Source organism: Prosopis cineraria, unplaced genomic scaffold (genome assembly GCF_029017545.1).
Source record: "Prosopis cineraria cultivar Desert tree isolate PC_DT_omini unplaced genomic scaffold, ASM2901754v1 PC4, whole genome shotgun sequence".
NCBI lineage: Eukaryota > Viridiplantae > Streptophyta > Magnoliopsida > Fabales > Fabaceae > Prosopis > Prosopis cineraria.
Genome location: NW_026555335.1, coordinates 3,844,846 through 3,954,949, shown reverse-complemented (window position 1 = coordinate 3,954,949; position 110,104 = coordinate 3,844,846). Strand labels below are relative to the sequence as shown.

General features: G+C 33.7%; 13 protein-coding genes and 1 pseudogene across 27 annotated transcripts; 8 read left to right on the top strand and 6 right to left on the bottom strand.

The window, feature by feature from the left end:
* Nucleotides 1-15,931: 15,931 nt before the first annotated feature.
* On the bottom strand, nucleotides 15,932-16,618 carry LOC129308360 (2-oxoglutarate-dependent dioxygenase 19-like). The gene is made up of 2 exons (XM_054949442.1): nucleotides 16,336-16,618; nucleotides 15,932-16,140 (listed from the first exon to the last, which is right to left on the bottom strand). Exons 1-2 carry the CDS (start codon nucleotides 16,616-16,618, stop codon nucleotides 15,932-15,934), a joined length of 492 nt encoding a protein of 163 aa, XP_054805417.1.
* Nucleotides 16,205-17,481, bottom strand: LOC129309995 (2-oxoglutarate-dependent dioxygenase 19-like). Its single transcript, XM_054951803.1, has 2 exons — nucleotides 17,131-17,481; nucleotides 16,205-16,973 (listed from the first exon to the last, which is right to left on the bottom strand). The coding sequence occupies exons 1-2, from the start codon at nucleotides 17,401-17,403 to the stop codon at nucleotides 16,767-16,769; spliced, it is 480 nt and encodes a 159-aa protein (XP_054807778.1). The 5' UTR covers nucleotides 17,404-17,481; the 3' UTR covers nucleotides 16,205-16,766.
* Nucleotides 17,482-19,850: 2,369 nt separating this feature from the next.
* On the top strand, nucleotides 19,851-26,840 carry LOC129308474 (purple acid phosphatase 23). Of its 9 annotated transcripts, none has more exons than XM_054949591.1 (13): nucleotides 19,853-20,029; nucleotides 20,165-20,484; nucleotides 20,599-20,790; nucleotides 22,571-22,907; nucleotides 23,627-23,844; nucleotides 23,947-24,137; nucleotides 24,660-24,941; nucleotides 25,329-25,451; nucleotides 25,569-25,619; nucleotides 25,910-25,963; nucleotides 26,061-26,116; nucleotides 26,275-26,331; nucleotides 26,409-26,840. In XM_054949591.1, exons 2-12 carry the CDS (start codon nucleotides 20,223-20,225, stop codon nucleotides 26,276-26,278), a joined length of 1,770 nt encoding a protein of 589 aa, XP_054805566.1. In that variant the 5' UTR covers nucleotides 19,853-20,029; nucleotides 20,165-20,222; the 3' UTR covers nucleotides 26,279-26,331; nucleotides 26,409-26,840. The 9 variants fall into 9 exon arrangements, with proteins under 9 accessions (XP_054805569.1, XP_054805566.1, XP_054805561.1 ...); XM_054949586.1 differs by having other exon boundaries at nucleotides 20,131-20,484; nucleotides 26,275-26,328; XM_054949585.1 differs by having other exon boundaries at nucleotides 20,131-20,484.
* Nucleotides 26,841-28,210: 1,370 nt separating this feature from the next.
* On the top strand, nucleotides 28,211-33,053 carry LOC129308475 (probable voltage-gated potassium channel subunit beta). 2 transcript variants are annotated; one of them, XR_008592622.1, is made up of 5 exons: nucleotides 28,211-28,902; nucleotides 30,385-30,528; nucleotides 31,042-31,206; nucleotides 32,666-32,830; nucleotides 32,949-33,053. XR_008592622.1 is itself a non-coding variant. In XM_054949595.1 (4 exons), the coding sequence occupies exons 1-4, from the start codon at nucleotides 28,339-28,341 to the stop codon at nucleotides 32,777-32,779; spliced, it is 987 nt and encodes a 328-aa protein (XP_054805570.1). In that variant the 5' UTR covers nucleotides 28,215-28,338; the 3' UTR covers nucleotides 32,780-33,053. The 2 variants fall into 2 exon arrangements, 1 of the variants encoding a protein (XP_054805570.1); XM_054949595.1 differs by having other exon boundaries at nucleotides 28,215-28,902; nucleotides 32,666-33,053.
* A 3,763-nt stretch (nucleotides 33,054-36,816) lies between these two features.
* Nucleotides 36,817-37,331, top strand: LOC129308117 (uncharacterized). Its single transcript, XM_054949132.1, has one exon. The coding sequence runs from the start codon at nucleotides 36,843-36,845 to the stop codon at nucleotides 37,200-37,202; it is 360 nt and encodes a 119-aa protein (XP_054805107.1). The 5' UTR covers nucleotides 36,817-36,842; the 3' UTR covers nucleotides 37,203-37,331.
* A 1,953-nt stretch (nucleotides 37,332-39,284) lies between these two features.
* On the top strand, nucleotides 39,285-47,087 carry LOC129308082 (uncharacterized). Of its 5 annotated transcripts, none has more exons than XM_054949081.1 (10): nucleotides 39,285-39,552; nucleotides 39,979-42,470; nucleotides 42,553-42,867; nucleotides 42,953-43,036; nucleotides 44,666-44,818; nucleotides 45,212-45,375; nucleotides 45,459-45,606; nucleotides 45,847-45,969; nucleotides 46,084-46,171; nucleotides 46,725-47,087. In XM_054949081.1, the coding sequence occupies exons 2-10, from the start codon at nucleotides 40,155-40,157 to the stop codon at nucleotides 46,907-46,909; spliced, it is 3,576 nt and encodes a 1,191-aa protein (XP_054805056.1). In that variant the 5' UTR covers nucleotides 39,285-39,552; nucleotides 39,979-40,154; the 3' UTR covers nucleotides 46,910-47,087. The 5 variants fall into 5 exon arrangements, with proteins under 5 accessions (XP_054805056.1, XP_054805054.1, XP_054805055.1 ...); XM_054949079.1 differs by having other exon boundaries at nucleotides 39,757-42,470; XM_054949080.1 differs by having other exon boundaries at nucleotides 39,285-39,556.
* A 3,383-nt stretch (nucleotides 47,088-50,470) lies between these two features.
* On the top strand, nucleotides 50,471-54,140 carry LOC129309056 (3-ketoacyl-CoA thiolase 2, peroxisomal). Its single transcript, XM_054950400.1, has 14 exons — nucleotides 50,471-50,641; nucleotides 50,889-50,965; nucleotides 51,065-51,149; nucleotides 51,357-51,483; nucleotides 51,571-51,669; nucleotides 51,754-51,821; nucleotides 51,935-52,042; nucleotides 52,179-52,256; nucleotides 52,345-52,477; nucleotides 52,563-52,659; nucleotides 53,254-53,377; nucleotides 53,461-53,569; nucleotides 53,673-53,756; nucleotides 53,850-54,140. Exons 1-14 carry the CDS (start codon nucleotides 50,555-50,557, stop codon nucleotides 53,957-53,959), a joined length of 1,386 nt encoding a protein of 461 aa, XP_054806375.1. The 5' UTR covers nucleotides 50,471-50,554; the 3' UTR covers nucleotides 53,960-54,140.
* A 2,062-nt stretch (nucleotides 54,141-56,202) lies between these two features.
* On the bottom strand, nucleotides 56,203-62,383 carry LOC129309578 (uncharacterized). Of its 2 annotated transcripts, none has more exons than XM_054951201.1 (9): nucleotides 62,264-62,383; nucleotides 60,221-61,193; nucleotides 59,267-59,882; nucleotides 59,063-59,149; nucleotides 58,551-58,757; nucleotides 58,073-58,170; nucleotides 56,903-57,002; nucleotides 56,679-56,777; nucleotides 56,203-56,587 (listed from the first exon to the last, which is right to left on the bottom strand). In XM_054951201.1, exons 1-9 carry the CDS (start codon nucleotides 62,307-62,309, stop codon nucleotides 56,525-56,527), a joined length of 2,289 nt encoding a protein of 762 aa, XP_054807176.1. In that variant the 5' UTR covers nucleotides 62,310-62,383; the 3' UTR covers nucleotides 56,203-56,524. The 2 variants fall into 2 exon arrangements, with proteins under 2 accessions (XP_054807176.1, XP_054807177.1); XM_054951202.1 differs by having other exon boundaries at nucleotides 62,189-62,346.
* Nucleotides 62,384-67,008: 4,625 nt separating this feature from the next.
* On the bottom strand, nucleotides 67,009-69,626 carry LOC129309102 (chalcone synthase 1-like). Its single transcript, XM_054950481.1, has 2 exons — nucleotides 69,276-69,626; nucleotides 67,009-68,255 (listed from the first exon to the last, which is right to left on the bottom strand). Exons 1-2 carry the CDS (start codon nucleotides 69,451-69,453, stop codon nucleotides 67,264-67,266), a joined length of 1,170 nt encoding a protein of 389 aa, XP_054806456.1. The 5' UTR covers nucleotides 69,454-69,626; the 3' UTR covers nucleotides 67,009-67,263.
* Nucleotides 69,627-72,400: 2,774 nt separating this feature from the next.
* Nucleotides 72,401-74,009, top strand: LOC129308260 (chalcone synthase 1). Its single transcript, XM_054949322.1, has 2 exons — nucleotides 72,401-72,680; nucleotides 72,845-74,009. The coding sequence occupies exons 1-2, from the start codon at nucleotides 72,503-72,505 to the stop codon at nucleotides 73,831-73,833; spliced, it is 1,167 nt and encodes a 388-aa protein (XP_054805297.1). The 5' UTR covers nucleotides 72,401-72,502; the 3' UTR covers nucleotides 73,834-74,009.
* Nucleotides 74,010-79,093: 5,084 nt separating this feature from the next.
* On the top strand, nucleotides 79,094-81,193 carry LOC129308259 (chalcone synthase 3-like). The gene is made up of 2 exons (XM_054949321.1): nucleotides 79,094-79,368; nucleotides 80,037-81,193. Exons 1-2 carry the CDS (start codon nucleotides 79,191-79,193, stop codon nucleotides 81,023-81,025), a joined length of 1,167 nt encoding a protein of 388 aa, XP_054805296.1. The 5' UTR covers nucleotides 79,094-79,190; the 3' UTR covers nucleotides 81,026-81,193.
* Nucleotides 81,194-83,956: 2,763 nt separating this feature from the next.
* On the top strand, nucleotides 83,957-85,971 carry LOC129308258 (chalcone synthase 1-like). Its single transcript, XM_054949320.1, has 2 exons — nucleotides 83,957-84,261; nucleotides 84,840-85,971. Exons 1-2 carry the CDS (start codon nucleotides 84,084-84,086, stop codon nucleotides 85,826-85,828), a joined length of 1,167 nt encoding a protein of 388 aa, XP_054805295.1. The 5' UTR covers nucleotides 83,957-84,083; the 3' UTR covers nucleotides 85,829-85,971.
* A 312-nt stretch (nucleotides 85,972-86,283) lies between these two features.
* LOC129308257 (uncharacterized) lies at nucleotides 86,284-89,731 on the bottom strand (annotated as a pseudogene).
* Nucleotides 89,732-102,625: 12,894 nt separating this feature from the next.
* LOC129307903 (uncharacterized) lies at nucleotides 102,626-106,562 on the bottom strand. The gene is made up of 3 exons (XM_054948850.1): nucleotides 106,045-106,562; nucleotides 104,353-105,750; nucleotides 102,626-103,214 (listed from the first exon to the last, which is right to left on the bottom strand). Exons 2-3 carry the CDS (start codon nucleotides 105,739-105,741, stop codon nucleotides 102,936-102,938), a joined length of 1,668 nt encoding a protein of 555 aa, XP_054804825.1. The 5' UTR covers nucleotides 105,742-105,750; nucleotides 106,045-106,562; the 3' UTR covers nucleotides 102,626-102,935.
* Nucleotides 106,563-110,104: the final 3,542 nt, after the last annotated feature.

The window sequence follows — 110,104 nt, the reverse complement described above, 5'->3', positions numbered from 1 at the left end:
AAGTTTTCAAATTTACATGTACTTAAATTTTATTGATTTTAAACAAGGATAATTTTTGAAAAAATAATTAATATCCCATTAAGAAACTTAATTATATTACAGATCACATATATCTCTTCTTTATAACACTACAAAAAACAGTGGATTATTGACAGAAAATTTCATCACTAATCAATACAAATTTCGTCGCTAAACAAGTTAACAATAAAATAAGTTCATCGGTAAAAACACCGTCACTAATTCATTAGTGACAGATTAAATTCTATCACTAGCTAGTAATGGAATTGCAATTCAAATTAATGATGGAATTAGTGATAGAAAATTTTCTTCCCTAAATAAGAATAAGCTATTACAATTTTGTGAGATAAAAATCACCATTGTCATGTCACCCAATAGGCCAATACTACCTCATCGCTATATCATTGCCACCTCATCATCCCTCACCGCACGTCCCACCACATCACCACGATCCTACTATATTATCTCCACGTCATATATTAACTTTAAATAATTTCAAATATACCTTGACTAAGTTGAAACCCACAACTTCATAATTTTGTGAGCCTTTGCATTCAATCTTATTACTAATTGAGCTGAAGAAGATCTTTAATTTTTAATTGATAAATTAAATATATAATATATAATCACCCATATATATATATATATATATATCAATAAATATATACTTTAAATATATTTATTTTATTTAACATTATTTTAGATAAAATAAATTAATTTTTATTTAATACTTATTTTATATTATATTATAATTTTAAAAAAATTGATAGAAAATTTAATATTATAATGGACAAATACTTTATTATCACTATATATCATATTATAATTTTTATAATATATAATATTTATATTTTTAAAATATTTTTATTTTTAAATAACAACAATTAGGTATGTTACTATGTTATAAAAAATAATTAAAGAAGTAATTTAAATTATTATAATTATTATTAATATCTAAGTAATTTAAAATAATAAATTATAATTATTAAATTATTTATTTATTGCATAGTAATAAAATATTAAATAAATTTTATACAAATATATATTTTAAATCATATAATAAAATTTAAAATAATTTGCAATGTAATTAGCGATGGAATTATCATAGAAAGGTTGATGATAGAATTTTCCATCTCAAATGCTATCACAAAATGAGAATAACGTATCCTGAAAATTAGCGACAAGCATTTCTATTAAAAAATTTCATTACTAAATTATTTCCAACAGTTTAATGACAAAATAGTGACAGAATTTTTAGCAATGGAACTTTTCGTTGCTAAATGCCATTGGCAAAATTATTTTTTGATAAAACAGCGACTAATTTTTTAACGATAAAATATTCTATTGCTAAATGCCATCAGTAAATTATTGTTGGAATTAGTGACGAATTTGTGATAGATTACCGACAAAAATTTATTCTGTCGCTAAGTTGCTATTTTTTTGTAGTGTTTTTTTATTAGTGGGAAAAACAAAACACAAACTAATTAGGAACAAGACACACACAAGGACATTATGTCCCAACAGACCTACTCCAATGTGTCCCAACTGCCAACACACTTCCTCCAATATGCTATTTGGAGGTGCAAAAAGGAAATGCAAATCAGCGGGCATGCTCATAGCTTTAGCAAGTAGATTAGCTACTATATTCCCCACACAATCACACAAGCAAACCTCCGCTCTCCAATCAAGTAGAAGCATACACTGGATCTCCTTAAAGATCATGAAATATGGAGGATCGGATGCCTCCCCCATATGCACAAGTTGGACAACCTCTGCATGGTCACATTCAAAGATAATGTCCTTCCAAACACAGTCCCACACTAACCAAAGACCCTAGAGCACACACCACACCTCAGTAGTAACACTACTGCCAACATCTACTCTAAAAGAAATCCCTTCATTACCACCCCTCGATCATTCCATGTAGCACTACCACACACCCCTCTCCTTGACACATCATGAAAAGCCCCATCGACATTGATCTTCATCACCCCAATAGTAGGCAGATTAGAGTGTGCCCAAGCAAGATATGCACGAGCACAACTCCATAAACTTCATTTGGTGCTAGTCTCTTTTGTGAAAATACACCCTCATTTCATGCCAACCACACAAAATGACAAAATATAGTGAACTACAATATCTACTCAAGCCCTTTTATTGTTTGAGTCAAACCCAAGGTTCATCGAATCCAACCACGTACTTTTGAAATCCTGAAAAACTACTCAACAATTGAAATTGAAACAAATCATAACCAGCATCCTCAGGCATATATGTGCAATCTCTAGGAGCATGCATGCCATGCTCTTGACTATACTTGCACATGTCACAAGTAGCGAATGATAATAAACCATGTTGTACTCTCTCCAACCTCATCAAGAGTTTACCAATTGCACAGAGTCACATGAACATCTTGAGCATCTGTGGCACATGTAACTTCCCAATAGACCTCCACAAACGTCTAGCCCCATTCTCAATCATGTTCTGTTTAGCAGATTTCACAATAAAAGCATTGTTTGTAGACCATCTCCATTTCATGCCAACCACACAAAATGACAAAATATAGTGAACTACAATATCTACTCAAGCCCTTTTATTGTTTGAGTCAAACCCAAGGTTCATCGAATCCAACCACGTACTTTTGAAATCCTGAAAAACTACTCAACAATTGAAATTGAAACAAATCATAACCAGCATCCTCAGGCATATATGTGCAATCTCTAGGAGCATGCATGCCATGCTCTTGACTATACTTGCACATGTCACAAGTAGCGAATGATAATAAACCATGTTGTACTCTCTCCAACCTCATCAAGAGTTTACCAATTGCACAGAGTCACATGAACATCTTGAGCATCTGTGGCACATGTAACTTCCCAATAGACCTCCACAAACGTCTAGCCCCATTCTCAATCATGTTCTGTTTAGCAGATTTCACAATAAAAGCATTGTTTGTAGACCATCTCCATTATCTGTAGCCTACAATCAAGCTAAAATTTGAACCCAACCAATTGCGTCTGAACTATGGTCCCGTAAAAATGAGCAAACTTTCACGACCACTCCCCTCCAAAACTCCCCTCCAACTAATTCTAAAAAAAATTTAATATTTCAATTTTCAAGAAGATTCTTTCCACGCATTAAATTACTTTTTTTTAGTAGGAACAAATTGAAAAGTAATTTATTTTTAAAATAATGTTATTGTTCTAATTAACTCACTTAAATTTTGATGAGTCAATTAGAATTGGTGTATAAAAAGAAAAGAGGGTTACTCCATTAACAAATTATGGCAGCCCCACATGTTCAATGATTGGCGGTTGCTGAAGCTTTCAGGATGATTTGTTAGTTTGACGCATTAACTTCCTTATTCCCTGGTAAGTGGTAACAACTCCATATTAACCCTCTCTCCCGCTTTCCCCTTTACAGCCTTTTCTTTATGTACCCCTCCCATGACCACGTCATGTGCATGTCTCGCAAGAATTCAAATCCTCATCATACATATCAACCATATTTTTAAATTATTACTATTTAGCAGTCCACTTTTTTTTTTTTTTGCGTCAATGCCTCTTACGTGAACGACCCGACCTTAGCAAATCAAACATTTCAATCAATTGAAGCCACCGCCATAAAAATAATATAAAAACAAGAATAAGAAGAATTACAGGCGCACATATGAAAGTAGAGGTCAAGTTTTAGGAGCAACCAGAATAACAAGTTACCTAAAAATTTTGACAATCATGTTCATGTGTGTTTTATTTTCTAGGGGCTGTTTGAGGCCTGAGGAAAGCAACGAAATTTCAATCAAGGTGACTTTAATAAATTAAATGAAACCCCAGGTTAATTAATAAATGTAATAGATGAGGAATATATAGAAGCAGCAGGGAGGACTGGGTGGCCCACAAAACTCAAAAAAGGCATGAGGGCATTAATGTCAATGTGAGCCTTGAAATGCACGCTACTAGAACCGGAGAGAATATATGCGCCTCGATTGCTTGCTCGCACTTTTTACTCGATGCCATGTTTTTGCATGATATCACATGATGTTCATCCAAGATCTTGTTTTTACTTTTTTTTTTTAAGTTATATTTTCAACCTTTGCAAAAAGAAAAAAAGTGAGAAAAACATGTATAACTAACTGATTTGGATTAGAAGAAGACCCATGACTCTGGGCTTTGCCCGCTCACTGACTAACTGCCTCCTCCCATGCCTTGAGTGTCGGTTTAAATATTTTAAAATTGATAATTCACGAGCCTCGTAAAAAATATCTTTTTAAAAAATAACAAGATTTTGTATTTTATAAAAATAATAAAATAAGGGAAAATATTAAAAATAAGAAACTTCACACAAATTTTATGAATCTCAGCTTTAAAACATTTAAATTCCAGAATATTCTCCTCTCTCCCCCTCCAAAATAGCCACTTCCCTTCTTTCTCAAGATTACTTCACACGCAGCAATGCAGTATCGTAAAATCCTCATCCCTTATCAACATGGTCGAACTTTGAACACCTATTCCGCGCCAATTTGGTTCTTCTTCTTCTTCTTCTTCTTCTCCATTTGTTTTTGGTTTTACTTTCTTTGTCAACAACCACCTTGGTTTCCATACCAATGTTTAGTTGTGTGTGTGTGAAATTAGATCGTCTCTTTCTTAAAAGTCTATTTTTATACCATATTAATTAACTAACTTAGTTTAGGAAGACTTTCCATATTTCATTTTGATTAAATGAAATCTGAAAAAAATATAAAATTTTAATTTCTATAATAACTAATTATCCTAATCTATATAAAGTAGTTAACAAGTCCTTGTGCTTAAAAAAATGGGGGAGTGTGTGTTCATATGTGTGTGTGTGTTAAAGTGCCTACCACGTGGGATAGGGATGTGGTTTCTTGAGGATATGTATCTAGTAGCTGAATTTAAAATCCTTGTATTTATTTCTAAAATTTAAGATTTGATTTCTTTACATTTTCTCTTCACTTCCTATATCAGTCATTGGATTTATTTTTGAATGGTTAAAATTAATGTTTACCCGTGGCAATTGTTGTGATCTACTTAAGGTTTCTCCGCTCACACACGCACTTCGCCCTGGAGGCCTTGGTGATAACGTCGTCCGAAACACGTTAAACCCGTTGGAATTAGTAGTAGAAAAGATGTGAGGGGGGAAGAAAAGAAAAGATAGATAATAAAAATAAGCTTTTTTATACACAATTTCATTTTCCCGCAATATCATTGTTTGTTAAAATTTGTAATCATCAACATCAACTTGAAAGAAAATAGGATACACATAATCTCTGTCTCTGGAATTGGAATAATTAATGGTTTGAGTACGTAAAAAACAAAAAAAACAAAAAGTGTAAGGTTAATGTACCATGTAAATTGTAAAGTTACTTAAACATATACTCCCTTCGTTAAAAAATATAAGATATTTTTTGATCGAATCTTACCTCTCAATAAAATAATTACTTACTTTTAAACTAACTCTATCTTTTCATATTCATTCTCATTGAACACCCTACAATAAATATAAAGTTATTATTAATAGAGGTACTTTTGAAAAAAAATAATAATTATCTTTTAAAAAATTAAAAATATTTTATATTTTTAAATAAAGAAAGTATTTAAAAAAATGCAAAAATAAACAAATTAACTCAGTTTTTTATTTGATTGGTATTTGAGTAAATATTTTCAAAAAAGGAAAAAGTAACATAGCAGATGTTTTATGCGCAAGCGCATCATTGCAGGGAGGTTGACCCAAAAAGCAGCCTGTAACTTTATCAAGAAATGAATTCCAATATATTTTCTGGCAAACAAAGAAGAAGAAGAATTCATGTGTATTTTGCTTTTGACAGAGGGTCAAGCGCTCCAGGGTGGCCTCCTAAAGAGGCAAAGGAAGAATGACAAAGAGTTCTTGAGGCAATCAATTAATTTAAATTAAATTTTAATTAAAGGTTAAATTTTAAGAATTTACAAGTTTAATTTTTAATTTTATTCATTATTCGACCATATTAAAATTTAAAAAATAATTTATAAATACATCACAATAAAATTATAAAATTGATAAACAAATTTGTAAATTTTTAAAATTTGATACTTAAAATTTAATTTGAATTAATTAATCATCTTGGGACTTATCTATCATAATTCTAAAGGAAAATCTATACTCCTTCAATTAAAAAATATAAAGTATTTTTAATCAAATTTTATATTCTAAGTAGTTACTTATCTTTAAATTAATATCATTATTTCATATTTATCTTTATTTAAATATTTTATTTTAAAATAAATATAAAGTAATTTATTTATTAGGAGTACTTTTAAAAATAATAATTATTATATCTTAAAATAATAACAATATTTTTATATTTTTTAATATTTAATTTTTTAAAAATATTTGTTATTTTTGAATGCAGAGAATAGAATAATAAAATAAAGATTCTTTTTATTATGGCGGGTTAAAGTAGTGAGTGTGTCAGTAAAATAAAGAGGGTCAAGGAATAAGAAGGCAGTCAACTAGAGAGTACACCCTTTTTTTATGTTTATTTTTTTGGAACAACAAAGCCATGAACAGAGCCGTGCAAAAGGATAGGATAAATTAAATCATACGTCAAAGAGCAAATGATCCCTACCCATATACCTTAAAGTCCGATTATTAATAATCCTAATGATAAATCTATTTGGATTTAGTTGATGAACAAGCCAATTAATACATGCATTTGTTTCTATGAATAATAAGACTCTTGATCCCACGAATAGCATTGATAAGGAACCTTTTAGTTGAAACAATCAACTAAATCGAGCAACCATCTTTCAAATTTTTTTGGCCATTAATAAAAGTGACTTTGTTTGGGCAAAAAAAAAACAAAGAAAAGAAAAGAAAAGAAGTGTCTGTACGATTCATACATGCATTGATCTGTATTTCTAAGCGATCATGGTCTATACAATAACAAAAAGAAACATAGAGTACTCTTGTCATTCCGTGGACTTTTTGTTTTGCGTGAATCATCTTAGATTAGTTAGTTATACGAGATTGCTATACTCCGGAATTTTTTTTCTTTTTGCCAAAGGTTCCTCCGGGACCAATAATGGATCATCAGAACTTTATTTGTTTTTGACTTTTTTCCCGCCTAAATCAGGATTGCTTCACATCAATATATATAACATTCAACTTGATGCATGACATATAAAATTTAACCAGTTATATGATTTATAATAATTTATAAATGTGACTCACTTTAACCTTAAGAACACAACAACCCATATCCAATTGTGTATGTGGTGCGTGTGGAGGTATGCACACAGATTCATTTTTAGATTCATCCTAAGTAGAGTAAGGTTATATATGTTGAAACAGGAAAATGATTATTGTTTATAGAATATTAGTTTTTCCAAAGCACCTAATGACCTTAATGAATGTATCAATTATTATATTGAATCTGTTTCAAGATCGGACGGGGGGATCTGATCTGAATGATGTGGATGAATGTATATATATCTCCTGAATTTAATTATGAGCTATTAAAAGAAGTGTGGAAGGAGGCAGTGAAAGCAGTTATGTTTGAATATAGGTAGGAGGCAACAAAGCTCCACTGGAATTTTCTACGAAAAATGTTGGGATGCCATGGGTATGCCCAGATTGAGCCAAGAAAGTTATTTGGATTTACCTTTTTGTTTGTTATGTATATACGTGCAAGTGGATGATCATTAATGATCATCGTCCTTGTTTATTCATAACAATTCTGGAATTTCAGATTTGACACTTGATCCATCAAAACATGAATCCACGTCAATCGTCTGAAGTCATTTTCAAGCCTTGAGTGTATCCTTCTCACCCAACGTCTTTACATTTGGTTTTTGAATCATTTATTCATTCTCACTTTGCATGAATCATTAATATCCAGACATCAATTAAAATGTTTTTTTTACATATTTTGTTATTTAATGAATACAAAATATTTTAATTTATCAATTTAAGTTCATTATTTTTTTTACTAATGAATAAAAAATATATTACATGATTAGTGGATTACGATAAAATAAATCGAGTGGTTACGAGCCAATTAATGCATAAACATATGGATGACGGTATTATATATATATATATATATATATATTGATTACTCATAGGGATTGAGCTTTTTAAAGTAGACATTCATAATGTTTTCTAATCTCTTTGTAATATGCATTACTTAATAGCTAAGGACATGCACTTGCCTCTAGAGTGAAATTGGATACTTTGAGACAAAATCCGATGGATTAAGCTTTTAGAGAAAAATTTCACAGTTTTTTCTTACATTTATGCACGTACGGAATTTTTTCATCGTGACCTAAGATATTGTGTGTGTGTGTGTGTGTGTGTGTGTGTGTGTTGTCAGTAAAGTGAAATTAGATGGAGGGCCGGAAACGAAAAATTAAAGGGATTAAAAGAGAAAAAAATTAAATATGGGTAAATAATTGTTTGAGTATTTATTGTCAAATTTTTAAATAAAACCACAACATGTAAATAGTTTATACAATTACTAATAAAATAGAGTCTCTCTCTCTTGCTTTGAGAAAATCGTGCTAGCTACTCTCGTGTCGTTGTTCCTTCTGTTCGAAATTCAATATATTTGCAGGGTAATTAATTACATTGTAGCTATCATTCTTGGGCTCTTTAATTAATTATAAGTGATTAATTAGATGTGCTATTGACGCAGGCACACGTCCCATCGTGCTATTACCATACAAAGATAAACCAAATTGCAATTGAAAAAGACTTTTATTCGCCCAAAAGTAAATATAGATATACATGCGCAGCCGATATATGCTAGTAATTGTCAACTCGTAGACTGCAATGAAATAGTATTACGAATGAATAATGATAATTACTTTAACAGCGCATTAACGCACCTCGTATCGTAAGATAAGTCATGTCGAGGTTCTTGTGAACAATTCCCAACTCAAATAACACAACTCGCAAACGCGCACATGTACAAATGCACTTTTTTTTTGTTCTTATGATAAAACATTTTTAATTATTTTATACATATTAAAAAATTATTTTTTTAACTATAAAAAATTGATATGTACTTTTATTTTTATCTTTAATTTTAAATAATAATATAACTACATTAAATATTTTTATGTTAATAAAAAGGAGTAAAATTAAAAAAATATTTTAATTAATTATTACAAGATGTCTTATATTTTAAATTAAAAATTATTTTTAAAAAATATTTTATAAATAGGATCAGATGAAATATTTGCCTATCTATGTACGTGTAACGGTGTATAGATATAACTAATAAATAAATTAAAAGTGGTGTAGATATTAGAAATAAAAAGGCCGACAAGAATAGACTTGAGAATTGAGATGGATCCATATGAGAGATTTCAGGGGCAGAGAAATTAAATGGAAGACCACTTTTTTCTGCGTATAGTGTACACTGTACAGAGGGAAACAATTCACAGAGCAAATACCTAAAGTTGACCCAAATTGCTCCCAACCACAGCCATTTCATGCACATGGGATGAGAATGAAGTTTATCAACCTCCCATCCTTGTATTCAAACTAATAATCAACATCTTCATCTTGCCTAATCCATTTATCTTTCTCAATAAATATCCCCAACTTAATATGAACAAGACACTTAACCAAGTGCGTATATATATTATGGCGTGGATGTATATATATGAATGGATTATATTGAAGAGTGGGAATTAATAAAAAAAAGTGGGGGGTCCAAATTATGGGAAAGAGGATGCATGTGATGACCATGTGCATGGGGGTGACAACCTCATCACCAAATTAGGTACCACCTATTGCGTTGTTTCTTGCCCAATCTGTGTTTTTTTATCCCTTGTGCTCATCCTGTACACCGAGCCCTCGTGCAAGATTGCGTCATCAATGATAGCATCTGCTTCTGATCTTTTGAGTTAGGTTTTACCTTTTAATTATGTAATTTTTTATATTAATTACTTCTCATCAGTAGAGTACATTCACGTTGTGCAATTCATAGAATATAATTGACCATATTTAATGAGATAATAGTTGTTGAATGAGATAATAGTTGTTGTTATTTTAATTACTTCTACGCCTAATTTCATTTTTTTTTCACTTCCCTAGTTGTCACAAATTTTTTGGAACGGATTCACAACTTTTTCATGCAAAAATAATTTGCAATAGATTTTACCGGAGGGTGTAATGAATTGTATTGCGTTATATCAGCTATTGAAATTACTCTGGCTCACTACAAAAAAAAAAAAAAAGCATTGTTTGCAGACGCAGGATAATCTATCTTTAACTATTGAAAAATTTGTCTCTAAAAGAATAGAGATGAACTTAGAAATGAATATAGTGATGTCTTAAAAAGAGACATTGTTAAATAATTAAAGATGAATTTTTTTTCATATCTAATTTTCATGAAAAATTCAATGTTATAAAATACTCTAAAAATTATATAAAATAATAGAGACAGAATAAACTAGCCTCTAAATCCATCTCTAAAAAATAAAAACTAAATTTCTTATGTCTCTACTGCCATGTCAGTACCACGTCGCTTGACACCTCATCAGCCATGTGTGTATCTACATGTGCCAACTCACCTGCCCAGATATGGGTCAACCAATGCCACATCACACATCATGTTGCCACCACCCACCACATTATATATTTGTTACAAAATATGCCTAGGTCAAGATTTGATCTCTTGACCTCTTACTTTTCAAGTCTTAAATCCTCATTTTTTGCCAGTTCAAATCTGTAGTTATTATACACAAAATTAAATATATGTCACTAAACTACATATACATATATAAAATATTATATTATTAAAAAGATATTCATATTTTATTTTATTTTTAATTATTAATATGATAAAATTATTTATATGACCATTTATATTATACCTTTAGTAAATATTATTTTGATTAGAAAATGAACTTAAAACTAAACAAATTTTTAATATAAAAATATTATTTTTAAATAAAAATAATTAAGTATATAATTTATTAAAAAATAGTATTACTTTAGTTCATATTAAATATTTTTTACTTTTATCTTCTCCATATTATTTTCAAAAACTAGTAAATAAATAATTAAATTTTTATATTCTCTCAAAATGGTTAAATGTTTCAAATTCTTTTCTTAAACATGAATTTTATTGACAATTTTTCAATTATTTTTAAAATTATTTTAATAAAAAATAATTATGATTACATAAATTTTTTTGTTAATTATAATTTTGAATATTTTTTATTCTTTAATAAATAATAATAAAATTTAAAATTCAAATATTTAAATTAAATATATTTATATAATTCTTTATTTTTTTAAAAATATATTTTTCTTCATATTTATTTAATATGGAACAAATTTAAAATTTAAAATCTTATAAATATGTTTTATATATATATATATATATTAATTCCATCTCTAATACTTTTATTTCAATTGTTTCTAATTCCATCCCTAAATTAATAAAAATAAAATTATGAAATTTTAGAGAAATATAGAGAGAGAATTAGAGATGCTTAAATTTTTGTCTCTAAATTCATAAAAAAAATTGTCTCAAATTCAATCTCTAAATAAAAACAACGTAAAATCAATACTAGAGATGGATTTGGAGATGGTTAATTTAAATTTTTGTCTCTAAATTCATAAAAAAAATTTATCTCAAATTCAATCTCTAAATTAAAAACAACGTAAAATCAATATTAGAGATGGATTTGGAGATGGTTAGTTAGAGAAGAAACTTTTTCATCTCTAAACCTGTCTCTAACATTTTAATTTTTTAAAAATTAAATTTTTAATAAATAATGATAGAAGTCAAGACGGATTTTGCGAATTTTTTTAAGATATATATAAGTTATCTTTAAATATATTTCTATATTTTAAAGTATTTTTATAAATTAAATCTATCTCTAAAAATATAATTAGTCCTTATTTTCTTCTCTATTAAAGGCGGTAATTATGTTGTTTTTAATTTTCATCTCTATTTTAATAATTTTTTTGTACTGGCTTGTTGCAAACTCTATATTTAATTCGGTTCTGCTAATTGATTGTGTCATATAATAATTATATATATTGTTTGTTTAAGCAGATTTCTACTCTAGGCTTCCACAATTATCCAATTTGCGTTAACCACACTCTTGATTGTTTTTAACTTATCCTCGAGGAGTAATTCGCGTGTGGCTGAAAGACTTCATTTTCTATTTTTAATTTGAGCTTCAGATTCAGTCTATATAATCGATTTCTTAATTGTTTCATGCAGTCGAATGACTCGCATGTATTTACGTTTTAGGAGTCTGAACAATGCGCTTATGCGCGCGCATATATATATATATATATATATATAATGATTAAGAAAATGCCACTTTCTTTTAAAACATAATGTCGAAAACAAAAATAATCCTATTGTTTACAATTCAAGACTAATTATCTCTTTTTTAATAAAAGGATAGTTATCTTATTCACTTTTTTTTTTATCATTTTTATAGTTTAAGACTATTTTTTTCCTATGATCAACTTCTCATTTAATTTAGAACTTCCTTCAAAAAATTTATTGTGCCAGCCACAAAGGCAGCAGTCAGTTTCTTCTAATTTGGATTATATATAATATTTCTAACAACTATGAAAAGGATATATATTTGACTTTCGATGAATAATTAAAAAACACATCATAAAAGTTATTAATAAATTAAAACACACACGTACGTACGTCCTTTGCTGCCAAAAACTTTCCAAAAGAAAGTGTGGCAACATTCCTAAATCGGGCCCACATTCTGTTACTTAATACATTTTTATTTTTCTTATAAATTATTTCTATCAATATCATTAATATTAATATAAAAAAATTAAAAAATAAAAATATATAAAATTTTAAATATATTCTTATATAATAAATTTAAAAAATAATACTCCATTCGTTAAAAAATATAAAATATTTTTAATTGAATTTTATTTTTAATAAAATAATTATTTATTTTTAAATTAACCTTATTTTTTTATATTTATCTCTATTAACTACCCTACAATAAATATAAAGTCATTATTAATAGGGGTACTTTAAAAAAAAGATAATGATTATACCTCAAAAGGCTAAAAATATCTTATATTTTTTAATATCTACCTCTTCAAAAAAAGTTTTACATTTTTGAACGGGGGGAGTACTATGATACTCATTCTCTTTCTCTTTCTCGTGAAATATAATTTTAAAAATACTTTTTAAATATAATTTAAAAAATTACACTGCGACTTATAAATGAGACGAAATAAATTTTTTAAAATATAATTTATAAATAAAATTGGAGGGAGTATTTATTTTCATTTAAACATAGCATGTGATAAAGGCTGTAATTCCCAATCAAAATTTAATTTAAAATCGTAAGTTTTACGCCTCTTTATCCGAAGTTTATGGGTCATTTAACTAAATCGAACGATAACTCTGTTTCTTCGAGCACAATTAACCTTATCAATCTTCTTTTTTCAGGAAGAAGAAAGGCATTTAATTTTGTTGTTCGTACCCAACCAATATAAAAGATTGCTCATCCATTAAACTAGTCAACATAATATTAGATCAGGTTAGTTTACAAAATTACCCATTTCTTTTTTTAATAAAAAAATTAATGGGGTTTTTTAGCTTAAATACAAGAAACAATTGTACTCTTTACATTCCTTGCATTTATTTAGAATTTTCCTTTTTAATCCTCGTTAAGTTAACACGATCAACCTAGTAGTGTTAAATACTAAATAACACATAAGTTAAAAAAATTTAATACGAACACATTAAAAAAAAAGGTTAAGTGTTTATTGAGTCATTTAATTTTATAAAAATTTTTATTTTAATCTTATAATTTTATAAAATATTTTTTTAATCCTAACAAATTTTTACATTAAACTTTTAAATATTGACAAAACATTATTAAATGTTGACACATTAAATTAATTTTTTTAAAATAACAATGATAGATATAAAGAATAATAATTTGAAACTAATAATATTAAGGTTAAAGAATTAAAAAATAATTTAAAAAATTAAGAGAGTAAATTAAAATATTATATAAAATTAGAGGACTTAAAGTGTACTTTAACCTTAAGAAAATAAACCTCAAGCATATTTAGGGCATCTTAATTGTATTTCTTGATCTATATGAACCAATTATTTGTTTTGTATTAAAAAAAATTCAGGAAACATAAGTTAAGATTATCTGTTTTATTTTTTCTGCCAACTATAAGACGGTTCTAATTTGGTTGGTGGATTTAACATACTATATTTATATAATTTGTTGTGAAGAAAATAGGTGGAAAATGGGTAATAAATTAAAAGGGGAAAAAGGGCGAACAAGAAAAAGGGGGATGGGACCCATCGGGAAGGAGAAGAATAAAGAAAGGGGGAGAGGGAAGGGAGAGGCAGAATCACATGGGCACACCAACCCCCACAAGGCGCTGATTAAGGAGTCCCCCCTCTTTCTTTCATTGGCCAACAACTTTCCTATTTTTCTTTTTATTCAATTTCCTCATTCATAACTATATTTTTTAAAAATTTAGCATAAAATTATGGTGTCACGGAGTGATTGGTGGCGTCGTCGTCCCTTCCCGATGTTGCTCACATGGCTGTACGGTCAGCCAGGTCATTTGGGTCCAAGCCTACCTGCCAACTCTCTCTTTTCTCACTGACACGCAACATATAACAAGACACGTTAGTGTACATGTTTCTTCGAATTTTGTACAGTTTATGAGACTCTAATTAATTACTCTCTCTTTAGCCTGCTTAATCTTAGACGGGAATAATCATTAATGTGCAAGATCAGTGCAAACCACTTCATCATTGAAATGTTTCCAGCCAAGCTTTCTGATGCGTCACTCTAATCTTTTTTTTTTTTTTTAACTGCTGGGTGCCTTATATTACTATGTTCGGTTTGGTGACGGCATTCTCATTAAATTCAACTCGTTGGGTGCAATTCAAGCCTCAAGCCATGCTTGTTACAATATAATCATTCTCTCGTATCATGACGCTTCCAACTTCAAATTAATCATTTTAACTCAATGCTGTGGCCCAAAAAAAAACCGTCGAACTTTTGGACCAAAAGCCCAAATGTCATAAAATTCTAAATGGGCTTCTTGATGGGGAGTGCCTCTTAAGATGGAGTTTGCATTAAGCCCCAAAAATAGTTTTCCTGGGCCTCTTCCAGAGAAGGGAAGATTGTCTCTACTGAAGGTATTGGCGCAAAAAGTCCGTATTGAAATCCTCTTTCTTTGTGTCTCTCGGACTGGAATAGAAGTCTTGTTCGCGGAAACTGAAAAATCTGAACCAATAAATTTGAAATTAGAGAGAACTAGAACGTGAGTCTTTACATTATTCATAATTTGTGCATCGTATGATCTCTTAAATTTATAAAATATATAGAATATATATATATATATATATATCGAGAGAGGGATCAGTAATTCTCAAGATAATTTTGGAAAACTGATACAAATTGTTGACAAATTTAATACAACTAACTAGATTAACTATTAGCAATGTTTTTAAACTGACTCTTTTTTGGCAAAAAGAAAAACTATTAACTATATTTTTAATTCTCGTGCAGTGATTAAAAGGATCCTATACCTATATATGGGATGCGAGTGAGTACGCCGGAGAGGAAAGAAAAGTGTTGCAAACTTTGCAGCGAAAGATTCTTGAAATTTAATCCGTCTTTTTTCACCCAATCTGTACTTTAATCTTATTTACCTTATTATAGTTAATACTTTTTTTCCTTGGGTCCAAGAGATCACAGTTGTTAATGCATAGAAATTGATTAATTTCTACAAGCCCTCGTGGGTTTTAAGTGGCATGTGATAATATATGCACTGTTCCGGATCCCTTTTTCCACTGACACGTCACCATACCAATGAGAAGAACCCTCGGTTTCGAGTGTTGTAGAGTGGGTTTTAGAATCACCCATCACTCATTCTCTTGGCTTGATGGGATCTTCTGCTGAAGCTCGTAGTACTCGTTGAACTTCATCCCTCTGAACACTGCTTCTTCCGTCTTCATCAACTCTGGCATTGGTTCTACCACCTTCTCCAAATCTGGTCCATTCGCAGTCACCACAGATTTCCTCGTCTCCTTCTTGTTCACAACAGCTCTGTGCAAGACACTTTGCTTACCACCTAATTTAAACCCAAACCCCACACAAGTGTTGGATCAAAATATGACATCCACAAGACCAAACCATGCATAAATTGTCTGCACACCAGTTGCTTGTGAAAATGTTTCTTGATAAATACTGTGTTTTTGTTGTTAAGTCAACGAAAATATAACCTTTACCAGGTCAACCAAAAAAAAATGGAGTTTTTGTACATAACAAATGGCTCGGGGTGAAGATGGGGTTGGCCTCAAGTTGATCTGCAATGTTGACGAGGATGGAGTTGGGAAGGGGCTAACATTGACCCACTTGCCGTTGTGGCTGATCTGAAGGCCACTGATTTCAATCTGAACGTGGAGGACCAAGAAGCCATGATCTGAGTGAGGGTGCATGCCCAGAGCCAGTTCGGGTTGAGGGCAAGGTGGGTATAGGCTTGCAATGGACACCTGAAGACCACTGTCAAAACCAGTGGCCTCGGCTACGGCATTCGGTTCGAAACCCATGCTCCCTGATATCCCTATTAGCAGCTTCGTCGCCACATTCCTGGGCGCTCATCAGTACTCCTTCGCAACATAACTTATTAGGCGTGTGTGGACTCTGAATTTCTAGCTTTTTTACAAACCGGAAGCCTTGAGGCTTGTGGGGGAAGGCCTACTGTGGGGGGGTGATGACCTTGAGATAGTCTCTCCCATAGCGAACATCCTCGGACTTGGGGTTGAAACTGGTGCCACACCTGATGGGAGTTGACACCCCCTTGTCAACAGACTCAGCCTTGTCCTCATCAGACAAGTTATGGAATTTCCGTGCCAAGCTTAGCACATCATCTGTTAAGCTTTCTGGTATGCCATGGTTGATAACCTGCCAGATATGGAGAGAACCAGGAAAATCATTTCAATCTTCTGATATGACCATAGTACACTATAAACACTGACATCACACTACATCAAATGAGCAAGTATAATACACAGTTGAAGTAATCTAAGAAGCAAAAGTAGTTTTGAACAATTGATATTACCATGAAGAAGCCCCGTTGCTCACAGGCTTTGGGAAGGTGTTGGACACCTTGGGCATGAAGTTGAGGGTCGTCTGAAAGGAGGAGGGAGAAGTCAATGATAGGGATCTGGGCAGTGAGTTCATCTGCAACTTGCCTCTCACGAGGGTCTGCGAGGAAGTTGTAGGTGTAAGGGATGGCTGAGCGTTTAGCTGATTCAGAAAGGGACTTGATGCTACAAATATCTGTGGCCCTGATCTCTGGTGTTGCAGATGGCAAGTTCGCAACAGGATCCATGGAGAAAAGAGAAAGAATAGATGGTTCAGGAATTGAGGTTGGGTGTGACAGCTAATTAAGGGGAATGGTATGAGTATTTGTAGAAGAGATTCAGTGCTCGGCTACTTGCCAATGCAGAAACTATAGTTAATTGGGTCAGAGCTAAAATATAAAAATATCGTGTCCACTAGAAACACTATTGTCTTTTATGAATTTCTTTCCTTATCTTTTTTAATCTTTTAGGTGTTGAAACTGCGATGTCCATAAGATATATCAGAGTTAGGAAGAAAATAATTGATAGATTTGCATGTAAAATACAAGGAGAGGTGCTTCACAAAGACATCATCCCTTGCGACTAACATGCCATATGTTTCCCTTACGAAATGATGCCTTATTGGCATTTTTGCAAGTATTTCCAAATTCCAATGTTGTCGTCGCCTTCCCATCCACCTTTTACTAATATTTTATAAATTTAGGCCAATTTATTTTAACTTATTTTATGAAAAGTTACTTATTTTTCTTAAAAAAATATTTTATTGGTTTTTGTGATATTTGCTTAAATTTTTAAAAATAATCAGAATTTAAAAAAATCAGATTTCTAATTATTTTAAAAAGCTATTTTAAATATCTTTTAAAAATAATATAATACAGTAGATGAGAGAGAATGTTTTAAAGAAATGAAATACTCAAAAAATATTATAAAATTTTAAAATAATAAATTATTTTTATCAAGAAAGATATAATAAAATTTAAAAATAATCAACTATAATAACTTTTTTTTTATCGTAGTCAATCATAAAATAATGTCTTCTTTTTATAAAATCTCTACAAATTAAACATCTTTTTATAAAATCTCTAAACTACCTAAAAGTTATTTATTTTTTAATCTTAAATAAATAAGCCCTTAATTAGAAACAACTTGTTATTCGTATTTAAAATTTATACAATTCAATAAATTATTAGACCATAATACATGTGACTTAAAAAAGGTGTCTTTTTCTTTTTTCCTCTTTGGCTATAATTCACGGTTCACATGGATCTTCAAACGGTAATATAACATAACAGCATGCGTTAATTTTACTTTCATGTGTTATGTTAGCATTTTTGGACAGAAATTATATTCCAATTATATATGAAGAGACAATAGTACAGTACGATAAAATAAGAGGGCCTCGTCAAAATCCCTCTACAAAGGATGGAGGGAATAAAGAAACTTAATATATCAATATCAAAACTAAAATTTAAAGGATAGAAAAAATTTGAAAACTTTTATTTGCTACCAAACTTCATGGTTAATACATGATTTATTTATAATTCTGTAACCATAAAAAGCAACTTACAATTTACAATAATATAAAATTAAGAGTAGAATACAGGGGTTAGGAATATTCCGTTCAAGGTTCTAAAACACTTAGTTTTTTTATTTATAATTATGTTAAAAATTTTAAAATTATTGTTTTACCCTTAATTGTCTTCTCTGCCTTCCAATTTTTTTTTAAATATTCTATGATTAGTAAATTAGTGAATAGTGACATGTTGGAAAGTATTGACTTCAACATGGGGGGACAGGCAAGCTAATGTTTCAAAGGGGTCTGAATTGTTGTCCACACTCCACAGTCCACTCAGAGGGTCCAAGGCTTAAGCCCATTACCATATAAGACCACACTCATGCATCCCAGGTCCCAACCAACCGAACATGATTTGTTTGCCAAAAAGGACTGGAATTTCAATGCATCTACATCCTCAGCTGTTATCGAAGCATGAACCAACTACACTTGTCTTAATAGCTAGGGGCTTAAACAGTTTAATTTAGGATTTTATGTTTGACTTTCAAGATATGTAGCAGGGTCATTGAGCATGTAAAGTATGCCTCATCCAGTGGTACCTATAAAATCTTTTCATGGAGGGCTCCACCTAAACAAAAATTTAAATTAGTCTAAAGTAAATTGAGTGAACAATAAACCAATATATTTAAATATTTTGAGATACTGGGTGTGAAAGTAAAAAAAAAAAAAGGCATTTGCATTCGAGTGATAACCACATGTTCCTGACCTTCATCTCAATTTAAATTGATTCTTGACATTGATTTAAATTAATTTTCAAATATTTTTAATATTATATTTGTTAATCTAAAAATTAGAAACAAATTTAAAAATTTTAATAAATATGTTCATGATCAATATAGCCAGAACAGATTTAGTCTAACAATTCAACTTAATATTAAAATTTTTTATAATTTTATAATTTAATTTTTCAAATAGATCCTGAACGGTTTAAATATAATTTAAATAACTTGATTTGATATTAAAAATTATAAATTTATAAATTAATCATTTAAATATACTTTAAATAATATATATTTAATATTAATTTTTTTATATTTTTTATTTTAATAAATATAATATCAAAAATATTTAAAAATTAATTTAAATAAACGATAGAGATATTTTAGGCTGAAATGGAAGGGAGGGGGAAAGCGGACGCCAACGCAGGACACAAGCTGATAAAGCCACAGGCGAAATTGTGTTTCGCTCCGTTTTCTGAAAGTTGAAGAAGAAACTTTCACTTCAAGTCTACTGTCTTGACTGCGAGATCTAATCAAACAATTGTCCGTCGTAGTAGCAGCATGGATAGCGTGGCGGCACTGGTAAATCCGAAGTCGCATATTCCATTGGTCTTTGCGGAGATGCCTACGTTCAAATCACAACAGATTACTAATACTAATTACTTAAATTATTCTCACTTCAGCTTCTTTTGTCATATGTATGATCCACCTTCTTAGCCTTCGAGAATCCTTCACGCCATCGAAACAGAGCAACTATCCAGCAGCTAAGAACCCAATGAAAGTCTATGCCTTATGGATATCGCTGGCCGTTGTTCTGGCCTTAGCGAAGATCGGAGTGACGGAACAACGCATACCCACTACTTTGGATGGCCCGTTTAAGCCAGTGACTCGCCGTTTCGACCCATCGCTTCGTCGGGGCAGCGATGACTTGCCCATGACACATCCAAGGCTCAAGAAGAATGTCACCTCAAATTTCCCGGAACAGATTGCTCTAGCGATTTCTTCGCCTACTGCAATGTGGGTTTCCTGGGTTACCGGTATTTATATCTGCAATCTATAATTCTTTCTATTAATTTCTGATGTGATCGATGTTCGAAAGGTCGGCATTGTTATTGGTTTTTTTTTTTTTGTTTTTTTCCATATTGGATCAGGGGATGCCCAAATTGGTTTAAATGTGACCCCTCTTGATCCTTCATCGGTTGGAAGCGAGGTGTGGCATGGGAAAGAAAGTGGGAAGTATAGTAGCGTTAAGAAAGGAAATTCTCTAGTTTACAGTCAGTTGTATCCCTTTGAGGGCCTGCGGAATTACACTTCGGGCATTATTCACCACGTCAAAGTCGATGGTACGTATGGAATGCTTTATAGTTTGTTGGTAACTCGTCAGGTTTAGTCTTTATGGATTTTGTTTCGAACGAGAATAAGTGGTAGGGAGCGGTGATCACTGAATTAACTATTAAGTGACTAAGATCCAGCACTTGTCAATCTGAAAAGAAATCGTGGAGATCAGACAGATAAATTTGCCCACCTCATGTAATGAAATTGCCATTGGTCAGGGTAACTGATTTTCCCGGTTTACCTACATTTGTTATACAGTTCATCTGCAGCAAGATGCTGCGTTGCTGCGGATTTTTAAATTGATGAACATCTAAAGCTCTTTTTATATTGTTTTTTGAGCTAAATGTGTAAATTTAACTATCAGCCATTTTTTTATATGAGTAAATTAACGTACCTTCACTTGATTGTTGGACAAGTGGATATGAGTAAATTCTTCCCCCATAATAAAGAAATAAATCCAGAAATTACTCCTCACCTGCCACCTTCACCGGAAATCTCCTCCAGCGATTTCCCCTTCGTCTCCGGCACTAGAAACGTGAACATCAACCCGAACAAGTTAAGCACATGCAGAATTATCAGACAATCCCTCATCCCAATGGTGCTTGAAGCATACAAAAACCCAAATGAGATAATGCGTGGTTCTTGTTCGATAATCATTTACTCTTCAATTCATTAAAGGCTGTGAGTGGGCATTTCATATTTGCACTTGCTTCTCTTTAATTCAGTGCTTTTCTGAGGTGAACATTGGGAACTCTTGCTGCCATAAGTCGAAGAACAAAATTCTTGCAGATTGCTTTAGAGTCCAACTCTTCTTCATGATTTTGGTCACATTTGATGCACGAGCAAAACCAGTAGCAATCTTCGTGAGAACGGTGAATCTCCGGTCCGGTGAAGTCAACGGACTTGGTCGCTTCGATCTTCCCGTAGAACTCGTCGTCTATTTCCTCTTCTTCGATCACCGGCAATGATGGAGCTTCTGCCATATCCTATCCTAAAGAGCTTTCAAGCAGACACACACACACACACACACATGAGAGAAGCAGAGGAGCGTGAAGGAAGATGTTCAGTAGTAGTCATCGAGAAGCAGAACGAAGAATTAAAACAAAAATAAAACAAAAATAAAAAAAACAGCAAAGAACAAGTGCAGAACGAAGAAATCAAAGAAGCAGAGCAGCAAAAGTGCAGAACGAAGAAATCAAGCGGAGCATAACGAAGAAGGAAAAATAGAAAGGACGCACCTGGTTTATGAGCACAAATTCAAGTTAAGCTAGGGTGGAGAAGACGCACGAAGACGCACAAAGTTCAGACAGAGAAGAATGGAGGATGACGGAAGGAAAAGATGTACGATGAAGAAGAAAAATGGAAGAAGACAGTCGAAAAATTTATAGCCATATAGACAAAGCTTCAGTCAAAAGACTGGTCACTAACATCTGTCTCTTCAAAATTAACAGGAGGCGTTGGTTCTTTGTTTTAAATTGTTGATGACTTATTTTGTACCACCTCATAATATAGACTATCTAGTGGTTCTCATGAAGTAGTTCGTAACTAACTTTGCACCTTTATCCTTGTTTTTTATGCATTACATTTTCATAATTTTCTGACATCTGTCTTAGTAATCCATCGAGGCTGGTTGATGGTTTTTATTGATGATGCAGACCTTTTGGCAATGAGGATTTGGTTTGATAAAAGTAATGTTATCATATGAAAGCAAATGCATGGTGTCAAGTAAGCAGTCTTATAATACTCATGAATAAAGAACTTTTCATAGATATCTCTTTCTTGCTGTAGGTCTTGAACCTGGAACCAAATATTATTACAAATGTGGAGATAGTTCTATTCCAGCTATGAGTGTGGAACATACTTTTGAGACTTTTCCAGTGCCAGCCCCAAACAGTTATCCTCGTCGAATAGCTGTTATTGGAGATTTGGGGCTGACAAGCAATTCCACCACAACTATTGATCATCTAACTTACAATGATCCTTCAATGATTTTAATGGTTGGAGACTTAACGTACGCAAATCAGTACCTTACCACAGGTGGGAAAGGAGCTTCATGCTATTCATGTGCATTTCCGGATGCACCTATTAGAGAATCATATCAGCCCCGGTGGGATGGGTGGGGAAGGTAAAGATATTTTTAGAAGTTCATGTGTTACTCTTGAGACTTAGCTAGCTAGGTGTTCATATTTCAAAATTTTTGTGAATGAGAAGGCCTTCCAATTTGGAAGAACTTAATTGTTCTAAAATGTACTGAAAATTAATTTGCTGTAAGTGGTGTGTGTGTGTGATATTGGGTATGTCTGTCAGCTCATTAGTTATTTGTTGAGCTTAGCTATTAGTAAAATTGACAAGGAGATGATCTTATAAAAGCATTATCTGCACAAGAAGCATTGGTCTTTGATTGGTGCTGCTGCTTCATTTTGTTTATTTATTTACTCTGTACATCCTAAGATTTAGACAGTTACTTGAAAATTGTGGTAAACAACTTTTGTCATAATAGTATTGAGATTGACTTTCATAATGGTGGTTGTGAAATCTGTATTCCTACAGTATGGAATGGAAGCATTAGTACTTTTCTAGCTACTGTTGTTTTTTTGTTTAATTATACTGCGCAACTTGTTGAAGAGATGATATTCACTGATTCACTGAACATATACAATTTTAAGCCCTTACTAAATGTCCTGACCACCCTTATTTCCCTGTTGTAAATTTTATTGGTGGTGATAATTCTGCTTCAACCATTGCTTTTTTCCATATGATTGAGAAAAAAGATAACCGACAAAGCATACATCTGTTAGAAAGTTCTATTTTATGATTGACTTAATGTTGAGATTAAAATGCCAGGTTTATGGAGTCGTTGACCTCTGAAGTGCCTATGATGGTTATTGAAGGGAACCACGAGATTGAACCTCAAGTTGATGGGATCACATTCAAATCTTATCTGTCAAGATTTGCAGTTCCTGCTGAAGAATGTGGCTCGAAGAGCAACTTTTACTACTCTTTCAATGCTGGGGGTCTCCACTTTATTATGTTGGGAGCATATGTTGACTACAACAGGACCGGTACCTGATAGTTTCCTTTACCGTGTTTAAACCAGTAAACATGCTAAACTTTAGATGATTGCGACTTACTACTAGATGTATTTTACTGTGTCTTCATTTCAGGAGCACAGTATGCTTGGCTGAAGCAGGATCTCAAGAGCATAGATCGTAGTGTAACCCCTTGGCTGGTAGCTGCATGGCATTCTCCTTGGTATGACAGCTATGCCTCACACTATCAAGAATTTGAGTGCATGAGGTTGGAAATGGAAGCACTTCTGTATCAATACAGTGTTGATATTGTTTTTACTGGCCATGTAAGTTAAAATTACTTTACTTTCTACCTGCTTTATAGTTGGGAGTTGTAAATCTCATTATATTTGAAAATATTCTAGATTCCTAAGTTAAATCTCATTATAGTTGTTAATCAGATAGACTTTGTCATGATGGGATATTGCCACTCGTTTTTGCTTATTTGGTTATAGACTGAGATTCTTGGTTAAACAGTTAAATATATAGATAAGCCAGTTATTATTATTCCACCGTTTATGAACTATGGATATGCATGGTTTTGATGAACGTATGAGCATAATTCATACCACCTTGTCGCATTTTGCTGCATATTGAAAAGCTAAATATATGGATGAGGCACTTATTACTATTCCACCGTTTATGAACTTTGGATGTGCATGGTTTTGATGAACGTATGAGCATAAATTGTACCTTGTCACATTTTGCTGTAGATAAAATTGACGTTTAAATGGAGTTTTCTTAAATACACTTAGTCAGGTGCATATGACTTCATTGTTTACATAATATTGTCACATTCCATCTTGTAGGTGCATGCATATGAGCGGATGAATAGAGTTTATAATTATACATTGGATCCATGCGGACCTGTTTACATTACTGTTGGAGACGGTGGAAATATTGAGAAAGTAGATGTTGATCATGCAGATGACCCTGGGAAGTGTCCTTCCCCTGGAGATAACAAACCAGAATTTGGAGGGGTTTGCCATTTAAATTTTTCTTTTGGTCCTGCCAAAGGTAGCTTCTGTTGGAACAAACAACCTAATTGGAGTGCATTTAGAGAAAGCAGCTTTGGACATGGGATACTGGAGGTATTTTCTTCAGATTATGATTTTCGTTTCCATGGGTAAATTACTCTATCCTCCGATGGGGGGAAGCCAAATTTACGGTCTGATAATACGATTTTTCTCTTGTAGTAGGTTTGTACACTATTTTACTACTAGCCTTTAGGTCAGGATTTCATAGCTCATCAGACCATTCTTGTATTTCTATTTTGTTTTGATTAGTTTCTACATTCTAGGTGCAAATTTGCTTTCAAGGTTCACCTGCTAAATATGGAGAACTAAAAGAATCTGACCGTTTTAAAATATTACATTTCTCCCTTGTTTTGACACGGACGAAACCCATTCATAAACCTTTTCAAGTTCAGCTTTTGTAATGTCTTCCGTTGTCAAAATTATCTTTCTGTTATAATGCAGGTTTTGAACTCTACATATGCCTTGTGGACTTGGCATAGAAATCAAGATACTTACGGGGAAAATGCTGTCGGGGACCAGATATTCATTGTGCGGCAGGCTGAGAAGTGCTTAAAAGACTCAAAAGTGATTACTTAGTTCCATACTGAAGTTTTTTTACTGCTTCTGAAATCTCAAGTTTTTTGTTGGTTTTATTTCTCCCTTTGTCCATGCCAATCTCAAGTGGTATACAACGGTTTATAGGGAAGACCTCAGGCGAATATCACCTTTAAGTGCTTTGAGTTCCTGGTCAAGGTGATCTGTACTGCAACTCTTATTATTGAAAATGTGGCCTATTGGTCATTTTTCTCGCATGCCAAACTTACATTAGCTAGTTTTGGCATCAGTTACGCTCTTCTTTTTTAAGATATTAGAAGATCTCAACCTGCTGTGTTGGGGATTAGAAAAAATCTTTGTTTTTTTTTTTTCAAACTCCATCTCAACCTGTTATCTTTTTTTCTTTGTTTGATGTGAATTTGTTGTGCGACATCATGAAATATTCAGTTTCTTTACTGACTCTTGCTTCTTTTATCCCCCTATCACAGTTAGAGCAATCTCTTGCTCCCTCTTCTTCTGCTGCTTCCAGAAGCCTGTCTCATGTAAGCTCCTTCCTGGTGTTTGCTTCTTCAATTTACAGCCCTCTCTTCTGTGATGTAGAACAATTCTAAACCATGATTATGAATTTGTTCTTTCAAGGATTTCTCTCTCGTGTCACAGTTCTTGGGTGGTCTCTTTTTGCTTTACCTTCTCAGGTAAACCAAGTCTGAATTGTCTAATGTTGGAGCGCCTAAGTGTAACTTTTTCATATTTTACAAATTAAATCAACGGAAAATTCTGTTTAATTATCTACCCCACAGAAAACTTGTTTCAGTTTCTATTTCTGATTGGCCTCGTTTCTCTTGATCTATAGTTAGAGTGAAACAAGGTGCTGCAAAGTTCCTCAGCCAAAGTTCGCCTCCAGATAGTGGTGAGAGAACTTCATTCTTGTTTCATGTTTTATTTCAACGTCTGATATTAACAAGATTTCATTAATCGCGTTTACAGGGATAAAATGATTTGTACATAAAATCAGAACGATCAAATGCAGAGGCCTGGCCGGCCCGTCTTCAACAATCAACAGTGCATTTCCTTGAGGGAGGTACTTTAGGATGTTTGTCTGTGCAAGAAATTTCATATATTACTATTTTAGATGGATGTGGCTTTATGTGGTGTTTGTGTGAGGGAGATGAAGTGAAAACGAAGCAACAGATGACTGCTGAGTATGACCAATAAAGTTGCCTTGTCATAAATGAGAATGCCATAAAGTGCGAGCAGGGAATGGAATTTTATCATTCATATGTGATTTTCTTTTTAAAAGAATATGTTTTAACTTGGCCTACAATGCAAATTAAATTCCTTAACATTACTTTGGTTATTTATTTTTTTCATTTTTATATTTATTTTAAATTTAATATAAACCTGCCAAGTTAACTCACAGTTTAGATCATCATTTGTATGTCCTTGATCAACCTCCAGGTGCTTTTACAGCATATGGCAGTTGATGATTGATGGCTTCTGGGAGCTCCTTTTGTATGCTTGTGTGGTAAATGAATGAATTCGATTTCTATTAAAAAAAAATTGCTTAATATGCTATTTCAATTTCATGATAAAAATGTTATTTTATTTTATTTATAAAGTCATTAAAATGTTCATTTCCCGGACATTTGCAAGTTGTTTGATAGCAGGTTTTAATATAAATAATTTAACTTCGAATTATGTGGTATAAAAATAAGAAAATGTATAAACCATTTGACATGAGCATGAGGAAATTTTAGGGTGGAATAATTTAGGGGAGCCTTTTTATTCACTTTAATCCATTTTGTATCATGGATTTGGATTCCCTTGCGTATCACACTCAGTTACTTAGTTGCAGTGTAAGGGGAAAAATTATGGATATGATTTCTATATCTTTATTTGATTTTATAGAAAATTCATCTCTTTCTTTTACATTACACTTGAGCAATTGAGGGATTTGAATCCTCAAATTTAAAACTCTAGGGTGGTAGATACATTTCCTAAAATTAAAGAATCATTAATATATTTAGTATATTTGAATTTAATGTTTCTATATTAACTTGGATTCATGAACAAGGAGAAAAAATACTCATGAAAGTTATAATTAAATTATTTGAATATACCATGGTTTGAAAAATCAGACCGAATTGATCGATTGAATTGGTGAATTAGTGAACTGGTCACATGTCCGGTCCGATTTGTTGCATAAATTGGATGGAGTTCAACTCAGATTTACTTAAATGACTCAAAAAAAAAAAAAATGGAGCAGTAGTTGTTAAATTAAGGAATGATGTGGATCACACTGTATTCAATACACACACACGGAGATTACATTGTATGTGCGTTAACATTTTTTAAAATGAAAAAACAATTGATGTATCTGGTGTATAAATACATTCCTATACTAACTTAAAATCACGAATGTTTGACCCAAAAAGAGAAACTTGAATTCATGAATGAAAGGGAAAGAGAAGATTTAATGTTTCATAAAAGTCATAATTAAGTTATTTGAATCTTGAGAGGTGTCATAATTCTCATACGATAATATTTGCATTTATAATGTTATATATATCGTTAAGTACTGTAAATGACGGTAATTGTTAAATTAAGGAATGACGTGTGCCATCAGGAGGCTCAAGTGAAGGCCACAGGGTAGATGGCAATTACCACGTCGGTTTCACCCCCAAACGTCCCCCATTTTGGGGAATTAATTCCACGTGTCAAAAACTCAGCAAGCTCATGCCACATGCATGCCCGCACTTTACCATTTCCCACCTTTCCTTCTCTCTTCTTTATAAACCTCGGTGGCTCAGTGCTTCCTCTAGAGTTCCAGACCACTCCTGCTACTTCTGCTGTTTCCTGCGCTCTCTCTGTCTATACCCTTACAACATCTTTGTGGGTCACTCGCTTCCAAGTAGCCATGCAGTACAAGAACTTGGGTCGATCGGGTTTGAAGGTGAGCCAGCTCTCATACGGAGCCTGGGTCAGCTTCGGGAATCAGCTCGATGTGAAGGAGGCCAAGTCTCTGCTCCAATGCTGTCGTGACCATGGCGTCAACTTCTTCGACAATGCTGAGGTCTACGCCAATGGCAGAGCCGAGGAGATCATGGGCCAGGCTATTCGCGAACTGGGGTGGAAGAGGTCTGATATAGTCGTCTCCACAAAGATCTTCTGGGGAGGGCAAGGCCCCAACGATAAGGGTCTATCTCGCAAGCACATCGTCGAAGGTACCAAGGCATCCTTGAAGCGCCTCGATATGGAGTATGTGGATGTGATTTATTGCCACAGGCCTGACACGTCGACTCCGATCGAGGAGACGGTTAGGGCTATGAACTATGTGATTGATAAGGGATGGGCTTTTTACTGGGGGACTAGTGAGTGGTCGGCGCAGCAGATCACGGAGGCATGGGGAATTGCAGAGAGATTAGATTTGATGGGACCAATTGTGGAGCAGCCAGAGTACAACTTACTGTCCAGGCACAAGGTAAGAGATTTATGTGCCTACTCAACAGGGGCTTTTAATTTGATTCTCCTTTTCCGGGATCTAGTGCGTGTCCTCTTAGGTTTTCGGAAAAGTTTTACTGCCTATTTGGTCTTGAGGATCAATAGTTGATGTGGTTTCCGGGGATTTGCTTTCTTCTTTCTGATTGGAATTTGGACCTTTTTGAGGACTGTAAATTTCCTATGACTTTCTCATTTTAGTCGCTCTAAAGCTCCAGAAGTTTGTCTTTCTTTTCTTTTCTTTTCTTTTCTTTTTTTTTAATCCTTCGTTCCTGTGCTGAGAAAATGAAGTTTTTCTTTTCTTTTTTTTTCCTTTTTAATTAGAATACGAAGGCTTTTCTTTTATTTTTTTTAATTAGAATATGGAGGCTTGTAGTGGATTTGGGTTAAGTTTTTTCTTGTGTATTTGGTTATTGAAATCATTAATCACAATTTTTTTAAGGTTCTTAGCGACTCTGTACTGTAGCCTTTTATATTTTGTTGATCTCATTGCCGACTCATGAAGTTTATGATCCTCTCCCCTCTCCTCTTCTCAGTTTTCTTAATCTTTAAGTGATGCCTTTCTTTCGAAATGTTTTTTACTCAAGTTAATTAGATAGTTCAAGTGATTACAGAAGCAAGTTCGTGAATTAAATTGATCAAGTTTGTTCTTCTAACAGATCGTTGGGATTAAACTGGAAGGAGGAAAAAAATCCGAGTTATAATTTCCTTAACTTACTATTCTTGACAATACGTGCTTGAAATTGAATTAAAATGAGTGCAACACAGCTAAAATATTGAGCACCTAATGATTACTTTTATTATTACTGTGATGCTTCTTTTTGTGATAAGTTTTCTATTTTTTAGGGCTAGTAATTTTTTCTTTATTAATACGATTCAAAAAGCAGCTTTGATCTCTTGAATCAGCTCGCCATTGTTGTAAAACGACATGCCTTAACTGGGTTCATTTTTCCAATTGAAAGGATAACTTTTTTTTTTTTTTGGTGGGTGATGGGCAAGGGATATCTGATTTTGGAATCTGCTTCTTGGGGATTTTTTATGGAAGAGAACTGTATTATTAAAATACTAATTTAATCGTTCATCTTCATGTCAATAACCACGCTTCAGACTTCTGTTCATCTTGTATTTCTGCTTCAATCCTCCAATCATGTGGTTTTACTTGGACTCTGATAGATAGATACATTGATGCTTGGGAGGAGAAAAGGGGGTGGGCAAGCTGTTTTATTTTTTGGGGGAGGGGGACTTGGATATGGCTTTATGTTTAGCCTTCGTCTTCTAACTTTTTTCCCTAAATATTCAACTTCTTGGTTGATTCGAATATTATTTTGAGCGATTGCTTTTTGTGATGTTTAGAAGGGATAATTCTCACGTTGTTACTTAGTTGAGTTTCTGATGACCAGTTTTGAATTATCAGTTGTCATTAAAGGCGTGATCGGACGTTTGACTGTGAGTCTACTCTATGTAGGTTGAATCTGAGTACATCCCTCTCTATAGCAATTATGGCCTGGGCCTGACCACTTGGAGTCCACTTGCATCTGGAGTGCTGACGGGAAAATACAAGAAAGGAGCTATACCGCAGGACAGCCGGTTTGCATTGGAAAACTACAGAGTAAGTTTTAATTTGATTTGAGAGATTTCCGCCTGGTCCCCTTCTTGAATTGAATTAGATTTAGAGATTTCCGAGAAAAGCCAGAGTGCACTTATACTGAGTCACTGGAGAGATGGTCTTGTAAAATTGAATGTGTGTGTGTGTGTGTGTATTTGGTGATTTATATTCATGCTGCGAGAGCTTTTGGAGAAAGAGCAGGACGCATCAGTTATGAATGAATAGAACTTTTCCATTACTTCATCATTGTTATAGTTTCCCTTACGATTTATATCTTTCTGTTATATATGCTGACTGTCCTATTTCCTTATCTTCTTAATTTGTTAATGTAATAATTCTTTGCGTCATATACACCACAGAGATGTAGTAAGTCAATGCAGTGGGGTATTGGTGTTTGGATGAGATTTGTTTGGATTTTATTAATGTTGTTTGTTTACAACTAGCTAAAGGATTTGCTTCTTTATATTGTCTTGTACGGTCACATCATGTTGTTAATCTCTTTCTCATGCTTTGCAGAATCTGGCAAATCGATCGTTGGTTGATGATGTGCTTCGAAAGGTTGATGGTCTCAAGCCAATAGCAGATGAACTGGGTGTGCCTTTAGCTCAACTTGCCATTGCATGGTGTGCCGCAAATCCTAATGTTTCATCTGTTATTACTGGAGCTACAAAGGAGTCCCAGGTTAGTCTAATTTTATTTCACTTGTTCAAGACGTATTTATTAAAGATCAATACTTTTCGCACGAAAAAAGGCTTGGCCTTTCTTCCTTTCATACCTGCCGATAGTCTGCTAACTACTACCTTAATCATTCATCATGAAACCCTTTGCGACCCCTCGTACCTCTCGGCCGTTATGCTCAAACCCTTGTAAAGTTTGTTTGTCCATTTAGTGCGGTCCCAGTTCCCCTGTTTTCACCTTTTTGCTATCTGCTATGCAAGTCTTTATGTAAGTAATATGTTCAGTAGGCTTAATAATCCCATGAAATTTGTATATTGCACCATGGTGGCTGCTGCACTAAAGCTTATGCTATGCAAAGGTTGCCTTGCCATGGAAGTTTCATGGTGTTTGCTTTGAATTTGGCTGTGCCATGGCTTAATGCCATTGGAAACACTTTTTAACTGGCTTACATATGACTTGTAGAACACACGAGCATCACTGGTATTTGATCATTTTAACTTATTTACATTTTCCCTTTAACCTTAAACGTCTGGGTTTCTCTATTTCTTATGTTGCTTTCTAGCTCGTTGCATTCTTCACTTCCATCCCCTCTTTACGCCACCACATTTCAATAAAAAATGATTATATTGAAGTTAGTTAAATGGCTTTGGTCATCTGAAGCATGGCTCATTTAGTCATACCAAAACACAGTTATGCTTGCTATTTTGACTTTCAAAAGCTAACAATTAAGTCACTGAACTTTCACAAGAAAGCAAATTGGTCATCTTGTCAATTTTATTACATCCATGTTAAGCTACTTGTTTGCCACCTTAGATATTTCCATAATTGGAATGTTATCGTTAGAGACAAATGGGAGCTTGCCATGTGATTCTAGGTTTTTGATATGAGGAAAATAGACCTAAAGGACTTAGTTGCTCATTTTGAAAGTTAAACAGGTCATTTTGCAATTTTTCAGTGTGTTTGAACAGACTTGATTTCTCTTCATTACTCTTTTACTGCATTCAGATCGAATTTTAACAATCTAGATTAATCTGTACTTTTAATAAGTATCAAAGTTAAATTATCAAATCCAATCTGATGGTTCGAATTTGTGGTATTTTCTCCGCTGCAGTGGAGAGAAGCCACCTCCGTTGTTTGAACTTATGAGATGACAGCTTAAATTAATTGATAGCAACTGCAAAGCAGAATTAAAATTATGATGCAATCTGTTGCAGAGAAATTACAACAATGCATCATAGACTGTTGTATTAGATGCTGTCCTGAAGTGTCCGGGAATTGTATGTTGACTCACGTGTACAGTGTCTATATCCAGAGATTGCCAGTACAAATTCATTTTATATTTGAATCAAGTCAAGTGACTTGCAAATTATTTAGTGCCTCCGGAAATATATATTTTTCAAAAAAAAAAAGAAGAAATTTCTATGGATATAAATAGGGTTGTATATTTTTTTTCTTTCCTTAGATCCAAGAGAACATGAAAGCAATTGATGTGATTCCATTATTGACACCTGCGGTGATGGAGAGGATTGAAGCTGTTGTTCAAAGCAAACCAAAGCGCACAGATTCATACAGATGATTCCAGCATTTTCCTTCTGTCAGATCATGAATTTATCATCATCTCCGGATGGTACTGTAGGGCAAATTCTTCTGGTAGTTTTTTATTGTGACTGATGCGATCCCTTTCTGAGAGTTCTTGACATTCCATTTCTTTTGTGCTCTTTCGCTTTTATCGTTCATTGGCTCAGGTTGTGATTTAACACCGCCGAACTGACTTTGGTGGCAGTACATTCCGGGATCAGTTCAGGACTATGTTTATCTTGCCCATATATGGATTGGATATTCTGTACTTATATTTGTGACGTTTTTCCGGTCTTCATATGGGAGAATTGTCTCTTCTCTTTTTGAAAATAGATAGAATTATGCTGACGTGATGCATTGGGATGCATTAATAATATATGCAGCTGTGATCGACTAAAATTGACTAAGTATGAAAGAAATACGAACTTTAGGTAAATTTCTTGAGACGTTTGTCAGTAACGTTTTTTCGTTAAATCTAAAGTTTATGGAGAAAATCCTTTTGTGAAAAAATAAATTCTCTAGGTATTGGGTGTATAAAAGCCTATTTTTTTCAGGGCTAACTATGTTCAAACTTATTCTCATGTTCAAAAAAGAAACAAACTTGTGCACTCAAGAAAATGTGATGGAAAAGAAGTCGATATACATAAACTGCTCACAATGTTTATTAAATGAGTTGACGAAGAACGTATTCCTTTTTTGTTTTGTTTGGGGCAAACGTGGAGCTTATACGAAGAATAATAATACAACAAAGAATGTGATTTGATGATAGTGGTTATTAATCTGTTACGTAAAATCATGGAACAATCTACGAACAAGGCGGGAAAGTACAAGATTGTTTTCCACCCTCCAGAATATTTTAGCTGGCGTCGCCCCATCAAAAATCGATAAATAAATGAAGTTTCGGAGTAGTTCCTCTAAAATTCCAATATTTCCAAAATTCTTCGGCAACTTTAGAAGCCTTTTATTTTCTTTCGAGTTAGTCAACCGGGACCCTTTCTTATTCTTGTTCTGAAGACCTGAACATTTGCAAAAGTACATAACGTGCACAACTCTAAGCAATTTCTTTTTCTTTGCTTTTGTTTTGACATGTAACTCCATCACGAAGATCGATTTCTTTGTTCATTCTTTAATACTGTTTTTTAATGGAATTAGGCCGCTGTTAACCAAATATTTTAGAATACTCTTCATTAAATTGTTGAATAAGGACGTAATATAAATCACCGACAAATCGTTTCTTTTCTTTTTGTCTAAAAGTTCCAAAATCATATATAAATGTACAGAGAATGTGTCTAGCTTTTTTTTTTTTTTTGAAGAACTTCAATCATTATTTGAATTAAAATTTTAATAACAAGTATTTAAAAATTGCATTTAATATTGACTTAAGACGTCCTCTGCATTCCAACTATCAGCCCACATGAATGCATTTTTTTTTAATTATATACTCTTTCGTTTTCAATTTATAAGACAATTTAAAAAATAATTCCACATCTCAAAATACAAAACATTTTGATAAAAATAATATTTTATTAATTATATTTTTTTAATATGATCCTTATCTCTTTATTATATTTTCTCTTTATTTATGTTTAACAAATCAGTTACATTAAATAAAAGATATTTTTAAAAAAATTATTCTTGTTTTGAAAGAAAATAAGATCATAAAATGTATTTAATAAATTTAATTAGTGCGCATACTTTTATCTAAAAGTAACCTATAAACTGTGATGGAAGAGTATTTTGTACTTGTAGACATGACATGCCTACTTAAATAAAGTTTACATCTTGAAATATCATTATAATCATATTCAACTCTTTTTTTTTTTTAACAATATACTTCATATTCAACTTTAAATGCTTACTTTTCATTTCACACGAAAGCCTGACGTAATGATCTAAGTTGAACTGACTCTAATCATTGTTATAGAAAGTATAAGTGATAGTATATGAAAATTATGATTAGTGTCTGTGCGCGCGTGTGTATCAATTGATCGAATATATATATATATATATATATCACACACATTATATATGATCAATTTATCATGGTTTTTCCAAAACAAATCTAAAGTGGCCTCAACCGTGTATAGAATATATTCTTCGAATAAAGTTGATTGTTGCGAAACCCACAAATATATATATATATATATATATAATTTTCTAGATCGTTTCGTTGTGACTCTATGAAATTGTTCCTCGCTTCTTGGAAAATTCTGTATTGAAATAGTTGGCGCTAAAAACAAATCTTACAATAATATTATAAAACGACCATATCTTATAACTACACCTTTTTTTTTATATATATATACATACTTGGAAAACAAAAAATTTCTGCATGACTAAGTAATTAATGTGAACACACCGGCCATCCAATCATACAAGAATTTTCAGATAAAAAAAAGAAAAAAACTTAAAGTAAATATTTCATGACAGGAAATTTTTCAAATGGGTGTAAACTATTGTATAGTGTATACATTAACAATAATATTAGGACAAGTATATATTTGAGAATTTAAATAAATTATAAAGGATTTTATTATCATTTTTAATTTTTAAGAGAAGTCAAAATTGTTTTTTCCCCGTCCAAAGAACATCCATGAAATGAATGACGTCGTGGAAGGCAGCATCTCTCTAATCCAAATATCACGGAAATGTGCTGATTAACTAGATTGTTAAAAAAGCTGAACGAGAAGATCGTGAGAACTGGAGCTGAGAAAATGGATTAACTTGGCTTTACAAGACTGGTTTTTAATGAACTCATATTTAAAAGAGTCAGCTCATTTAAGTCTGAGTTTTTTTGGAGAAGCTTATATATTAAGCCTGGCCCTAAGTATAATAGACTTATGGCTAGTCCTATGGGCTTCGAGCCCTTTTTATTTTTTTAAATTAAAAATAATTCATTCATTTTATTACAATATAAAATTTTACTTTAAATTATATGGACAATATTTTAATTTTAATATTAATAATATCTTGATGATGCAAACATTTCCTTATTTCAAATAATAAAATATTAAAATTTATAAATTCTTAATTTAAGTCATACAATACAAAATTATATAAATATAAAAAATATATTATTAAAAAATAATTTAAAAATATTAATACACATACGTAACATGAATCAAATTATTGTCTAGAATCTAGATTAGATTAAATAATTACTTTTTTATTTAAATATATCATTGTCTAGAATTAAACAAACTAAACTTTATTCAAAAAATATTAAACAAACCAAAGTATTATGTAAATTTTAATTCTAAAAAAGCAATTATAACAACTAAATATTTGAAACATTATCAAAAATATTAAAAATATTATCATAATGAATAATATTTTAAAATATAAATAAATAAATGGGCTTAAATGAGCTGGCCCTCAGCCCTACAGGGCTAGCCCGTTTAGGCTCTCAACCTATTAAATTAGTTTTTATAAGCTCGCATTCTATTTTGAAGCTTAAAACTCAAATTTGGCTTTAGTAACTATCGGACTTAAATGAATTGGCCCTACGGGCTCAGCACGTTTTCCGACTTTAGTCAAAACTATCACCACAAAGGAGGGTTGATTTGATTAGCAATGTATTAATTTAATCTATTAATCATTTTTCCTTTCCTTGTCAAAGGCTCTGCATTCCTTTATATTTTAAAAAACAAAAAAAGAAAAAAGAAATATCAAGAAAATAAGACCCAAAAAAAAAAATGCTAACGAAGACAAGGGGTTGAGAATTCGCCAGATTATGGTTTGAATTTGTTCTTTAAAGTTAAGATGAAAATGACAAGGTAGTTGTCTTGATTCAATCTAAACATTGATATATTTTCATGAAACCCTCAGCGTAGGTCGCTGCGAGCTTCCTTTTTTCAAATCATCGTTAGTCGCTAACTACACTCATTTATCTGACACGCAATCTTCTTTTCCACTCTTTGCCCATTAATTATTAAATCAAGATTATGTAAAAAGCTTCTTTCTTTTCTGCTATAAATACCTCATCCCCCTACAGCTATCAGCAGAACATTCATATCAAACCTTTCTTTATCAGCACGTATGCTTCAACAGCAGCAACATTAATGGGAAAACAACAACTCTCACTGATGATCATTATAAGACAATTCAAGGTGGCTGTGAAGAAGATGAAGTTTCTGTTAGCTCTGTACAGGCGAGTTCATTCAAGAGTGGGACGTGGTACGAGCTCAAAGTTATTACAGAGATGGCAAAGCTTCCCTGGTAGAGGAGTCATGGCGTTCCATGATTCTGAAAGCAGCAGAGGAGGAAGGAAGAGGAGTTACTATTACGGGCAGGAGGAAGACGACGAAGATGATATCAACGAAAGGGCAGAGAGTTTCATTGCTAACTTCCGTCATCAGCTAAGGCTGGAGACACAAATGGAGCTAACGTGCTGCTCAAGTCCTCGCTTTGAGGATGAATGATTCAATTTCTAGTCATATCTGTTGTTCTTGTTGGATTTGTGTGTATTTAGAAGCTGAAAATTTTTGTTTTCTAGTAGGGTGGTTATAATTAAATCGTGGTTGTATCGCTAATGCTAAATAACATACACAGTTCTGTCATATTATTACAGTAATTTAACACAACTAACAATAATACTAGCTACGTCTTACATGTTAATTACCATATTATATTATATAGATATTGATTTAAATCTAATTTTCAAATTTAATATATCATTAAATTATGAGATATCCTTCAGAAACAAGGATAATAAAATATTTTCAGTGTAGCCCGAATCAACTGTATTTTGGTTTAACAATTTTCTCAATCTAAATTAAATAATAAAATAGTATTTATGGTGATCAATTATAAATAGAAGCCCATACATTAAATGTTTTAGAAGGGTTCCATGACTAGTGAAGATTCTTCCCCAATTATCGTCACCATACCGCTAGAAGATTCTCTCCCTCATACTCTTGAAAGCTTTTTTGATAAATTAAAAGGTGACCCCACTTATAATTTTAGGCTGTTAATCTTTTCCCTGTTAAATAAAAAAATCTAACTTAGATTCAAACAATCATATATTTACAGAATATATTCTTGGAAAAAAGTAGATTTTTTTGGTAAAAAAAATTACTTAAAAATGTTTCTGGGTAGTTTTCTAAATCATTCATTGCGACCACTTCAACTTTAATTTTTGCTTCATATCATTTGAGAAACATGTCCAAAATATATAATATCGAAATTAAAGCAACTATAACTCTAGGATAAAAAAAGATTAACAAGATAATTGTTTTGGTTTGGGTGGGTTAAAAAAACAGAGATTGACGAAAGCAAGGGGTGCTCGATCGGCATTGGCCAGACCATAATTAAAATTTGTTCTTTAAAGTTAAGACGAAAATGACAATCTAAACAAACTTACAGTTGATGAAACCCTGAGCATATTCATGCTAACACGCAATCTTCCTTTGTACTCTCTATATATTTAGATTCTGTAACAAGCTTCTTTCTTTTCTGCTATATTCCTACCAAAACCTTGCTATATTTCAATGTGCCTGTGTGAAGAAGATGAAGTTGCTGTTCATTAACTCTGTCCAGGCGATTTCATTCAAGGGGAGGAAGAAGCTAAGGAGGAATGAGGAAGATGTACGATCGACGACGAAGCTATCGAAAAAGGCCAGAGAATTTCACTGCTTGGCTTTTGTCATCAGCAAAAGCAAAGCTTGGCGACGCAAATGGACCTAACGTGTTTTTCCTAAATTCAGCATGGACTCAGAACTCTATTCATTTATTCATCAAAAGAAATGGATAAAATGAGAATAAATTCAAAATAAAAATAAAAAATAAGTAACGAAATTTTTCCTTAACACCAACCAAGTTAATTTTTGTGTTTGAATAATATCATTTGCTTGGAAAAAAAAACTTTTCAACTGAAATAATAGCTTATTTTATAAATTGTCAAAACGACAATTTTTTTCTGAATTTAAAAAAAAAACATATACGAATTTGTTCCAAGTTTAAACTTTAAAATAAAACATATACCCGGACAGTTACTGTTCAAAAACAGGATACAACAATTTTTCTTAGATAAATAATTAAAATTTAATAGTAAATTACAAGTATATTTCTATCATTTTTAATATATAACAACTCCTCCTAAACAAGTGATTGAAATTTAATAGTAAATTACAAGTATATTATGCAAAAAAATGATATTATTTGAACACAAATTACATTTCTGAATAAAACTATCATTTTTTTTATAACTTCCTTTTTTAAAAATAGGAAGTTTGAGGCTCGGAGATCATACTCGTATGCCGCGGGGAAAAAAGGAAGCCGCAAAACGAGAATCAAGCTTCCGACCTTTCAAGCCAGCAATCAAGAATCAATATAAAGTTTAGATTTTTAAAAAATAATAATAATAATAATTGGGGACTGAAGGTCAAAGTTTAGATTAGAGGCCAGGCCAATGACAATGAAGCAATGGCCATTGCTTGTATGATAATATATGAACACAGAAAACACGTCCTTAGCCTCTGCAGTGTTTATATGCTACACTATTTTTTAAGTAAATGTCGTTCCCCGACGTATCCGTTCGAGCTCCACGCCTCATGGAACGTTTTCTTCTCGCTCCCTCTCTTCCTATCAAGCGTTGCCCCACAAACAAAACCATTTTCTGGTTTCATCAAAACCCAAACTACTCTAGCTCCATTTCCCCCCTTTTTGGTGCTTCATGGTCATAAATTCCCTTGATGCTCAATTCTTCCTTTCCCTACGATGTAATCTCCCCAGCATATGTTTCATGCATCCGGTGAATCTCTGGACATTCATGTAGGTATTTAGTTCTGAAAATCCCTTTCTTTTTACGTAGCTTTCGACCCCAATTTGATTCATTGACACCTTTTTCTCGTACCTTCGTTTCTGTTTGTTTTACTTTGCTTTTATTGTTAGAAAAGAATGTAGAATTTGAAATTGGGATCTTTTGATTCCATGCTCTTCATTTTGTATCTTATAGACATTGTGCCTCGTTCGCAGGGTTCTAACTCATAAATTCCATTATGGAACTAACGTGTAAATTCATTGCACGGGTTTCTCTTTAGATTTTTAATGACGGCAAAATATAATCAGCTAAGTTTATCTGCTGATTCATTTTATTGCGGGATCAAATAGTCATGTCATCTTTTGAATATTCATATGAAGACAATGTTGTGGTAGTTGTGCTCAGTTCATAACCATTTTGCTGCGGTATGTTGATAGCTGCAAAATTGGCTTTGAAGCGAAGGGAAAAGGATTTATTTGTACCAGACAAGGATTCAAGTGAGTAATTAACACTTGAGGAATCATAGGCACTGGTTGAACATGTGTGGGCAAGAACTCAAAATGCTCTAGAGCAATGATGGTTATATGGAGCTAGCTATAATTATTCTACCACCATGAATAATGAGGCTCCAGGCACTCAAGGCCAGTGGCTTAAAGGTGTAGTAATTGCCGGTTCAAATGATAGAATCGTTTCAGACGACAATGAAGACAATGTATGTTTGCAGACAGGTGAAGAGTTTTCAACTGAGTTCTATCGTGATCGGTTTGGTTTAAGGAGACTCCCTGTCACAACTGATGCGGACAATCACCAGCCAAATAGATTGGGTTTAGATTATAGTCAAAATTATCAGGTGGTTTATGATGATCTTGCACGCGTTGTTGGCCTAAGGAGAAGGGATTCTGATAGTAATTCAGATTTGTCAGATTTCGTTACAACGCCTTCATACATTGCTGAACCTGAAAGCAAGGCATATCCTAACAATTTGAGCAAGTTCCAGTGGGAACATGGTGGTATTGGACAACGATCTGGTAACTTTGCTGAAGAAATTTATTTGGATCAAATCTCTTCAGGACCAATGGCATCACCCATTTATGCTGTTGAATCCCTTCAGTCATGCCATCCTCATCCTTCAACATTTTCAGATGCTTCGTGTTTTAAGAAGATAAAATTTCTTTGTAGCTTTGGAGGGAGAATATTACCAAGGCCAAATGACGGTAAGCTCAGATATGTCGGAGGAGAGACACGAATTATATCCTTAAGGAAAAACATTACTTGGAAGCAACTTATGGAGAAGACTTGTGCAATATGGAACGTCACTCACATTACCAAATACCAGCTTCCTGGAGAGGATCTGGATGCTCTTATTTCTGTTTGTTCTGATGAGGATCTTAATCATATGATAGAGGAGTATGAGGAACTTGAAAGAATTGGAGGCTCTCAACGATTGCGGATATTTCTCATATCGTCAAGTGAATCTGAGAACCCAAACTCTATTGAAGCAAAAGTCAGTCTGCCAGGTGATGTTGACTACCAGTACGTTGTTGCTGTAAATGGCGTGCTGGAACCAAGTCCTCGGAAGAGCTCTAGTGGGCAAGGTTTGGTAAACCAGACGAGCCAGTTTGGAAATACCTCTGATTTCAATAGTCCGATATTGTTTAAGGAATCAGATGCATCTGCATTTGCTTGGGATGTCAAGGATTGCAGTCTAATGTCCCCACGTTTAGGAGGATTGCTGAATAAAGCTAGTTCTCAGCTTTTAACAGCACTTCAAGTGCCAGGAAAATCATTCAATCAATCACCACCTAGTCCTATATCTCGTATTCGTGCTCAGCCTAAAGATCATCAGATTTCCAACATAGAGCTGATTATGGATCAACCATGCAATGTTGGTAATGAAGGCCTTGTTCCTTTTGTGAAGGAAAGGACTCAATGTGAAAATTCCTTGTATAAAGATGATGCCCATTATGTTGATCCAGCTGCATACTACAAAAATCTAGCCCAAGGGTCTCGCTTTCTGAATCATCATCATAATAATCAACATATAGTGGAGGTTGATCAGCCCGAGAATCTCATCGATGATGTTCAATGTCACGTGAGAAGGAACAGTGAAAACTTTGTTTCTTCTGCAACGTGTGGTCAAGGTGATATGATGTTTGAGAGACCCCCACGACCAAATGAGGGTTCATTCCGTCTTGTTAAGAATCTCTCTCATCATGAAGCATCATCATTAGTAATTTCAGTATCTAATGATAGAGATAGAGAGAGGCCTCCTTGTAGATTGTTGCATGCACTTTCTGACCCATTATTGCAGAAGCGCGATGAGAGGTTTGAAGATCAATTGCAGCCCTCCCTTACAGTAAAGGGAAACAAGTCACCTTTAATACAAGTTTCAAGTTCTTCCCGGGAAAGGCCATTACAGGAGGGAGAGGTAATTGATGAAAAAAACCTGGTAGCTGAGCATCAATTTTTGCCCAGTTTTGGAAAGATTGGAAGTTTCAAGGGGATTTCGAGTCCTAATCAAGGGAGTTTGCAACTTGCAGATAATGACAATACCTGTTCTGGTGAAATAGGAAGATTTGGAGGCAATATTGAAGTTACATCACATGAAAATGTCTTGCATATCAAAGATTTAGAGGGCATTGATTACAAACAAGTTGGTTGCCAATCTTCAGTAGAGTTACAAAGAAGTGAATGCAGATTACTTGCTTCTTCATTACAGTCTGAATCTACACGAAACCTGAAGGAGCAACCTCATGGTCTACTACAAGACTTGGCTGCTTCTGAGCTTATGATAAGAAGCCAAAATTCGACAATGTATCAGCAAGTTACTGTGTCAACAACAGATAATAGCAAGTCATCTCACCTTGGTTCCTCTGATTTACAGTTTATTGACTCCCTAACGGACATAGAGTCTACGCTACTAGTCACAGTAAGTTTATTTCTTTGGGAATTTGTTGACTCGACTGTAAGTCTGTCATTGATTAGTCATTGAATTTACATATATAATTCAGAATACATATAAAGGATCAGCTTCCAGAGGGAAGATTTTTCTCCCTGACAAGAATCCTGCCAACTGTCCTCACCAGAAGAATGACAAGATTGTTTGTGACCAAGATTATTTTGTTAGGTATAACATTGAGTTAAGTGACCAGTCACGAAGCTCTGTAACTAGTCAAGAAATCAAGCAGCTAAATGCAGCAGCTATTGTTGAAGGGCCAGCTGGTAGCATCTCTTCAGGTGTAGATGTAGATGAAGAGGATGAATCTGAAGCTGTGTTTCGTAAAAAGGAAGAGATAGAAAGTGGCTGTTCAGTATCTCAAAATGAGGTGAGAATTTCCGACTAAAATTGAATCATACGGTCCATAATTATTCATTTTATGGTTGACTAAAGACTAAAATTTGCCATGATAGTTTGCAAAAGACGATAATAGAAACTTCAATAAGCCAATTGGACCAGCAACTGTTGAAATAGAGGCCGAACTCTATGGTTTGCAGGTATTACTATTATTTCAGAATCCCATGTGATTTAGGGGCCTTTTTTTAAACTTTTTTATGAAAAGATCACATTGTGGGGGAAAAAAAATCAGTTTCGTGAAATTTTATGGCATTTTTTTTTATAGTTTTTAAAAATAATCAGGATATGAAGAAAGCATATTTCTTATTAGTTTGACAAACTAATTTAAGTAATTCTAAAAATAATCCAACGCGGTAGATAAAAGAAAATGCCATAGAAATACAAAGATATCATAAAATTTTAGAATAACTAAATAATAAATTAATTTAAGGGGGGATGGAAGAGCTAGTCAATTATATTTGAGGGGAGGTGTTGGAGAGTAGAAGTCCAACACTAAGTAACAAGAAAGATGAAGACGCATAAATTTGTGCTAACTATAACCTAGTAACTTAAGCTGTGGTGAAATGGACAAGCCTAAGCACAAGCTCATACACAAATTTAGTACCTCTTCTCAATCAAAACTAGCTTATATCTTGTGCATTACAAAAGAAATAAAAACCAAACATACAAAGTTTGAAAAAGCAAAATAATTATTGAAAGGAAATAAAATTAAAAGAGGGAACACAGTCACACATCATCTGGTCTCATTTGTGGATGTGCCTATATCCTTTTCCTCCTCAGTTTCACTTGATAGAAAAACCCAAATTCTCTTGTCAATCCATAACTCCAAAATAATTGATTAGAACAGTTAGTTATACAAACAATAAGGCTTTATCCCACTAGGTGGGGTCGGCTACATGGATTGCAAGACGCCATTGTGCTCTATCATTTATCAAGCTTTTAGGAATATTATTAATTAAGAGATCGCGTTTAACAACTTTCAAAAGTGTTCTCTTAGACCTTCCACTACCCCTCTTAATTGGGCTCAAAGTTATATGTTCCACTCTTCTCACTGATGCCTCCCTTGGTCTTCTTTGTACATATCCAAACCATCTCAACCGATTTTCTACCATTTTTCCACAATAGCTGCTACCCTCACTTTTTCACGTACGTGCTCATTTTGAATTTTATCTTTACGTGTATGTTCGCACATTCATCGTAACATTCTCATTTCTGCTACTTCAACTTTATACTCTTGCTGTCCCGTTAGAGCCCAGCATTCACTACTATATAATATTGCCGATCTGATAGCAGTACGATAAAACTTTTCTTTAAGTTTATTAGGCACCTTATGATCACAAATAACTCCTTTAGCTTTTCTCAAATTAAACCACCCAACTTGAATCCTATGTGAAATATCCCCACTGATTTCGCCATTATTTTGAATAATGGCTTCCAAATATCTAAACTTTTTCACTTGAGAGCAGTTAGTTATATTTTTAAGAAAATTAACAAGAAAAATGTTGAAAGGCTTGTTTGACAAATTACTGCATTTATGTTGCTTTTAAGTTTTAACCCTGTCACTTGCTCTTTTTGTCAAAAAAGCAAATAGAAACAGGACCAATGCCTCCTGCATTCTGATCCCTTCCAATGCTTTTCTTTTTTATTTGCTTTACTTTTTTTTTTTTTTTTTACTTTGCCCTCCTTTAATTTGTTTTAGTAGGATAAGAAGATGAATCAGAGCTGCTCGTTCTCATGTTTAACCATATGTTTGAGATGAAAACATGCAGATTATCAAGAACGTTGATATTGAAGAATTGCAAGAGCTAGGATCTGGAACATTTGGAACTGTTTATCATGGAAAGTGGAGGGGAACAGATGTTGCAATCAAGAGGATAAAAAGTAGTTGTTTTTCTGGCAGATTATCAGAACAAGAGCGGTTGGTAGGTGTACATAATTATAAGCAAGTTGAATTTTGCAAGCATTTTTTTTCCCATCCTTCTTATGCTTATATATATACGTATGTATGCATGTAGGTACGTACGTACATATATATATATATATATATATTGCCGTTTTAAGAGAGTCACTGATGAAAAAGTTTTATGATGAACAAGACATTAATTTTATTGAGTTGCAAAATATCAATTTGGGTGACTCTTCAGTGCTGTATCTACATAATCAAATATTCAATATAAATACAAAGTCTATAGAATGCTTTATCATCTATAAATCATAAACAATATGGTTTACCTTAAGCTCCAAACGCGTACAAAACCCACAGTCTAGTTTTGTTTATGTCACAAGGATAGAAGCTTACATATATACATGTGCAGAAAAGAGATTTCTGGCGGGAGGCAAAAATTCTGTCAACTCTTCACCATCCAAATGTGGTGGCCTTTTATGGGGTAGTTCCAGATGGCCCTGGTGGGACGTTGGCAACTCTAACAGAATTTATGGTACATGGATCACTGAGGAATGTCCTCTTGAAGAAGGAAAAGTTAGTTAATTCATGGGAGCTATTTTACTTGCAAAATATTAACTAGAATTAAATTTAGATCTCACTTTCTTGTCATCCTGCAGAGTTCTTGATCGCCGAAAGCGGCTTATGATTGCAATGGATGCAGCCTTTGGCATGGAATATCTGCATTTTAAGAATATTGTCCATTTTGATTTGAAGTGTGATAATTTACTTGTCAATTTGGGGGATCCTGAACGGCCTGTGTGCAAGGTAACTTGTGGCAGATACATGAGTTTGGATTTGCTTCCTCTCATTTTGGCCTCTTTCGTCAATGGAAACCAAGCTTTTTTGCAACTATCAGGATAGAGCATGCATGACGATTGTCTTTTTTTTTTTTTTTTTTTTTTTGAAGAGCTCTTGATCAGTTGTGTTTTTGAGTATATCCTTTCTTCAGATCCCTGGCAAAGAAAACTGATAGACCAACCACCACGGTAAAATTGTGTTACGTAGGTTGCTGATTTTGGGCTATCAAGAATTAAGCACAACACACTTGTTTCCGGTGGTGTCAGAGGAACCCTTCCATGGATGGCACCAGAATTATTAGATGGAAACAGTAGCGGGGTCTCTGAGAAGGTTAGCAACTCACTTGTCTGTGTGGCTCTCATTTTCCCCTCTACTTTAATTCCATCCATTCACTTCCTGATGAATGTAATATTTAAAGTGCCTAGCTATTGTCCTCTCTAATAGGTTGATATTTTCTCATTTGGCATTGCAATGTGGGAGATCTTGACTGGGGAAGAGCCATATGCTAGCATGCACTGTGGTGCTATCATAGGTAAGCATGTGTAATCTCAACTGTGTCTTCCATATGGATTTGTCATTGGATTCCTTCCGAGAGATGGATATCAAGCAGGAAAGCCAAAGCTCACTTGACCATGACAATCTGGTTTCTTTATTTCTCATGAAGGAACAATATGGTGCTGCTTGTAACATTGGCTTTCCAAACTGAAGAGTCAAAATTTTATTTTCTATTGATTATTTATTTTATAGGTTTATGCAATTGAATTATAGAAGGCATGTGAGAGAGGTAGTTCTGGCAACAGAGGGAAAAAACAACACTCTATTGAGATGTTTCTCATTTATCAAAGACTATCACGGATGCTCCGTAATGAAACTATTTAAAAAGATGCCACATCATTTGACTAATTAGATCACCATGTTACTGTTCTATAATTTCTATTTATGAACTTTTAACTTTGTTCTTGTTCTGTGCCTTCTAATTCTGCCAGAGAGTTTCTTGTAATCTGTGGTAGAAGAGTAAAGCTGGCGTACTGAAACTTGATTTGAATTCTGATGATGGTTTATGTATTACTGATGATTTAATGAAGGTGGAATAGTCAATAATACACTCAGGCCTCCAATCCCAAAACGTTGTGATTCTGAATGGAAAAGGCTAATGGAAGAATGCTGGAGCCCTGATCCTGCAGCCAGGCCATCTTTCACAGACATAACACATAGATTTCGCCTTATGCAAGCGGCTCTGCCGAAGAAGAAACCCTGTCCTGCAACTTGATGGGAGGCTCTTCTTCTTCTGTGTTCTTTTTTTAAAACTGAAAATGAAATGCATATGAGAAAGAAATGTTCAAAGAAATGTTGTCAGTTATTTTGATAGATTTGTCTGTATAGAAGCCGTAGTTTAGGTGTCCAATGTTAGCCAAAATTGTATTATATGAAAGCTACACGTTTCCTCACTTTTTGTCCTTTGTTAGTGCGTTCTCTTCCACCGGATTTAAGTACTCTTATTTCATAGTTGATCTTGAAGACCAAGAGCAATTTTTTTTTTACCAAATAAATTTATGCTATTTTACATTTATATATTACCACGGTATATTTATATATTACCAAGATTAAAGTGTATTTTTAATCTTATATTTTCTTTTAAAGAGTGTTGAGTACCCTGTGATAATAAATGGAGGTAGAGCATTTTGCAAAAAAAAAATTGTAATTGCTTGTTATATTTTAATCATTGTTAAAAAAAAGTAATCATTATTTAAATTAAAGTAAGTATTAATATTTACTTTTACAGTCTAAGGAGAGGAGGATTTTGGCTCGTTTAAAAAATAATTTAAAAGAAAAAAATATCACACTTATTAATACAAGATGTTCAATATTTAAAAAAAAAATACAAAAACAAAAATACAATTTAAGCCTTGCTTCTAAGATACGCCAGTTTAGTGGGGCTTTTGACCTCATATGTGAAGGATTATCCGCATGCGTGTCACTTACCATCTTTCCTCTTTTCTCCTGCGGCACGCGTTCCTATGACAAACCTTCAGTCCCTTATCTAGCATCCACCCAACCCCTAGCGCGTGGACACACCTCTTTGTTTTTTTTTTTTCCAAGTAATGTTTTTGTATTGCATGCAGAACTACATTTATATTTCTTATTATCGGGAGGTTCGATATACAACCGGACATTAAATATGAATTCTCAGTTATTAATACTAATACTTTACTTCTATATACATGGAATAGAACAAAAATACTACCATCTAGCTTGGAGCCTTTGACGTTAAAAATTTAAATTCAGTCCCACAAAGATGAATCTACATTTTTCTAGGCCAAAAGGGGAAAAGGAGATGAATCTACATTTTAAGAACAAGCATTTTGTTTAATTTTTTTAGTTATTAGTGAACTGAATCAGTTGATATTCACTTGTGAGAGCACTCTAATTTGAGAAAAATAATTTTGTAGCAATAGCTAATTGCAATAGATTATTCACCATGCTTCACATACCTCTGTAACCTGTTCAAATAATTTTCCTTTTAAAATAAGTTAATATGGTGATTGATTAGTGTCCTGCTTTTAATTTTTCTTTTTCAATCTATTAGTAAGTGTGTGTTCATTTTTTTTTAAGAAATGAACAGTTATAGATATTATACATAATCATATTCACGCACACAACTTCGGATCTATGGCAGGCATCAAATCCACGACCTTGCCACCATCGAAGGATTTTTTTGGTGATTTAGCATCTAAAGTATCATTTAGTTGCGAGAAAAGTTGAGAATGGAGTAGATTAAAAAAAAATTAAAATTAAAATAAATTAAATTATTTTTTTTCATAATAAATATAATAAAACTCAATGTTATATATTATAAATGTGTAAATTATCATATTTTTAAAAATTTAATAAATTATGATTTTTAATCCTGTAAATTAAATTACCCTTTTCACTTGTGAATATGGTTCAAATATCTCCCTCCACATTTTAATCATCTTATTGTTATCTCTATCTTTTCAATTCATTTTATTCTCTTCTTTTTTAACAACCAAACAGAATCCAAGTTATTGGCATCAATTCTGGGATTTACCTTCAACTAATTGATTGAGATTGATTTAAGACTCTAACATAAATAAAGGAGGATAGCAGTCTAATTTTGAGAATTTTTACCATTTTATTAAAAACGTTAAATCATAATTTAGATTGGATTCTTCTTATTTTTTCCCCTCAAGATTTCTTATTTTAATATTTAAATTTGTCACTTGAGATGCTTATATTCTTCTACGAAAATATGCTTTCAATCCCATGAATTGTTACTTTTTTCCAGACACCTTTTTTTCTTCATTTTTTTTCTTCTCATATCCTCTATTCACGCTTGGGTATGATTATCGAAAAATAGAATAGATGACCTGGTATTATGAATGGATATAATAATCTTTCTATTTTCGCACTTTCATCCTATTGTCAATTATACTGTAATAATATTTATATTTTTGTTGTTATCACTTAATAGTAATTATATCTTTAAAAAAAAAACCAAACCCGCAGTATTCATAATAAAACGATTACAAATAAAAAAGCCTTTATAACAAAAACTAAAAGCCCAGACAAACCAAAGAACACAACTAAACGAAAGACGATAAAAAGAAGAAGTCAAAAAAAAAAAAAAAGAGAGGCACTGACAACAATAAACAAGCAAACAGAGATCAACATGGCTGAAGTGTGGCCCATGTAGATGATAATTTAAAAAGCTCACATAAGAGTAATAAGTAACTAGTTTAAAAAAAGGTCCATAAAAAAATTTGAAAGGCACAATAAGCAAATAAAAGAATTGATTATTTTCAATCCAACAAACGAAAATCTGCTCCCTTGAAAATATCTCGTAGGATTTGAGAGACCAAAATTATATTGTAACATTTTTTGTTTAGAAAGATCATTTGCATGAACTGTAATGAAGCAATGAAAGACCATGCAAACCTAAATACAGACACATCACACATAACACACATAACCAAGACTCGAGAAAAGGCTGAAAAACAGATGTCACTTACTCCAAAAAGGGTGCAGCACCAATTGATGGCCTCCACAAAGCTGCAACACCCATGAAGAGCCCCCAAAGTATCATCCAAGCAAATGGGGTTTTGTGGCACAAGCCCTGTGAAACTCAGTGAAATGAGAATACTCTATTATTGAAGAAGAAAACAGAATAATCTTCCTTTTCTTGCTAGATGATGCAGACACAGTAGTTGTAGAAGTGTTTGATGGTAGAACAGATTTGGGAGAAGCATCAAATGAATATTGATAACATTGAGAAATGAGTCAGTTCTAAAAAATGTGAGAGAAGTTTGGTAGTCCACCATCAAATTCATTCTCAGAAGAGAATATGGGATGTAATGGGGCACGTCCCCCAAACACCTTTCCACGATACCAATGTGCAATAGAGTGTAACAATCTCCCATGTGTGTGGCAAGAAGTGAAGTCATAACAATCTTCTGCTATTGAGATATATCCTCCATGCTCGACCTAAGCGGCTAAGCCGCATCACCCCACGTCATCGTGATCATCGATAATGCCCCCCGAGCGAATAAGGCCCATAACTCAACAAACTTAATATCAATTAATTTTTTTATACAAAATTTAGTCGTAAATTTTTTTTTTTTTTTTACATTGCCAAAATGTCCAACCTCAACTTTCTTGCTGATCTTTTTCTTTTTTATTTTTTATTTTTTCCCATTTGTATTTTAACATAAAAAATTAGTTTGCTTTTCTCATCATCTTTCCCAAGTTTATTGGCAAATGAAATGTGTGATCTGTGATTATATATATATATTGTGACATTCAGAGATCCTATCATTTCCAAATCTCACGTCTCTTATTTTCTCGCTTAGCTTCGCTTCCTTCCTCGGCAGAGCCTCTTTCGCATTCATTTACGAAGATGGAAAAGGCCATCAACAGGCAAAAGGTTCTGCTTGATCACCTCAAGCCTTCGTCGTCAGTCTACGGGAACGAATCATCCCTCACTGTGAGTACAATTCCAAGGAATTTTTAACCTATTTGGATTTTGTTGCTCTTCTACTTCGTTTTGATTACGGCGTTTGGTGTGTGGGGAAAATACCCATCTACCTCTCTGTTAGAACTAAATTTTACTATTGATTTGTGGCTTGAAATTTCGTTTAAAGATTTTTTTCCTTGGGCATGCATTTGTATATTTGTGTTGATTTTCTGACTGTTCCAGTAATTGCGTTTCTATTTTGACTTCTAATCATTAGGCTTCGGCATGTTTGGCGGGGGATAGTGCTGCATATCAGAGGACTTCGGTATTTGGGGACGATGTAGTGATTGTGGCGTAAGTTCTCGTATTTGTTATGGAATTACTTAAGTTTGACTTAGATTTTTATTGACTGAGTAAAACTTTCATGTTCTGATTACTAGTTGTTATTTGCAGAGCGTATCGAACAGCGATTTGCAAATCCAAACGTGGTGGTTTCAAAGATACTCATGCTGATGATCTTCTAGCTCCTGTCCTGAAGGTAAGATTACTCTCTCTCTCTCCCTCTCCCCTCTCGCTCTGTTTTTTTTTTTTTTTTGGTTAACTAACAGATTTAATTTTGTAACTATAACCATTTTACAAGCATTATGATCTCTAGTCCCTATCCAGTAAGATTCCTGATTTCTAGCCTCTCATTTGGCAAATATGTATGCTTAATCTTGACGACGAGTTCTGAATTTAATTGTAGGCTGTAATAGAGAAAACCAATTTGAATCCATCTGAAGTTGGTGACATTGTTGTGGGCACTGTATTGGCACCTGGATCTCAGAGAGCCAGTGAATGCCGAATGGCAGCATTTTATGCTGGTTTTCCTGGTATAGGTCTATGTAAATAGGTCTCAATGGACCTTATATTTTATGCTTTTTTTATTAAACTTCCGTTTGACATTTTGTATGGTCCAGAAACTGTACCTGTGAGGACAGTGAATAGGCAATGCTCTTCTGGGCTGCAGGCTGTTGCTGATGTAGCTGCAGCTATAAGGGCTGGATTTTATGACATCGGTAAAGGTTTCATGAAATTGTTTGGAACTTATTAAATCAATGTGCCTTTGAAAACTTTGACTGACTTTTAAATATGTTGTATAGGTATTGGTGCTGGTTTAGAATCTATGACAAGTAATCCAATGGCATGGGAAGGATCAGTCAATCCTAAAGTATTTCTCCCTCCTCTTTGGCCCAGCACCCTTTCCTTATGAACATCAGTTCCTGGAAACAGGACCTTTGAAGGGGCTTCAAATTTCTGATAATAACTTGCGTGCCTTGGTAGGTAGAAAGTTTTGAACAAGCCCAGAACTGCCTTCTTCCTATGGGTATTACCTCTGAAAATGTTGCACACCGCTTTGGCGTGTCAAGGGAGGAACAAGATCAGGCAGCTGTAAGTTCAACATATCTATTGACACATCATTCTATAATAATAATAATAATTATTATTATTATTATTATTATTATTTTGTAAATGGCTTATTTTTATTTTAGTGACTCTTGTAACTTGAAAACAATGGTGTTGGTAGGTCGAGTCTCACAGACGGGCGGCGGCAGCCACTGCTTCTGGTAAATTTAAGGATGAAATTATCCCAGTTTCAACTAAGGTATATAAAATTAAAGTTTTAATTAACTTTGTGAGTAAGTGGAATTTCTTTGAGGTCGTTGGTTCTTAATGAACTTAATTTATAATAGATTGTGGATCCAAAAACTAATGAGGAGAAGCCTGTCACCATCTCTGTTGATGATGGAATTCGACCTAATGCAACACTGTCTGATTTGGTGAGACTCAAGCCAGTGTTTAAGAAAGATGGGAGCACCACTGCTGGTATTAGATCATCAAACAAATTTGAATCTTTTATCAAACTTTTCAGTTGATTCACCTTTTTCATCATTTGATTCCTGCGGTTTAGGTAATTCTAGCCAGGTAAGTGATGGTGCTGGGGCTGTTTTGCTGATGAAAAGAAGTGTTGCAGTGCAGAAGGGACTGCCCATCCTTGGTATATTCAGGTACATTAGTGGTAGCATAGGAAAAAAAATATCGTCTAGGCAAACTTTTATATGCATTTTAATGTGTCATGCTTTATGAATCAGGGATGGACAATAGAATTATTATACAGTGCCCTTTTCTCATGTGAATTTAGATGAACCTTCTCTATATCGACAAGGAGCCACATCACATATGCCCCCAAGTTAGAGGCTATGAATATAGTAGTCAAATTGTGATATGCATCACAAAGTGGAAATCTTCTTTTTTTAAAAGAAAAAAAAATATTGGATTGTAAAAGATACTGAACTCTTAAGATGTAGTAACAGTTGAAAATAGCTTGAAATATAAAATATGAGACACACACACAAATATGTTATTAACATGCATAAAATTCTTGAGATATCAAATTTAACCCACGACTTATGCTTGAGCATAAATCATAGATAAACTCATTTAGTCATAATTTGTAAATAATCAATCTTGAAATAAATCTCAACTGATATCCTTCTTTACAACAGACAAATAATATAGTATTCATACGGTATTTATACTATAACTGTCATATTCTCATGTTCATGCTTGTATTTGATGTTTATATTTTGGCCCACATGTAGGACCTTCGCTGCGGTTGGTGTGGATCCTGCCATCATGGGTGTTGGCCCCGCTGTTGCAATTCCAGCTGCCGTTAAGGCTGCAGGTCTAGAGCTCAGCGACATTGATCTTTTTGAGATAAATGAGGTATTAAATAAATGTGGTGATTTCTATATTTCTTTTTTGTTCATTTTTATATTTACTCACTTCTGTAATGTACATATATCTAGGCATTTGCTTCCCAATTTGTATATTGCCGTAACAAGCTGGATCTTGATCCTGAAAAGATTAATGTTAATGGAGGTGCAATTGCCCTTGGGCATCCCTTGGGTGCAACAGGTGTGGATTCACAAATTCAATCTTCTGTGGCACTATGTTTATAATCAACAGCAGTTTGATTTTGTCATTGGAGGATGCTAATATCATAATTATGATGTTGCAGGTGCACGCTGCGTAGCGACATTGTTGCATGAAATGAAACGTCAAGGAAAGGACTGCCGGTTTGGAGTTGTATCCATGTGCATAGGTATTGCTTCCCTTTTGCTGTCTAATTGTATGAGCGTGTGGTCCACTGTGCAGCCTGCGCAGGGTATAATGGAATATTGTCAACTGTGAGCAGGTACTGGAATGGGAGCAGCTGCAGTGTTTGAGAGAGGTGCTCATGTTGATGAGCTCTGCAATGCCCGCAAAGTGAACGACAACCTCCTCCTATCTAAGGATGCTCGGTAGACCTCCATATCAAACATTTCATTACTGGCCTGGATTTTTCTTATGAACGTCTCTCGCACTGTTGAAGTATATGGCCCCATATATATTTGATACAGGCTCGCATAACATTGGAGACTCTTGTAGAATTTCTCCCAAGCTAAGTTACCCGTCTTTATTGAATGAAAAACAATAATTTCCATAAGCTAGTGGAATGGAATTGTGCTCTTCACGCTTTTGCCCACGTCATACTGGCGAATCATGCATGCAAGTTGCTTCGTTCCAACTCACAAGAATCAAAATAGTTAGCTCGAGTACTAGATTTGTCTCAAAATTGAATACCTTTTATTTTCGCGCTTCCCAAACACTCGTTAAATATGATTGAATACATTGGAATGATATGGGAAGATGTTTCTGAAATAATTCATTAAATACTGAAAAATTAAAATGAAAAATTGGTTGCTGAAGATAGTTTTTTATTGAAGGAGGGTTCCAGAGTCCCTCTGTATCCCTAGTGAAAATCTAGTCAATCTCAAGCCTGAAAAGAAAGGCGCCGAGCGAAAGCTGCGGTACAAACTCGGCAAAGCATCTGTTTGATAGAAGCTGAAACGCCCCTACCAAGCTTCCTGCATATTTATTTGTGCCTCCACTACACCACCTTCAGCTCATCCATCCACATCTGTTCTTTATCCAGTCCCACACTTTCTCTGCTGCACTCGGTTGCTCACTTTCTTCCTCACTGATTCAAAGACTTTCATCTAAATAATATGGCGCTTGCACAGTTGGATTACAAACACTGCAATTATTATTTAGGGCAAAAAGAATTCACGTTGCGCCTAAATCAAACCTATCGCATTTTTTTTTTTTTTTTTTGGTTCGAATTGTACCTTCAAAATCTTGGTACCCCATAACGCTGTGTGGGCAGTTTAGGGCGCGTTTGGATTTTAATCGAAGAAAGTTAATTATGAAAAAAATTAATTAACAGAATGTAATGATGTCTGGATAATTATTTTAAAAAATTGATTTAAAAATGGAGGAAAATTTAGCCTCTACAAAATGAAGTTTCAAGCATCAAATAAAATTTGGAAAAATTGGGAAAGTTTGGCTAACTTTGCAAACTGAAATTTCAGAAACCAAATAGAGTTTGAAAAAAATTAGCAGTGTTTAAATGACTTTTTCAAAACTCTAGAGTTTTAAACCTCATAATTGATTCTAGAGGGCATCCAAATTTCCCTCCCTCCCTCTCAAGGTTTCATTATTTTTTATGCATGGGTTTAAATATCAGTACAATTGAAAACTTTGTTCATTTTCGGACAGGGTTAACAGTCTCCTCCCTCAGTTTCGTTATTTTTTTTTCATGCATCGGTTTGTCTACAGGAATAATTGAAAAGCTTGTTCATTTTCAGACAGGTTTAATACTTAATAGTCTAGATAAAATATCTAAAAATGCCTTATAAAAAGAAGAGAAAAAATAATCATTAATTTTTATAATTCTATCAAATTTTACTTTTAGTCCATATAATTTTTTTTAGTGTTTTTAGTTCTTATAAGAATCAAAACTATAAGAACTTGCATAATAAACGTCACTCAATCTTGTTAAAATTATAAAAATTAAAATATTAAAAAAAATACAAAAACTAAACAAAATTTGATAAGACTATAAGAACAAATGATCACAATTTTTCTAGAAAAAACCGAAAAGAACATGTTATTCTAACCCTGTCATGTTCTTCACTGTCCAATTGTAGAGTTCACAATAAGACTAGACAAACATCTTGGTAAAAAGGTCAAAAGCTGGCGAATATCTTACATCTACTATCCCTATGAAAATTATAAGATATTTTTTTAAAAGTTAGATATTTACATTTATAATATTATAAGATGTAATTAACAATTAATATATTTTTTTTTAAAGATACTCTCAATAAGTAAATTGTTTCATATTTATTTAAAAATGAAACACCCAATTAAATAATAATAAATATGAAAAATTGATATTAATTTAAAAACAGATAACTAATTAAAAGATAAAATTCAATTAAAAATACCTTATATTTTTTTTTAAAAAAAATATTTTAAATCAAATTTTACTCTTTCAAATTACATGAATTTAAACGCTTTGCAGAGACTCCAACCATAATTACCCCCCCGGTGGAGAGACCATGGTCAATTTTATTTTGATCAAAATACTTTATATCCATGATTAATATAATATAAAAAATTAGAAAATCATTTAAAAAAACAAAAGGGAAAAAAAAAAAAGAACAGAGAGAGAAAGAGGACCAGCAGGTGTTGATCACATAACCATGTTAAGTCCGTTACCCTAATATACACATTCCAAAACTACTAATCCCAGCGACAATAAAAGGTAGTCAGCACCATAAGGAAATAAAAGTCATCGATTTCCATTTTCTTTTTCCTCAGAGATCTAAGTCAAAAATATAACTACAGAAGAATGCATTTTTTATCACATTTTTAAGCCACTGGTAGATAGATGTTATCTTGCTCGGCATTACCTTGATAGACAAAAATGAGACTGCTAAGAAAGTCCATCGCAGCAGAACAATCTAAGTTGCAAGGTACACTATATTAGGTGATAGATGACTTGCACACTGGGCACGAGGTCCTCCTACGGAGCCAAGGATCAATACACTGCCAAAATGCAGGTTAGTTAAGCAGGTTTAATATTTACTCTTCCCTAGAAGAAGAAAAAATAGAATAAGGATTAGTTGCAAGGTCATACATCTTTGTGAAATTTGTGCAAACAAGGAAGATGGCGAATGGTTTCTCCCATAACTGGAATCTCAAGACATATGGCACATGCCTCTTGGAAGTTGTCAGTCTTACAAAACAAAAATGAAGAGAAACATTAACCAGTAAGTCAGCATCAAATGTACGATTGACAGCAATGTCCAAGTGCATAATTGCCTATACCCCACTTTCACTTAAAGCTCATGTAAGCATTACCTGTATAGTGGACTGCGGCAAACTATTGATCTGATGGGCAGATGCACCAGCATGTTGGTGATTGTTCTCATCAAGGGCCAATAGCATTTCATAATCATCTCTGTATGAATGAAAGAAGTAAACCTTTAAACACATGCACAAGGGGAAATTATATCCTAATCACTTCTGGAGTTCCTGTACGGAAGAAATTTACTGCCAAAGTTCAAGTATCAAGAAGGGAATCCCGAAATGAGCATGTACGATTAAACAGCGACATATGCTGAATACTCAGTTGACAACAGCACTGTACAAATACCCTTCTCCACATTAAAACTATAATTCCAAACTTTAGTAATTAAATTTCTTCTCCTTACAAGTTACAACTACACTTAAATTTTACTTTATTATTTAAGATGGGAATTTAAGACAACTCACGTAAAAACAATAGTACAGCATATAAACAATGAACATTGTTATTGCTGCTTTCGTCCCACTGTATAGTACGTCTTACCATATATCAGATAGGAATTTCCAATACAGAAAATGAAGAGATACTAAATTACCAATTCATCCAATTGCTCATGATAAAAGTGGTGGCAGATAGCGACTCTCGCAGGCTTACAGCAGCACAGTAGCAAACCAAAATCAGTCATGGTTAAAAGTTTACACTTTACAGCACCAATGTCTCGCTAGTTCAGGAGGGTTAATGAAATTTTGTCCAAACATGAATGTAATCGTATTCAAAATCCTTGCATTTAATGCACATAAAGAACTTGTGTCAAAAAAAAAAAAAATTGAAACTTCATTCTGGACCAGAATTGCTCCCGAAGCTTCCTTAGTCCAGATGCACCATCACAGGAATTCTTGAACAAAAATGAAAAACATAATCCGGGCAAAGGTTACCAGTTTTAACATTTACCACTACATTAACATCACATTTATATCCCTATTCAAAATTCATTACTTCCATTTACAGTAACCAAATAAAAACTTAGATGTCAGCCTACAAAAATATATATATTTCCTCTTAAATGTTCTTAAGCACGTTGGTTACTATTTTTCATCCACACACAACAGATATATCAAGGAATAATTGTGCCAAGATGTCCTTTCGTAATGAGAGATACAGCAATCAACCAACACAAGAAAGAAATGTAATTGATGTCCATAAATTTATCACTAAGAGCTTACTCATTGAAGTCTCGATGAGCTTGAAACATGTCTTCAGCAATTCCCATGTCACTAATATCCCCAACTGCATCTTCCAATGCTTCCAATATATCAAGTCTCTGAACAAGAGAGGCAATTCATGTGTTAATAATTTACTCCCAATACAATACTACCGAAAACTCATGAGACAGACAAACAAATTTAGATTCATCTTTATATCCATTCCTGATATTATCTGAAGTAAGTTTTCACTCAACATTAAAATCCTATTATAATAAAAGAGCCCTCTAGCTTCACGAAATAAGGAAGCAATGCCCCCAAGGAAATGAGGAAGAAATGGTACAATACTCACAACATCTTGTGTAATAAGAAAAATTTTAGTCTAACACAAACATTCCTCTTAGTTACCTTAAAAAACTGAAACATCCAAGAGAGGTAAACTGGAGAAACAAACAATAACAGAACTGGGTGGAAAAGACAAAAAAAAAAAAAAAAATACCATGTCAAAGTCCATATCCACAGGGAACCGAAGGCGTCTTCCTCTAGTTGAGATGGCAGGTACTGAAGACCGATTTAGAATGCGACTCCTCAACTGTGATACTCTATTGGAGGAAGGGGCATGGGGCACAGCTCTCCTTCTATTTGTAGGACTTTGATGAGAACGGGATCGAGGCTGTCTATTTGAGGCTGCCCTTGATAACAATCTCTGCTTAATCAAAATCAAAAGTTCAAGAGAACATGTTAAGAAGCAATGCATGAATAGTAAATGCAATTATCTACACAGAAAATACACATGGACTTCTGTTTAAGAGAAGGGGGGGATCTCGACATTAGTTTCAAGCATAATTATAAGATGAGTTTCTTATAATTTGAGCATCATAGTAGCAGTGGTCTATATAAACAATGAAATAAAACCACTGAAATACATTAAGTCACATTCCAGGTTAGAAGCAAGTATCCCAAACTGACTCCTCACCCCTTTCCCAGGGAGGGAGAGGGAGAGAGACTTACAGGGTGTGATATATGGTGACCCTCAAAGGATGTATGCAGAAGTTCCTCCTCATGCTGCAATGCCCATGCTAAATGTTCATCAATATGCTGCATTACATATGACAAATGCTTGTGATCAGAAGCACATGCTTAGAATATATCATCGTAACAGTATATGCTTTGAATATATCGCCAAAAAAAAGTGACAATCACTAAATAACTGACCTCTCCCCCATCAACAGAATCCTCATGATATAGTTGTTCTTGAAGCTCACGGGCCAATATCTCATCAGCTTCTACCTGTCTAGCCCGAGTATCTGAGTCAATAGGATTCATGTCATCTGAATCATGGGACACTCTGTTGGTGTATGTTGCTCCAGGTAACAGCTCAACAACTTCAGAGCTTTGAGATGAGCTTAAATTTGATGATTCCCCAGGGGAATCAAGAATCATGATCTCTGAATTCAGATTTCTAGAAGTTGATGCGTTTTTCCTTTGCCTTTTAGTCAGTTTGTCTGCTGTATTACAAGATCTAGTTGACTGTTCAGCATCAGGAATGATCAGAGAAGTTGCGTTATTTTCTAGAGGATGCCTAACATCCATAGCGTTTTGACTGCTCCCAATGTCTCTTCTACCCACTCCGTTCCTACAATGCATACTAATAAATCTTTCAGAATTTTCACCTCTCCTTGAACGATGCCCAGTAACATCATGCAAGGGCCAACCAGTAGTTCTATGGTTACGTGCTGCTGTCCAGCCACCTGATCCCCCAAAGCATCCATGTGAATGTCTAATAGCATTACTGGTAAAATTGGTCTCTTCATGATCGTCCATAGGGCCGCTGAGATGACAAAAAATGCCTTAAAATTTCATGGCCTTGAAAGTTAATACATAGCAGAAGTAACAGACATTTGGCTGATACAAACATGTTGAAAATCATTAGGAAAACTTAAGGTAGATTCATGAAATGTCCTCCGTTTACAACCTCATCAAGTTTATTTGGCAAACATTATGATTCAGAATCTAGATCGACCATAAAAAAATTTCAGGCTTTTCCATCAGGATAAGCGTCAATAACTCAGTTTAACAAATATTTAATGAAAATTTCTTAGTAAAGGTAATACTAACCTATAGCTTCCACGAGCAAGCACTTAATTATATAAAGCATAGTAGCACTACCTGCTAGCAGTTTCAATAGTTCTGGCATTATGCACAATTGAAGGATGGATAAATAATTCCTTTCCCTTCACTCTGCTACTGCTTCTATCTTCAGCAACTATATCATTGATACTCACATGAGACGTTGTATTGCTAGAAACATCATCCACCACACGGCTCTGTTCAACATCATTCTGTTCAGCTGATTGTTTTGCTCTTGCTGCAATATTATAAGGTGAGATACAGCCATTTCGCACCAATCTCTTATGCCCTCTGAATCTAGGTGCAGTTAAAAGGCAAGGGGACAAAGCTGCCTGCTTTCCAGTTTTTTGTTGAGAATCACTAGATAGAACAATACTCTTTCCACGATCAACAGTTATATTTGAGCATGGAAGTGTTTCATCATCTATTTTACACCTTCCTGGTAAGGCATTGCTAGATGCATTTGAAGAATCAGGGATGCAAGTTATAGAAGAGTTCCTAATGCTAGCTTTCACATCTTTCTTGGTTTCAGTTGCATTATCCTTCAACCCATGATGTGAGAAATATGGTTTGGGTTTTTGAGGCTGTCCATTTTCTTCAGTCAAATCAAAAAGAGTAACACCTCCATAGCCATTGGAAGATGATTTAGAAGGAAATTTAAGACATATATTTTTCCCTTTCTCCATCTTTTCAGTGTGTGCGAAATCTTTACTAAAAAACTTGTCAGTTTGGGATCTCCTAAATATGGGATCATTTTGAGAAGTATAGGAATTATTTGATGGGGAAGCAGCCATGCATTTATTCATTTCACCACTGTTTGAATCATTTGAAAGACAGAAAGTCAATCTTCCATTACTGTTTTCAGCAACAGGGGGAACCCTCTCACCCTTCTCATTCACACAGACATCAGGATTTCCAACATATTTTCTACCTACACGCCTAGTAGTTAATCTATCAGGAGTGTCAGGAACATCCACAATTTGATCAATCTCCATATCGTCCATATTTTCTTCTGTACCACATACAAAGTTCAAAACAGTTATATAATGAACGAGTGAACCATAAAAGATCAAAAAGAACCAGCTCAATTCCACAATATGATAATGCTCGGAGAATGATAAGAGCCTAACAAAATGAATAAAGAGGCAGAGATAAATATGAACATGGAAAGGAGGATCTTAACGTGGCATCCTAGCTACATTATGGACCTGATAAGCAATTCTACAAGAAATGAAATCCCTCAAGACGGAACGAAATCAGAATTTCCGCTTAAAAAATCTTTCTTGTACTTTATTAGCTCAGGAGGCGGACTCGGAAATTAAGTTTAGCAGCGGTGAGTGGCATCCAAGCAGTTATAAGCAATAACGTAGAATTTTATACCTCTAAACATGGACTTTGCGCAAAAGGGAAAGATTATGACAACTTAAAAAAGGAAAGAAAAAAAACAAAACGAGACAGTTCCAGTTCATCAAAAGAAAAAATGAATACAACGAAATCTAAAGAAAGAAGTTGCTTTACATTACTCGCCCCATGTAAAAGAACCAAACAAACGTCATATATTAAGAAAAAATAACGGTTGTGTGTTAATACTAGCTGAAAATAAGAACCAATGAATGAACTTAACTTTTTGAAACAACCCATAATAGGGTCTGACAATAATTTGTAAAAAGAAACACCGGACACCAAAAAATACGCAAATAAAATGAATCTGAATAACGACTAGAAATATTGAAACTCGTTAAATCTATCTATTCAGATGAGAAAAAGTAAACGATCAAACAGGGAAAAAATTTAAATAAAAAAGGGAAATTTGATGACAAGGAAGATGAAAGAGAAATCGGACAGCTCAAGAAAATGAATCGCAGTAGAACTAGCAAAAGAACAATCCACCAAAACGGACAATATAAAAAGAGATAAGGATAGTGAGAGATAAAGATTGCATGGATATTTGATCAATTGGAAATTCAAAAAACAAATTACAAAATATCGGGAAAAAGATAATATTACCCAGTTATTGGATCGATTCGAACTTCAAACACAAAGGACGAGTCCCGAAAGACGATAATGATAATGAACTCTTACGCTGAATGGAATCGCCGATGGATGTGTGCGCATTGCAGAACACCATCGCTTCCAACGACCTGGTGTTTGGCCAGATGTCGGGTCGGTTTATTCGCCCGCATGCATCGGGTAAAAAATCCTTTCTCCAGAAATGAAATTATCTGTCAAGGCCCAAAAATCTAACGGAATGATCTAGGCCCGTGCAGAGCCCGCATATTGAACAATTCTCGTTTGTCCTTGTTCCAGCCGCCATGGTACTTGGGTCTCAATCACCTTAGTTTAGTTACTTTTATGAGTTGAAGAGCAAAAAAGTCATGAATTTTTTTTGATAAAAGATGCTTAGTATTCTAAATTTTTTATTGGAGCAATGTCACCTTACAAAAAAGGAGCAATTTTATCCTATCCTTAACTCTTGCCAATATTGACTGTTAAAGAAGTTATTTAATCTAAAAAAAATTAATGTAAAATGAAATGGAATCTAGAAAGGAAGATTTGGACCTTGATTCACATTCGTTGATGGGAGTGGGGTAAATTCAGCAACAACATCACCAATCCACCACTATTAATTGTCACAATCAGCAATACTTGTCATCAAAGTTGACCCCAGGCTTAAGCTCGTATGTTAGTAGCTTCTTCCTCAGACTGTAAAGGGCGTCCTAAATTAGGACTTAATCATCACACTAATCATGGTAATCAAGAACTAACCCAAATGGATTATTTATTACGAGATTAACCTAAATGAATTCTTAACATGTATTTTTTTTACAAACTATTTAATACAAAGGGATCCCAAATCTTTAAAATATTTTAAAACTCATATCATTTAATTAAACATATGCGAAAGCATGATAATAACTATTTTTACCTGCACAAATATTTTGGCCTGTAATTATAGCACAAGCATCAAACCACATTCCTCATGGCCCAAAATACATTCTCTTAATAATACTTGTGTAAGGCTTGTACAAGAATTTTTTGTGCTTGAAAGTATTTTTTATAGCTCTTTTTGCTCTGTACATGCCATCATAAATATAGCCAGGTAAAGGCCGCTCATCAGAATCAATAATTCTCAACAATCTCACAAGTGGTTTTACAATTTCAACAATAATTTTACAATTATTCCAGAACTAATTGTCCAATACAATCATTATCATATCCTTTGCCTTTGAATCCTTATAGTATCTAGATTCTACAAATGTCTTGCTTGTTATCAAAGCTTGAATATCATGCTTGTGCTCATAGATACTTTTCAAGGCAATGAAAGTAGTGGCAAATCATGTTACACCAGGTTGGATTATTTTTGTCTAACCTTCTCTTTTCCTTAACCAAGCTAGCAAAAAGACATGGTTGTAAATGAATTTCAAAACCACGAATGCACGTGTTGCTAAGCTATTAACAATCTCCAAGTTGCCAATATATGATAAAATCAAATTTAAGCAATGGCAGCACAAGGAACCAGAAAATAAAAGGAAACTTATCATTTAACAACCTTCCAGCAGCTTTGTAATTAGCTGCATTATCAGTTACCAAGTGGATAACATTGTCCAGCAAAAGCAATTATATCCATGAATAAGTTGTAAAGATTTTGAGCATCCTTAACAATATTCAATGCATCAACAGATTAATGAAAACCATTCCTCTAGAGCAGTAAACAAGAAAATTAATCAACTGTCTATTTCTTTGATCATGCCAACCATTAGCCATTATTGTACATTCAGTCTCAGCCCAAAAGCTTCTACATTCATCAACCAATAATTGCACCTCCTTTCTCATATCTTGCAATAATTTGGTTCTCACAGCATGGTAAGTTGGTCCTTTATAACCAAGGCCAATAGCTAAAATAGCATCTATCATGGGCTGATGGTAAACAGAATTTACAGCATTCATAGGAATGCAACAATCATACAATCACCTAACCACAGCTAAATCCACTCTATGCAAAGCTTCTTTACTTGCAAATGCACTTTAAATTCTTGGTTGTGCTCCTAAGCTTGTCCTTGGGGCAAACAATTTGTCTCCAGCTACAAATGCTTTTTTTTTTGACTAGTTGAGAGGAACTCGAAGGAATTATTTTTTGCACAATTTCATCATCCACTTTCAATGGATTGTCCTCTTCTTTTCTCAATTTCTTAGCTGGTCTCTTTTGATCAATTTCTTTTAAGTTTTCCTCCAATCGATAGCGAACATCATGTGGCACACTTTTACAACTAGTTGCATCTCCTTTTTTTCCAGCAAAGTGTTGTTTCATTCTGTATATTCCACCACCATCAAATTCCTTTCTATAGTATAGGCATCTTAAGCGAGGTTTGCCACCTTTTTTATTTGGCATTTCAATGCAATACTCCCATATAAGATCTGACTTAGCTTTAACAAATTGTGTAGATGCAGTACTAGATATTTATTCTGATGATATTTTTTAAATTTAAATTGAAAGCACAGATAAAATGTGAAAAAGAGAGCAGAGCTAGGAATTAGATCATATTCAAAATTCCATATCAATAAATAATAAAGCAGAGCCAGGCTGGAGTCTTGGACGAATCATGCATACGTACAGCTCATTATACAAACTCAAATACATAGATGGAACTTATTAGCTAGAAATTGAACTTGGAAGGAGAACAGAGCACATCAAGAATCAAACAAGCTGGAGCAAAATGAGAATCACACAGAGGCAAAGGCACGGGCTGGAGTTGGGAGGAGCTGGAGGCAACTCGAGTGGAGGCAGAGGCAGAGGTACGAGCTCAGAGTGGCGAGCAAGATGAGAATGGCTGAGAATGGCAATGAAAAATCTGGGTCTAGGCTGAGAATGGCAAGCTAGATGCGAGAAGGAGATGAATCAAAATTTCAAATTTGAAGCTTGATCAATTGATTATTGGAGATGAGAAATAGAGAAAGGCAAGAGAGAGACCAGACTCACCAGAGGCGCGAGATGGTGAGTCGATGAGAGATGAGTCTTGAGCTCTGAGACTAAGTTTGAAGGTGTGAGAGTGAGAGTGAGACTAACTCTGTGAGTGGGAAAGGTTAGGTCAGGCGAGCTGCGAAAGTGAGATGGCGAGAGTGAGCTCTCAGCTAGTCAGCTCTCAGGCTCTCAGCTCACGTTTGTACGTCTGTGGAGTCTAGACTCTATCAGAGGGGCGAGACGGCATGACGGTGATTGTCGGTCTGTGGCTCTGTGTCTGTGGTTTGTGCTTTGTGCCTTTGTTTCTTCAAACTTCAACTTCATTTCTTAAGTCTTAGTCTCTTCTTGGACAAGTTGCGTACATACGGTGATAGAAGCCCCAATTTTTTTTTCACTTGACCCGAATTGACCCATGTTGAACCGGCCCCAAGTTCCGGGTCAACTCCGATTCAATGAAAACCGAACGGTTTTGTTCGGGTCAATTCGATCCAATAGCTTAAGTGGTTCAATTGGTTGAACCAGACCGCTTTACTCAGTGGGTGATGGTCGGACCGTTCAGTCTGATCTGGGTTTGACATCATTAGTTTAAAACATTATAAAATATTGTAATTAATCAAACAAGGAAAATACATAAACTAAAATTTTTTAATTATTTTAAACTTTTAAAAGGTTAAAAGTTCATCCTTTAATGCTAATATTCTTTTAAAACTATTTCCAAGCTTGGACGGTTTAAAAAATAATTAACTTTTAATTAATCGTGTCAGATATTATTAATACCATCATAATATATTTCTCACTCTTAATTCTAACACTTTAACTATTCAAAATTCATAATAACTAATATTTAAATAATACTTTGAAAAGGCATCCTATACCATGGATCGGAATACTATATATTGTACTTGAAGCTAGCTTGCAGTTTGAGATTCACACATCTCAATGCTTGAACAGTGTCTTAAGTGATGATAATCTCAGTTCTGCTTCCATCAATGACTTGTTTATTCTATAATAAAAAAAAATCTAATAACAAGAGCTTGACCAATCAAATTATTTTGCTTGGTTAAGTTGTAAAAAATAAAATAATATATATATATATAATTTTAGATTCTTATACTGTATTTATATTTTAATATTAATTTCTATATTTTTTTAATATTTTTAATTTTTGTACTTTTATTTTTTATATATCCCTCAATGAATAAAATATAAAAATTTACAATAATAAAAAATAAAAAATATATGAATTAAAAATATAAAAAAATAAGGATATATAATAATAATGTGAATAAAGTATCTAAAGTTATATTTTTCAAAAGAGAAAAATGTTTAGGTCATGAATGAGACCCAAATGCAGACACCGACGTCACCATTTTGTTCTAGCCTCTAGGTTTTCTTGATCAGTGAAATAGAAATATGGCACATTTATAGACGTCACTTGTTAGATACCATTTCCATCAAGCAGTATGCTGCACAGTGAAATTATTTCTGGCAATCCATGACTGGTGTCTTTTGTCTCTGACATGGATCATGTTTTCAAGCGTTCCCTCTTTTCCGGATAATTTAGGCGTTTCTATTTTTGTTTTATAATAATCTAAGCGTTTCTGTCTGATTACACCGGGTGGTCGGGGCTTGTACTTTTCTTAACTTCATGTTTCTTCATACTCTTTCGTAGCCTTTTGAGCTTGTCTCACTTGAAGTACAAATTAAAATTATTCAGTTGCCTGATGTCAAGTTTAAGAAGTGACGAAGCATTTTGAAGTTTATCCAGTTGATTGTGAACACATGTATAGAGCGAGATGTGAATAAAAATTTTGCTTTGAATAATCCAACATAGATTAGCCTTACAATACAGATAAAATGTGAGGTGTTCAAGTAAGAAATGAATATTATATATAACCCATCGACATCGTAATCTTTACATTGCAAACTGTTTTGCACTCTAAACTGAAGACATTAACACAGACCAACTTTCCATAAATAAAGCGGATACATTTTCATGAGTCATTACGCTGTAAATAAAAAAAAAAAATGAAGAAACCATCCAAGAGAGCCACAAAAAGTGGAAGTAGTAGAAATTTTTCACTATTGGGCCACTAGTTTTCTGGGTAAGCTATAAGGCCTCTTAGTTAATAGCCAGGCTGTGGAGAACCACAGTCTCAACGGTGAGACCAGGCCCAAACCCAAACAGAACACCCCATTCAAGCCCTTCACCGGTAGTCTTGAGACCGTCTTGAGCAGACTTCCTCCTCATCTCGTCCAAAATAAACAACACGCACGCACTCGACATGTTCCCGTACTCGCTCAGCACGTGCCTCGTTGCCCTCATCTTCTCGGGCTTCAAGCTCAGCTTCGCCTCAACCTGGTCCAGAATCGCAGGCCCACCCGGGTGAGCAATCCAGAAGATGGAGTTGTAATCAGAGATCCCCAACGGCTGGAACGATTCCACCAAGGCCTTCTCAATGTTCTTGGAGATGAGCCCCGGAACGTCCTTGAGCAGATGGAAGGTGAGGCCGACCTCGCGAAGATGACCGTCAATGGCTCCCTCACTGTCCGGCAAAATGGTCTGAGCCGTCCACACCAGCTCAAACAGAGGCTTCTCCACGGGCAGGGGGTCGGAGCCCACAATGACGGCGGCAGCACCGTCTCCGAAGAGGGCTTGGCCCACTAGGCTGTCCAGGTGGGTGTCGCTGGGCCCGCGGAAGGTGACGGCGGTGATCTCTGAGCAGACGACGAGGACGCGAGCTCCCTTGTTGTTTTCGGCCAAGTCCTTGGCGAGACGGAGGACCGTGCCGCCGGCGAAGCAGCCTTGCTGGTACATCATGTAACGCTTGACAGAAGGGCGGAGGCCGAGGAGCTTGGTGAGCTGGTAGTCGGCGCCGGGCATGTCCACGCCGCTGGTGGTGCAGAAGATGAGATGAGTGATCTTAGACTTGGGCTGTCCCCATTCCTTGATAGCTTTGGTGGCCGCCTCTTTCCCCAGCTTGGGCACTTCCACCACTACCATGTCCTGTCTTGCATCCAAAGAAGGTGCCATGTACGCGCACACGTTAGGGTTCTCTTTGAGGATTTCCTCGGTCAAGTGCATGTACCTCTTCTTGATCATTGACTTTTCGCCTGAAATGTTAATTCGATGGTATATGTCAGATATTTAGGCAAACACGATTTGGGGATCTGTTCGTGTCATTAACAATTTCAACTCATCAATTATTACATTTTCTGGACAATTTTGATGAATTTTCAATGCAGGCTTATTCAACGACCTTCTTAAGCAAAACTTCTGGTCAAACATTTTGGATTAAGATTTCTCAACCACTTTGTCCCCTTGTTGAGTTTTTATTTTTATTAATACTCATTTTAAGTGACTTTTTTAATACCAAAAAAAAAAAACAGCTAATAACATTATATGTCTAAGAATATAATCAACAAAAAGGCCTTCTGCCGAAGTGTGTCTTGTCTTATTTCGTCATCATCAAAAAAGCACATAGCGTTGGATCTGTTGAATAGTGTTATCTGGTTCGTTTTAATTGGTTAACTCCCCGCATTATGTGTGTGAGAAATAAACTTTCAGTAATTTACAAATACCCCTCTCATCTTATTTATAAAATACCTTTAAAATTAATTGTTAGTTTAAAATATATAACATCTTATAATAATTAAATTATTTTTTTAATTTTATTTTTTTAATTAGTGTGAAAATATTTAATGGGGTTATATTATTATTTACAGTTAAGGATAAATATAAAAGAACCTCTTACCTTTTCATGATATCAATAAAAAAAATTAATTTTTTTAATATATGTGAAATGATTTAAAAATATTTTATAATAAAAATTAAGGGAAATACACCATGTGCAACAGAAGTTACCAGCAGCAAAAAGAGAAGGATCAAGAAAGAACATGCAGGTAGAGAAGACAGAAAAAATCTATCTATTAAGGACGAGTTTGAATGACTGTCAAAAACACACTCAAACTTTATTTATGATATACTCTTGTCAAATTCAATCAATAAATAGTTGGAGTTTCAAATATGCTATTGTCAGATATATATAAATTGAAAATCAAATACACATTAAAGTAGGATGAAAAAATATAGGCATGAAGAAGAAAAAATAACAGAGAGAGACGGATACATACACATGCGCTTGAATTTCTCTTTGAGCTCGGTCTTGTGCTCGCTGTCGGTGATTCTGAAGTAGTAATCAGGATAGGTACTCTGATCAACACAGTTTGGTGGAGTGGCCGTTCCTATGGCCATCACTGTCGCTGGCCCTTGTGCTCTCTGAGCATTTCTGATCTCGTCAACGCTCACCATGATGCTCTCTTTCTGAGTTTGCTCTGCAAGGAAATATTAATTAGGTGTAGCAACGTAACCTAGCTAGCCGGGTAGGGATGAAGGGAAGATTGTGTAAGTATGAATTAATGAAAGTGGTATGGCACACTACACAGAGGGGTTGAGAGGGCTAAAGGGTGTGTGCTGCGAAATGGTAGGGGAAGGGAGGTTAGCTTTTTATATGCGGTTTGCGGGGAAGTTGATGAGGAGAGTGGTAGATGAACATCACGTGCCTCGCTAAACTCTTACTTTTGGAGATGTACTTTCAAGCCTTAACCCCACGTGACGACATAAGTTGTTGGCAATTGTAGCGCAACCCTTCCCCACATCTTAATTGCTATCCTTCTTTCTTTGAGTTTTTACTCCCCCCAAACTAAAATTAATTCGTCAAAATTTCATATTTTTTAAAGTAAAATTATTTTTATTAGAGAAACTAATAGAAGTAAAACAAGTTGTAAAAGTCTAGTATTGTACCCTCTAGTCTAGAATATAATCAATTTAGTTTTTGTATAAACTTTTTTCCATTTTTTAATTTACTTTTTTTTTCCAATTTTTCCACTGTAATTATTAACCTGTATTTTTGTGTTTATATCGAATTTATGATTTTTTCTCACTCATCATAAATTGAGATTAAAAGTGAAATGAGAAAACAATATATTTTTATAAGAATAAAAAATTTATTGATTTGCGAATTATTGTTGCATGAGCGTAACTTTTAAATTACAACAACGTTTTGGCCAGTAATAAATACAACAAGTGGTTTAGTACTTTTGTAGATTAGATGTACTCCTTCCTGTCCTATTTGTATAACATCTTTTAAAAATAATTTTTTGTCTATAGAATATTTTATAATAATTAAATTACTTTTTTTCAGTCTTACTCTTTTTTGATTAGCATAAAAGCATTTAATATAATCATGTCATGATTTAAAATTAAGCGTAAAAATAAAGTAATAATTCCCTTATAATATTAAAAAAATAGATTAACTTTTCTTAAAATGCTTAGCTAAAAATATTTTACAATATATACGCAACAGGTATTACTTTGTTTTAATAATATTAATAATTGTGCACTGGTAGGTGGTCGATTGAATTGTCAGCTTGTCAAGGTTATGCTCTCGTATTTCTAATATTTAAAATGATTTTTTCCCTATTGCGTAGGGCTGAGCTCAATCTATTGATACGTGGAAGCATTACAATAAAGAGATTAATCTTATGAATACATAGGGATGTGACTATGGGGAAAAAAAAATCTTATGACGGGATGTTATTTGAGCTGGCACGTGGTAATTTAGACAAAGGGTGTGACCATGATATATGGCGATATTCAAAGCTAGTCATGGGGGATAGTTATAAATGATTTTTTTTTTGGGATAAAAGATTGCGTGATGTGATTAAAGAGGATTTCGTAATACAGTATATATATTCGATTATTGATGATAAGTTGTGAACATATAAATAAATACGCACACGTATACCTATGTATGACCATTGTAAAATTCGTTACGTACGACCCGCTGGTGTGTGGTCGTGTATATTTGACCCTACAATCAACTTATACAAATATATATCAGATCAAATACTTCTTAGTGTATTCTATTGATTTAAATTTCTTGCGATGCACTCAAAATTGAGTAACTGATGACATGTACTATGATAAACAAAACCTGTTAAAAGATAAAGACATAAAGTATTATCTAACAAGACCCTTTAGTTGTCCTTTTTCTTTTTTTTGGCCAAAACAGAATCACTATACCCTTTAGTTGATGTTTCCAGGTTAGTATATATGGGTTATTAACGATGATTTGCTATTGAATCAAGTGTCTTCAAAGGCTTTTCTTCCTGACTTAAAAATGTCTTCGTTTATTAATCTGTTTTGGTCGTATTATACTATGCTTCAGTGCCTTCGATCTTATCTCTAGTCTGACGTATATTAAATCAAATTCATTGGTGCGGTGAACTGGTGAGAGGCAACGTACACATATGCCTAACCATTTTGCATGCTTCAAAAAGTAACTTTATTTTGAAAGTAGACTGTTCCATTTCAATATTTTAGAGATTGTAATTATTTTCAAAAAAAAAGAAGAAGAAAAAGAAGAAGACTTTAACTACAAGTTAACCATCAAGCTTTTGGCCGGGTAGTTTGCATGACGACGAATATAAATACGTGCACATAGGGCACCACGCACGAAGTCAAGAAAACAAAAATGTTATTGCAATTGTTGCGGGTTTCGGACAACAATAATCGCGCTTGAACTTACGCGTGGATCTTTGATTTTAAAAGCTAGCTAGCTCGTTGCCATTTACATGCATGTCAAAAACTACTTATTCATGTACCGAGTCGTTAACAATGAAGTATTCTTTTTCGATAACAGTAATAGTGAAGTATTTTTAATCACTTTGATTCGGTATTAATAATGAACACTTGGCCGCCAAAAAGGAAACTGTTCTGACATTGTAGTTCTCGTTGGATCGTTATTTTTGACCATATTAAATTTTTTGCTTTGCCTTCTATCAACAACTTTGCAGTCCACTTGCAGATATTCTACGTTATGACCCACCAACCCACCCATTCGGTCAAAACCTCCAACTGTCTGCCATATCAAGCGCATTAATTGCTATATTCTTCAGTCGTCAGTCTGACTCTGACCCATAAAAAACCCCAGTAGTACTTCAATTTTTTGACTATTCAACGTTGCTGTATATTACAATTGCTTCGTCTATTTGAAAAAGGAAAGAAAATTTATATTCATATGCATACTTGGATCATGCATGTTTGGTACAAGCGGTCTACAAACTCGTGCGTTTATTTTGCCACCAAACTCCTACATCACCACGAGCCTGCAACTTCCACAGCATTTCATGCTGGTGAAGCACGTGCTCTAGATTAAAGTTATAAATAAGGGATAGACCCAATCTCAGCCTGTCTCAACAACCTCATAACACATATCACACATACTTTGTCCTCCCTCAGTACTTCTTTATATTTTCCGTCAAATCTCTTCCTGTTTAGAGAAGAAACAGAGGAAAACATGGTGAGTGTTGACGAGATCCGCAAGGCTCAGAGAGCAGAAGGGCCGGCCACAGTAATGGCCATAGGAACAGCTACTCCACCGAATTGCGTTGATCAAAGTACTTATCCTGATTACTACTTCAGAATTACTGACAGCGAGCACAAGACTGAGCTCAAAGAGAAATTCAAGAGAATGTGTAAGTCTTTTTTATTCTTCAATTTTTTAATTTGCCTTTTAGGGAAGTTAAAATGTTACTCGTATACCCAGATTCGATCGCTAGTCGAGTGTGCATGCGTTTCAATATTAATTTATGATATCCCCTCCAACAAAAGTATCCTAATTGCAACCTGCAAATTTCAGGCGAAAAGTCAATGATCAAGAAGAGGTACATGCACTTGACCGAGGAAATCCTCAAAGAGAACCCTAACGTGTGCGCGTACATGGCACCTTCTTTGGATGCAAGACAGGACATGGTAGTGGTGGAAGTGCCCAAGCTGGGGAAAGAGGCGGCCACCAAAGCTATCAAGGAATGGGGACAGCCCAAGTCTAAGATCACTCATCTCATCTTCTGCACCACCAGCGGCGTGGACATGCCCGGCGCCGACTACCAGCTCACCAAGCTCCTCGGCCTCCGCCCTTCTGTCAAGCGTTACATGATGTACCAGCAAGGCTGCTTCGCCGGCGGCACGGTCCTCCGTCTCGCCAAGGACTTGGCCGAAAACAACAAGGGAGCTCGCGTCCTCGTCGTCTGCTCAGAGATCACCGCCGTCACCTTCCGCGGGCCCAGCGACACCCACCTGGACAGCCTAGTGGGCCAAGCCCTCTTCGGAGACGGTGCTGCCGCCGTCATTGTGGGCTCCGACCCCCTGCCCGTGGAGAAGCCTCTGTTTGAGCTGGTGTGGACGGCTCAGACCATTTTGCCGGACAGTGAGGGAGCCATTGACGGTCATCTTCGCGAGGTCGGCCTCACCTTCCATCTGCTCAAGGACGTTCCGGGGCTCATCTCCAAGAACATTGAGAAGGCCTTGGTGGAAGCGTTCCAGCCGTTGGGGATCTCTGATTACAACTCCATCTTCTGGATTGCTCACCCGGGTGGGCCTGCGATTCTGGACCAGGTTGAGGCGAAGCTGAGCTTGAAGCCCGAGAAGATGAGGGCAACGAGGCACGTGCTGAGCGAGTACGGGAACATGTCGAGTGCGTGCGTGTTGTTTATTTTGGACGAGATGAGGAGGAAGTCTGCTGAAGAGGGTCTCAAGACCACCGGTGAAGGACTTGAATGGGGAGTGTTGTTTGGATTTGGTCCTGGACTCACTGTTGAGACCGTGGTTCTCCGTAGCATAGCCGTATGAAATTTTCTAAGAGCTTCAATTTTGATTTTTTCCTTTAGCATAAATAATATATCTACTTACCGTTATGCTTCAGTTATTTATGAAAGAAAATGTGTTTATTTTCTGTTTATTTATATGTAAATGTGCCCCAATCAAAATTTAGGTTTGGAGTCTCTAATATGCCATTCTTTGATGTTTTTTTGTAATATTCTAATTTTTTAATTTTATTTTTCTTTTTTTTTTCCACTAACTGGATCGAATTTGAATTTTGTAATTATACGCAGCATAAGCATTGAGTACATATATAGTATCTTAATCATTGAAATCCTGATTAATAATTCTAGATTCATATTTAATTTTATTTGAGACTAATAAATGAGTGAATTTATTTAAATGATTGATTTGAATTTCAACAATTCATATGCTACAAGCATTGAATGCACCGAATCCAAATTTCATTAATTTCTACATAAGATAAAAAACAATTTGATATCTTAAAATTATAAAACAATGAAAATCTTTATCATTTTGAGATTTCAAAACATCAAAATATTTTTTCATTTATATAGAAGTTAATTACTTAAAAGATAACAAAAATCAAATTGGAAAGGTGGGAGTTGAAACATTACATGGACATTAAAAAATGACATATTATTAGAGGGCCAAGCCCTCAAATTTCATGCTATAACTTGTGTGTTTAGGGCAAATGTAATTCAACAGAATACAAGACAATAACAGACAGTATTCTACATATATATGCAGTATTATTTTTTTAACAAAAAACCATTGCTAGTGTCACTTCTAAATATTCCTTTTTATTTATATCATCTCATTTATAAATAAATGCAAATACTTCCCATGCGATGGACGATGTTTTCGAATAAACGATAAGGACGAGTAAATTATAAAGGCATACACGAGAGAGATGGTGGCTTGAGGACCAGAGTTCAACATACAGCAAATATAATTGTTCATTTAGCAAGTGAGTCAATTAATAATATTCCAACGAAATCAACAAACACATAAAAACAGCAGTTACCTGATCAAGACTTTGGCTCTATATATGGGGGCAATGATTTATTTATCCGGTGCTTGAAACTATAAGTGGAAATTAAAGAAAATAGATAATATATGGAACTAGATTACGTATTCAGGTTTGAAAGCCCGTAGTATAGAATATTCTAAAAACAATCATGGTGGGATCCTATATTTACAGAAGGATTAATTCTCCATCACTGTTCTGTGCGAAAAGCGATTAACGCAGCGCGAGGCACGACCGTAATACAATATGGATAGAATAGGTTTGATTTATGTATTGTTCAGAAATACTTGTATATGGGTAAACTCTAATGCGGTGCTTGGCTCAGAAAAAAAAAAAAAAGAGAGAAAATAAGAGGATAGAAAATGGGGAGGAGAAAAAATTGGAAAAGAGAAAAATTGTTAATTTCAAAAGGACAATGACAACCTTATTATTTGTATAAAAGTATTTATATATAATAAAATTCAATATCTTAACATATTATTTATATAATTTTTATAATATATTACTGATGGAATAAGAATATAATTGTAAATTATTTTATCTGATGCTAGCAAAAAAAACATAATTTTGTCCAATTTTAAATTTTATTTATTAAATTATTAAATATATAATAATATAAATTCTAAAGCAGAGGGAAAACTAGGATGAAGATAAAAAGAAACAATCGGCATGAAAATAAAAAAAATTTGTGTATAAATTTAAAAATTGAGTTTTCTCTCATAAATCTCTCCAGTCTCCATATTTTTTTTTTAAAAAAAAAGAAGTTGAAAGTAAAACTGGGTCTTACATGTTATTTTTCTCTTCCTTCTATTTTTCTCTTCTTAGTCAAGTGAGGGAAAATGTCAGCTTCTCTTTCATATTTTTCTTCCTCCTAATTTCTCTCATGCCAAGCACATTATAAGTACGCATGCTGGCTTTATAGTTAAGATATTAAAAGGATTAAATAGACCTGCCAACTTTGAATTTGTCATTAAGTTCAATCAAGACAAATCAAATGTTTATTATATTTCCATCACAAAAAAAAAAAATGTTAGCTATTGCAGTGCTTTTTAATTTCTTGATGATTGCCGTCCAATACTTTTAAATATACAAGGTCTCAAGAGCTTTTAGCGCTTATCCATGAGAATCTTAATACATAAGTTGTACGAAACTCGCAGGAACTATCCCAGTGTGACCCCTAGGCTGCATTATTATATAAATTATAAAACTCTTACACGTCTTTATCAAAATTCATGTAATATGTTATTGCAGGTCTCTACATATGTTAAGGTGTTCAAGCCACCTGACCAAGCCATCTTACATGATACTTGATGATTATAATATATATTTCCGAGCATATTCGAATTCAATGTATTGGCATGACCTTTATAAAACCTTGTATGTGGAGTATATTTTATATATGTCAATGAATGAGAGGCAGCTATATTTCCCAGGAATGGGTTTTGCTAAAAAAAAAAAAAAAAAACAGAGAGAGAGGAAAGACGGTATATATTTTTGTATAATTAATGAGAGAATGATAAAAAGGTCCCCCTTAATTTAAATTAGGTTTCTAATGCCAAATTCTATAAATTTACAAATTTAACTCTCAATTTTATAATTTTATTATAATAAATTTATAACTTATGTTCTAAATTTTAACAAGAAAGACAATTTTGTTTTTTTTAATCATGTTAAAATTTAAAAAATAAATTTTAAATTCATCACAATAAAATTATAAAATTAAGAGAGAACTTATAAATTTTTAGAGTTCAACACTTAAAACCTAATTTAAAATAATTGATCTTATTGGAACTTATCTACCATTCTTCCATAATTAATTACCATAATTTTGATTAATAGTTTCAGAGAAGGCGAGGACTGAGGAGTGAACGGTGGGAAGTTGTCTCTCTCCTCCGTCTCCTTTCATTGGCCAGGTCAAAATAAAAATCTCCTTTCATTGGTCCAAAGTTGAAATATTGCCGCAAAATGATTCGTTGTCTCCTCTTAACTACTCATTAAAATTAATGTATTCTAAGTTAAATTCAATAAAATATTTCCGGAAAAACACCTCCACCTAACTTGATATTTTTTATAAATAATTTTAAGATACAAATACTTTAAATAAATTTATTTCATGGTGCTCATTCTCAATAGCAACTCTTCGCTTGATTTTGTTAATTCCCATTTTTTTAATGAAAAATCACGCTCAATTTACTATATTGAAGTTATTAATTACCATTGGATAGTTGTTAATGTAGTTGTTCAGTTGACAATCAAGCAATAATAATTAACAATTAACAACTATTTAATAATTGACATAATTTTATGATTTTGTGAGACTTCTCTCTGTAATTTAAATTTCTTTTGTGAAATTTTAATGTGATTTCCACTTATTTTTATCAACCTATCATGGTATTTATGTTTTGTTGTTAATGGTTCATTTTTTTTTTTTCCAAAAAAAGAAGCGCTGCCAGTGCTGTAAAAATACTATCACCTCCATTAAACTTCATCTCCTCTTTATAATGTTTAGTTTCTTGTATTGTTAAGGTAAGCATAATTAAAGACGAGGACAGGGTAATAATGAAAACAGTTTCTTAAATAACTATCTTGAATTGTTGAGATTTAATTACTTGCCACAGACATATGTCCCCCGAAAGGAACCTTGCATCATCGGCTAATATCTTCAGCCCCATCTGTTGAAATTTCAAAGGTAATTGAGTGTTCAATAAATTTGAATATGTTGTTTTCAGCTCTTGTTATTTTAATTTATCAAATTATCTTTGTTGAATTTATACCACGGATATCAAACAAAAGGCTTCGCACAGGCAACGATATCGTGTTTGAAAAGGATATATAATATAACTATCGAAGTAATTTTAAAATATCTGATTTAATATTATAAAGTATTTTTAATCGAGTTAAATTCTTAATGAGTTAGGTAGTACTTAGTTGTCTTTAAAATTATATTTTTTATATTCACTATTATTTAATAGGGTATCTCAAATAAAAAATTTTATTAATTACACCTCTTATTAAATATATTTTTGGAAAACATCATTAGTTATATTTCAAAAGACTTAAAATAATTTATAAATTTGAACACTTTACCTAACAAAACATACCTTGTAATTTATTTTTAAACAGAACTGTATTAAATGGTTCATTATTGTTCATTAATTTAGTGGTTTTTTTGGCCAGAACATTAATTTAGTAGTTAATCATTATAAAATTTAAAATACATGTACAAGATACAGTCCCTATTTATAAGTTGTGAAAGTACATCTTGAGAAGACCTCATAAAGTTTTCTATTTTAATTTGGAAACCTCCACATAATTTATTGGTTTTTACGCAACTTTTTTATTCTTTTAACTCATTGCATTTTAAGTTTAAACATTAATGCATCAATTAAAAGTAAATACAAAATTAAAAAAATTGTTATTATATATCCATCCCTGCATCACACCCAAAAAAAAAAAAAGAAGACGTCTAATTACTTATATAGTCATCAAAACAATAAAAAGGATATCCTAAATAATGTTTGTGGCGGTATTTGAAGCACCACGTAACCAATTAATCAGATCTGCCGTTTTAATAGACCGCGTCACATGTCATATTCATTTATTTTCACGTAAACGTAACAAGAAGCTATGACCCTTGACTCGTCTATAGCCATATGCACATATACATATACACACATATATGCGTTTCTTAATTTATATAAAAAATTAGATCACTCATAAACTGTTGCTACAGGTAAAAGAAAAGCATAAACCGTTGCCTAAATTACAGTGCGGATCATTTTAAACTATATGCAAATTAGAAGATCCACACTAATTAACGTAGATTAATTAAGATCAGTTAGTTAATTAATACATCCTAATTTACAAAAAAAAAAAAAAGACGTAGGGGCGAGGGAATAAAGAAAAGTTCAATTCTAGCGGGTCAAAAGTTCAAATCAATGCGATTAAAAAACAAGTAATGATAAAAAGAATGGAGTGGTTGGCTGGGGGCGCGCATAACATACTGAGGTTGACTCGGCATATACGTGAGAGAACGGAGTCTACAAACTTCAAAGCAGTGCCAATATTTTCCACCAAACTCTTCCATTTCTATGCAAGTGGTGTTGCATTGCAACCTTACCATTATTGTGATTATAATAACGTAATATTGGTTAAGCACCACGTGGCCTTCAGCTAGCTACCACCGCCTCATTTCATTCTTCCCCCTCACCTATAAAATCCCCTCTTCCTTCAACGTGTTCGCAACGCACACTTTGATATTAGCTCTTCTTCTCTCTCACTGTTTGTACTGCAACTTCTAATCAGAAGCTTTTAGGGTACCAATTAAAGAGACAAGATGGTGAGCGTTGGCGAGATCAGAAATGCTCAGAGAGCACAAGGGCCAGCCACAGTGATGGCCATAGGAACGGCCACTCCACCAAACTGTGTTGATCAGAGTACCTATCCTGATTACTACTTCAGAATCACCAACAGCGAGCACAAGACCGAGCTCAAAGAGAAATTCAAGCGCATGTGTATGTATCCGTCTCTCTCTGTGTCTCTCTTCTCATTTTTCATGCCCTCCGATCCCCTTCTTCTCTTTTTACATATATTCGACTGGCTTCTTCTTCCTTTGCGATTTTTAGCATATATAGCACTTCTCTTGCTACACACACACACACACCCCTTGTGTTGCTATTTGAAATGGCAAACATAAGTGATTTTCAGATTGATACTGATCAGCATTATGACTGTCAGAACATGCGTGGAAAATAATACGGATCAGTAATAAACAAAATAGATGAATTGGTTACTGTTTTATATATGTAGTTCTGGTTTAAAGGAAAAACCTTTAACTGTTCCGAAAAGGAATAAGAGAAAGCTATAGAAGTAAAATTGCAAATAGTTGGATATATGCAAGACGACAATGCTAAGTATAGCTGTAACTATTGCTCTTCCCTTTTTTTTTGGGACCAAAACTATTGCTCTTACCGCAAGCTGATGAAAAAATAGTTATTCAAATTAAGGATTCCTTAAAACTGATGTTTGAGTACATAATTTATATCTACGAAAGCTATAGCTTTCGAATTAAAGTTGTTGAATGCTTAACTGGCAATCTATATATAATTGAAGTCAACCCCAAGATATAATCCCAAATATTGCTTCAGATCTAGAACTAATAGTATACGTTGCGGAATTTCAGGTGAAAAGTCAATGATCAAGAAGAGGTACATGCACTTGACAGAGGAAATCCTCAAAGAGAACCCTAACGTGTGCGCGTACATGGCACCTTCTTTGGATGCAAGACAGGACATGGTAGTGGTGGAAGTGCCCAAGCTGGGGAAAGAGGCGGCCACCAAAGCTATCAAGGAATGGGGACAGCCCAAGTCTAAGATCACTCATCTCATCTTCTGCACCACCAGCGGCGTGGACATGCCCGGCGCCGACTACCAGCTCACCAAGCTCCTCGGCCTCCGCCCTTCTGTCAAGCGTTACATGATGTACCAGCAAGGCTGCTTCGCCGGCGGCACGGTCCTCCGTCTCGCCAAGGACTTGGCCGAAAACAACAAGGGAGCTCGCGTCCTCGTCGTCTGCTCAGAGATCACCGCCGTCACCTTCCGCGGGCCCAGCGACACCCACCTGGACAGCCTAGTGGGCCAAGCCCTCTTCGGAGACGGTGCTGCCGCCGTCATTGTGGGATCCGACCCGCTCCCCGTGGAGAAGCCTCTGTTTGAGCTGGTGTGGACTGCTCAGACCATTTTGCCGGACAGTGAGGGAGCCATTGACGGTCATCTTCGCGAGGTCGGCCTCACCTTCCATCTGCTCAAGGACGTTCCGGGGCTCATCTCCAAGAACATTGAGAAGGCCTTGGTGGAAGCGTTCCAGCCGTTGGGGATCTCTGATTACAACTCCATCTTCTGGATTGCTCACCCGGGTGGGCCTGCGATTCTGGACCAGGTTGAGGCGAAGCTGAGCTTGAAGCCAGAGAAGATGAGGGCAACGAGGCACGTGCTGAGCGAGTATGGGAACATGTCGAGTGCGTGCGTGTTGTTTATTTTGGATGAGATGAGGAGGAAGTCTGCTCAAGACGGGCTCAAGACCACCGGTGAAGGGCTTGAATGGGGTGTTCTGTTTGGGTTTGGGCCTGGTCTCACCGTTGAAACTGTGGTTCTCCACAGCGTGGCCGTATAAGAATAACGGCTTCCCTGTCTTAGGTCTTATATTATCGATGATGATATCCATGTTATTATTATTATTTTTTGAATATGATATATATGTTATTTTTACTTCCATTTGTTTCCCTGTGTTTGGAGAAAGTATTCTTGTCAGTTCCTTCCGTATAAGAGTGCCTTTCTAAGACTTCATGTTGTACTTGTACATTGCAATAGTAAATTAACAAAAAAGTCTGAAATTGGTGACTCTGGACATATAAGCAGATTTCATATGCTGAAATATTTTCTGGATTAGTGAATTAAATTGCAATAGTTTCTGGATTGGTGACTCTGGAACCCTCATCCTCCTTTCATATGCTGAAATTGATCAATTGGCACAATCAAAGCCAATTTCGGACTTTATTAATGATAACGGACAGTGGAAATGAGACTTATTCCAGGACCTTCTGCCCCACTCTATTCTGGATAGATTTAAAGAGATTGCTATTGATGTCGATACAACTGACAAGCCCTCTTGCTCATGGCAACTAACCTCTCAGGGCATTTTCTCTGTGAAATCTGCTTATATAGCACACCAATCCTTGAATTGGAACGATCCTGGTGAGAAATGGAGACTTATTTGGAAGCTGCCTATGGCTCAGTGAGAACTTTTATCTGGCTATTTTCAAAGGTAAACTTCTCACTAGAAGAGATTTCGAAGGAAGATGTCTCAAGACGAGAGTTGCAGTCTCTCTACAATAGACCTCATACTACTGAAAACATTAATCATGTCTTCAAAGATTGCTCCTTTTCTGCAAAGGTTTGGAGGAAAATTTTTCCAGCGGATATCTTCAAGGAGTTCTCAAAGGATAACATTGATGCTTGGGTGCTTAATATTTTTAAATCACCATGTCTGGATACCTCATGGAAGATTGGGATCAGCATTGTCTGCTGGAAACTTTGGGAAGCCAGAAACCTTCGAACCTTCACTGACGCTGAATTTATGGTGGACTCTCTCCTGGTTCAGATTAGAGCCATCGTTAACACTACAATTAAAGCTACAATTAAATCCTTTGCTACCTTTAAATCTTTGATGTAATTTTGTTTCCTCTTCGTTATTTGCTTGCTGTACAGTTTTCATAGTTAATGAAATTCCCATTTACTCCAAAATAACGAAGCAAATAACAAGGTCTGAATAACAAGTAATTTTCTATACCAAGTCTTGTTCCCAGATACCAACTTCCGAGGCGCCATGCGTATCTGTTCTAAGTAGCACTTGGGTCCATTAAGGATTGTTGTAAATATTCCTTTTTAAATATTTTTAGTTTTTTTCATTGAAGCTTTTATTAATGGGAAATTCATAAAATTTCTAAGAGAAAGAAGCAACCAGTAAACTATCATAAGATTTTTTACTAATATTATTCGGTTTTTTGGCCAAATTTTTGAAGAAGTGTTTTTGACTTTCAAGTTAATTAATAAAATGGGAAAACATATGTATTTGTCATGAGTTCTACTCTCAATTGCCTGATTCAGAACCTTATCGACTAGTCAGATACAGCGCTATTTATTTTCTTGGTAAGCGAAGGCAGACAAAGGCTTGGTAGGAAACTATAAACTATCTATTTTTTTAAACTACCGTATAGTTGTTTAGCCTAATTATCAAACACACTTCACTATATAAGTTATAATTTAAAAAAAGAGCTTCACCTAAAAAAAATAAACATGAAAGAGAGTTGATGGGGATGGACGCAGTAAATGATCAGTTTCTTGATTATTACATTATACATACCCTAATTAGCTTCAAGTCCATATTAAAGTAGATAGTGTGGGCGTTTCAATGAGATAACATTTATTTTTAAATTAGCTTGCGACAATCACGCATACCATAATTTTTTAATTTTGTTTGCTTGTTTTGCTTATTAGGATAAATTTAGGGATGTTTCAGGGAAGGTTAGTATCATCGGGAGTGGGTAGTTGCCTCTTGCTCCATCTAACTCTTCCTTGGTCCAAAGTTGAAATGGCCATTGTATTTATTATTATAACTATTAATAATTGTTATTGCACTCTCTCTTCCTTTGACTATTTTCCATTGTATCATTATTGACCATAACCTTCACACACAATCACAACTTATAATATATATATATATATATATATATTATATCAATCCAATCTGCATATAAAATGTAAAAAACTAGGTAGTAACTAATTAATACTAATATAATAATATTACATTTACAATAACTCCTGATGTCAAAATCAGACGTTAAATCTAAAGTTGAACATATACAATGAACCCTGAGATGTTGAGTTGGATTATCTTGAGTGATATTTCTTTTAACTATCAAAGCCAGAGTTTTGATGTATCTCAGTTAAATCCCCATATTCGCATCTTCCATTTCCTCAATACATAGTATATACCCAGATACCCTACAACCACCATTTCTGATTTGTCTATTTATTCAATTTTATTGTCTTGATTTCTTTATTAATTTTAACGTTGCCTGTAATTTACTTTTACAATTAAGCTCGTGAATCTATTAATTTTATTTAGTAGTTCAATTTTTTTGGAATCAAAATTTTCTTTTAGAATAAACATTGACATACATTATATATCAGCTATTAAAATAAAACATTATTAAAAACGATGATAAAATATTACAAGGAGACATGATTGAACAGGCAACAACTCAATCTGTTAGATGAAGGGGTCAAGTCAATGAGATTAATATATTTATAAAAAAGTCATAGGAAACTAATTTTGAATTTCATATAAATGCACGATGTTTATGGTACTTAAAATTGATGGGGCCGAGAAAAGAAAAAAAGAAATGATAAATAAGACCAGAAACGAGTAGGTAGGCGCGCGCATAATAGTATAGTTTGGTAAGTGGAAGAACAGAGTCTATAAAGTGAGGCCGGTATTTCCCCACCAAACTGCGAAGCAAGTGAATGTTCAGCTACCACCTCTGCTCCTTCCTCCCCTTACCTATATATACACCTCTTCTCTTCTCTTTCCCTTGTGCAACAACTTCATATCATTCTGTAACTCCCAACACTAATTAATTCTTTTGCTTATTATTAGAGAGAAACAAAAAATGGTGAGCGTCGACGAGATCAGGAATGCTCAGAGGGCAGAAGGGCCAGCCACAGTGATGGCCATAGGAACGGCCACTCCACCAAACTGTGTTGATCAGAGTACCTATCCTGATTACTACTTCAGAATCACCAACAGCGAGCACAAGACTGAGCTCAAAGAGAAATTCAAGCGCATGTGTATGTCTCTGTCTCTTTGTTTTGTTTTGTTTTCTTCATAGCTTAACACAGATTTTTTCCCCCTTCTTCTTCGTTGATCCTTCTTTGTCTGTGTGTGGTAATTTCTGTTCTTTAAGGTGTTTGGCTTTGTCTTTGTTTAAGCCCTGAAAAGATATAATGCATATGAGGCAGGAGTTGACTGATTAAAACCAATCACCAGATAAGACTGATTCAACAGATCAAACACTACTTTTTTTCTATCTTGTATGAAATATGGCCATTGACCTCACTCTTCGTCAGAAAGCTTCTTGTTGAGTTAAAAGAAAAAAGATGTAGACTGATTTTGGAATATTGGATCAAATATGCCTCACTTTTTTATCCGGTCATTACTCATTTTTTGTGTATTAAGATTGTGTGAAACGAGTGTTAAGTAACGATTTGACAAAGAAAAAAAGTGGTTGGTTTTCGAATTAAAGATAGTAACCTTGCTCCAAAATGCTTGACTTAAAGTTTTGCTTGCTAAAGTCGTTGAATACTTGGAATTGAAGTTGATCAAAATTGTCCAGTAAATCTAATACATCATTGCAATCCAATTTCAGGTGAAAAATCAATGATCAAGAAGAGATACATGCACTTGACGGAGGAAATCCTGAAAGAGAATCCTAATGTATGTGCGTACATGGCACCTTCTTTAGATGCAAGGCAGGATATGGTGGTGGTGGAAGTCCCGAAGCTGGGGAAAGAGGCAGCCACCAAAGCCATAAAGGAATGGGGACAGCCCAAGTCAAAGATCACTCACCTCATCTTCTGCACCACCAGCGGCGTGGACATGCCCGGCGCTGACTACCAGCTCACCAAGCTCCTCGGCCTCCGCCCCTCAGTTAAGCGTTATATGATGTACCAGCAAGGCTGCTTCGCCGGCGGCACGGTGCTCCGTCTGGCCAAGGACTTGGCCGAGAACAACAAGGGAGCTCGCGTCCTCGTCGTCTGCTCCGAGATCACCGCCGTCACCTTCCGTGGACCTAGCGACACTCACCTGGACAGCCTCGTGGGCCAAGCTCTCTTCGGAGACGGTGCGGCCGCTGTCATTGTCGGCTCCGACCCGCTCCCTGTGGAGAAGCCTCTGTTTGAGCTGGTGTGGACGGCTCAGACTATTTTGCCGGACAGTGAGGGAGCCATTGACGGTCATCTTCGCGAGGTCGGCCTCACTTTCCATCTGCTCAAGGACGTTCCCGGGCTCATCTCCAAGAACATTGAGAAGGCTTTGGTGGAGGCCTTCCAGCCATTGGGGATTTCTGATTACAACTCCATCTTCTGGATTGCTCACCCAGGTGGGCCTGCTATTCTTGATCAGGTTGAGGCTAAGCTGAACTTGAAGCCAGAGAAGATGAGGGCGACAAGGCACGTACTGAGTGAGTATGGGAACATGTCGAGTGCGTGCGTGTTGTTTATTTTGGACGAGATGAGGAGGAAGTCTGCTCAAGATGGGCTCCAGACTACAGGTGAAGGGCTTGAATGGGGTGTACTGTTTGGATTTGGGCCTGGTCTCACTGTTGAAACTGTTGTTCTTCACAGTTTGGCTACCTAAGAGGCCATTTATATCTTTACTTGGTTCCATTTATACCCTTTCTCCTACAGTTCAGCCTCACCTGGTCTCATTTATTTTTCATTTTTTTTCATTCGAGTACTGTTTTTTTTTTTAATATAAATATGAAGGAATGCTTATCATTAGATTTGTGATTTGAAAAATATATAAACATTCAGCATCTAATTATATTAAGCTTCATTTCATATTGCCTGCTAGTTTGTTGTTTACGGTGTGAATACTGTGAACTTTCGCGAGTCTATTTCATCCTTCTGCCCACTAGTTCATCACTGCCTGTCATCCTTCTTGATGTCAAAATAAATAGACTTCCGATGCTGCGATCAAAGCATGGCTACGCATAGGATTATTGGAGGAGAATTAGAACATAGACTTTCCATGTGCTGTACAACCCTGATGGCTAATCACATTCGTCCTAAAGGATAATAACTCATACGGTGTTAAAAATATAGCATGCATCAATGTTCATTTCACCCTTGCATGATTCATCAGTTCAGTGTAATAATACTCTTAATTAGAATCTGGCGTTTGCTCTCAAACATCATACAGAGCTTGGAAGCTGCTGCTTACTCAAGATTCAACTGCCTTGTTATTTATGGGACCTTTGTGTCTTATTTTTCTTGTCCTGCTGGGTTCCGGAATCACCAGAAATTCAAGTATAATCAGAAGAAATAGCAAAAGGGTTTTGAATTTCACTATTGGAATCAGCAGAAGATGAACTACCCTTTATCCATTGAAACCAAGAAGAAGATGGGGATTGTTCTGCTTGGTTCTCTAGATCTTCAGAAGTTGGACTTGAAGGGGCCGATGAGAACACTTCCAGTGGTGGTAATTCTTCAAACTTTGTGAAGGAAATCAATACTCTAACAGTAGGAATCACAGGGATTGCAACCTGACAACAGTGAAATAGTCACACATTCATCAATGACAAAAATAAGAAACAAAGTTGAACAAAGACAATTGAACCAGCCGACATATTCAAGAGTAAAAAACCAAGAAATAAAATATAAATGGCTCAGATCACGTTGGGAGAATTTCCCCTCAATTGGCCTTGACAACATTTGAGTTTGGTCCAGTAGGATATATCAAATAGTTTTATAAAACACAAATATCAATGGCTCATATTTGGAGAAAGGTCCAATGCAGATGGTAAATGGACTATTTCATCAAATTGTTTTCCTCAATACAAAAGATTTTACACCTGCATGGATGAAGCTGGCGGTACAGCATTTCAATAAACCTTTATATATTGTATAATTAAATCACACACGCACACCCAAAAAAACAAAGTTTCTTTCCTTTTGTTCTGACGGTGTATATATGCAAATGAAAAGTCATATAACCATGCAATCAGTTAAATGATATTATCCCAATCAATGTTATTTCATCGAATTTTCTGTGTTTCCTAGTGTTTTAACAACGCATATATTTATACAACCATGATGGGAAGTGGGAAATATGGAAATTCAAGCACTTGAAACAAAATTTTTCACAAGTTGACATTCTTGACAAGCAAAGTGATCAATGACAACCATATTCCTAAACGATTTTACGTTTGAAATATCTGGACAAGTGAGTAATGTTCAGTAGATGCCGTTTAAACGCAACATGCATTAACGGATAACATTCAAGTTGAATCTGAGCATCAAAGCCTTTACTCGCTTTTCAGGACTTCCTGTTATCTTTGAAAAAAGAAATCCATCTTTTACAGAAACAGTCCCTCTTTCAAGATTATGGACATCACTTTTTTTTTTTTCATCATACAGAGAAAAAACAATCAGCCCTAGTTTGTAATGGGCAGTGCATCAAGGAAAACCAGACGGAAACAAACTAAGTGAACTTAATCATATGAAAATTCCAATTTCTGATGAAGTAATATGAAAATACCAATATTTTCTGTAAGAAACATTAACCGAAAAATGCCCAGAGCGCAAACCTTGACTGGAAAGGTATCCTTCGTTAGTTTCGTCATAAGAATCTCTCTCAAACGACGAATTGCTTTAACTTTGTCTGCAAGAATGTCAAACAATGGCAACAATTCTTCAACCTTCAGAGGAAAGTCTGGTGAAAGCCATAGACTAGGCCTCATTCCTCGCTTAAACTCACTCTCACTACTTCCTTCCCTATCAAAACTGCTGCTATCAGAATTCTCAGAAGGTGCTTTAACGTGTCTTCCCTTCTCGTTCTCCTTTTCTTTCCTTCGTTCCTTTTTTTCTTTCTTTTCTGTTTTTCTATGATCTGACTCATTCTCAGTATTCAATTCCAACGAATCCATGTTTTGATCAAGTACAAGTTCCAGTTGCTTTCTTTCTTCCTCTGTTAAAATTTCTTCAGTATGATTACTCGCTTTTTGGTTTTCATTGGCGGACAACATGTCATCCGTTTTAGCTCCAGGGGCCTTTTCAGATTTGATGCTTACATGCACATTGCGCAAATCATACACCTTCGTTTTCCATGGCCCCACCATTTCCTTTCTCTTCTTTCGTCTCCATGTCAATTGCGGAGCAAGAAATGCCTGAGTCATATCAATTCTGATCTTTGGTTTTGATTCCCGAGACTTTTCATTGTAAATTTGTCGTATCCTATGATTACATAGTGGAGTGCCGGGAGATGAATTGCTCAAATAGACCTTATCTTTGTGTGCTATGATACAAAATGGTGACCCAGGCAGCTTGTTCCCATCTTCTAAGCCATCACCAAGGAAAAGAGCGCTTTGATCTGCCCTCTTTATTTTTAAACCGTCAAAACCAGCCAAAGTCATATCTGCCCTCATATTACCACCTCTTTTCCAAATTTTGTAAGTGTCAGAAGGTGCGATTTTTGAGATGAAAGGAATTACAGAACTCTCAAAATGAAACGTAATGTCCATATAGAAATCTCCCATCCTTTGCATGGTTGCTATATATCGAGGCAATCTTCTATGGAATTTTGCTTCAAAATGAAGATAAGAAAACCGAACCATGAGCCGACCAATTTTCTCTTCTTTATTGATGATTGCTTCTGTGAGAGCGCTCTATCCTTGTTTGTTCTTCAAGATTTTATTTGCACCCGCAACCAGAAGCATATCAGCGGCCATTACATCGCCCAGTTTTGCGGCCAAATGAAGAGGGGTGTCACGATTTGGAACACCACGGTGATCAACTACGGCAGAGATAGCCTCAGCCTTCTCTTCCTCAGCTATTGATTCTGCCTCACTTTGAATCTCATATGCGTTTCTAAGTCGTGGGAGACCTGCTAATATCTCTTTTAGCCCAGCACAATCCTTCAACAATAATGCCTTGTGCACGGGACTATGAGCATATTTTGAAACATCAATGTCCGCCATTTGTCAAGACTAGAAGACACCAACTTTCATCAATTAATAATCACAAGGACAAATGCATTCGATCATCAAAATCTAAGACTTACTATGTCCCGTCGAATCAGAGGAAATCAACAAATGGAAACAACCCTATCGGCAACCGTGGCTTAAATAATGCAGAACAATTCAGTTGCATGAAGAAGTGGGGAACAAAGAGCCTTCTGAAGCCGGATTAAACAAACCCAAGAACATGCATGCGGTATGGTTGATAGTTGCGTGAAGAACAATTCAGTGAATCAGTGATGGGAAATTCATGGAAAAATATTGGAGAACACGTTGTGAGGCGGGATTGGATGACGAAAATAGCAAAAATGAGGATTGTTCCGGACAATTTTCTCGGATCGGCGAAGAGAAATACACAGTTTTCTCAAATTAAGCCGCAACTTTCTAGGAAAATTTTCAAATTTGTTCTGCCTCGCAGAAAAGAAAAGAGAAGGAATTCAAATGAAAATCCATTTTCAACCCGCAATTGCGATGACGCTGCGTTTGACGATTAAAAAAAAAAAACATGCTTTAGGCTGTGTTTGGTTACCGAGGGAGAGGATGGAGGAGAATGTTTCCATGTCATCTTCGTTTGGTTTTGTTGAGAAGTATGAGAAGGAAAGGAGATTTTTAAGACTTTTTGTTTGGTTTTGTAGAAAGGACCAAGAGAGACAATAATTAATTTATAAAAAAAAACATAACTTCAAAGATTTTTATATTTTATTCATATTTTATTATAATTATTTGTATTTTTTTTATACTCTAAATCTCTACACTTTTATTTTTTAATATTTTAGATCCTTTCATAAATAAAGTGTAAGGATTTATAATACTGAAAAATAAAAGTATAGCAATTAGAATATTGAAAAAAAAGTACAAGAACTTATAATAAAATATGAGTAAAGTGCAGGAGCTCAAAGTTATTTTTTCTCAATTTATTATTATGCCTCGTATTTTATTTATTTTTACTTCTTTTCATATAAATCAATTTTCCATCTAAATTAATTATATGTCTTAATTCAAATTACATAGCTCAGTTTGTACTCTTGCACTTGTTGCCTTGTTGTTTGTCAAACGGTGCTGTTGAGAGTTCAAATGGAAGATGCAGAAATTAATGAATTATAAATAATTGAATCTTTGATATATAATGTACTTGAGGACAAGACCATAGAAAAGATGGTTAAATATTATGTTTTAACTATGTTATAATTAACTCTCCTAATATAACATCTCAAAAATTATTCCCTTGATTAATTTAGCTAATGAAGGATAAATATGTAAATTTAAATATAAATGAGTTCAAGGATATTTAGAGATATCTTTTGAGTTTGGCTTTAGCCTTTAGATTGAATTTTAAAAGTGAATTGGGTCACTCAAACTCAAATTATAGAAAAAATTGGATTTTGGCCTAGTACATTACGTTACCGCATAAAAATTTATGCTGTAGTATAATTCTCAAAATCAGTCTTTTTAAAAATGCAAAAACAAAGGAAAAAACCATAAAACGGAGGAAGGGCGACTAAGAGAGTATTTGCTTTGCTAGTACATCAACTTTTGGACATTTTAGAGGTGATTAGAGCTTGATTTCATTTAGGTATGCCTTTCTTTTCTCTTTTTCTTCTCTCTACACGTTTTGAAAGTGAGATTTAATGCTGAGAGATGATGATTTTCAAACCTAGGGCTATGTGTCTGAATCTATTAGTTTAAATAGGACTAATAGGAGTTTTTTAAATTGTTAAAGCTAGTTTTGATGAGTTTGAGCATCTTTAAACTTGGGCTCATTAGTATGGACAAAATTATGCCCTAAAGTACCATAAATAGTAGTGCTTAAGGTAAATGAATGCCATTGATATTGATTAAGGATTGTGTTAATGTTAGTTAAAGTTAATGGGAGCTAATATAATAATTAAACTCAAGAATTGAGAGTTTTGGGTGATTAAAGTGTTTAAATTTGAGAGTTGGAAGAGAGTGATTCATGACATTAATGATGACTTTGGATTGTTAGATGGTATATTAGTAAGTATTTAAGTTGTTGAAAGCTAAATGAATTAATGAACTCATTGGATGTGAGGTTGATCTTGTAGTTGAGAAGTTTAGTTATTAAAGCATGAAATTAGATGCTGGAAGTGATGATTTTGATGATTATTAGTGATGGATATTAATGTTAATTGTAGATTAACCTCACAAAGCATTGGTGAGCTTGATTTTAGCTCGAAAGGCAAGTTATGATTAAGGGGTAACCTTTGATCTCTCAAAAGTTAAGGTAACTGAGAGAAATTTAGTTTGTACATTTGCTTGATTAATTCATTATATGTGAAAAGACTTATTTAAAAACCTTGATATATTATGAAACCTTATTTGATGCATGTTATGGCAACATGAATAAGTTTATATGATGTGATGAAATCGATATGATTGACATTTGTGATAAATATATGTTATATATTATTGTTGTTATAAGTATATATTAAAGTGTATAAAGGTGCCTGCGAGAAAGGAAAATTGTGAATTAAGACTTGTGTTGTGTATGATTGTGTTCATGATATTAATAAACATGATATGATGAGATAGATGTCAATAAAAGTTGCATGCTATTGGTGAGTATGAATTTGCATGCTATATGTTAAACATTTGTGCATGGCATGATCATATGAGGTGAGAGTTCACTTATAGGGAGAGGAATAGATGTTATAAATTCACGTGGTATTGGCGGCTTACCATTGGAATAGGAAGCTAGCCAAACTGCCACCTATTAAAATTGAGAGGCAGTCATTTTCCCATTATTGTATAGGGATTGTCTCACTTATTCTTTGAGATATTTGAATCTACCTAGTCTTCACCGATTCATAAGGAAGTTAGATTAGGGGCATGACACCTCATGGTTATTAGTATTGGGGGAAACCGTATCACACAAGTGAGTTATAGTAGCCTTGATCGAGCAACTCCTCAATAGTGGAAGGCATGGAAAGTCCAAGTTTATGGATATAGCCTACTAAATAGCCATTAGTTTCATGTCGAAAGTATTAGGAGGGTATAAGGTTGGCATTGATCATGCATATCATATCCCAACCATATGGTTGTTATTATTGTGGTCTGGCATAATTTGATAAGAGCATATGATTGTTAGTATTGTGACCCCATATATGTTTTGATGCATATCATTATATGACCATATGGTTGTTATTTTTGTGGTCTTGCATGTTTCATAAATGGCATATGGTTATTACTGTTGTGACCTTTACATGCTAAATAATCTAATGTCATATGATTGCTAGTTTTGTAACTGGATGAATTACCTAGTTTAACATGTGAACACACTTTATTTGATTATACCACTTACATCACTATAATTAATTAACATGTATCTGTATATACTAAATTAACATTAATTACTGAGTGGTTGTACTCACTTCTCATTTAACATTTCATAGATGCTAGCTCTGGTTGAGACAAGAGAAAGGCATATGAGGTTTAAGAATTAAATTTTTTACTGTAATGCCTCAATTACTTTTGATTAATATGTAATTGTCATGATATTGCCAACTAAGATGTTCATATTTTGTTATACTTGCATTATTGAATATTGAGTATTAAAATGTGTATTTTGGGCCCTAGTATGTGTGGTATCTTTTTAGTTGAGATATTAGAGTAAGGCCAAAATACATTTGCAACTAAGGAGTGAGTATATTTGTGAATGATGGTGATATAGGTGTGAAATTACATGATTTAGCTCCCCTTTGTGTTTTTATGATCAAGAAGTTGAGTAGTGAAAAGGTAATATATGTATTGTTTGATTGTTGTGGTGTATTACACATGTCCGTTATAGTTCATTAAGTATAATCTAAGGGTTGGTTTATGCTTTTGGCACTTGAATTAAGTTTTAGACACTTTAGTTATGTTTTGAAAGCATAAAGGAGTGAGTTTGTATTTTGGTATCCAACTTTTGATTAAGTAATGATTTAAATATAAAACTAGTATTATTAGCTAGAGCTTAAAGAAAACTTTCTGTAGACACTTAAATCATCTCAATCGGACATCAAACGGAGATTTGATGTTCGTCAAAATTTGGTTAGAAAATCTACTATATTTATGTCGCAACATAAAATTTTATATATTGCAGCATAATTGTGCTACAATCAGTTTTTGCTATTTTGACCTTAATTTGGTAATATCTTACCTTATATGATGTTCATGCTTTCACATGGATCTAAATCCTCTCAGCGTCTGAATTTTGCCCTTAGGATTTATATCCAATGATCTATACTTTGGCACATCATTCTATATTAAAATAATTTAATTTTTTAAAAAATAATTTTTTCTTTAAATTTTTTATTTTCTATTTTCAAAACTTATTTTAAAAATTTATTTTACAGATTTTTGTAAAGAAACTTATAGTCTGGCTTATTTAAATTCTTACCAAATCTATTTAATAAAAATTTATTTCAAAAACATACAAAGCAAGCATTCAAATTTTGGCTTGACCTTGTTCTAAAAAATTTTTCTTTAGACTTTTTAAGCATATTTTTATTAAGTAGGTTAGGCCAGAGTTTGAAAAAGCTAGACTTTAGGTCTCTGCTTAAATAAGTCAGGCCAAAATTTAAGGTAGGCTTAATCTGTAGATTTTCTTAAATAGATTTTTTTAAATATGTTAAGCTAAAATTTAAATAAGTTAGATTGTAGGTCCCTGTACAAAAATATACAAAATAATTTTTTGAAATAAGTTTTGAAAATAGAAAATGGAAAAAAATCTAAAGAAAGAATTATTTTTTTAATTAAATTATTTTAATATAAGATGATATGGTAAAGTATGGAACATTAGATATGGATCCAAAGGCCTAAATTGAGATATTGAGGGACATTGAGAGGATCCAGATCTGCTTCTGCATACATGCTTTATTTTGATTCTGTTTTTTAAAATGAATTTATAGCATTTTAAGTTTATAAATTTAAGATTCCATTTATATAAATTTTACAAACTTGATAATTCATTTGGGTTATTCTTATGATTATCTCAAATTGTGGAGTTAATTGTGAATTAGTAAGGATGACCTTACACCTAATATAACTACGGTTCCCTAACGAGACAACTATTAACTGAAAAGGAGAATACAAATAAAAAAAAACTAAACCATGTTGAATACAGTGGATCGTACACTACGCTTCTCCAACTTCATTGTGCAAATTATTTTTGACATGCCACCTTTGACAATGCCGACAACTAAGTCATTTGAGATGGAGCAGTGAAGTTCTTTTTCCTTGCAAAATGATCTATCAAACATGGAGGTTGAAAGAGTCCAATGCTTGGGCTTTAGGCTGTTGCAGGAGCTTCCTACTTAGTTCATATGGCTGATCGATGAACAGTCAGAAAATACCAAAGCCGTGATGGTGCTAGTAATCTCTCCGTCGCTTCCTCATAAACTTTTAGTCAAGCAAATCACCAAAGCCATCTCAGAGTGTGGATTCCTCCTTGTCACCCAATGACGGATCTAGAAAAATCAATTTATGGGAAGCAAAATTTGTACATAAGATAAATATTAATATTATTACTAATTTAATTATAATTTTTATTAAATTATATTAAATATAAATTTTATTAAAATTAAATGCTATTAAAGAACTATACATAAAATATAAAATTATATCTATTGGAATTCTATTTTTCATTTAATTAATACAACTTAAGTCTCCTATGTTTTCAATAATAAAGGTGAGTTCAATTGAGAAGGATTTAATTCATGATCCCTTAGGATCTGTCTCATTTAAACTTTTATGTGCAAACAAGATTTAACTCTTTTGTATAGTGTACTTTTTTTGTGATAAAATTTTCAATTTAAACATACAATCAGAGAAAACTATTTTTTAAACTATTACTCCCTTCTTTTTAAAACTTTTATGTAATGTTAAAACACATAGATAAGACCTTGGTCAAATAAACTTTTTAAGAAATTAGTGAAATTTTTTATGAGACCACATGAATTTTATTTTCTTTTTTGAGGGGGGAGGGGCAGATGGGGGCAAATAAAATATTTAGAGTTACTATGTATATTTTTTTCTAAGCTTGTGAGGGCAATTGCCCCCTCCATATTACAAGTAGACCCATCCCAATTGTCACCGATCATGGAACCATGAAATACTACCAACATTGATCGACTGATTGTAAAAGCTTGGCCAGCAATTCTCCGTTCTCCCCTATAAAGAGAAAAGGCTCATGCAAATGACCCCTGACTCCACCAAGAGCTTTAGAGGCTATAACATCAAGATGACTAACAATTTAGAGCGTGAAATCAAATGAACAATAAAGGAATATAACAAAATGTTGGATAAATTAGTCAAGAAATTTGGAGCCCATTCAAAAAAACCCTAATTCAAAGGAGAGAAGGAAAGATTCTAAAATTTCTTTAACAAAATGAGGGACTGATACTATTTTCTCTCCCCTCAAACCAAACACACTCTTAAACAAACGGTAGAATAAAATTGGAGAGAGATATCTCTTCTTCCCTTGCCATTCTCTTTTTAGGAGAATGTCTCCTTAAGAAAGATCTTCTTTTTCATTACTTTCCCTTTTTCTCCTTTTCTCTTCATCACTGCTAGATCAAAATTTTTCAATAATTTAAATTTAATTTTTGATAAAATATATAAATAAAATATTATAGTTTAAATTGTTTAAATTAAATTTTAGCTATTCAAATTTATTTATATATTTTTATAAAATTAAAATCATATTTTTATAAATAAAATAATTTTTTATAAAAAATTAAATCTAAGCCATTAAAACTTCAATCTAATGGTGAGGAGAGAAATGGAGAGTAAGGGGATGGAGAGACTCCTCTTCTGTCTCCATTTCCCTTAGTCATCATTTCCCTCGTTTTTCTTTTATTAGTGTGTTTGGGTTAAAATATAATTTTTGCCACAAGCCTAACTATTTGGGCTAAAAATTATAATTTTGGCTTAAGTTCATGAGTCTTCTAGTAAAAAAAGTAATTGTTTGCTATAAAAATGGATCAAAATGGTAAAGAATGAAGGAAGTTATGTGAAAAACTACATCTAATAGCCTAAAAATAGAGCATGGAGCCTTGAAAACACTACCACCTTATGCTTATAAAATGAAAGTCACCACACACACACACACCTCTTCAAATATACAAATGTCTCTATGCAATCTCTTTAAACATTTCAACAACTTAAATCTACTTGCCCGGTGTAAAACTCAAACCTTAACATGGCTCATCCTTTACTTTACCTAGCATGACTACGACTAAGCAATGAGTGAGAAGAGTTAGCTTGAAAGGCTACTTGTAGCCCATCCCATTTTGCACAAAATAGGCTAGGCCAGCTCATACTCGTATGCGGCTTATCTCAGCCTGTTTGAAAATGGGCTAGGCAGGCTAAGTATGGGTCTAGGCAAGCTGGCTAGCTCGTTTTGTTCAAGCAATCCTTGTTTTAAGAAACATAGCATTTTCAATGGAACCACAAACATTAATAGTGGGAGCATTCAATTAATGAGATGAGTTTAAACTATATTTTTTTTATAAAATTGTTCATCTCTTTGAAATACTAATAAAACCAACATGTATATATTATCAATATTCATTTAGATTTTGACCAAGAGATCTTTTAATCATTCAAATTTTACAACAGGTGAGAATACGTTATAGAAATAAAAACACCCAACATTGAGAAACATTAAAGGGGGAAAAACTTTTAACTACTCAGCTTAGATTGCCACTACAAAAATAAAGTTTATCACAGAGTCTATTAGTCTTATAACCGTGCACTTTCTTAGCTTTGAAACATATTATTGATAAATATAAACAAAGGATCAAAACTTCAACTTACTTAAGTAAAAATAGATTAAAGTCAAGACTCAAGAATGGAATCACACCTTAGACACAATGCGGGTGACGGAGTGTATAGAAGAAGGGATTGAAAGAGTATGGATGGTGTAAGTGGCTGAAAGTTTTAGAGAACTATTATAATAGTTTGAACAAAGAAATGTGAGCTCAACAATGAGTGACAAAGACGAGTGACGACAAGCTCGACAACAAGGGAGCTCGTGTTTGCAGTTCAGTCTTCTAGTTCTAAATCTATTGATGATGAGTAATAATATAAGGAGAGATGAGTAGACGAGACTTAAGAGTTGAGAGATCTAAGAGACTGAGAGAACGAGGGTGGCCAATAACACTAACAATCACAAGTGTGTGAATTGGAGCAACCATACTTGTTACTTATGTGGTTAATTTTTTTTAATAAAGAAATCTTTAAACAGGCTAAGACAGGCAGCTTGAGGGTAGAGATAGGAAAACAAGTGGGTTTGACCTTTAAAGGCCTAAGCCTTAAAGCTTGATTAATTTTGATTAAATCTTAAGGCCCAGCCCTTATTGATAGGGCTCAGGGCCAAGCTTCAAAGCTCGATTTTAAAAAAATAAAAAAATTAATATTATAATTTAATGTTGTTCTTCTAAAAATTAATTTAATTTAATATCATAATATTTATCATTAATCATTATAATTTAATTTTAAAATTTAACAAAAAAATAAATCAAGGTCTTACATCATCTAGAAAATAAATAAAAGATTTAAAAGTCTAAATACATGTTAGTTGATGCCATCATAATTCACAATAAAGTTTTAGAAGCAAATAAACGAGGCATATTAATATAATCCTCATAGAATAAGATGAGGGATCAAAATTTTTAAATCAAATTAAAATATCAAAAGCAAGCATTAAATTGAAATCTCAGATATTCATAGCCTAAAGAAAAGGTTTATATTGAAGCCAAAATAATATAATGCTGAGAGGGAGACATTGAGTCAAGAGACGCTGAGACAAGAGACGAGAGGAAGAGGCGAGTCGAGAGATGGAGAGAGCTAAAGGGAAAGCAGAGCTATGAGAGGGAGAGGTGAGACAACTAGAGGAAATGAGAGGGCGAGAAGGATAGATTGGGTTGAGAGATAAAGAGAGAGACAGAACTTGGAATAATGAAATGCTTAGGGTTTTTCTCATTTGCCAACGGTACGCTTCAATGTAAAAAGGGGAAAAATAGAACAAGGCTTAGAGGCCTGCCCAAGCTTGAGCTTTTTTTTCAATGCTTATTAAGGTCGAGTGTAGAACCCTGATTACCTTAAAAATCTCATACTTTTCAAGCCTAAACTCTTATTTAGATAGGGCTTTTAAGCTTGGCCTTATTCCCAACTTTACCTAAAGGGTAACCCATAGCTCGTCTCGCCCATTTAAATCAAACACAGGCTACCTCGTTATTTTAACCTGCTTGCTTTTTCTTTTCTGGGCCCATTTTAGCCTGCCTATTTAGATTGGGTATGGGTGAGCTTTATAGGTTGCAGGTTATTTGTTCACCCCTAAGTGCAACTCCTTTTATCTTTTAATAGATTTGGCATAGCACCCTTAGCGCATCACACATCCAACAGAGATTATAAGTTCTCTAGCAACTAGTAGAACATTAGCTTTTAACACAACAATAGTAAAAGTGTGCTAGCACTTTTTGTTTTAGCTTTTCATCTTTTATTTCATGTAATTTATTTTTTTATCATCATTAATATCATGGTCACTCTCACCGCACAAGTCTCACAAATTTCTCTATATTTATTTATCCATTCCCTTTACTTTTAAGCACTTGTATTTGAAAAAAATGTGGTGAAGGATCCCAAGAACTCATCATTTGATTTTAGAAGTCAGGAATCACGTCTTTTAAGAACACGCTCTTTTGACACGCTGGGGCAACCAAAAACAATGTAAACACAGTTTTAGAGTAATGTTTTTCAATAGTTTTTATAAAAAAAATTAATAATAATCTTATAAAAAATTAAATCTAAACTGTTGAAAAGTTTTAATCTAAAGGTGACGAGGAGAAAATGAGAAAAATGGAGAATAGAGGAAAAAGGAGACACTCATCTCCCCCTCTTTCTAATTTCTAGCCATTAAAATAATATTTGGATAATTTAAATCTGATCTCTTATAAAATATTTTATTTTAATTTGTTTTACTGTATTTTTATTTCTTCATATTAACTTTTAAAAATTTAAATTTTATTATTTATATTTTTTTATAATTTAAAATTTTAATAAATTTTTTATAAAAGATTAAATATGAGCTATCCAAATCTTGATCTAATAACTATAAAGAAAAAAGGAAATAGGATTCCCTTCTCATCCTCTTTCCATCCTCTTTTTTTTTTCCCTAACAATTAAGATTAATATTTTGAACGCTTTATATTTAATCTTTTATAGAATATTTCATTTTATTAGATTTTTTTGGATATTTTAATATATTCAAATTAATTTTTATCAGTTTGACTTTAATTATCTGTCTTCTCTCATAATTTAATATTTTAATAATAATTTGGTAAAGTATATTTTTAATCCTTTAATTGTATATAAAATTTTAATCTGATCCTTAATTTTATAAAGTATATTTTTAATCATTTAATTTTAACATTGTTAGTTTTAAATGACTATTTTTTGTGTCAATTATTATTATTTTAAATTATTTAAACTCTAATTTGCCAACATTTAAAAATATTTTGTCAATATTTAAAAGTTAAATGTAAAAATTTATTGAGATGAAACTAACAATGTTAAGATTTAAGGATTAAAAAGATATTTTATAAAATTAAAAAATAAAAATAAAATCTTGTATAAAATTAAAGGATTAAATGTATACTTTAGCCTAATAATTTTAAAATAAATTAAATCAAGCTTGTCTAAATCTTGATTTAATGATTAAAAAAATGAAAGGTGATCAAAAAGAAAGAGGAGAGAATTCCCAAAAAAAAAAGGATGAGAGTGTTCTATTTTTTCAAGACTTAATAAAATAAATATGTTTTCATACACATTATTTCAAGATTGAAACTTGGTCATTTCTTACATCCATCAACTCAAGTTTTCATAAGATTGAAAGGTCATTGCATGATCTTAATACACACACACATATATATATGGAGAATTACATATAAATCAAAATCTAATATAAAAAATTAATTATCTATAAATCCTTACCACATATAAATATTAAATAGTGAAGTTTGACTTGTAAATAAATTTAAAAAATAATTAATTTTTTTATTTGAGACTTTGTTATATCTATTTCACACACACACATACTTCATTCATTTAAAATGTAATACATTTTTAATTAAATCTTATCCCCAATAAAATAGTTAATTATCTTTAAGCTAACTTTTTTTTCATATTCACCTCTATTTAATAGGGTATCTCACTCTAAAATAAATATAAAGTAATTTATTTAATAGGGGTATTTGAAAAAGGGGTAATGATTATATTTTAAAAGAATAAAAATATTTTATATTTTTAAATGGAGAGAGTAACTGATAAGAAGTCCACATAAAAATTAAACAGAAGATGAAGGAGGCTATTAATAATCAGTAAATGATAAAATAACATTATCCACTACGAGTTACTCTATTTTTAATTTATTGATATATTGATTGATTTAAATAATTTGATCTACTCTGTAATAAAAATGAAAAATTACTTTGAACATATCTAAATTATTCAACTTAACATTCTCATGTAATTATCACGCAGTCCAGATTCTTAGTTTTTCATTAGGCCAGGTCTCTCCTCCATACCATCTTAAATGGATTCAGGAGTGTATTTTGTTTTTACTTTCTAAATTTACATCTGGAAACATTGTCTGACATCTTTAAGCGGGCGTGCATTCATATATAAAGGAAAGTGGTAGAAAAATTTCTTTCAAATATACAAATAATAAAATTTTTTAAGAAATGTCATAATTATTCTCAAATCTCTGTAAACTTTTTTAATATTAATAATTTTTTATAATTAAAATATCCTTAGTTTAAAATAAAAAAGGAATAGCCCTAGCTTTCAAAAAACTAAATATTAGTAACTACTTTAATTTAAATAATGACTATTTTCAATGACTAAAACAACAAAAGCAATTACAACTTTTCTTGTACAAATTACAAAAGCAATAACTATTTTTTTTCTGACAATGATTAAAGCAAAACAATCAATTATAACTTTTCCTATATAAATTTTTTATTCACTAAAGTTCAAATATTATAAATATCTATAACTCCTTTAATTTAAATAATGAATACTTTTTTTTTTGACAATGACTAAAACAAAACAAGCAATCACAACTTTTCTTGTGCAAAAATTTTGATTAACTAAAATTTAAGTATTGTAAATATTCATAATATTTTAATTTAAATAATAACCATGATATTTCAAGGGACCTCATTGTCATTTGTACATTTTATAAGGATTTTTCTGTCATTTACATATTGACGGTTATTTTATCCCAAAAAAAAACAAAGAGAAACATAATAAATATAGTTTATCAAAAACCTCATTTGAACAATAAATAAATAAAAAATTCTAATAAATGCTACTCTTTGTTCTAAATTATAAGATAATTCAAAATAAAATTTTGCAAATTAATAAAACTCAATGATGACACGTTACAAACTTACATTTTTAAAATAAAACTATAAACTTTTAAAAATACTTTTTACAAACTTAATCATTACACTACAATATCATTTTAATTTTATTTTCACTTGAAAAGTAATATTAGAAAAGTATCATTAATGAAATTTTAATTTTCTTAAATTATCTTATATTTTGGGACAATGTAATATCTCAAAAACTATCTTATAATGTAGGATGGATAGAATACTATTTACAAACCATTCAAACTTATTACTAAAATTTCTGTAAAATCTACGCTAGCCACTATTTAAATTGCATCAATCATATGTATATTTTTAAAAAAGTTAATCATTTGGTGATATATTTTTAAATTGATTGCATTAAATTTTAACTTGACTCAATTGTAATTTAATTTTTAAATTTTTTTTCTTAATGTAATACAGTCTTATAGTTTTAGCCATTTAAACATTATTTCCTGAGTTGATTGCCAAAAAAAAAAAAAACCTTTAGTTCCAAAGTTTTAATGACAACTATATTCTTTATAATTTTATTTTTTAAAATGTAAAAACCAACATTTTAAATAAATAAAATTATAGGCACCGAGATGGCCAAAAAAATTTAAGCATTGAGTTCTAATCAAAATAAAATTATAGGAATTAGGTTACACTTGTGTAGACCAAATGGTTATTAAAAAAAAATCAATAATAACAATTATTAGTTTATTACTCAATCTTCCATAAAACTCACAATAGTTGCTATTTAGAATTTTGGTCAAATTGCTTAAAAATTGATTAAATGAACCTAAGCCAATCATAACCGAGAGATCAAACCAATAGACCTGCACACGGCATATGTATTTGGAATTCCATAATCTCACTCTTGCTGTGTCTCATACAATAAAAATTGCATTTTAGACTATATCTACTACATAGAAGAAAAATCCATGAGTTCCGTGTGTTTAGTGTGCACATGCGTGTTACCAACTTATAAAACTACGCAAAGAATGCAAACAGGTGTTAATCATATATTGAAAAAAGCTATGACTATGACCATTTAAATATAAAGTCTTGAGTTTTAATATGCTCAAATCTAATATGATAATACTAGATATCGTACGGTTTACGTGTGTGTGTAAACTACACAAAGACAGCATAGGTCTACCCTTTAAACAAGTTTTCGAGGATTATTTTCTGCAACCAATTCCTGTTTCTTCCACAACCACGACTTACAAGGCATCCTTCAACGTGCACTCTCCACGATCGTATACAACACTTGGAAGCTGGAGCCTACTCATTGATTCAACAACCTCAATGATTATGACTTTTCGGCCTTACTTTTTACCTTTTGATCAAAGCTAGTCCAAGTATAATCCGAGGGAATAGCGAAAACGTCTTGAATTTCACTACTGGAATCAGCAGAAGAGGCCTTTCCCCAGTGAAACCAAGAAGAAGAATGGGGTTGTTCTGCAGGGTTCTCATCATCAGCAGAAGTTGGACTTGAAGGGGCAGATGAGAACTCTTCCAATGGCGGTAATTCCTCAAACTTCGTAAAGGAAATCAATACTCTAACAGTAGGAATCACAGGGATTCCAACCTGAATGTCAAAGGCAATGAAATAGATTTATGATCATACATTACATTCATCGGAAACAAAAGTGAGAAACAAAGTTGAGCAAAGATAATGTAACCGATGAACATGATTAAAATTGTAAAGACAAGAAATAAAGCATCAATGCTGGTCAAAAGAAAAGAAAAGAAAAGAAATAAAGCATCAATGGATGCTTCTTTTTTCTTGCATGGTACGTATTAATGCAGATAAGTACCGTATTCAAGCCATGAAATCAGTTATATGGTATCTATACAACTAGTGTTCTTTATTCATGAAGCAGCCCGTCTTTCCTAGAGTTTTAACGGCGTGCATATCTTACATGACCTACTGTTATTCATTGCTGTTTCCCGATCATTCAATCTCTAAAAGCGGAATGAATAAGCATAAGCAAAAGCAAGGTACAGCAAGGCCCTCTCAGCTTTCCTATATTATAAGATGTTAGTAAAGAAAGAAAACAAAATGATATTGACCTCTCAACAACATTCTCTTTCTAGAAAAAAAAATTGAGGCTGGAACTGAGAGAACAGGTAGGGAAGAGCATGCTCAGTTCAGAATCATGTTCGAAATTTTCCGATTGCCGGTTCCCCTTAACTGCCTCATCTACATCTCACTGAAATCACTAAATCAACTAGATTGGAGGATATATGAACAATGTATTTTGGACCATAAGAGAAGCAAAGCCCATATGGTCGCATTCCATCAGTACACTATCCGGTGAGTTAACTTGCTATCTGCTTTATTTTGCACCTTAAGGGAAGCAAAATCCGTACCTTTAAAGGTGGGCGAGAGTTTACAATTTACATGCTCTCTAGTTCATCAAAGCCGCCAGAGAGTAATTTGAACGGATAACAATTAAGGGACTATATAAGCACTAGTAATTCTGGCTTGAATATGGGTATCAAACCCACAGCTCACTTTTAAGGACTTCCCTTCCCTGCGCCGTTTTTCAGGGAAGAAAAAGAATATTTTTTTTCAGAGACATTTCCCCTTTCAAGGAAAACCACGATATCTTCCCATAATCCAACAACAACAAATGATGGATAATGTATTTTTTTATAAGGAAATAAAACTCGATTTGCAGCAAGACTCAAACGAATGATATGATTAAGGGAAAAAAACACACCTTCACAGGAAAGGTATCCTTTGGAAATTTTGTCGTAAGAAGTTCTCTTAAACGGCGAACTGTTTTAACTTTATCTGCAAGAATATTCAGCAATGGCAACAGCTCTTCAACTTTTAGAGGAAAATTTGGCGAAAGCCAAAGGCTAGGTCTCATTCCGCGTTTATACTCACTCTCACTACTTCCTTCCTTATCAAAATTGCTGCTACCAGAATCCACTGAAGGTGCTTTGACGTGTTTTCCCTTCTTGGTCCCCTTTTCTTTCCGTCCATGTTCTTTTTTGTCTCTCTCTTCTTCTTTTTTATGATCAAACCCATCTCCATTATTTGATTCCAAAGAATCCATGTTTTGGGCAAGTGCACATTCCAGTTGCTTTCTTTCTTCCTGTGTCAAAATTTCTTGAATATCTTCACTCTCACTTTTATTTTCAATGCTAGACACCCTATCATCTTTCTTAGCTCTAGGGCACTTCACAGATTTCACGCTTACATGCACATTGTGCATTTCATACACCTTAGCTTTCCATGGCCCCACCATTTCTTTTCTCTCTTTTCGTCTCCATGTTAATTGGGGAACCAGAAATGCTTGACTCATATCAATACCAACATTTACTATTGAATCCTGAGATTTTCTATTAAATTTTTGCCTTACCTGTCTATTAGTTGGTCGAGTCCCAGGAGATGAAGACGTAAAGACCTTCTTGTCCTTGTGTGAAATCATACAGAGTTTCCCGGGCACTTTCTTCCCATCTTCCAAGTCATCACCCAGGAAAAGGGCGCTTTGATCAGACCTCTTGATTTTTAAACCGTCAAAACCAGCCAAAGTCATGTCTGCCCTCATATTACCACCTCTTTTCCAAATTTTATAAGTATCTGAAGGGGCAATCCTTGAGATGAAAGGAATTACAGAACTCTCAAAATGAAACGTAATCTCCATATAGAAATCTCTCATCCTTTGCATGGCAGCTATATAACGAGGCAGCCTCCTATACCATTTTTCATCTAAATGATTCCAAGAATACCGAACCATAAGCAAGCCAACTTTCTCTTGGTTATTGAGGATAGCTTCTGAAAGAGCACTCAACCCTTGTTTGTTCTTCAAATTTTTATTTGCCCCAGCAACCAGAAGCATTTCAGTGGCCACTTCATCGCCAAGTTTAGCAGCCAAGTGAAGAGGAGTATCGCGATTTGGAACATCACGGTAATCAACTACGACAGAGATAGCCTCAGCCTTCTCTTCCTCAGCTATTGACTCTGCCTCGGTGTGAATCTCATACGGGTTTCCAAGTCGTGGGAGACCTGCTAGTATCTCTCTGAGACCGGCATAATCCTTCAACACTAAGGCCTTGTGCACGGGACTATGAGCATACTTCGAAACATCCATGCCCGCCATTTGTCCAGACTAGAAGACACCAACATTCGTCAATTAATAATCACAAGGCCAAATGCATTCGATCATCAATATCTAAGACTTACCAAGTGCCGTCGAATCAGGGGAAATCAACAAATGGAAATAGCCCTACTGGCAACCATGCTTTAAATAACGCAAATAATATAAATTATAATTGAGATTGACTCATTTCGAATCACAACCAATCCCTAAAGTAGACGGAGCTGGAACCATTTGAGGCAGACAGAAAAGAATTCTGGCTGGACTCTAAAAGAATAAAACAACGAAAGAGGTTAAGATACCCACCTTTCTTTTACCAATTATGTTTCTGCTTCCTCTGTGACCTTCCCAGAGTTTAAGATTGTAAATAAACTTCGGAACTCAGCGCCTTTATCCACTCTGTGCCTCGTCCAAAACAAAGAGTCTCCTGAAGCATGCGGTATGGTTCTTCCAAGAACATTCAGTGATGGGAAATTCATGGAAAAATAATGGAGAAAATTTTGAAATGCGGGATTTGGTGACGAAAATAGCAAAAATGAGGATTGTTCCGAGCAATCTTCTTGAATCGGCGAAGAGAAATCCGCAGTTTTCCCAAGTTAAGCCACAGAAATCAATGCACAACTTCCAAGGATTTCCAAATTTGTGTTGCCATGCATCAAAGAATAGGAGAAAGAATTCTAATGTCAAAAACCTTTCTCATTTTGTAGCTAGATCCCTGCGAATAGGTTTATGTTGCAGCGCACAAAAACGGTACTGCATCTTAACTGAAAGTCCATTTTCAACCACCCAATTGTTATGACCATGCTTGATTTAAACAAACTGAAACAGAAGAATGAAACCAGGGATGGACGATAGTATTCTATTTTAGTCTATTTAAGTCAATTTTAGTCAGATGACATGTAATCCTCAATTGTAATCAAACTAGCAATTAAGTCAATTTTAGTTGGAAAGAAAATGCAGTTTGTCCCCTCCTTTTATGTGGTGGTCAGATAATCGGGCTAGATTAACTTGGCATTAATGAACCTGGATGGCGGACAAATGGCGGCTACATTTAGAAGGGCAAAGAATGAGTAAAACTGTCTTGTCCCCTAAAACTTCAAACTACATGAAATTTATTTTGTAAATTGGCTACCAATTACAGCAAGATCACTCTCCAAGGGGCTTGTTTTGAATTAAAGCACCAAATCTATGTAATATATAAAAGGATAAATGGATAAAAATATTTATAAAGTGATCAGCCACAGACATATAATATTTTAAAGTAAGAAAAAGAATAAAAATACTTATAATGTTATATGAATGAATACAAAATTAATTAAACCGTTAACTTTAACCTAACACTATTAACTTTGATCATTAAATGCTAATTGTGCATGTCATGTGTCAGTTTTTGCTGACGTTAACTAATAAAAGGGTAAAAATACCCACGAAGTCGTTGGCTAGAAGAGAAAATACCCACAAAATTATAGGCCAAGAGCAAAAATACCCATAACGTTATTAAAGTTGGTGTAAAAGTGACCTATCTATTCAATCTCTTAAAAGTTGACCATTTAGCTAACATCTAAGTAGAAATTGACTATTTTTTCATTGATGTAGACAAAATATTTTTAGATAAATTTTTATGGATGTTAATCAATCACCGTATAAGTACATATAATGTTACTTTAATAGGTGTAATAATGATCAGTCCATTAAACTCAATGCCGCTTGGTTTCTTTTTATTGCTATGTATCTTGTCCCTTTCCTTTCTCTCTCTTCACTCATTTTTCTTGTTTGCAAAACCTAAAATTTAACATAATGAGATAGGTTGTATAAAATTAAAGATCGAAACTAAACATATTTAGCTTAAGAACATTGTCATATTAAGCAATTGCATTTATGATAAGTTCAAAATTTTCAAATGATTTTCGCCACTGTTGCAAAGAAACAAGTGACAAGCGACTTGGTTTGATATTCAATCAAAATGATATTTTCTCACACGATATTCATACAATGACCAATTAACCTCTAGAGAATTTTATATAGGAATAATTTTTATCTACATTAGTGAAAAAATAGTCAACTTTTGCTTAGATGTCAGCTAAATGGTCAATATATAAGGGATTAAATATATTGATTACTTTTGCACCAACTATGATAACGTTATGGATATTTTTGCTCCTGACCTATGACTTCATAGGTATTTTTGTCCCTTTATTAATTCACATAAGCAAAGACTGATATATGACATGCACAATCAATATTTAACGGTCAAAGTTAACAGCGTTAGGTCAAAGTTAACAGTCTGATTACTTTTACATCCATCCATGTAATATTATAAGTATTTTTATTCTTTTTCTCACCTTAAGATATTGGGTGCTCGTGGCTGATCACTTTATAAATATTTTTACTCTTTTACCCTATATAAAATTAGATAAGTTGACTTGATCATTAAGCTAATATAAATGAACTTATTTTATAGATTATCTTTGCATTGTCAATAATTGCAAGGTTTGATGGATATTTTGTATATAATTTTTTTAAAATAAAAACTATAAAACTTGGAAAAACATTTGTGTGATGTCCATAGCATAGAAGTTACAAATAGTGGAGAATGTTTAATTGTCACACTCACTACAAGAAATTCATATTACCTTTAAAAGAAAAGTTACGATAAGTTCAAATCATTCAGCAGCAAACCAAACAAATATTAGAACCATTCAACATTATTATATGTAACAGCAAGGGAAGATGGCCATCCTATTAGGTGTGCCTTGCGGACAGTAAGCCACATCTTATCATTTCATGAGCTCATATATGAATTTCAAAGAGTGCAAGCAAAAAGAGGGTGACAAGAGAATCTTATTTAAAAAAAAAAAAAACCAAGCATGTACGGAGATGCATGAAGAAGGAAAAATCCCTAAAATCAATTTATCATTTGCCCTTGTACCAAACAAAAAATTATCATTTGCCTAAAACCAATAATATAAGGGACCTAGTAGAGAGATCTTTATAGTAAGATCATTCCCCAAGGTGTTTGCTTTGATATAAATTTTCCAAACCCATGCAGTATATAAAATCAGAAAGACTGAAACAGTCAACTAATATAAAGGAGGTATTCTCATGTTGGGCTAAAAATATATAAGACTCAAAATAATGACTATATTCATAGCTGAAACCTTGAGTATTCTTATATATGATATAGCATCATTTAATGTAAAAATATAGGATTTAAAGAAAATATCTTCATATTTTAAAAAGTTAATATGCAATTTGGACTTCAAATTATAGGTCTAGAAGTAATTTAAATTTTAAACTCTTATTCAATATATTTTAAATCCTAAATAATTAAAATTTGTACAATTTTGTGTCATTGTTAAATTAGAGTGAACGTTTTTTTTTAACAATGGGGTTTGTTATTTTTTAAAAAATATATAAGACTCAAAATAATGATTATATTCATAGCTGAAACCTTGAGTATTCTTGCATATAATATAGCATCATCTAATGTAAAAATATAGGATTTAAAGAAAATATCTTTAAATTTTAAAAGGTTAATGTGCAATTTGAACTTTAAATTATAAGTTCAAAAATAATTTAAATCCCAAACTCTTATTTAATATATTTTAAACCTTAAACAATTAAAGTTTGTGCAATTTTACTCCCACCATTAAATTAAAACAAACATTTGTTATTTAAAAAAAACAATGATGTTTAATATGCGATTTTTATCAAATTCTAGTCTCTTTTTCTCTCCTACCCTCCTTTAAAGAAAATTCCATATTAGCCTCATTTTTTTAAAAAAATAATGGATGCTTGCTTTAATTTAACAATAGGAATGAAATAACATCAATTTTAATTATTTAATTTTCAAAATGTATTAAATAATAATTTAGGATTCAAATCATCCTTGAATTGATAGTTTAGCATCCAAATTATATATTAATCCTATTTTAAAATCATTATTACATGAAATATCCAAAAAGTGTAGATGGAATGTGGGAGATATAAAAGGATTAACAACTATAAAAAGATAAAGTATCTAATATTAAAAATAAATAAACAAAGAGAAAAAAAACGTTAGTAAATAGATAAGAAGGAACACACATAAATAAAAATAAAATGCTTGATGATATGAAGAATGATTGAAATTATACAACTATGTCATCTAACATAGCATGAAATATTATTTAAAAGAAAGGACAGATAACAAATAATAAGTTACATAGACAAAAATAGTAAAAATAGTTATATAGATTCAAACTTTGAATGTTGTCATGCTTAGAAGAGCCAAGAATTCAAAAATGTTATTTAAAACATTGATGGCAAGGTAAGCTTGTAAACCCTTTTGATGATTTATCAGCTTCATGTGTTCTACTCTTTTTTA

Bases quoted from the DNA above. Each gene is read 5' to 3' on its own strand.
- LOC129308360 (XM_054949442.1), bottom strand. From the start codon at position 16,618: ATGGGTTTCGAACCGAATGCCGTAGCCGAGGCCACTGGTTTTGACAGT. The intron at 16,141-16,335 runs GTTATGTACAAA...GGTTTAAATTAG, and splicing joins ATCTTCACCCCGAGCCATTT to GTGGTAAGCAAAGTGTCTTG.
- LOC129308259 (XM_054949321.1), top strand. From the start codon at position 79,191: ATGGTGAGCGTTGGCGAGATCAGAAATGCTCAGAGAGCACAAGGGCCA. The intron at 79,369-80,036 runs GTATGTATCCGT...GCGGAATTTCAG, and splicing joins AGAGAAATTCAAGCGCATGT to GTGAAAAGTCAATGATCAAG.
- LOC129309102 (XM_054950481.1), bottom strand. From the start codon at position 69,453: ATGGTGAGCGTTGACGAGATCAGAAATGCTCAGAGAGCACAAGGGCCA. The intron at 68,256-69,275 runs GTATGTATCCGT...TTAACATTTCAG, and splicing joins AGAGAAATTCAAGCGCATGT to GCGAAAAGTCAATGATCAAG.
- LOC129308475 (XM_054949595.1), top strand. From the start codon at position 28,339: ATGCAGTACAAGAACTTGGGTCGATCGGGTTTGAAGGTGAGCCAGCTC. The intron at 28,903-30,384 runs GTAAGAGATTTA...TACTCTATGTAG, and splicing joins ACTTACTGTCCAGGCACAAG to GTTGAATCTGAGTACATCCC. The intron at 31,207-32,665 runs GTTAGTCTAATT...TTCTTTCCTTAG, and splicing joins GAGCTACAAAGGAGTCCCAG to ATCCAAGAGAACATGAAAGC.
- LOC129308082 (XM_054949081.1), top strand. From the start codon at position 40,155: ATGAATAATGAGGCTCCAGGCACTCAAGGCCAGTGGCTTAAAGGTGTA. The intron at 42,471-42,552 runs GTAAGTTTATTT...TATATAATTCAG, and splicing joins AGTCTACGCTACTAGTCACA to AATACATATAAAGGATCAGC. The intron at 44,819-45,211 runs GTAGGTGTACAT...ATACATGTGCAG, and splicing joins TATCAGAACAAGAGCGGTTG to AAAAGAGATTTCTGGCGGGA.
- LOC129309056 (XM_054950400.1), top strand. From the start codon at position 50,555: ATGGAAAAGGCCATCAACAGGCAAAAGGTTCTGCTTGATCACCTCAAG. The intron at 51,484-51,570 runs GTATAGGTCTAT...TGTATGGTCCAG, and splicing joins ATTTTATGCTGGTTTTCCTG to AAACTGTACCTGTGAGGACA. The intron at 53,378-53,460 runs GTATTAAATAAA...ACATATATCTAG, and splicing joins ATCTTTTTGAGATAAATGAG to GCATTTGCTTCCCAATTTGT.
- LOC129309578 (XM_054951201.1), bottom strand. From the start codon at position 62,309: ATGGTGTTCTGCAATGCGCACACATCCATCGGCGATTCCATTCAGC. The intron at 58,758-59,062 runs GTAAGTCTCTCT...TTGATTAAGCAG, and splicing joins GTCACCATATATCACACCCT to AGATTGTTATCAAGGGCAGC. The intron at 56,588-56,678 runs GTATGACCTTGC...GCATTTTGGCAG, and splicing joins TGCACAAATTTCACAAAGAT to TGTATTGATCCTTGGCTCCG.
- LOC129308258 (XM_054949320.1), top strand. From the start codon at position 84,084: ATGGTGAGCGTCGACGAGATCAGGAATGCTCAGAGGGCAGAAGGGCCA. The intron at 84,262-84,839 runs GTATGTCTCTGT...ATCCAATTTCAG, and splicing joins AGAGAAATTCAAGCGCATGT to GTGAAAAATCAATGATCAAG.
- LOC129308260 (XM_054949322.1), top strand. From the start codon at position 72,503: ATGGTGAGTGTTGACGAGATCCGCAAGGCTCAGAGAGCAGAAGGGCCG. The intron at 72,681-72,844 runs GTAAGTCTTTTT...TGCAAATTTCAG, and splicing joins AGAGAAATTCAAGAGAATGT to GCGAAAAGTCAATGATCAAG.
- LOC129307903 (XM_054948850.1), bottom strand. From the start codon at position 105,741: ATGGCGGGCATGGATGTTTCGAAGTATGCTCATAGTCCCGTGCACAAG. The intron at 103,215-104,352 runs GTGTGTTTTTTT...TTTGACATTCAG, and splicing joins AGGATACCTTTCCTGTGAAG to GTTGGAATCCCTGTGATTCC.
- LOC129309995 (XM_054951803.1), bottom strand. From the start codon at position 17,403: ATGGATCCTGTTGCGAACTTGCCATCTGCAACACCAGAGATCAGGGCC. The intron at 16,974-17,130 runs GTAATATCAATT...CATATCTGGCAG, and splicing joins AGCAACGGGGCTTCTTCATG to GTTATCAACCATGGCATACC.
- LOC129308474 (XM_054949586.1), top strand. From the start codon at position 20,148: ATGATCCACCTTCTTAGCCTTCGAGAATCCTTCACGCCATCGAAACAG. The intron at 20,485-20,598 runs GTATTTATATCT...ATATTGGATCAG, and splicing joins GTGGGTTTCCTGGGTTACCG to GGGATGCCCAAATTGGTTTA. The intron at 25,620-25,909 runs GTGATCTGTACT...CCCCTATCACAG, and splicing joins GCTTTGAGTTCCTGGTCAAG to TTAGAGCAATCTCTTGCTCC.
- LOC129308117 (XM_054949132.1), top strand. From the start codon at position 36,843: ATGGGAAAACAACAACTCTCACTGATGATCATTATAAGACAATTCAAG.